At 46.6% G+C, this 112,620-nt stretch overlaps 3 protein-coding genes and 1 long non-coding RNA gene across 5 annotated transcripts; 3 read left to right on the top strand and 1 right to left on the bottom strand.

Annotated features, from left to right (window-relative positions):
• Positions 1 to 2,051: 2,051 nt before the first annotated feature.
• Positions 2,052 to 15,437, top strand: LOC114584054 (cytochrome P450 3A9-like). Of its 2 annotated transcripts, XM_028705513.2 has the most exons (13): positions 2,052 to 2,492; positions 6,252 to 6,345; positions 6,491 to 6,543; positions 6,701 to 6,800; positions 7,079 to 7,192; positions 7,801 to 7,889; positions 8,053 to 8,201; positions 8,733 to 8,860; positions 9,242 to 9,329; positions 11,447 to 11,607; positions 12,278 to 12,504; positions 14,249 to 14,411; positions 15,042 to 15,437. In XM_028705513.2, exons 1-13 carry the CDS (start codon positions 2,422 to 2,424, stop codon positions 15,135 to 15,137), a joined length of 1,533 nt encoding a protein of 510 aa, XP_028561346.2. In that variant the 5' UTR covers positions 2,052 to 2,421; the 3' UTR covers positions 15,138 to 15,437. The 2 variants fall into 2 exon arrangements, with proteins under 2 accessions (XP_028561346.2, XP_077774850.1); XM_077918724.1 differs by lacking the exon at positions 6,252 to 6,345 and having other exon boundaries at positions 2,053 to 2,492.
• A 24,850-nt stretch (positions 15,438 to 40,287) lies between these two features.
• On the top strand, positions 40,288 to 60,861 carry LOC114584057 (cytochrome P450 3A29-like). The gene is made up of 13 exons (XM_077918727.1): positions 40,288 to 40,467; positions 45,120 to 45,213; positions 46,012 to 46,064; positions 47,502 to 47,601; positions 48,417 to 48,530; positions 49,580 to 49,668; positions 50,225 to 50,373; positions 51,451 to 51,578; positions 52,350 to 52,437; positions 53,597 to 53,757; positions 55,849 to 56,075; positions 57,500 to 57,662; positions 60,242 to 60,861. The coding sequence occupies exons 1-13, from the start codon at positions 40,397 to 40,399 to the stop codon at positions 60,329 to 60,331; spliced, it is 1,527 nt and encodes a 508-aa protein (XP_077774853.1). The 5' UTR covers positions 40,288 to 40,396; the 3' UTR covers positions 60,332 to 60,861.
• Positions 60,862 to 75,032: 14,171 nt separating this feature from the next.
• LOC114584534 (cytochrome P450 3A24-like) lies at positions 75,033 to 97,069 on the bottom strand. The gene is made up of 13 exons (XM_028706469.2): positions 96,860 to 97,069; positions 94,512 to 94,605; positions 93,348 to 93,400; positions 92,469 to 92,568; positions 91,182 to 91,295; positions 89,494 to 89,582; positions 88,220 to 88,368; positions 86,890 to 87,017; positions 86,707 to 86,785; positions 84,259 to 84,419; positions 81,297 to 81,523; positions 79,527 to 79,689; positions 75,033 to 76,327 (listed from the first exon to the last, which is right to left on the bottom strand). The coding sequence occupies exons 1-13, from the start codon at positions 96,934 to 96,936 to the stop codon at positions 76,232 to 76,234; spliced, it is 1,530 nt and encodes a 509-aa protein (XP_028562302.2). The 5' UTR covers positions 96,937 to 97,069; the 3' UTR covers positions 75,033 to 76,231.
• A 10,294-nt stretch (positions 97,070 to 107,363) lies between these two features.
• On the top strand, positions 107,364 to 110,455 carry LOC114584842 (uncharacterized). The gene is made up of 4 exons (XR_013390682.1): positions 107,364 to 107,751; positions 108,762 to 108,931; positions 109,182 to 109,272; positions 109,931 to 110,455. It is a non-coding gene; the product is annotated as an uncharacterized LOC114584842 (long non-coding RNA).
• Positions 110,456 to 112,620: the final 2,165 nt, after the last annotated feature.

Raw genomic sequence — 112,620 nt, 5'->3', positions numbered from 1 at the left:
AACTTAGGCAATACATTCATCTTTATCGCAGAAATTCAGCCCAACAAAGATAGTTTCAACCTTGTCCAGATATCCAAATCTCTTTTGATATCTTTCCATAACTTTTCATCATCCTCTTTGTACAAATTCAATTTTTGGCAGTCATATTTACACCTAGATATTTCACCTTTTTCGCAAACTTCAGCCTCATAGTTTCCTCTAAATTAAGTTTTTCATGTATCGTTAATTCCCCCCCCCCCAAAAAAAACTTTGGTTTTATTCTTATTCAGTTTGAAACCTGCAACTTGTCCAAACTCTTGAATTATCTTCAGTGCTTTGATTGCACTGATCGCAGGGTCCTGTAAAGTCAATACCAAATCATCAGCAAAGGCTTTAAACTTATATTGTTTAGTTCCCACTACTATGCCTTTAACTTCCTCATCTTTCCTTATCATATTCAACAGCACCTCTAGGACAGAAATAAAAAGCAGGGGGGAAAGTTGGCACCCTTGCCTGGTTCCCTTCTCAATCCTAATTTCTTCTGAGACCACATTGTTAATTATAATTTTTGCTTTCTGCTCAAAGTAAATTGCATTAATACCATTAAAAAATTTTTGACCGACCCCCATATTACACAAGTTCTGTTTCATAAAACTCCAAGAAACATTATCAAAGGTTTTCTCTGCATCAATAAACATTAACATTGCTTTAGTATTCTTTCCCCCCTCTAATCCTTCCAGCACATCCACTATATTCCTCATATTATCTTTCATATGGTTCTCAGGTAAAAAACCTGATTGATCTTTATGTATGTGCTTATTCAAAACTTTCTTCAGTCTTGTAGCCAAAATATTTGGAAATATTTTATAATCCACATTCAACAAAGAAATTGGTCGGTAATTCTTTACTTGAGCTCTATCTGTATCCAGTTTGGGTATCAGAGTGATGAATGCCTCTTTCCAGGACTCGGGTGCTTTGCGACCAAGGCAGTTTCAATCCCATGATGAGGCCTGAATCCCAACTGGAATGTGTTCAGATAAGAGAATGAGTGTTCAGAGGGAGAGGAGAGAGCAGACTGGGGGGGGGGGGGAGTGTTACGATATGGATGCAATGTGGCAGCGAGCAGCAGGTGGCTTGAAAGCAAAATATAATGGGAATGTTGGAACTGTTCCATGGGAACAGAGGGAGGGTCTGTTTTCAGTGCAAAGCACCGGAATTAGCTCAGAGTGTAATATGACCTGTACAGGAAGTACAGGAGGTGGAGTTTTGTTCTCTCTACTGATGGAGTCTGACGAGAGAAGACGTGTTTCTCTGTAATGCTGCAAAGACAGAAATAAAGGCATGTAAATATATTTCTGTCTTTCTCTCTTTCCCCCTGCCTGGGAGAGGGGGGGAAGAACGGTGTGTTCTTCTCACGTTGAGGAGGATCGCCGGTCGCGACCTAGCCTGCATCTGCCGGGAATGCAGACAGGGAGGTCGCCAGGAGATCGTGCCGGGTGCCTGGAGAGTGGCCAGTTTCTCCTGATATGGCAGATATCCTAACAGGGAGGTGTCAGAAGCAGAAGAGGCAACAGGGTTTAGTGAGCAGGAAGAGGCTGGGGCAGAGAGCAGTCTAGCATCAGAGGCAGAAGTGGAGGCTGGAGAGGAGGTGGGCCAAGAGGCAGACATAAGGCAGACTGCTGAAGAACCCAGAGGATTTCCCCCTCCTGTTGCAAATAACACGTGTTGCTCAGGGTGCATTTAAATATCCACGCTGTAAAGATGCATGTGTTGACTGGAGTCTTATCCTGGTCTTTCTGCCATTTATATCACTAATATAAGAAAACCAACCGCTGTTGGGAAAGCCTCCAAGGAAGGAGAGTCCACCACCTTTGGAGGAAGACCGTTCCACTGTCAAACAGTTCTTACAGTTAAAACATTCTCCCTAAGGTTTCGATGGAATTTCCTTTCTTGTAACTTGAATCCATCAGTTTGGGTGCTCCATCCAGAGCAGCAGAAAGCAAGCTTGCTCCATCTTCCAGGCACTCTGATAGGGCAACTGTACCCTGATAACAGGCAGCGAAATGACACAATCCTTTGGCATTTCTGAAGGGCACTAGGTGAGCGAAAATTGTTCTGTAGTTAAAGGAACCAGAAGATGACATCATGCACCTGCTGGAGAGGTTGGCAGGAAGTTTTTACATGAGGTTCTTACATAAGAAGGTACCTGAGGCAACACACCCTCTCTCAGGCCTCGCCTTGTCCGTGACAAGGAATACTAACCAGGCCTCAGACAAAGGAAACTTGGACTGAGTCAACCTGACAGTCATCAGAGCAAAGGCGAATCGATAGCAAAAGCTCTTGCGAAATTTTTGTTTTTGCTCTTTGAGCTCCAGCCCTGAACAAGTATAAAGAGGGCAGAAATCCACATTCAAAGCCAGAGAGTTATCAAGGGCTAACAAGATGGATCTCCTTCCAAGCTTCTCCACTGAGACATGGTTCCTTCTCACTGCCCTTCTGGGCCTTTTCATGCTGTAGGTATCATTCTATTATCATTTCTTTGGCTGTTTTCTAATTGTGAAATAGAAACGGGGGCATTTTAAATCTGCTTCTTCTTCTGAAAGCCATAAGAGATGGCAGCCTCTGAACTGCAAGGATATTTACTTCCAAGGAAGCTTGCATATGGTTGGGTTGTAGAAGCAGCTCCAGAAGCACAGCATATTGAAAGAGCCTTATCTTATAAATCTGAAACAAAACTGTGTTTGGCACCCACCTAGAAGTGGTCCCTCAACAGCAGAGGGAGAGAGTGAAGGAACGGAGACACAGGACAAAGTTCTTGGGCAGCCAATTTCTGATCTATTCTATCTAGCCCAGGACTGCGAGGCCTTTAAAGCTTAAAACTAGGGAAGAAGGTGACAACTCTGGAGATTGATGTAGGGTTGGCCTCATGTGGGTTGATCAGCTGGCCGTGAACAAAACGCTTCTGGCTATCACTGGGCTGGTGGAATTTTCTAAACTGCTTTCATGGACACAGCCATGTAAAGAACATTATAGCAATCTAATTGAATACTATAGCCATTACGGAGGGAGAGAGGTGGGATGAGCTTTTGCTACCCAGCTCTTTGCTACCCAGAATGTAATTACTCTGTTGTTGGGATCTTTGTATTTTATCCAACCAACTTTCAGTCAGAGTAGACCCACTGGAATTAATAGATCAAAGTTAGTCACGTCTATTAATTTCAATGTGTCTGCTCTCAGGAGGACCAGCAATGGTTGCAACCCAATATGAATAGAACTCAGCATGTGTGTGTTTGGTTCCCGTTTCTGATTTAATTATATCCCATAGTTAATGTTTTAAAAAAGAATATTTGCTTCTGCTACATGGATAGATCTATATGGGGATGGTATCTAGAGTTTGTAAGAGCTGTTCAACAGTGGAACAGGGTCCCATGAGAGGTGGTGGACTCTCCTTCCGTGGAGGTTTTGTAGCAGAGGTTGGCTGGCCATCTGCCATGGATGATCTAGGATTCTATGATTCTGTATCCAGTGATAATTCTCAAGAGGGGAGACAGTTGAAACAGGTCTCTCTGCCTGACTTGTAAGCTAAATTCCTGAAGGGATGATTTGGAAAAACAAAACCCCCTGAAGGTTAACACCTACTTACTTCAACTTGCTATATCAACCAACATAAAGAACCATATAAGTAAAGAAGATTTTTTACTAAGTTGGGGGTCACAGAATTGTAAAGCTGGAATGAATCCCCAGGGGTCATCTCCTCTAACCCTCTGCAATTCAGGAATCACAGGGCAGGAATTATTTTTGTGTGTGCTATTTTGGAACAAGTTCAACAACAATTCTCAGCCTTATGCTGCTTTCAGCTTCCTGTGACAGTATTTCTTTTTGCTCTTTATCTTGGATTTATTAATAAAATATTTTTTGGAACCCCCCCCCCCCACTTGAAATAGCATTGTTAGGTATATTCAGCCGCGACAACTCTAGGGCTATTATATGAACATATAATTGATTACTTATTAATGGCAGCAAGAATACTGATAGCCGGAGACTGAAAAGTAGCAAACGGTACTAATGTACCAAAAACGGTATCACATAATTTGGGAGATGGCACTTTGTGGAAAATGGACGCAAACAATTTGTGAAGGCAACTAGTGGCTGTTTATTCTGCCCAAGAACAAAGACTGCAGGACAAAGTGTACCTGTCACATTTCGTATTATGCAGCTGTGCTAACACTTCCCTTTATATATTGACAGCAGCAGGGCTTTTTCCCCAGGGGGAACTCCCAGGAACTCAGTTCTGCCACCTCTCAGGTGGGTTCTGGCACCTGTCAGGTGGGCACCTAAGAGAAATTCCTGGTGAGTTCCATCATCTCTTTTTCTAGAAAAACAGCCCTGGACAGCAGCAACGATTGGACTCTTTCTGCTCCAGGGCTTATGAACTCTCCTGTTTTTATTTTGATCTCAGCTATGCCTTCAGGTTGTGAGGGGAAGGTGAGATGCTGAGTTTTCATCTTTTCACATGTAACTCAACACTCACACATGCAAGAATAAAAATAATGATTTTTTTTTTAAAGTACAGCAAAAACAAACAAACAAAAAAACCAAGGGTGTTGGCTAAAGATAAACAGAACAGGGAAGGAAAGATCTGGATTTTCTGGGGAGAAATCAGCTGGTGGACTTTGGAGCCTGTTTATTACTGTATATATGCAGAGCAGGGTGTGCAGTAAGTTGATCCCTAGGAATTGGTGAGTGATTTCATTGAAGGAGCTGTGCAGGCCAGTTGCTTTCTGCCCACATCAACCCCCGGTTTAAAGCTTAGTGAGGTGGGGCCCACAAATCCCTGCCTTGTTTTCTGGCAACTTTAACTGCAGAATGACTTTGCTCATTGTAAATCTCTGATACATTTTGATTAGTTCAAGTTTTGAGAAACTTCTTTCACAACTGGCAGTTGAAACAGTGACAGTTAAAAACAGTGCTTTTTTCTGGGGGTACATATTCCCCTAAACATTTTGTGAATCTTTGTACTTTTGTCCATTTACTGTATTTATTTCCCCCGATTTGAACTATAAAATGGTGATTTTCTTGAGTCAAAATGAGAGTACTCCAAAACATTTTTAAGGAAAAAAAACCCCATTGGTTAAAAAGGTTAAAAAGACTGTTAATGTCACAACAAAGTTAGTCAAACTGATGTGTGCCGAATTTGTTAATTGATAAAATTATGGTCCAACAATGTCTGCCTTTTTATTTTTTGCTTTTTACCACTCAGCCCCTTCATTGCATAACCATTCATTCACTTTCGTAAATGTTTAAACCATTAAAAAATGAATATATATATATATACAGTGTGCTGAAACAGAATTATGAAGAACAAGAAATGGCTACTAGGCAGCAGAAAACGAAAACTAACCTGTCAACATGTCAGAACAACACAATTAACCAAGCAATCCAGTTACTATCTGCACACATACACACTGGCAACTGTCAGAGTTACAAACATCATGGGGTCAAGGAGGCTAGAGAAAGAGGTGCCTGTTGCATCTCGGTGGAAGTATGAATGTCTTAATTATGATTTCTTTAAAGCAAGCTATGGAACACAACAGTCTCCGTATATTCAAAGGGGAAATCACACTATAATTAGGTATTATGTAATTCACCGATCAGGATTACATAAGGACAGTATGGCGAGAAAAATATGGTAAAATGTTGAAAAATTGTGTAGAATGTTTGAAGGGGAAGGGTACATAATTTCAAATTTCTCATTGCCCCTAAGAATTTTGGGTCCAGAGCAACTGGCTCTGTGGCCCCACCCATTGTGTGCCACAGCTCAACAATGTACTTTGAGTTATTCAGTTGTACTTGTGTGGTGTAGTAGTTAAGAGCGGATGAACCGGGTTCGCATCCCTGCTCCTCCACCTGCAGCTGCTGGGTGACCTTGGGCCAGTCACACTTCTCTGAAGTCTCTCTGCCTCACTCACCTCACAGAGTGTTTGTTGTTAGCCACTTGGAGACTCCTTCGGGTAGTGATAAAGCGGGATATCAAATCCAAACTCCTCTTCTTCGTCTTCTCTCTTGAAGGCCTGGGTTGCATATTAGCCCATATCATCTCATTTTTTTGCCCTGTGGTGCCCAAGTCAGTTCCTTGTGGGATTTTTTAACAGGAGGAGCCCACACACAGGTGCACCAACCTGCCAGGTTTCCCCTCTGAACCCTGGACAGGCTTCCATGGTCTGCTGACACATTTGCATCTCTCTCCCTCTCTCGTTTTACAAAATGAACAGATATGGATTTTGGCCGTATGGCGTCTTCAAGACACTGGGCATTCCAGGTCCATCGCCGTTGCCTTTCTTTGGAAATATCTGGTCCTATCGTAAGGTGAGTGGTGACATTCCTGCCCTGCTCAAGAGGTTTCCTGAGGCCCCTTTCTGCTCCTCCCTCTAGGGATCAAGGGGCTCCTCAAAATGAGCCTTGATCCGGTTCAGAAAGGCCGTTCTTAACTTTCTTCAATGTCTTTCCACAGGGGTTTATGAACTTTGATACAGAGTGCTTTCAGAAATATGGGAGGACCTGGGGGTAAGTGACCTTTTATGACCTGCTTGTATTTCTCACATTAGCCCAAATCCCATTGCTTGATCCCAAGGAGGAAATGTTCTGGGGCAGGAAAATGCTACATCTGCAACTGGATCTCTTTGGGATCTCAAAAACATACCATTCTTTACTCTTAATCCAGGATTTACGAGGGCCGAAAGCCTATGTTAGCTACGCTGGATCCAGCTATTATAAAAGCCGTCCTCGTGAAAGAGTGTTATACCACTTTCACCAACCGTCGGGTAGGCATTCACTTCCTAAGTATACAATAGTATCATGGAAGGAGGAGTGTTCATACACGTCACTCCATTGGTGCCAAACTGGGGCAGGGTGGGGTAATGGGGAGGGCAGATTAATCCCTCTCCCAAAGTCAAGTGTGAACTTAGTCGCCCAGCCATCACTGCCCTCCATGTTTATTCTGTTTACAATTCCCTGTTGGATATTATTGGTTCCACATCTGTAATGAGTTCAAAACCTGACTTTGCCACTCAATGGTTTGAAACTGCTTTGTTTCCTCTAGGATTTAGGTTTAGTTGGGATCTTGAAGTCTGCTGTCTCAGTGGCAAAGGACGAACAATGGAAGAGGATTCGCACTATTCTCTCTCCAACCTTCACCAGCGGGAAGCTCAAGGAGGTAAAAAAAAAGAAAAAAGATATTAAGTATTGAAAAGAATAAAATATTCAGCTCTTCCACTGGTAAATATGGGTTGTACAGTTCAAGCACCATTGAGTCTATTCAGTCTGAAACTGGGGGATAATCCAATTCTGTTGATAGCCAGAGTGGCTGAAGCATAATGCCTAAGAATGTGAGGTTGCAAAGTCTATGTTTTGGATTATTTCTCAGCTTCATTCTCTTAAAAAAACAACCACAGATATCAAGCCAGTGGATCTCTTTGACTTTTTTAAAAAAAAACTAGAGCTGAAAACTTTAATTGATAATAAATTAGATTAATTTGACTAATTAATGGGCACCTGCAAATCAGAGCTGAGATGGAGGTTGATTCTTGGAGATATCACTCCATATACTGTAATTGCAAAGTAGTATCATTACGAGCTAGACCAGCCAGTTCTCAACATGGCGAAACAAAAATGCCAAAGCGAAGCAAAAAATGAAGCCCATCTTTCGTGATTGCATTTTTGATGAGTGATGAGCAAGTCACGGGATTTCCAGAACTCCATCGCAGCCAGGAAGGACAACTGCCGTTAGGTGTTGACATCTCAGTTCATTGATTTGTATTTCAGATGTTTCCCATCATCAAACACTACGGGGAGGTTTTGATGCAAAACGTTCAGAAGAAAGTGGAAAAGAATGAATTTGTGGTTATGAAGGAGTAAGTGGTTTGAGCCAGGAAAGGCCTCAGTCAAAAACAGCATAGCATACAATGTGGGCTGCCTTTGAGGCGAATCCAGATCACATTGGGTGGCCAGAAACAGGCCTATGGAAAATCCTAAGTCTACTGAGAGCTTGATTTGGCTGCTCTGTTCCCTCCCCAGCGTCTTTGGGGCCTACAGCATGGATGTCGTCACCAGTACTTCGTTTGGTGTGAACATTGACTCTATGAACAACCCTGCAGATCCTTTTGTCAAGGAGATGAAGAAGATGACCAAGTTTGCCGCTTTTGATCCACGCCTCGTTTTAATAGGTAAGTTGGCTTCTGATTTCTGATGGCCCAGTGGAAGTTTGAAGTCTGGTTATTATGGAAACATAAGAACTGGTCCATCAAGCACAGAATTTTCTACTAGGTCCTCCAGGGTTTCTGACAGGGGCCATTCCCAGCCCATCCTGGTCACGAGGACCAAATGTGGGTCGACCATTGAGCCATGATGGCCTTTCCAAAATAGGATTTCTTTCTAGACTGTACTTGGATCTAAAATATTGCAAGGATGATTATAAGAACTGGTCCTACCGTTAGGTACATGTGTGGGAAGTTCTGGGAGGGTAGAGTAATCAGTGTGCATGCAATGTAACAAAATGCACATATCTTCATACATGGATTGCATATATAGAAATTTCAACCCTGAGATTCACAATGAGGTTGACCAGGCTCTATTAAGGCTTGCAACCAAAGTTTATCAATAATTATCTACAGAAATCTATCTACCAATCAACATATCTAATGCTTTGCTTCAGGAAGGTTGATTCCTGTTCACCGTATGATTTCTGTCTCTTGCAGCCGTGTTCCCATTCTTGATTCCTCTTCTCAAATTAATGAATGTGAATTTATTCAACGCAGAAGCTTTAAGCTTCTTTTCAAGGTCCTTCGAAAAAATGAAGGAAACGCGGCAGAAAGAAGGGCAAAAGGTAAGAATTGTGCCGTAATTTGGGGGTGAATATCTTTGACATGGAAAAGGGCTTTCATTTTGTGTGTGGGTGTGTGTGGGTATGATTTTTCACTGAAAAATCCCCTAGGTGTCAACTTTTCTCTGTGCTGCTTCACTGCTTTTTTGCTCCACAAAACAGCCTAATATCTTGACTCTTTTACCCCCTCAGTATGTCCAGTTGTGCCTAATTACAGTGAGATGATCACACGGCCACTGTCCTCAAGGGCAAAGGGGGCCAGTTCTCACGGCTGTATTTAGGCCTTTAAAAAACCAGGGGCTTCAAACCATCTTGGCCCAGTGGCCCCCATGGGAGTCTCTCTGCCGCACATTTTCTCCACTGGTTTATTTGTTTTCTGGTTAGGGCCGGGTGGACTTCCTGCAGCTGATGATCGACTCCCAAAGTGCCAAGACTGACCACCAGAGCAATGGCTTGAACCACTCCTATAAAGGTAATGCCACACAATTTAACTGAACTGAAGGGAAGTTGTATTTCCTGAAGACTTGAAACTGCCTATCCCAGTTTGAAAAATGCAATGCAATGAATGTTACCTACACAGATCATGTTCCCGAGTTGTCTTTCCTGAGGAGTTGAAATTGCCCAAATCCTCGATGACTTAGGAACTTCACTTGCACGTGAAGACAGGCTCCAGCAGATTGAGGGGACGAGACCAATAGTGTGTCCAAAGACAGTCTCTGCATGTGCTGTGGAGGGAAGTGAGGGGCAAATGGGTCTCGTCCACCTGGGAAGGCAGCCCATCTAGGAGTGGGAAAACTCTGATCCTAAACTTTGGTGGGATATCTTTGGGAGAAGAAAAGGCTGAGGAGTAAACCCTACACAAATACAGAGCGGAAGAAGAAGATATCCCGCTTTATCACTACCTGAAGGCGTTTCAAAGCGGCTAACATTCTCCTCTCCCTTCCTCCCCCACAATAAACACTCTGTGACGTGAGTGAGGCTGAGAGACTTCAAAGAAGTGTGACTCACCCAAGGTCACCCAGCAGCTGCATTTGGAGGAGCAGGGAAGCGAACCCGGTTCACCAGATTATGAGTCTACCACTCTTAACCACTACACCACACTGGCTCTTCCTCAGGGGTTTGTGTCTAAGTCCCTAAGATGATTGGATGGCGTCTTGTGCATCTCCTTCCAGCAACTCCTGCAGCTGGTGCCAAATGTCTTGCTTTGCTTTCCTTTGGACATCAGCAAGGCCAAGAGGGGGGTTCTTGTCTTCTGGGCAGCCCAGGACCTCCAGACACACAGCCCAAGCTTGGGGTTCTGGAGGGGTCACTTCAGTGCTGCAAATACAGCAATTTGACTTCATCCCCAGAGGCACACTCCATCGTCTCTCAAGACAGAAGGATGCCAGAAACAAGACTGCACCCACAGACACAATTCCAAACCAACCCCCCAATCTTCTAACACTACTTATGTTGTTGATGATAATGACTTTCCAGTCTCTTGTAACTCAAACGTCTCCAAGCGACTTAAGTCATATTTAAAATATAAATATAAATACATTATACCATAAAACAGAACAAAGCAGGTCCCATAAACAGCCATAGGAAGCCTGGGCAGCAGACTAGTAGCAGCAAAGCATCATTTCAGTCTATCAAAAGCCAGGGGGAAGCCTTTCCCTGGTGCTAAAAAGAGGTCAGTGAAGGCGCTTGGCAGACCTTGCTGGGGAGAGTTTTGCACAGAAAGAGAGCCACAACCTAAAAGGCCCTACTCTCCCTTGTCATTACACTCAGTGGTAAAGGCCTCAGAATATCACTTCCCGCCTTATTTAAGTTGCCTGCAGGACTGTTCCCAGGAGTAATTCCCATTTTTTTCCTGGGCCACCAACCCCTTGATTCCACAAACTCATTCTCAGTACCTCCTCCCCTCTCAAAAGCATTACTATCCAAATAGTGATTTGCACAACACCCTAAGGCAGACAATGACACAATAAAATTCAAAACAGCAACAACTGATTGCACATTGATTGAAAAATCACATTAAAGGGGTTTAGTTTAATTAATTCAACAAAACTCATGAATTTGATCCCGTGAGACCAGCTTTCCAAAATCTGATAGTCCAGCTCCCCCCTGCCTCTTGGCACCCCCTAGGAACCCCCCCCCCCGAGTGAGTTACTGCCTGCTTAGGGAGCCACTGCCCATTGCATGGTCCTTTATTATGTGTGTGCTGCAAGGACTGATCAACAAGGTGTTGCTGCTCTACCTGTGAACCAGGAAGTTGTTTTCCCAGAGACTGCGGGATTATTTAAAACAACAGAGAAAAGAAGACAATATAGGGTTTTGTGGTTTTTGGTTTCTTTAAACCAAGGTGTTATTAGTAACCTTGGGAACCTGGCTGTTCCTTGGCCCTATTCCTGAGTGCATCAAACAACCCCAGAGGGAGGGAAACGCATGAGCTACTGTTTTGATTTCGGCACTATTGTTTGGGAAGAAAAGAAAACCATTGCATTGCAGTGCAATACATGTTACGTTACCTGCACGGATCATGTTCCCAGCCAGACTACAGGCTGTACTTGTTTTCACTTGAACTGTCTCACTTCTGCTTGTTTGCAGGCTTGACTGACATTGAAATCCTGGCCCAGTCCTTCATCTTTGTCTTTGCTGGATACGAACCCACCAGCAACTCCCTGGGTTATGCGGCCTACCTCTTGGCCACTCACCCAGATGTCCAGCAGAAGCTTCAAGATGAGATAGATACCATCCTGCCCAACAAGGTGAGAATGTGTGGGTTGCAAAGGTGAGGCCAGACCTAATGGAGAAGGTTTTATGGGTGGGGTGGGGGAGTTGCAGGAGAGTTATTTATCTAATTTGGGGGGCAGGGACAGAGGAGTGATAAAAACGAACCAGTTAGAAACTAAAGTGAAAATACACCAAAACACAATTTAGTACCAGCAAGGAAAATCCAGTTTGCCCTGACATCAGCCCAGTGGTCAGCATCACCTGGACCTTAGATTTCAAAGGCCTGTTTGAACTGGAAGGTCTTAGCCTGCAGGCAGAGGGATGACAGAGAGGGAGCCAGTCTATCCTCTCTTGGGAGGGAATAGTGCAATCTCAGAGCAGCCACCGAAAAGGCCCTGTCTCTCTTGAGTCATCGCCAGCTGGGCTTCTGATTTTGATGGGACCATCAGAAGGAGCTCAACTGAGGATCTTAGCAACTGAGCCATGTTAGATTGGGGCAGTGGAGAAAGAAACAGATCAGTTGCGTAAGTTGCATCCCACCTGTGCAGCTGTTGAATGCAACCCACAGAGGTTTTCTCATTCATGGACAGAAATCTCAGAACAAGGCCACCTCAATTGAGATCTTTCCTTCTGAAGGTCTCTGTCCGAGCCTGGTTCAGGGTCCTACCGGTTACAGCTAACCTTCCCCCTTGAATCCCCCCAAAGGCTCCTCTCACATACGATGCCATCATGCAACTGGAATATCTTGACATGGTCCTGAGTGAAACGCAAAGGCTATATCCCCTTGGAGGACGGATTGAAAGGACCTGCAAGAAAGATGTAGAAATCAATGGGGTGACTATCCTGAAGGACATGACTGTGATCATTCCTCCCTATACGCTTCATCGGGACCCTGAATACTGGCCAGAACCTGACGAATTCAGACCTGAGAGGTAACCCTTCCCATCTCACTGCAAAAAACCTTGTGCTCTGAATATACAACACCTGATGAATGGCCACGTGTTCGAATGACATGAGTGAAAGATCCACCTAACCACTAGTAGATCATCAGCTGCTCCTGATTTCGGCCTCAGCTGGGCTGCTGACATCACTACCACCATCATTTGGTTACATTTATTTATATCCCACATTTTTTCTAGACAGGGACTTAAGGCATATAAACATGGCAAACAAACCGTAACAGAATTCAAAAGTGATAAAAACATCACCATGCCAGCCGCGATACCAGCGTTTTGCAGATGCCTGACTGGAGGTGAAAATAACATCACCAACTTTTTCGGGTCTGGGAGTACACCTGCAATTCTGAACAAATGCTAGGGGTGCCATTCCCGAAATGCCTGCCATGAGGTGTGACGTGGCACAGAACGGCTGCTGTTGAGAGGGAGTGGCAAGTCACCAAATGGGTGCCACGTTCACAAGGGCAGAAAAGAAGTGGGACCACAAAATGGTGTGGCCATGCCCCACACGAGCTGCCCCAATCTGGTGGGGGCAGGGAAAGGAGGCACTGCACTCCCTTATCCAGAATGGAAGGGAGGGTTGGCATGCAATCCTGTCCCCGAGCGCAAAATTCTGAGAAGGGCGCATTTAGGCACCCCTATAACAGGCTCCCTCCCTTGGCTGAGGTCCTGCCGCCTTCCAGAGCCACAGGGAGGCAAGCTGAATCCTGACTGGGCCTTTGGGTTTGGGTGGTGCCTCCTTCTCCTTTTGGCCTGGCCAGCTGGGCTAAGCTGGAAGGTGGCTGAGCCACCAAGCCAAGAATAATAATAACAATAATTTATCATTTATACCCCGCCCATCTGGCTGGGTTTCCCCAGCCACTCTGGGCTGTTTCCAACCAGATATTAAAACACTGTAATACATCAAACATTAAAAGCTTCCCTAAACAGGGCTGCCTTCAGATGTCTTCTAAAAGTCTGGTAGTTGTTGTTCTGTTTGACATCTGGTGAAAGGGCATTCCACAGGGTGGGTGCCACCACCAAGAAGGCCCTCTGCCTGGTTCCCTGTAACTTGGCTTCTTGCAGTGAGGGAACCGCCAGAAGGCCCTCGGTGCTGGACCTCAGTGTCTGGGTAGAACAATGGGGGAGGAGATGCTCCTTCAGGTCTACTGGGCCGAGGCCGTTTAGGGCTTTAAAGGTCAGCACCAACACTTTGAATTGTGCTCGGAAACGTACTGGGAGCCAATGTAGAAGAAATGTTTCCACTGCCATCAGTTGCAGCAGCATTGGCAGCAATGTGTCTCGCTGGCTCTGCACTCCCCCCCCCCCCCGACACACCTCCACCCTACCTGCCCAGTGCACTGTGGGGTGGGGATTTGCTCCATTCTGACCATAATGAAAGGGGTTTCTTCAAACAGTGCAAGTAGGGTCTGAGCAGGAAGAGGAAACAGACTCTGGAGGGACCTTTTCCATCACAGACACCATAGGTGGTACCAGTGGGTACTGCACTCATGACCCCCATTTGCGCGACACTACGCAGCATCGTCCCCACTTGATTCAGCTGGTGGATGCAGCTGAGGACGAGCAACTGAGAACCAGCTGCTGGTGAGCAATGTCCCCTTGTTGTGAGCCCTGAGCTGCTGCCTTCTTCTTCCTTTGCCTCGCCCATCAACACGTCAGATCTGCCCTTTCTGGTTCCTTACCCAGCCTCCATTTCTCTCATCTCTGTGAATGCAACCAGGTTCAGCAAAGAGAACAAGGATCAAGTTGATCCCTACCTATACCTGCCCTTTGGAGCTGGTCCCCGGAACTGCCTGGGAATGAGGTTTGCTCTCGTCTCGATGAAGGTGGCAATTGCAATCCTGGTGCAGCATTTTTCCTTCAGGGTCTGCAAGGAAACTCCGGTGAGGAAGCTGGATGGTGTGTGCCTGTGTGTGTGTGTGTGTGTGTGTGTGTGTGTGTAAAAGGAAGGGGCAAGGGGCATGACATTTGGAGTTTCAATGTCTGGCACCAGTGCCCAAGGCATAGGTAAAGGTAAAGGGACCCCTGACCATTAGGTCCAGTCGTGGCCGACTCTGGGGTTGCGTCGCTCATCTCGCTCTATAGGCCAAAGGAGCCAGCGTTTGTCTGCAGACAGCTTTTGGGTCATGTGGCCAGCATGACTAAGCCGCTTCTGGCGAACCAGAGCAGCGCACGGAAATGCCGTTTACCTTCCCGCCGGAGCGGCAACTATTTATCTACTTGCACTTTGACGTGCTTTCGAACTGCTATGTTGGCAGGAGCTGGGACCAAGCAACAGGAGCTCACCCCATCGTGGGGATTCGAACCGCCAACCTTCTGATCGGCAAGTCCTAGGCTCTGTGGTTTAACCCACAGCGCCACCCGCGTCCCTTGCCCAATTCAGATAGATAGCACCATACTGCATGTTTTGATTTAAGCCAGGGAAACTCCCCTGTGATCTTCTGCTGCCATCTTGATGTTAAGATGGGTTGACTGATGTGCTAATTGCTCTCTCGATTCTCACCCTGCTGTAGATTCCCCTTAAGATGAGCAACCAAGCCTTCTTAGTGCCGGAGAAACCAATAGTTCTGAAGATGGTGCCACGAGGTGGTCCCCAAAAGGAGGAGTGAAGCCTGGTCGTGTCTCAGTCACCTCGGTAGCAAGTGCAAAAGCTTCGGGTGTTGCTCTGGGAAGTTTCCCCAAAGAGAACTACGAATGGTTCCAGAGGATCAGACTGATTTGCAAACTGAAACAGAGCTCTCTTTACAGCTTCACACTTCTCTGAATTTGGCACTGAAGTTTTCCAGCCACAGAACACCCACAAAAATGGGTTTTGTTAGTGCATTGTCAGTGGAAGATTCATGCAAAAATGTGTATCTTAGTGAAAGTAACATTAAACAATGCGTTCTATTCAGGAAAAAAACCCAAAATGCTTTCATTCTGTTCAAATTCGCCAAAATTTACAATAGTTTATTTATTTTGCTTATTAAATTTGTATCCAGCTCTTTATTTGTAGAACTCAGGGTCGTTCACAACATAAAAATACAATACAAAAAGAAAATGCTTGCACTGTGAAACATTCATAGAAAAGTGTGTCTGCAAGGAAAATGGGCATCAACAGTGTGTGCAAATGTTCATGCAAACCCCTCTGTGGAATTGGGGCGAAGCAAATGTAAGACTGGCAAAGTGGGAAACCCAAATTAGCAAATTTGTCTATCCTTTAATATTCCTCTATTTGCTCGATCTGTCGCTTCTATTATTTCAAGGCTGTTTTGGGGATTTTTTCAAACAATATTATATATATTTGGTTGCAAGGCATCTAAAGTAGATTTTAAAAGTCCCCTTTAAAACCAGATCATCAATGATGATTAATTGGAGCATGCCCAGGCTACAATTTTGTATCAGTCCGAGACCAGTTTACCAGTCTTGGCTTCCCCCATGGAATTCTGGGAACTGTAGTTTGGGGAGGGTGCTGAGGAGATTTCATTAAGGGATCCATACAGAGCACATGCAACTTGAATTCCTCAGGGTTGCTTGGGAAGAAAGAATCACTATGACATCAAATCATGACCATTGAATGACAGGAAACTCAATCGGTGCAGGCCAGGATTGCAAAAACTCCTTCCTAGAATTCACACACATCACAGTCCTGGGTAATGTGATTTATTTGGGTCCCTGTGACTCAGATACATTCTTTCAAAACTCTGTGTGTGGAAATGGTCTTGCAGAAACAGGACCAATCCACCAGTGCAAGCCCAATTTAAATACCACTCTGGAGAGAAATAAGATCTGCTGTGATTTAGTAGATTAAACATCCCTTGTTAAATGCAGGTTCCAGCTTTCACATTCTGTAGTTTGTTGAGTTCTTAGAGTCACCTAACAGTGTGTAAAACTGGGTCTGGAAACAGCTCAGAAGCTATAGTTGCAGTTGGTGAAAGACCCATGTAATATGATTGTAGCGCTTGTTCCCAGGAAGCAATAATGAAGCTCTATTTTCAATGATCTGCCTTTGGCACGATATACACTACAGTACACTGGCGCCTGGTATACGGGGTGCTTGGGACTCCTGCCCCCTCAATATTTTGAATCGGTGGCCGTGTGAACACACCCTAATTTCAAGGATACAAGAGCATGAACAACTGAGACCTGTTGGGCTGTAGCTGGCACATCAGTCTAAGATGGTATGAGGTTCACTGTGCCATGGAAACAACCTGTGATTCCGTAGACAGAACTGGATTGAGGAGCCCCCCCCCCCCCCCGACTTCAAACCTATTTCTTCTGGAGGGATTGCAGTTCCATCCAAATCTAGGCGAATGCTGCTCATCTGTGCAGTCAGACCATTTAGAAACAATACTTCCATCTTGTCTGGATTGAGTTGCAGTTTATTGGCCCTCATTCTGTCCTTTACTGCACACAAGCAACAATCTAGCATTTCTGCTGTCTCCCTTTAATACTCTGAAAAAGTGAATCAGAATTAGGTGTCACTCACTGGCATGACTCTGGAATCTGAACATGGAACAGGACATGGAGTCACATTCTACGGTATCCTCAGCTGAGGAACAAAACCAGGTTCCTACTGCTTCCTTTTGAAAACAATTATTTTTGTTATTGATTTCTCCAAAATACAGCAAAACAAAAATATCCACACTATAAAGATGCATCTGTTGATTGGCGCCTAATCCTGATTTTATTGCCATTCACATCATTAATATAAGTAAAACAAATCATGTCAAATTTATCCTGTTTCTCTATACCTTTGCCTATCCTCCAGGGCTGAGTTGAGTATTTGGACATTGCCACCATCCCTTGGAGGTGGCAGTGGTGTATTGTGGGTTGCTAGTGCCCGGGGCAAGGCAAATATCATTGACACCACCTGGCGATAGGCTGGAACAAAGGGGCAATAGCTTAGAGACCTGAGTGGCAGCTGCTGTGCCCCATGAGTACTGAGCACAGCTGAGAGTGGGACGGGGGATTGGTCAGGAGCGGGTATCTTTCTAAAGCCCATGCAGAGGGTGCCCTAACAACTGGCCAACGCCCAAATCTGCTCCTCAGTCTGCCCGTGTGAAAACTGGGAGATATTCTGTGTGAGGGGGAGGGCACTCTATTCTTAATTTATCATTACAGTGGTACCTTGGGTTATAGACACTTCAGGTTACAGATACTTCAGCTTACAGACTCCGCTAACCCAGAAATAGTACCTCGGGTTAAGAACTTTGCTTCAGGATGAGAACAGAAATCACGTGGCAGCGGCACAGCAGCAGCGGGAGGCCCCATGAGCTAAAGTGGTGCTTCAGGTTAAGAACAGTTTCAGGTTAAGAATGGACCTCCAGAATGAATTAAGTTCTTAACCCGAGGTACCACTGTACTACTTTTTTTCCCTTTTGAATTTTTGCACCCCTAATAATTTTGCACCAAGGGAAACTGCCCTGGTGCCCCCACCCACATGACACCCCTTTGAGGTGGGGGTAACTGTGGCCTTCCTGTGACTGGCTACTTCTAGCCTCACAGCTGCCAGAAGCATTTGGTAATCTTTGCAATGTAGCCCCATTCGCTTTCAATTTTGATTTCACTGCAGATATTCACCACCAGACATTGATTTTGTCAATGTATCTAAGGGAGACTGAGACTGACAATGTATCTAAGGGAGACTGAGACTTGCTTGCTCAAAAGCCAGCCCCCCCTGCACCCATTTCTGGGATCCTGGCTCTGAGCTTGATGTTATGTGATACTGGCAGGCAAGAGCTCTCTGGATTTAAAACAACAGCATCAGGGTGCAGAGGACCAGAGTTGGACCCCCTCAAAGGTTGTCACAAGAGTAACCATGGCAGCTGGATCCCCCCTCAATCTGTCTTCATGTTTGTCATAGAATCATAGACTTGAAAGGGATCCAACCTCTGTTTAAAAGCCTTCAAGGAAAGAGAGCCCACCATCTTTTGAGAAAGTCTATTCCATGGATGCGGGTGGCGCTGTGGTCTAAACCACTGAGCCTTGAGCTTGCCGATCAAAAGGTCGGCGGTTCAAATCCCCACGGCGGGGTGAGCTCCTGTTGCTCGGTCCCAGCTCCTGCCAACCTAGCAGTTTGAAAGCACGACAAAAAGTGCAAGTAGATTAATAGGTACCACTCCAGTGGGAAGGTAAATGGTGTTTCCGTGCGCTGCTCTGGTGTCGGTGTTCCATTGCGCCAGAAGTGGCTTAGTCATGCTGGCCACATGACCCGGAAAAACTGTCTGCGGAGTGGAAAAACGTCAGCTCCCTCGGCCTGTAAAGCGAGATGAGCGCCACAACCCCAGAGTCGTTCACGATTGGACTTAACCGTCAGGGGTCCCTTTTACCTTTACCTTTACTTATTCCACTGACACATGACTCATAGAACATTCTTCCTAAGGTTTTGCCGGAATATCCTTTCTTGCAAGTGAATCCATCGGTTTGGGTGCTCGCCCCCAGAGCAGCAGAAAGAAAGCTTGCTCCATCTTCCAAGGGAACCTGTGGCAAAACTCCCTCTCTCCAGCCACTTCTATGACAAGGAATTCTCACCTGGCCTTTTCTCACATTGAAGGAAACAAGCTTGGCCCAGTAATTGAAGGAAGACAAACAGATCGCAAACGATACTGTGAGAATCTTTTCGCCCTTTGAGCTCCAGCCCTGAACAAGCGGAAAGAGAATAGAACTCCTCGATCAAAGCCGGAGGCAGAGAGACATCAAGGGCCAACAAGATGGATCTCCTTCCAAGTTTCTCCACTGAGACATGGTCCCTTCTCATTGCCTTCCTAGGCATTTTCATGCTGTATGTACCACTCTCTTATCTTCCTTTTCTTGGGTTAATTTATAACTCTGAAAGGAGAAGTCCCCTGAAAGCCTTAGGAGACAGCAGCCTCTCAACTGCAAGGATATCTACTTCCAAGTAAACTTGCATAGGGTTGGGATGTAGAAGCAGCTCTAGAAGCACAGCATGCTGAAAGAGCCTTACCTTATAAATCTGAATCAAAAGTGTTATTTGGTACCCACCTACAAGTGACCACTGGAGGGGCTGTAGATATCTTCCATCTTCTGGGTGCCAACCACGATGCCACAAGCCTTTTATTTTGAACTCACCTCCCAAACTCTCAACAGCAGAGGAAGAGAGTGAAGGAATGGAGACACAGGACAAAGTTCTTGGGCAGAAGCAGCCAATTCCTGACCTACTCTTTCTAGCCCAGGACTGCGAGGGCTTGAAAGCTCAAAAACAGGGAAGAAGGTGACAACTCTGGAGGATGTACAGGCCACACTTGGAATACTGTGTCCAATTCTCGGCACCACAATTTAAGAAGGATGTTGACAAGCTGAAATGTGTGCAGAGGAGGGCAATCAAAGATGATCAAGGGTCTGGAAACTAAATCTTATGAGGAGTGCTTGAAGGACCTGGGCATGTTTAGCCTGGAAAAGAGGAGACTGAGAGGAGATATGGAAGCCATCTCCAAATATCTCAAGGACTGTCACATGGAAGAGGGAGCCAGTTTATTTTCTCCTGCTCTGGAGGGTAGGACTCAAACCAATGGCTTCAAGTTATAAGAAAGGAGATTCCAGCTAAACATCAGGGGAAACTTTCTGACAGTAAGAGCTGTTTGACAGTGGAATGGTCTCCCTCAGGAGGTTTTGGAATCCCCTTCCTTGGAGGTTTTTAAGGAGAGGTTGGGTGGCCATCTGTCGTGTATGATCTCGCTGAGATTCCTGATTTGCAGGAGGCTGGACTAGATAACCCTTGGGTACTTTCTAACTCTAAGATTCTATGATTCTATGATTATGTGGTTTAATCACTTGGCCTTGAGCAACCCCCCACTGACCATAACTGAACTGATGGAAGTCTCTGGACCACCTTTGTGGACACAACCGGTTGAGTGACCTTTTGCTACCTAGGCCTGTGAAAAAAGAATAATGTTGGGCTCCATGTGTTGTATTCAACTAACTTTCATTCAGAGTACACCCACTGAAATTTAGTTTGCCATTTTCATCTTCTCTTTATGTAACTCAACACACACCGCAAGTATAAAAATAAATAATGATTTATTATTATTATTATGAAGTACAGCAAAAAAAAACAAGGGTGTTTGCTCAAGATAAAGAGAACAGGGAAGCAGTGAGCTGGGAGAAATCAGCAGGTGGACTTTGGAGCTTCTCTTTATTATAAATCAGAGCAGGGTGTGCAGCAAGTTGATCTCTAGCAATCGGTGGGTGATTTCACTGAAGGAGCTGTGCAGGCCAATTGCTTTCTGCCCACACCACCCCCCTATTGAAAGCTTAGTGAGGCGGGGCAGAAAAATCCCTGCCTTGTTTTCTGGCAACTTTAATTGCAGAATAAGGCAGTGGGATTCTGGGCTGCACCACTGGGCTGGGTCTTCTCCAGAGAGAAAGACTCCTCCGTTGAATGATGCACGTCGGGGAGAAGGACAGGCTAAAGTTCAGCAGTTATGAATACCTGAACGAGGGGATTTCAGCTGCACTTCTGTGTGTTCTGTATCTTAAGACATTGCATGACTTGGTTCATTGCAGATCACTTTACTACTTTATTTATTTACTGAGAAGGATTTGCATTCTTCATAATGAAAAAACAACTCTCAAATGGTGTACACAAAGCAATTAAATATGATTAATTCCTCCTCTCCATACATTGAGGTCTTGATCAGTTTATGTAGGGCATGTGTGAAGAATCCTCTCCTAGGGCCTTACTCCTCCCTGCGAAACCAGTCTGGCAAGTATCTGTCAAGCTGAGCAGACTGTCCATAGAGCATCTTCTGTGTATCAGTAGGGGTAAATTTGCCAAAGGGATCCAGGGAAGAAAGTATTTATCATGACAAAGGGCAGGGATTTTTTTCAGAGGGAACTCACAGGAACTCAGTTCCGGCACCTCTCTGGTGGGTGCCATTGCCATTCTAAGAGAAGGAGGGAGGTGTTCCTAGTGAGTTCCGGCACCTCTTTTTCTAGAAAAATTGCAATGACAAAGGGATATTCCCATACTGGCCCAGATAATGCAAACTGCGACCATTATCCAGTATCCTGTCAAGACACACACTAAAATTTCTGTCTGTAGACCACCTCTTTCTGTGATGTTTTTGGGCGGTTGGGCAATTTTCAAAAGTCTTTAAATAGTCTTTGTACACCTTGCGTTGAGTCTTTGCCTCTTATGAAGGAGGCGGGGAACTTGTAATAGGTAACTCTGAAACAACAGCTAATCCAGAATGCAGCAGCTAGACTGGTGACTGAGAGTGGCCTCCGGGACCATATAACACCGGCCCTAAAGGATCTTCGCTGGTTCCCAGGACATTTCCAAGCACAATTAAAAGTGTTGGTGCTGACCTTGAAAGCCCTAAATGGCCTCAGCCCAGGATACCTGAAGGAGCATCTCCACCCCCATCGTTAAGCCCAGACACTGAGGTCCAGCGCGAGGGCCTTCTGGCAGTTCCATCACTGCAAAAAGTGAAGTTACAGGGAACCAGGCAGAGGGCCTTCTCGGTAGTGGCGCCCTCCCTGTGGAACGCCCTGCCTTCAGATGTCAAGGAAATAAACAACTGTCTGACTTTTAGAAAACATTTGAAGGCAGCTCTGAATTGGGAGGTTTTTAATGTTTAAGGTTTTACTACGTTTCTATATGTACTATAAGCCACCCAGAGTAGCTCGGGAAACCCAGTCAGATGGGCAGGATTTAAATAATAAAATTATTGCTATTATCAACAGAATATTAAAGATCAGCTTTGATTTCACTGGAACTTGCCTCCGTTTATTCATCTCTGACCGCTAACAAATGGGAGGACTCTGAATCCCTTAAAGGGGGGGGGGGTTAGGCTCTGAAAGGCACCCCTCCTTAAATATGGTAACACTGCCCCCCCCCCTTGGGATCAGAGGTGCTCCTGAAAAGTGGCCAAAATCCAGCCCAGAAAGGCTGTTCTTAACTTTCTTAAATGTTTCTTAAAAGAGTATGATGGTTATTTGATACCGAGTGCTTTCAGAAACATGGCAGGACCTGAGGGTAAGTGACCTTTTATGAACAGTTTGTATTTCTCAGGTTAACCCAAATCTCATTGTTTGACCCGAAGAAGGAAATGTTCTGGGGTGGAAAAATACTTAATATGCAACTGGATCTCTTTGGAATCTGAAAAACATTCCGGGACTTGTCTGTAGTTTTCTGCTTTTTATCTTGTGGGCTTATTTAGCACAGGCATTCTTAAGAATGTAGCCCCTTCAGTTTGCCAGGGGGTGGTTGCATGTCTACTCAGAGGTAAGCCCCATTAAGTTAAATGGGTTTCACTCCTGTTACCCTTTGGAGGGGTCTCATTATGCCAGTTCTTCAAGACAAAGAAAGACAAAGGGCATGTGCAAAGAATACAGCTTTATTCAGGCTGCAGCAAGAATGGCTCGGCAGATGTTTCCAAAAGCTGGGCGGAGCATGAAAAATTCACGAAACCTTTATAGTATTTTCCATACATAATTGTGGTGTGTGCAATCCTTTCTAACAATATACTCAGAGTCGCAAAGTGATTTCATGCTCTTTATTCAGCTCATAGTGGTGAGGAGGAATGAATGAAAGTCCCCTCAAAGTATCTGCTTTATATACCTTATTTACACAATGGGCTGCACATGATTGGCTAATTCCGGAATTCTACTGTAAGCCAATCAGGTTGTGGATTCACTTCTATTTGGAGCATGATTGGGTAGTTCCTGCCAACCAATCATACTGCTGCATTGTTCTAGGACCAATCAGACTGCTGCATTCTGAATCCTATTGTTCTAGGACCAATCAGACTGCTGCCTTTTGGATCCTATTGTTCTAGGACCAATCAGACTGCTGCCTTTTGGATCCTATTCAACTCAGTACATAACAGCTATCAAAGCCAATGAGCAGCTTGTGGGCCCTTTCAGTTGGAGGTTCCAAACATGAAGTTGTCTCAGCGGCCGCTGACACTACATAACACCGGTCTTGAAAGACCTACATTGGCTTCCAGTACGTTTCTGAGCAGAATTCAAAGTGTTGGTGCTGACCTTTGAAACCCTAAATGTCCTCGGCCCAGCAGACCTGAAGGAGCGTTTCCCCCCCATTGTTCAGCCTGAACACTGAGGTCCAGCTCTAAGGGCTTCTGGCAGTTCCATCACTGCAAGAAGTGAAGTTACAGGGAACCAGGCAGAGGGCCTTCTCGGTAGTGGCGCCCTCCCTGTGGAACGCTCTCCCTTCAGATGTCAAGGAAATAAACAACTATCTGATGTTTAGAAGACAGCTGTAGGCAGCCCTGCTTAGGGAGGTTTTGTAATGACTGATGTTTTAATGTATTTTTAATCTCCTGTTGGAAGCCGCCCAGAGTGTCTGGGGAAACCCAGTCAGATGGGTAAGGTATAAGTAATTTTTTTATCATCATCATCATCATCTTCATCTTAAACACATTTCTTATCTGTTAGGTGTCACCCCCAAATTGGTTCTGGCTAATGCTACAGTTGGCATAATAAGCATTATCATTCTAAGGTGTTAGTTAGGAGGGTCTCTGTGCCCAACTTACTCATTGCTAACGCCATTGCTAGGGAAGGAAGGCGGCTAACCTGATCCAAAACACCCACCTCACTCACACACGAAAACAAAGATCACCACAGCCAATCACAAGCAAACAATCACACCCTAGGCCAACCCCAACCTCTCTCACCACCAAAGGAACACAAGTGAACAACACAAGCAACGCTGACACCAAACTCTACATACATTAAACATAATAGAAACATCGCCACCCGACCCCACCCCCATCCATCTTCCCTCTCTCCACCCCCTTTCTTTTTTCTTTTCTTTTTTCTTCTTCTCCCCCTAATGCCTCAACAAATGAAATGTATTTGTAAAAATGTTACATGGGGGGGGGGGGAATATGAGGCACTACACGACTGTAAAACAAGAAAATCTTTAATAAAATATTTTTAAAAAAGAAAAGAAAAAGAAAGCATGCAGAGATAAGACCCTGTGTGATGGCCTGGGATTCCGATTCGGAGGATGAAACAGAGGAATCCCAGCCTGCACAGGAGTCCCCGCCTCCAGGGCCGGCTGAACTGGGGCAAGGCCTAGATGCTGAAGAGCCTGCACCTGTGGCAGTGCATCAGGAGCTGGCCCCAGGTGAAGCCCTTCTGGCCCCAGAGGGGCTTGACGACTCAGTGGCCACAGGTGAGCCTCCTCCAGGGCCCAGTAACCCTTCGGCCTCTCCTGATCTGCAGAGGCTTAGAGCAGAGAGGCGAAGGGAACTGGTTGCCCCCAGGAGGAGTGCTCGCCTTAAGGCCAGAGGAGGCGGGGCTCCTGGGGGCTGGGACCGCCCCTGGCCTTAGAAGAGGATAAAAGCCCAGTCAGCCCGGCCCCAGGTTGCGGGAGCAACGTCGTTGTTGGCTTCGGACCTTCCTGTGTTCCTGATCCCTGCTCGGTCTCCTGTTCCTGACTATCCGGTACTCCTGTTCCCTGCTCGGCTTCCTGTTCCCGACCATCCGGTGTTCCTGTTCCCTGCACAGCCTCCTGTTCCAGCGTTCCTGTTCCCCGCCCGGCTCTCTGCCTCGGACCTCGCCCCTCTTCGTGTGGACTCTGCTACACCCAAGGTACCTTACCCCCGGGACCAGCACACCCTGCCTTGTAGTGGCCTCTGATAGCTTATTGCCTAAAATCAAAGGGAAGACAGAGTTTCTGAGCAGAAAGAAGACTAAGAGCCAATATTGTCAAAAAGGGCCACACTACCAGACTGAAGCTTAAGGCTTTGAGCTGGCGGGTCTTCCTTGCCCATGCGTGCAAATGCTTCCGCAGGAGCTCTCAGGCAGTATCATGCTGTGAAAGAGTTCTCACCACCTTCACCAACTTCTTAACTATACAATCGTATAACAAAAGGAGGAAAGTTTCTACATGTCACTCCATTGGCGCCAAACTGGGGCAGGGTGGGGTAATGGGGAGGGCAGATTAACTCCTCTCCAAAAGTCAAGTGTGAACTTAGTGACCCAGTCATCACTGGACTCCATGTTTATTCCGTTTACAATTCCCTGTTGGGTATTGCTTGTTCAAGATCTGTCACGGGTTCAGAACCTGACTTTGCCACTCATTGGTTCAAAACTGCTTTTATCTTCTCTAGGATATAGGTTAAATGGGATTTTGGAGGCCAACACATCTTGAAGGCAAAGTACCAACAATGTTCCCTCTCCAGCCTCCAAGCTTCACCAGCGGGAAGCTCAAGGAGGCAAAAGAAAAGAGAAATATATTAAGTATTGAAAAGAATAAAATATTCAGCTCTTCCACTGGTAAATATGGGTCGTACAGTTCAAGCACCATTGAGTCTATTCAGTCTGAAACTGGGGGATAATCCAATTCTGTTGATAGCTAGAGTGGCTGAAGCATAATGCCTGTGAGAGGTGTCAGTGGCAAAGTCTATGGTTCGGATCATTTCTGCAAAAAATCAATCGCATCAGTTGTGTCAGTGGATCTTGTGGAAGGTCTAATGGACAATTAATTAGATTAACTGGACTAATTAATTGGCACCTGCACATCACAGGTGAGATGGAGGTTGATTCCTGAAGGCATCACTCTATATAAATGCAAAGTATTTATATTGCAGTCCTGGCACAGCATTTCGCCTTCAGGGTCTGCAAGGAAACTCCGGTGAGGAGGCTGGATGTCTGGCACACCTCTGTATGTGTGTGTAAAGGGAGGGGTTGTCCACCATCTTCTCCTGCTACGCAGGACCCCCTTCCTTCAGAAAGAAAGCTGGGACTACATCTGACACTAGGCTGGCACCCATCCTGCCTCTGTCACCCAAGAGACATCAGTCCCCCAAAAGGAAGGTGCTATGGGCAAGTGAGTGTCTGGCGGTGTTGCCCAAGGCATGGATAGGATTGAGCCACATGTTTTAATTAAAGCCAGCGAAACCAAAGCGCTGATACTTCCCTGTGAGCTTCCGTCAGGAGTCTGAATGTCAAGCTGGGTTGACTCATTAACTAATTGCTTTCTTTCGTTTCTCACCCTGCTGTAGATTCCCCTGGAGATGAGGAAGCAAGCCTTCGTAGTGCTGGAGAAGCCAATAGTTCTGAAGATGGTGCCAGAAGGTGCTCCCCAAAAGGAGAAAGAGTGAACCCTGGTCACGTCTCAGCCCCTCTGAGAGCGGGTGCAGAAACCTCAGGTGTTGTTCCCAGAAGAAAACTGGAGACACTTGCTAGTTGTGTACAGAGAGACAAGCTCATGGCTGTAAATTGCTTCTGGACCTCTTAAATAGGCATGGAGGAGAAATCAGTTCATGTTTTAATTGGAACCTGCCAGATTTACATTTCTCAAACTAATCCGCACATGGAAGCCAGCCTGTCTTTCAAAATTCTCAGTTACAGTGGTACCTCGGGTTACATACGCTTCAGGTTACATACGCTTCAGGTTACAGACTGAACCCAGAAATAGTACCTCGAGTTAAGAACTTTGCTTCAGGATGAGAACAGAAATCGTGCTCCGGCGGCGCGGCAGCAGCAGGAGGCCCCATTAGCTAAAGTGGTGCTAAACATTGGGTGACCCTGTTCTACACAGTGGCCTGATAAAATGTCCAGGAACCTGTTCGGAGCATGGCATGTTCCTGGAAACTCTAATGAAAGCACCCCGAGACCAATCAAACTAGCCAAACTGGCAGATGAAGAAGGCACCAGGGCATCTTCCCATCCGGCAAGTAGGGGGATCAAGTAAGTTCGTGGCACACTTATCAGTTCACTGGCCGGTCGCCCTTCTGCGCACACGGCAAAGCAAACAGTCAGGATTCCCCCCACCCCTGCCGCTGCCGGAGCTGTCAGCAGAAATGCCAAGAAGCAAACAAAACACCATGCGAACTCCTTTCACCTCTGCAGGGACATGAATGGAGCCACGGCTTCTGGGCTCTTTTAACTTAAAGGCACTGGAAACTTTCAGCCCTGCTGCAAAAACAAAAGCCTCCCTTGCTTCCGCCTTTGTCGTGTGGGGTGCGCTGGGAAGATGGGGGTCTCAGTACAGTGGTACCTCGGGTTACAGACGTTTCAGGTTACAGACACTTCAGGTTACAGACTCTGCTAACCCAGAAATATTACCTCGGGTTAAGAACTTTGTTTCAGGATGAGAACAGAAATCGTGCTCCGGCAGCGCGGTGGCAGCAGGAGGCCCCATTAGCTAAAGTGGGGCTTCAGGTTAAGAACAGTTTCAGGTTAAGAACGGACCTCCGGAACGAATTAAGTACTTAACCCGAGGTACCACTGTATATGGATTTGGCAATGGAGTTCTCCAGCTGTAGAATACATGTGGGAAGGATCGCAGGACAGGGAGAAGGAGAGTCTGCTTTTATGTTTTGAAATCCCCTTTTTATTCTTCTTTTCTGATTTTAGTCCTCAAAAATTTGTATCGTCTGAGGTGCAATAAAAAGGAATGCAATAAATGAAATAATATGAACATGCCTAACGGTCATGACTACGTCTTTGCAGTCGTGAAGTCCATAGACAATTGGTTGTCAACCAGTGCACTGTGGCGCCCTGAGCAATGTTCAATGGAGCCCCAGGGGGAAGCAGCAGAACAAGCTGATCGGGTGCCCAGGGGCGGGGCCAGCCAGGGCAGGACACTCCATGGGGCCTCCAAGGGCCCCCACTCAGCTGCCCTACAGCTGAGGGGGAGGCAGCAGGCGAACCATTTGGGGCAGTGTGGAGCTTCCGGGCGCCCAAGCCACGGCATCACTCCCAGGAGAGATGCGTGGCTCAGGCAAGCTGCAGGCCCTGCGGTGAGTGCCGCCTGCCATTTTGTCACCCTTAGTGGTGACACCTGGGGCCACTCACCCACCCGCTCCCTTCTTCCGTCCCTGCCGGGGGCCCTCCTTTCATTAACTTGAAGCCCCTATTTCCTGCATTATCCCTCTCTCTTTCAATCCAAGGAACATTCAGGAAGCCAGTGGCTTTGACTTGCACCCCTTTATCTTCCAGTGTAAGTGGTTCCCATAGGAGAAAAGAATTGTGCTTGGTTAAGGGAGCCACGGACTCAAAAAGGGTGAAAACCTCTGCCATTGACAGTTCTCCCCGTTCCTCATAATTTGCTATTGTGATGCAAGCCCATCCAATATCCACCTGCATTTTACATGCAAGGCAGCAATGCTCAAAACATGACGCAGGACACCGAAGGGGGAAGAGACACAGGAGGTGCCGTTCAACAGAGAACATTCCCCCTCAGCTCACTTCTGCTCCAACTGCAATATAAACAGATCAGACACAATCTTAATTAAAGACAGGCATACACATCCAGGAGAAATCACTAGCAGGTTAATTAATGGCTTCAAAAGAGAAGAAAAGATATCAGCAAGCTCCCAAGCTCCCCAACGTTCAAGGTGTGCTCTTTTGCTTGGAACAAGCAATTGTTACTCAAGCAACGATAATGCATTGAAAATTGTCCTTGCACAGCAATCTGAACTGTCAGAAAGAAAGGCATTAGCGCGAATGAGACTCCAATTCATTCTAGCAAAGCTGGTGTGTGTGTGTCCTGCAGAGACAGGACCAAGCCACCAGTGCGAGCCCAATTTAAATAACTCATAGGCGTTTCGGAGAAAAACAAGACCTTCCATGGTTTAGTATATTAAACAACCCTTGTTAAATGCAGGTTCCTGCTTCTACACTCTGCAGTTTGTTGAGTTGTTAGAGTTGCCTAACAGTGTGCTGAACCGGACCTGGAAATGACTCAGAATTAGTTGCAGTGGGTGACAGACCTGTGTAATATCACCATAGTATTCATTCCCAGGAAGTATTCTTGAAGTTTTATTTTCAACAATCTCCCCTTTACACAGTAGTAGTAGTGTATCCCAAGCCGGAATTAAGATTGCCGGAAGAAATATCAACAACCTCAGATATGCAGATGACACAACCTTGATGGCAGAAAGTGAGGAGGAATTAAAGAACCTTTTAATGAGGGTGAAAGAGGAGAGCGCAAAATATGGTCTGAAGCTCAACATCAAAAAAACGAAGATCATGGCCACTGGTCCCATCACCTCCTGGCAAATAGAAGGGGAAGAAATGGATGCAGTGAGAGATTTTACTTTCTTGGGCTCCATGATCACTGCAGATGGTGACAGCAGCCACGAAAATAAAATATGCCTGCTTCTTGGGAGAAAAGCAATGACAAACCTAGACAGCATCTTAAAAAGCAGAGACATCACCTTGCCGACAAACGTCCGCATAGTTAAAGCTATGGTTTTCCCAGTAGTGATGTATGGAAGTGAAAGCTGGACCATAAAGAAGGCTGACCGCCGAAGAATTGATGCTTTTGAATTCTGGTGCTGGAGGAGACTCTTGAGAGTCCCATGGACTGCAAGAAGCTCAAACCTCTCCATTCTTAAGGAAATCAGCCTTGAATGCTCACAGGAAGGACAGATCCTGAAGCTGAGGCTCCAATACGTTGGCCACCTCATGAGAAGAGAAGACTCCCTGGAAAATACCCTGATGCTGGGAAAGATGGAGGGCGCAAGGAGAAGGGGACGACGGAGGACGAGATGGTTGGATAGTGTTCACGAAGCTACCAGCATGAGTTTGACCAAACTGCGGGAGGCAACGGAAGACAGGAGTGCAGGGCCTCCAGGGGGTCACGAAGAGTTGGACACGACTAAACAACAAAATTTAGAGGAAAGGTGGGATGGCTTAATTAAATAAATGGGGAGCTTTGGAGCCTATGCATTGTATTGCTTGTCCGACATCTCAAATTCTCTGCATCTACTTAGGCTCAATGATGGAAGTCAGGGGCTGGTTTCCTTCTCACTGGAAAGCTGTGTTCTCCATCCCTGTTTCTGTTCCCATGAGTGAAAGGGTATGAGATTTTCTTCGGGTTTCTTAAATGGCAGGTGAACCTGCAGGGTGGGGGACCTGGAATTCCCTGAAAGAGCAAACCTTCTCCCCCTCTGCCGACCATAGCTATGGCCCTGCCTAGACTTTACACTGGGGGGTACAATGTGTTGCAAGGTCTGTGTCTTTTGGGTCTCCTTATACACACTGCCAAGAGATTTAAGACCTTTTGCTAGAGTTATAACATGTGTTTGTTATGAATTGGTGTCCCCCCTTAATCTTACACCCACAAGAAGTTCTCACACCGGAGCAATAAAGAAAGGTTGGTTTTATGGCATGAAATGGAAGAGACGGAATATATAAATGCTGCTTCAGGCAGCAGATCGTTCATTGCATACACACATTGATCCAAAGAGTAAAAGAATCCCTAACTATTCCCAAAAGCCTAAAGAAAGTGAGTCTGACAATTTTGCCACAGAACCCTCATGAAAAGCAAAGCGAGAAAGGGAGGAGGAAAGGTATATCCGTGTGTGTTGATTCCTTGAGAGCGTTGAGTACAGTGAAATTCCTTGTCGGAACTTGGAGAGATAACCAGCCATTGAAAATCTAGGGTTTTTATACTCATTTTAGCCAATGCATCCAAGTGGAGAGGAGGGGTGGACTTTGGGACGAGCAATTCTTATAGTTCCAATATTTTTTCCTTCTGATTGTTTCCTCTCTATTAAAACCCTGGCTGTTTGCTTAATTAGTAGTTGAAAGCATATAGTCCTGGTGAGCAATGACTCAACAGGTTATCTTTGCTTCATGCCTTAATGTTATCTCACTGCGGTCTAACTCTAATCCAATCTTCTACAGGAGCACTGATTAATTTTTGCTAATTTCCAGATTACTTGTGCTGACCTCTGCACAAACTATTAGTTGTTCAGGATGTCTCCTCGATGCTTGACAAGATACATTTGTGATAAGAACTAGGACCAGGTTCAGGAAAGTTCATTCAGCGATACATTCCATATTGAACGATCCAGCTGCACCAATGCCACAATCTACCACAATCAACCATGGAAATAGCTCCGATTGGAACCTGTGTTGTAAACTGTCTGCAACATATATTTGTGCCCTTGGAGCTCCTCTATGCTTGCGCAAGAGAGAGCAGAAGTTCTCTCTCTGGACATGAACTTGGCTGGCCTCTAGGTTTACACAAACATGTTGACAAGAGGCCCGATGTACTGAATCATCATTGGACTTTGAAAGGCATCTGCTCTGCCCTTAAACGTTTGCACGGGAGTAGGAAAATATGGCATATCCACATTTTACTGCTACTCTGGCATTTCTTGATAACTTTTACAAGCTATGGAGGAACTGGGTTCCAAAGTATGGAGATGTGAGAACAAGCACATCTCACCTGCCAATTTTTCAGGGGAGGGGGACACAAAACCTTGGCGTGATATTCTGACTTTACCCTTTCGTGAACCCTTCAGGATCACATGCCATGGGCAGGGTGTGCTGGCTTCAGGGAGCACCTTGCCAATATTGATTCATGGTTGCTTCACCCAACAGAGAGAGGAGGTAATACGCCGAGAGCTTTTTCTGTCACACCCAGCATTATCCCCAGTGGGAAGGTCGTAGCTCAAGGGTAGAGCTCGTGCTTTGCTTGGAACGGTGCCAGGTCCCATGCCCGGCCCCATGCGCGGCATCTCCAGGCAGGGCTGGGGAAAGACTTGCAGGCTGGCTTCCCATTTAGCACCAGGATACAGTTCGTAAAGGTTTACAAAGCATGGCTCAACAGCACTCATTGACCAAAGAGGCCATGATGGGCCCCATCTTGGATGACTCAAAAAATAAAAGGATTAGACAGATTCCTGTATGCTCTGCCTCCATAGTCAGAGACAGCAATGCTTCTGAATAGGTAAAAGGTAATGACAAACCTAGACAGCATCTTAAAAAGTAGAGACATCACCTTGCCAACAAAGGTCCGTACAGTTAAAGTTATGGTTTTCCCAGTAGTGATGTATGGAAGTGAGAGCTGGACCATCAAGAAGGCTGATCACCGAAGAATGGATGCTTTTGAATTATGGTGCTGGAGGAGACTCTTGAGAGTCCCATGGACTGCAAGAAGATCAAACCTCTCCATTCTGAAGGAAATCAGTCCTGAGTGCTCACTGGAAGGACAGATCGTGAAGCTGAGGCTCCAAGACTTTGGCCACCTCATGAGAAGAGAAGACTCCCTGGAAAAGACCCTGATGTTGGGAAAGATGGAGGGCACAAGGAGGACGACAGAGGATGAGATGGTGGGACAGTGTCATAGAAGCTACAAACATGAGTTTGACCAAACTGCGGGAGGCAGCGGAAGACAGGAGTGCCTGGCATGCTCTGGTCCATGGCGTCACAAAGAGTCTGACATGACTAAATGACTAAACAACAAGAACAACAAAGGTAAAGGACCCCTGGACGGTTAAGTCCAGTCAAAGGCAACTATGGGGTTGCAGCGCTCATCTCGCTTTCAGGACGAGGGGACCAGCATTTGTCCACAGACAGCTTTCTGGGTCGTGTGGCCAGCAGGACTAAACCGCTTCTGGCTCACGGAGGACCGTGACGAGTGCCAGAGCACACAGAAATGCCGTTTACCTTCCAGCCACAGAGCAGCGCATGGAAATGCCTTTTACCTTCCCACCAGAGCGGTACCTATTTATCTACTTGCACTGGTATGCTTTCGAACTGTTAGGTTGGCAGGAACGGGAGCTCACCCCGTGGTGGGGATTTGAACCGCCGACCTTCTGATCAGCAAGCCCAAGAGGCTCAGTGGTTTAGACCACAGCGCCACCTGCGTCCCTAATGCTTCTGAATACCAGTTGCTGGAAGCTACAAAAAGGGAGAGGGCTCATGTGCTGGAATCCTGCTGGCGGCTGCCCACAGCAGTGACAGATTTGGGCTTTCAAATTTCAGCGACCCGGACTTCAGAAGCCAGGGCACGCAATTAGCAGAGTGTGGTTCGCACTCAGAAGTAGGTGTGAGGCGTAAGTCATGCTACAGCTACAGAATTATTAAGCATAAATCAGAACAAAAGAACATGTCGTCTCTCTCTCATGTCGTCTCAGAGAGAACAGCAAAAGCAAAAGCTATACACAAATGGAAGTTCCCAGCAAGCTGTGCTGGAATGTAAACAGACATGTGACATGCAACAATCTTATGTCTGTTCCTTAAGGTGGAATAGAAATGTCAATAGTTTGATGGGTGCTCTCACCACAATCCTGCAGGGGTCTCCTGCAGATGTTCTTGGGCTCCTCCAGCCTTGGTCAGCACAGCCAAGGACCAGCGACAATGGAAGGCATTGTGCTCCAATAACATCTGGAGGGCCTTGTGTAAGCTGCCCCTGCTTTTTAGGCCCTGAGCAAAACGTGTCCTGTTTTCTCAACCTCAAACAGTATTTAGCTGCTTTTACAGCTTCTCCTCCTTGAAATTAGTATTGATTCTTGGCTGTCTTTATTCAACTTCTTTCCAAAAAAAATATTATTATTTTTTTAAAAAGAAGAGTTTTAAGCACCTTTTTATTCTTTTGCTTTTGTATTTATGGTTATTACTTGCCCTGGGACTTTTGTTGATTTGGTGGGGTGTAAATTTACAAAGGCAAATGAACAATTTATTTTACTTTGACATTTATTCACAGCCCGCTCTCAGTGTCCTCCGGGTGATTCACGCAAAATGCATTGAAAACAACCACTCGGCATAAGCAGCCTGAAATCATCTTAAGATAGCAATTAAAAGTAAATGGTTCCAATTGCTAACACAGAGATAGGGGAGACACAGGGACTCCAGATGTTGACAGACCATCCCTGACCACTGAGCGTGCTGGCTGGGGCTGACGGGAGCCTGACCATATTTGGAAGGTCACCGGTTCTCCATTCCTGGACTCAAAGATGATCCCAAAAGGCCCAGGAGAGCAAGACGTGATTCACACAATTCCATTTCCCTGACATTTCCATAACCGCATAGTATACGCTCCAAGTGTCCCGGTTTTCTAGGGACAGTCCCAGAATTACAGAAGCCATTTTGGTTTCTGATTTGATCCCCAAATGTCCCAGCTTTCCTTTTCCCTCCACTCCTCATCTTGATTAAAAGTGGTGGAGGGATCAAACTGTCATCTAGCCTCTCCTTTTTGGAAACAGGAGCCTTTGCTGTGGGTTTGGCTGAGTCCTGTTTATCCTAAAAATAAAATCCCTGCACCAAATGAAGGAAATAGTTGAAGCTGCCATACAAAGTCCTTCCTATAATTTTGAAGGAAAAGGTCACCAATCAGCACATACACAGTGCTGGATTTACGTATAAGCTAAACAAGCTATAGCTTAGGGCCCCACTCTCTTGCCCCCCCCCCCAAATATATACTTCTTCTTAATTGTATTTCACTATTAATATTCTTTCTTTCTTTCTTTCTTTCTTTCTTTCTTTCTTTCTTTCTTTCTTTCTTTCTTTCTACTGTTGCAATACATATATGAAATCTTTACATAATGATACATATACATGATATTCGTAAATTCATATTTTCACATTTCATTATGTACCAACATTTATCCATTTCTTATTTCTTGCCCTGTGTCTTCCCTCCACCCGTGCGTGACTTCCTTGTTATTATTTTGTAACTTTATTATTGAGATTGTATTTTTGTATCTTAATAATTAACCATTCAATCTTATATCTCTGCTTAGCTTAGCTTAGTTTAACTTAACTATTAATATACTTCTTAATTGTATTTCAGTTCAACAATTTGATAAAATACATATTTTGTTATGTGCAAATGGCTTTAGATACCTATTAGGTCCATAAATTCCCATATAGCATATATTCAACACAAAAAAACAGTGACAAATTCAGTAGCTTAAGGCCTCATCAAACCTAAATCCAGCCCTGGACATAGACAGTATTCCAAATGTGGTCCCACCATAGATTTGCATAATGGCCTTATGATATAGGCAGTTTTATTTTCAGTTCCTTTCCTAATGATCCGTTTGCCTTTTCCACGGCCACCGCACAGAGGGCTGACATCTTCATTGAGCTTTCTACTGTGTACCCCTATAATAAATGGAAATCTGCCCCTTATTCCCTTATGGGGGACACAAGAGCCCTTATAGAGTCCTTTGCAGGTTCCCCAACGGTCAGAGAATAGAACAGAGGCCAACCAGAGAATATTGAGAAGCAAAGCAGCTTGTAAGCCTGATCTTTATTAACTCTTGGAACAGGGTGCTCCCCTCACTCACAGAAGGAGGAGAACCCAGAACCCAGGTGTGCCCACCCTTATATAGACATTTTAAATTGACCACCCTGGAGTCCAAGACCACCCCCAGAAACATCATACCTACATCACAGAGATGGTGGTCTACAACAGAAATCTGAGTGCATTGTTTACCTCCTGTCTGGCAGGTTACCTGTTAATGCTTACTTGATTGGATACTCTGGCCAGTCTTTTAGTAACGATAAATACTTAGTTCCTGAGCCAGTTCACAGGCTCACCCTATTCATACACAGACATACCCTTAAGACAGGATTTGTGAAGGAAAAGACAATGGGGAGGCTTTTCCATTTTCCTTTGACTTTGCAGAGAAAACATTTGGTCAGTTTGGGAGCCAAAATGGCTTCATGGCTGTTTTCCTGTGCTGCTTCAGACATGTGGTTTATATATTTATGTTCAGACCCCATGGGCCTAAATAAACATTGGGTGACCCTGTTCTACACAGTGGCCTGATAAAATGTCCAGGAACCTGTTCAGAGCATGGCATGTTCCTGGAAACTCTAATGAAAGCACCCCGAGACCAATCACACTAGCCAAACTGGCAGATGAAGAAGGCACCAGGGCATCTTCTCATCCGGCAAGAAGGGGGATCAAGTAAGTTCATGGCATACTTATCAGTTCACTGGCCGGTCGCCCTTCTGCGTACACGGCAAAGCAAACAGTCAGGGTTCCCCCCACCCCTGCCGCTGCCGGAGCTGTCAGCAGAAATGCCAAGAAGCAAATAAAGCACCATGCGAACTCCTTTCACCTCTGCAGGGACATGAATGGAGCCACGGCTTCTGGGCTCTTTTAACTTAAAGGCACTGGAAACTTTCAGCCCTGCTGCAAAAACAAAAGCCTCCCTTGCTTCCGCCTTTGTCGTGTGGGGTGCGTTGGGGAGATGGGGGTCTCAGTACAGTGGTACCTCGGGTTACAGACGTTTCAGGTTACAGACTCTGCTAACCCAGAAATAGTACCTCGGGTTAAGAACTTTGCTTCAGGATGAGAACAGAAATCGTGCTCCGGTGGCGCGGCGGCAGCAGGAGGCCCCATTAGCTAAAGTGGGGCTTCAGGTTAAGAACAGTTTCAGGTTAAGAACGGACCTCCGGAACGAATTAAGTACTTTACCGAAGGTACCACTGTAATGAGTTACTACAGCACAGTACTGGAGTGACACCCCCCCCCCAGCCTTCCTCTGTTCCTACTGGACCACACTGGTCCTGTTTACGCTACGTTTAACCTCTTTGCTTCAAAGAAGGATACTCTTTTCCTGCTCTGGTTTGTCCCCAGACAAGTCTGAGCTGTTAACTGTGGTTAAGCGCAGAGCAAAGGTTTTGAATGGCAGCAGAAATCCTTTCACTGGCTTTTTGCCTTTCCTGGGGTGGCCCTTCTGTGATGTAAGGACGCTGGTGTTGCGGGAGACCCAGCCTGCCTTGTCCCCACTCGTTGTCCTCAGGTGTGTTAGAGAGGATGCTGAGCAGTGTCGACGGAAGAGTCTCCTTCACCCCAGCCAGCAAAATATCTGGGGACGCCTCACAGAGTTACAATTGCTGTTTTGTTGCTTAGATGCTGAACAATCTCGCAATATCCTGCATTCAAAGGATCACAATATCCTGCATTCAAAGGACAAACATTTCATAATTAAAGACAGATGGGTATCACAGTGAAGTATAGTTTGCAATCCCCCCCCCAAAAAAACCCAGATCAATTTTTTGAAAAGGCCTAGGCAAATAAAAGTGTTTCTACCTAGTACTCATGAAACTGGGGCTTTGAACACATTATTTCCACAAATGCACACACACGGCATTTCAAATTGCCTTGTAGCCAACGGGGTGGGGGCAGGGAGCGACAGCTGCCCCCCCATCAACAAAAATCTATAAAAATACTGAGGTTCTGCCCCCCCCCAAAGGCCTGCCCCTCCAAAAAAATCCTGGCTATACCCATGTTCCTACCCAGAGAGAGGGGAGGCATGTCTTCACCTGATGAGCTTTACCTGCTTGGTTTCCCTGAGACTGAAACCCCCTCCTAATAGTGTGGTGTAGTGGTTAAGAGCGGTAGTCTCGTAATCTGGGGAACCGGGTTCGATTCCCTGCTCCTCCACCTGCAGCTGCTGGGTGACCTTGGGCCAGTCACACTTCTCTGAAGTCTCTCAGCCCCACTCACCTCACAGAGTGTTTGTTGTGGGGGAGGAAGGAAAAGGAGATTGTAAGCCGCTTTGAGACTCCTTAAAGGGAGTGAAAGGCGGGATATCAAATCCAAACTCTTCTTCTTCTTCTTCTAATTATGAACTACTCATTTCATTAATCAGGAAGCTGTCATTTGAGCAGTCTGAACTGTACAGAGGTCAATTTAGCGGCGGCTGTCATCTTCAAATCGGACGGAAGCTGTTTTTAAGGGAAACGTACCAGGCAGCCGTATTTCATGAAACTCCGGGATACATATGAATTCTGGCTAAAACCAGAAGCCCCCAGCTTTGGACACCAGCAGCTGGAACATGCTGGAGCCAGAGAGAATGGCAATGTGCTCGCAGCCCTGATGTTAGGCAGGGGGACCGCAGGAGAAAGCTGCAGAGCTGAGCAGGCAGGAGGACTGCGAATGCGCACCGCTGCCTGACCTTTGGTCCGAGCCAGCAGGACTGCCATTATGCTCAGGGTAAAAGAGCATGGAGCCATGTAATGCAAGGAGACCTATTGAACCCATTTGCAAAATAAGATCAGCTGGCAAAACCTTTAATCGGATTTCTTCTGGTGGCAGCAGCAGCTGTGGTCCTTTCTGGCTTCTGGAAAGACCTGCTCTAAAATCTTGGGGGTAGAAAAGCGTGGTGTGTAGCCCTTGCTGTAAAGCTGTTATCGACAAAAGGAATAAAACATAAGGACTCTATTACCGGAGAGTGGAAGGATTTTGTTGTCTTTAGAAATAAACCAGAAAGTGGAAGGCCAGCCCCTAGGGTTTGTTTGTTTCTTTGTTTATTGCATTTATATCCCACCTTTTTCTCTCAAAGGCGCTCAAGCTGGGTTACACAATTCTCCTCCAGCTCCTCATTTAATCCCCAAACAACCCTGTGAGGTAGGTTAGGCTGAGAGGCAGTGGCTGGCCCAAAGTCCCACCCAGTGAACTTCTTGGACAAGTGGGGATTGGAACCCTGGACTCCCAGGTCCTAGTCTGACACTCTAAGGAATTGTTATTCTGAAGATGGGGGTGACATCTCCGGAGTGGGGGCGACAAGGAGGAGAAGGCCAAGAAAGACCCTCACCGTCTCTTTGTTGCTCCACTTCAACACAACAGTCCTGCAGTGCTGCCAGAGGGCTTGCCCTCAGGTCGTTTCTGCCACCAACCTCCCCACTTACAGCCTGACGCCCTCGCAGGGCTGTTGTGAAGATTAACGGGGAAGGAGAGAGCCATGCATTGTGCCTTGAGCTCCGTGGAGAAAATGGTGGGAGGGGGGCTATGGATTTGCTTTTCGTTCTTGATTTTATCATGTATTTGGTGTTTTTTATATTGCATTTTTCATGTTGTGAACCGCCCTAAGATCTGTGGATGAAGGGAGGTGTACAAATTTATTATAATAATAACAATAATAATAGGAATAAATAAATGACTGGCGCAAGAGGAAAGTGCAGTCCCGTGCACTTAATTTCAGCCAGCATATAAAGCAGTTCCAGGACTGCTAAAAGCTAAGTCACAGGAGTCTCTGAAACGCTTTTACACCTAAGCAATGTGGTGCCATGTATACTTAGAAAACTTATGTCATAGCACATCAACATGCGTGTTATAGAACGGGGATGATTTGCAAACTTCCCAGAAGCCGTAAAAAGACAGGTATTGAAAGGATGGATTTGCGGATGGATTTCTATAGTTCCAGGTATGATTTGGGGGAGAAGAGGAGAAAGCACCATACAGTGGTACCTTGGTTCTCAAACTTAACCCCTTCTGGAAATCCGTTCCAAAACCAAAGCGTTCCAAAACCAAGGCACACTTTCCCATAGAAAGTAATGCAAAATGGATTAATCCATTCCAGACTTTTAAAAACAAACCCTAAAACAGCAATTTAACATGAATTTTACTATCTAATGAAACCATTGATCCATAAAATGAAAGCAACAAACAATGCGCTGCAGTCACACAATCAATCAATCAATCAATCAATAGCTGAACTGGGTTCCACACAGTCACAAAAACAAAACAAAAAAGCTGCAAAAACAAAAGCAAATAGCAAAAACGGACCACAGCGTAACACTCAAAATGGAGCACGTTCGGCTTCCGAAAAAAGTTTGCAAACTGGAACACTTATCTCTGGGTTTGCAGTGTTTGGGTTCCAAGTTGTTTGAGTACCAAGGCTTTGGAGAACCAAGGGATCCCTGTATTGCACTAGATTTCACAGCACAGACGGGTGTCCCATTTTATCTGTAGGGCTCCTTCGTTACCTTCAAGAGGACAGCACATAATGGGGACACATGCTCCCTGTTACGCAACATGTTTCAGAGAAGAACAGGCCTATGTAATGTTGAAACTGCTTGCTCTCTTAAAAAAACCACAACATATCTAGATAAACTGCTGGTTCTTTTTAAAAAAATAATATTGGCGGATTGATTTCTCCTCCCAGTGGCTTAGAGTTTTCAACTCTTTTCAACCCTGGTGATTAAATTTTGATTACACAACCTTCTGCAGGTCAACTTATTTCCTTTTGCTCCACCCCTCTCAGAGGAAATAAATGTGCACCCAAGCCTCCTTTAGTCACTGGGCTACTTTGGTACCAGAAGACAAGGAGCTTCTCTCTACTCTGAAGCACTTCCTTGCCTTATCTCTGCCCCAAAGTGCCAACCTTCTCAACGGCAGAAGTCGGAGGAAGCAATGATGGACCTTCTGCCATTCTCCATGGAGACTTGGGCTCTTCTCGCCCTCTTCATAGGCCTACTGATGCTGTAAGTAAATTCTGGCATTATCGTTCAATCCCTCGGGGCATCATCTGTGCAAAACTGGGAATTTCAGCCTTGGCCAACCAGGCTCCATAGTCTTGGAGGTCCTGTGGGCAAGTCCTCTCTCGCCCTTCCTCCCTTGTGAGTCCACCTCCTCACTGCCTTTACCAGCAGGTGCCATTTCTGGTTCTGGTGCAGAATCCTGGGAACTACAGTTTCTGGTGCAGAATCCTGGGAACTATAGTTTATGACTGCCAGAAGAACTCTCTAGTCCAGCATCCTAGTTGGTGGCCAACCAGATGCCCATTATGGGAATCATACAGACAGGATTTGAAAGATGGGAGAACCACTGTGGCTTCCAGCAACTGCAATTCAACTTAAGATTGATGGGAAATGTAGCTTTGTGAGGTCCGCATCCCTAACACACTACAGTTCCCAGAACTCTTCATGATGTGGCGTAAGTGTGCTCTTGATGCACGATGCAGGTGTGAGCAGCTGCGCATCTCCTGACCCTCATGGGCAGGTAAAACAAACAAGCAGGTTTGCTGTTGGAGTACCAACAGCAGGGATCATTCAGTTAGTAACCTAAGGGTTAATTGTTAGAGGTGGGAGGTGGAGGTGTCAGAATGGCAGGATACTGGCTGAGGACACTCCTGCTCTGATTGGCTGTGTAATTCTGAGGGGGTTTCCCCCTGTATGCTTAGTTGAACATCTCCCTACCATGGACAAGGCCTGTAAATAGTAATAAAAACCCCCCACTCTGATTATTTTATATGCTGCTTTTCTTCCATTTACCTCAGTAAAGTATGATCAGCTTCTTTTCTCTCTCGACTCTGCCTCCATTATTCAAGTGACTCTGCTAACATACTAGAGGTGACTTGCAGTCACCAGACCTAGAAACTTGAGAAATTTCATCTTTGCAAATTTTACCATGGAACAATATGGTCTGCATCTCCCAGATTAATGTGCAATTCAGAACTTCCTTTTACATCCCCCCCCCCAAATGTTCTGAAGCAGTCCTTAGCTACGGAAGCAGAGAAAAATGCATTTTAAAATGTGCATATTGAAAGAAAATACATTTGGGGCTATTTATGTGTTGAACCGCAGTTAGCTGGGGCTGATAGGAGTTGCAGCCCCAAACATTTGGAGGTGATGTACATTGTTTTTCCCCCTCTCTGTATCTCGTTAGCTTTGTAAAGCAAAGGTATTAATGAATGTTTACTTACCCGTGTGTTCCCCCCTGAGACAAATGGCGTATAAGCTGTGTTCTGTATTCATAATTTCAAAAGAAAAGAAACATGTGGGGGGTTTTTTTTAATAGAGTAAATACATAAATGTGCGTTGTGGGAGAGAGAAATGATTCAAGGCTTACATTTAAATGCAAATTCTTGTGCAGAGTTTCTTTCAAAAATAGCAGATTAACGGGTGCAGTGGTAAGGTTTATTTTTGGGGGTCTGCCCTGCACCCCCTAGGCAAGACTGCCACCCCTTCAGCAGTGCCAGAGTAAAATCCAGCTGCCAATCTACTTGGAACGGGGTGAAGGGCACCATCTTGTTTTTCGCCTCAGGCAGCAAAATCTCTTTGTCTGGCCCTGCGTGAACGAACTCTCACATGCAGGCGACATGGGCCACATTCTCCCCAGACATTTAAAGCTCTATGACCCCACTTTAAACAGCTGTGGCTTCCCCGAGGAATCCTGGGAGTTGTAGTTTGTTGAGGGTGCTGAGAGTGGTTAGGAGACCCCCTTATTCCCATTGCAGTGCAGTGCTAAAATTTCCAATGTGAAGAAGGGTTGATTGCTAAATCACTCTGGGATTGGCAGTTCTGCGAGGGGAATAGGGGCGTCTCCTAACAGCTCGCAGCACCCTTAACACACTACAACCCCCAGAATTATTCTGAGGGAAGCCATGGCTGTTTAAAGCGGTGTCACAGAGCTTTCAATGTAAGGTGCAAATGTGTCCTAAATGAACTTTGCCTGAACAACAATAAGTGTTACGCTGTTGGCCAGGAGCGTGAGCAAAAACTCGGAGCGATTCCCTTAAAAAAAGAAACTGGGTTTTGTTTTTTTTAAGCAACTTAAAACCAAGAGAAAAAAACCAAAATCCCGAAATGAAAAACTTCCTTGAAGAAAACCCAGTTCAGGCTGTAACTTCCAGCTCCGCTTTGATTCCTCAGCAATAAATATGTGTAAGCAGCATTTTTCTCCTGTGCTTCCTCCTCCTCCTCCTCCTCCTCCTCTGTTTTTCTGCCTCTTCGCCTTGAGCTGCCAATGAGCTATGAGCCCAGAGAGAGAAGCTTTGCTTTTTAAAAAAAAAAAAAAAAAAGGGAAAAAAATATCTATTTTATTTTATTTTGCTAAAGCCTTTAAGGACCCCTTTCCGCTGGGGCACCTTTTTCCTTTATGAAATGATTGCTTTTACCTCAGGGTTATCTCTCTCTGAAGATTTCCGCCGAAGCAGCAGGCACCCAGCCTTTTATCAACGGGGGCGCTTATTAAACAGCCTTACAAAGTAGTGATTGCCAGAGTCGGGGAGGGCAGGATCCGCCCCCCTCCTCCTTCCCAGAGTAAATGCTTAATTCCTGAGTTAACATTAACAACTTGAGCGCCTCCGGGAAGGGTTTTGAAGATCTATCATCCGAACATTGTGTTCTATTTATTAAGGGATGGGGAGAGAGCGGCCGTTTTTAACAGCTAAGCTAATTTCATTTAAACAGAACATAACTTTCTTTCTTTTTATCAGCAGCAACCAGAAGTCTGGTTTTGTCTTCCACCTCGGCGGCACAATGGCCTCCTTCCAAAATGGAGGCCCTCATGCGTTACCCTCTCCGCCTGCTCTGCCCTGCTGTCTGTTGCTCTGAATCGTTAGCAGAGAGCGGAAATGGCAAATAAGTCACATTCCCTCCAGATATTTAAAGCACCATGATACCGCTTTAAGCATTTATGGCTTCCCCCAAGGAATTCTGGGAGCTGTAGTTTGTTAAGGGTGCAGGTGTTTGTTAGGAGGCCCCTATTCCACCTCACAGAACTACATTTCCCAGAGTCAATCCCACTTTCCACGAAACCGGGGATTGCAGATTCCTAACAACTTGCCGCTCCCTCAACAAACTACAGTTCCCAGAATTCTTTGCAAGGAAGCCATGACTGTTTCACGTGGTGTCATAGGGCTTTAAATGTGTGGCATGAATGTCTTCTTCCATGTTTCTCAACAAGGGGGGCAGGCTTCCCACACTCTCACGGACCCAACCACCCATAGGACACAATCAGGCATTTACCTGGTGGTATTGCAACCGATCCATCAATAACTCTTTATTTCCTCAAATGTTTTTAATTTTAACTGACTTCCTACCTCTGTCAATAAATCTTTCTATGTGGCCCACTCTCCTTTCATATTTAACTTTTTTTACTGCTATTGCTTCAATTAGAGAGAGCCACCAAGGAGTTTTACGTTCCAATAAATTTTTATATCTATTCCACACACACCTCATAAATTGATTTTCTTATCCTGTGATCCAGGAATCCTTTATGCTCTTTTATTTTATCATACCATAAATATGCATGCCATCCATATTGATTGTCATAACCTTCCAAATCCAATAAATCTGTATTCTCTAAAAGAATCCAATCCCTCAACCAAGATAGACAGGACACTTCATAATATAGTCTCAAATCTGGCAGGGAGAAATCAGGCAGACGTACTGTTTGCTGGCTGAGGGTTATGGGAGTTGGAGTCCAGAATATCTGGAGGCAGGGTTGCCATATGTCCGGGGAAATCTGGATGTATGTGGAAGAACCTGGCAGTGTGAGTCAGCTCTTAGTTGGATAGAAAAGGATAGCGGTGCACATGTCAAGCACAGTTGCTAAGAACAGCCAACACTGCCCCAACATTAGATTTGTGCACAGTGGTAGAACTTGCAGCAGTCAAAAACCTGAATGGTTAAGAGGCTTAACCATTCCTTCTTCCAAAGTCCTATCTGTATCAGAGATCATAGCTATTTTATCAAGCTTTAGAAACTTTGAGGAAGGGGCTTGGCTCAGTAGTAGAGCACATCCTTTACATGTGCAAATGGTCCTAGGTCCTTAAGGTAATCACGTCACATTTCCAGAGCGGATATACAAAGGCTCCCTGGAAAAGTGCTGCCATTGTGTACAATAGTGAGCAAAGGGAACCAGTGGCCTCACGGTGATGGAAGGTAGTTTTCTAAGTTCTTAATAAATCAGCAGAGAGTTCAGGGGGCCCAGACCAGAGGAACAGACTTCCACTGGGGTCTTGTTTCAGGGGGTTCGTTGGGAGAGGGGTTGTTGTTGATAATAATTTTTTTGCATCTTTTCTTTTATCTCTTTTTTTAGATTTATGTGGGAAATGTCCAATTTGGTTGTTTGCTTTCTGATGATTTTTATTTATTGTTTGACTACTTTTGTTATGTTTGTAATTACGCTTGTGGCCTTTGAACTATGAATATTCTTGCACAGACACACAAACACACGCACTGCCAATTCATCCTGCAGTTACTAAGTGATGTATTTGCACCAAACTTTAGTGTCTGAATAGCCTTCTATTCTTCATGCACCTGCTCTGTTACTACGATCATTGATGCAACACCCCACTCTTCCTTTTGTTTTTACCAAAGCATAATGGATCCCCTTCATTTCTTTTCAGATATGGTATTTGGCCCTATGGCGTCTTCAAGAAACTGGGCATCCCAGGACCACAGCCAATCCCTTTCTTGGGCACTGCCAGCGCCTATCGCAAAGTAAGCTCACAAAGGAAGGCCATTTCATTAGCTGAGGGGCACTGGGGTACAGGGGTCCCTTGGTTCTCAAAAAGAAAAGAAAAAACCCCCCACCAATTTAAAATACAGGTTAACATGCAGTTTAAACGCAGCCTCATTTTAAAAGTAGCTGATAGATCAAGACCATAAGGGGAGGGAAACATAAGGGTCAGACTGAGTCCAAACCAAAGGCCAGGCGGAACAGCTCTGTCTTGCAGGCCCTGAGGAAATATGTCAAGTCCCAAAGGGCCCTAATCTCTTGTGACAGAGCATTCCACCAAGTCGGGGCCAGTACTGAAAAGGCCCTGGCCCTAGTTGAGACCAACCTAACCACCTTGCGACCTGGGACCTCCAAAGTGTTATTTGTGGACCTTAAGGTCCTCCACGGGGCATACCAGGAAAGGCGGTCCCGTAGGTTCGTGGGTCCTAGGCCACAGAGGGATATGATTCTGTCTCGCCACAGGTGAGCAGTTACTTAAAGATTGGCATTATTTACAGAATGTTGTGCCATTACGGACACTGTGTCTGGAAAACGTGATGCTACGACATGGTTTGTTAAATAAATTACACGTCATCTCGCAGATGGGCAAAGGGCCTCATTTTCCCCAATCTTGGTTTTGTTTCGCAGCTGCGCTTGCCTCAGGCCTCTGTAGCATAGCAAGCATGGTTAGTCGGCTGGGTTGGGACAAAGCACACTTTGGCTAAACAAATTACGGCTTTGCATCGTGGGGGAACCAGGCTTAAGCTGAATTTAACTCTGTATTAAAATATCCATTACAGGGAGTAACGGAGTTTGACAGAAAATGTTTTCAAAAATATGGAAGAATGTGGGGGTGAGTATGCCTTTTCTTCTTCTTGCCTGAAGCTGGGAAATTCAGTCAACTTGTAGAGTGATCGGTTAACATTTGGGAAGAGAAACTTTTCGTTGGTGGAGATACAGACATGAAGTTGCATTTGATTATCACTGGATTGCTATTTTGGTTCTGGTGTGTTTTGAAAGGAAGAAGAGAAAGTGAAAGGTGGGCCTCCTTTCCAGAAGCAACCTTAGTTTATTAAATTATAATCTCTTTCATGCTTTCCTGAATAAACTCTGGCAGACGCAGGAATATCGAGGTCTGAGTAAAGTAGATATTTATTTAAACGCAACCAGGTGAAGGTGTCTTGTCTTGTTCCTGCCTCCTGTGTGGTGAATTAATTGAGGCAGGTCAGGATTGCTGGCCCTGCATTAATGGAGAAAATTGGTCCCTTAAACATTGCGGCTCTAAAAAGCACGCTTTGTTTGTATTTTGCAAAGATTTTTATTTTTTTAATTGAAAAGCAAAAAGCCCAAAACAAATCCCAAGAACAGCACTCCTCCTTCCTTTCAGTTTTACCCAACCTGAAAGCATAGCTCAGCTCCAATCATACAGTAGAGAGAATCTGAAAGTTGCTGGTGTCAATATAAAGAAAAATGTTTAAGTGTGTGTTCATATTTACTGCTGTGCCTGAGCACTCCTGTTCCTAACTGCAAAGCACTTACTGACTGGTGGTGCCAACTTTGGAGAGGTGGCAGGATATAAATACAGTGGTACCTTGGTTCTCAAACTTAATCCTTTCCGGAAATTCATTCCAAAACCAAAGCGTTCCAAAACCAAGGCGCAGTTTCCCATAGAAAGTAATGCAAAATGGATTAATCCATTCCAGACTTTTAAAAACAACCCCTAAAACAGCAATTTAACATGAATTTTACTATCTGATGAGACTACTGATCCAAAAAAGGAAAGCAATAAACAATGTACTGCAGTCACACAATCAATCAATCAATCAATCAATCAGTAGCTGAACTGGGTTCCACACAGTCACAAAAGAAAAAAGAGCCACAGAAATACAATCACAAAATAAACAGCAAAAACAGACGGACGGAAGTGCGGCACTCAAACTGGAAGCGTTACACTCAAAACGGAGCACGTTCGGCTTCTGAAAAAAGTTCGCAAACTGGAACACTTATTTCTGGGTTTGCAGTGTTTGGGTTCCAAGTTGTTTGAGTACCGAGGAGTTTGAGAACCAAGGGACCCCTGTAAAAGGATTAACTGATAGGCTGATTGCAAAGCAACTTATTCTGGGGCTGTGGTTTGAGGGATCAAGTGGTTTCTAAAGATGACAGAAGTTGGACAACCATGCCTTAAAACCAGCCAGGAAGTGCATGGCACAGTCCAGTCACGCTGGGGCAGCCCATAATTTCCGATCTTGCCAGCAATGGCACAGCTTACTCAGAGGAGTGTTTGTCCTAGGTTTTATGACGGCCGGTGGCCTGTGCTGGCTGTTACTGATCCAGCCATCATCAAAGTTGTCCTGGTGAAAGAGTGCTACTCCGTCTTCACCAATCGCCGGGTAAGTCCCTATTTTCAGTCGCTTTCTGAAGGGGCCCTTTAAGGCCCAGCAGGGTCTCATGTCCCAGGAAACAAAGCTAAGAGGCAACTGTAAGAGGGACCTGAAACAAAAAGGTTGCAGTGTTATCGCTACCGCCTTGAGCATTTTGTTGCTATATTGGCTCACGGTTCCTTGTCAGGGGCCATTTGAGGGGTTTAAATATATATTTATTTTAATATACAAATGCCTACATTTATGCATACCTGGGAAGAGCCCCCCTCCCCTAAAAAAATGCACAGAAAGAAGCTACAACTTAATTTGGGGGTGGTTATGTTTCGTTTCTAGGTATGTAGCTCCACGACAGAGCCTCTGCCTTGCATGCAGAAGGTTCTGTGTTTAATCATAGGATCATAGAACCTTGAGTTGGGAGGGACCCTGCAGGTCATCTAGTCCAACCCCCTGCCATGCAGGAATCTCAATGAGATCATACATGACAGGTGGCCGTCCAACCTCTGCTTAAAAACCTCCAGCGAAGGAGAGTCCACAACCTCCTGAGGGAGACCATTCCAATGTTGAAGAACCCTTGCTATCACAATGTTTTTCCTGATGTTGAGTCAGAAACTCCTTTCTTGGTTTAAGTTCTACACTCCAGAGCAGCAGAAAACAAGTTGTGGCCATCTTCCATGTGACAGCCCTTCAGATATTTGAAGACAGCTATCAAATCTCCTCCTTACTACACTCAACATACCCAATTCCCTCAACTGTTCTTCATAAAGTCTCGTTTCCAGACCCATGATCATCTCTCCTTCTCTCCCTTTTTTTAAATCTCCTGACAGATGTTCGGTCCAACAGGCAAGCTGAAATCAGCTGTTTCAGTAGCTTCAGATGACCAGTGGAAGAGGATTCGCACTGTACTCTCCCCCACTTTCACCAGTGGGAAGCTTAAGGAGGTAAGAGCTGGGACTGAGCTCACAATAAATGCTTAAAAGACCTAATAGTATTTCCTGCAATGCCCAGTCCAAGTCCCTGACCAGGACTGGCTTAGCCAGCAAAAACATGTTAATAAAGAGTTCTGGCCAGTATATTCTCCTATCCATTTCTAAATGTTGCGAATGATCTAGTCTTTATTGCGCAAAAAGCATTTCCCTTGAGAATCTCGGCGGTAATTCTTTCATCAGAGAAGCCTAATTAGAAGTGCTGGTTTTGACCTTTAGTATACACCCAAAACTGTGGGGAGGACGATGCGGATTGGGATATGTCATCCCTTCAATGTGGGAAGCAGTAAATGCCTCTGAATGCCCATTGCTTGGAATGACAAGTGTCACTGTTGTGCTTGAGTCCTGCTTGTGGGTTCCCACCGGGGCATCTGGTTGGCCACTGTGAGAGCAGGATGCTGGGCTCAGATGAGCCCCCTTTGGCCTGATCCAGCACCCATACTATTCTTAGGTTATTGCATGTGGAGTAGGAGCCGCTGCTCTCCGGTCCTGCCAAACCCCCACCCCTTTGCCCACTCCCATCCTACACAGTTCCCCATCCCCTCACAGGTCCTCATTGTTCCTCTATCCCTGCTTTATTCAAACATCCACTGTTGTTTAAAACTGCCACTTTAAAACCTCCCCTTCTTGTTTGTTGCCCTCCCTTCCCCTGGCCTGCCTTCATGCAAAACCAGGATTGTGATGGGGACACTACAATCCTCCAATGGGGATTGCGTGATGACAACCCTACATTTTTATGCATATAGGAAGATATACACTAGGCTGCTTCTAAGGTGAACTTGAAGAGATTGGGAGAGTTAGGAAGCAACAAGTCTGCAGTCAGGGAGGGAGTTTCAGTTTGGTTTCCTTAATACAGGGCGTACTTTTGTTTTTGGGGTGCCTTTTGATGTTATTGCAAGCAGCAGTGGTTGGAGGACCAGGCAGGATATAAATGACCCCCTTTCTGCTTTGTGTTGCCCTGTGCCCCCTTCTCTCCCCTCTTCACCCTCTTGCCGCCACCTAAGATGTTTCCTATCATCAAGCACCACGTGGACAGCCTAGTGAATAGTATTCAAGGCAAAGCGGAGAGGGCGGAGCCTGTGGACATCAAAGAGTGAGTAGCTGCCCAATATGGCAAGTCATGCGACTCTTTGGGAAAACTCACCTTTTTAGGGTGATAAATAGACCTGTGGTCTGGGGGGAGGGGAAAGCAAGATTTAGTGTGGCTGAGACTGGAGATGGTGGAATAGTCTTGGGCGGGGGAGACAGTGGCATTCCTGGCTTCCCTTGAGCCGAACAGGTGGAATTCCCTTCCAAGAGAGATTAGGCTGGCTCGCTCCTTGCTATCCTTCCACCAGCAGGCTAAGACCTCTTTCTTTGGGCTGAAGCTTGCAAGCTGCTTGCACAGTACTCAGTATATAATTAAAGATGCTCTTGACAACTTGGAGAGTCACGACCTGCCCCTGTCCCCTGGAGGGGGCCAGGCAGATCTGAGGATTTGGCGGTCCTAGGCCAGAGACACAGCAAATACCCTCCCATGAAAAAAAACACCCCAAAACCTCACCCCTCCTGATTTTCACCGAATAGGGCAAATTCAACCCACTTGTTCCAGGCTTTCTTCTTCTTCCTGATTTCTGTCCTGTGTTTTATTTTATTTTTTGTCTGTTTAGGAAATTTGGAGCCTACAGCATGGATGTGGTGACCAGCACTTCCTTTGGGGTGAACACGGATTCCATGAACAACCCCAAAGACCCCTTTGTCAGGGAGGCGAGCAAGCTGGTGCGGTTTGATCTGTTCTCCCCAGTCTTCGTTTTATTATGTACGTTGCTTCTACTGCATATAAATATAAATATCCCTGCTGCTCCCAGAGGCCAGAGTCTCAGGGCTTATCTCCAAGACCTTCTTTGGGGGGCACCACACTTTCCAGGCAAAGCTCCATGCTTTAAAATTCTGTGTCCAAGATAATTTGTTATTATTATTTTGTCTTGGCGCTTTCCCCAGGAAAACCCAATTGCCATTTGCTCTGATCTTGCATTTAAACGCAGGTTTTCCCAGGGGAAACACCAGGACAGAAACACACAAGTGCTTGGAGACAGAGCTCTAAAAGCCTGGCCCTGTGCTTAGAAATGCAGCACAAAATGAGGTCTGGATGAGCCCTTAAACCAGTTGCCCTGCATATGCTGATTTGATTTGATTGACATCCTGGGATTGGGGCTGGAGAGTCACTGGCCTGGTTCAAGCAAGAAGCTGGGCTGGAGACGGTCACCTGCATTCATGGTGGCCAGGGCAGGCTGTGGACCGTTTACGCCTGAGACAAGACACCCCTACTGACCCCACCCCCCAGACCTGGGCCCATGCTCTGGCAGGGTGGAAGGAGACCAGTGGCAACAAAGCTGCTCTGCGGTGGAAAAAACCCTTTTGGATGGGAGTCATGGCCAAGAGAGGGTGTTCCGTGAGGTGCTGCTGCTGCTGTTCTCCTTGGCTTTGGATGAGTCTTCAGCTTACCAAAACCCAAGTTGGCAGTTGCCACCACCACCAAGGCTGAAGAGGGGTGGCAGCTGGAAGGAAAAGGTTGGAGGTGGGGTTTTGGTGGTGGAATCAGGGTCTCTCGCCCCCTGTGGAACATGCTGCCCAAGGCAGGTCGCTTCAGGATGCCCCAGTGGTGTGCCGGCCGGCCGGGAGAGCCCCTCCAGCACATCCCTGGACCCTGGTGATGCTGGGATGCCAAGCCACGCTGTCTCCCTTCTAAAGGGTTTTCTGACTGCACAATCCAAGCCTTCTGTGCATATGAGTACCTCCTCAACTGTGAGGCTTAGAAAATGGGGTCTTGCATGCTGGGATAATGCTGCCGCTGCTTCCTAAGGCTTCTTCTTTGCTCTCTCTCCCCTCCAACCAGATTTCTTTCCATTCCTAAGTCCCGTTCTGGACAAACTGAACTTCCATATCTTCCCCAGCAGTGCTGTGAACTTCTTTGCCAGGGCAATCGCGAACATCAAGAAGGAACGGGAGCAAGCGAAAGGAAAGGTAAAAAACAACAACAACAAAATCCTCAGTGAGTTAAGCTAGATGAGGGGGGAAAAATCATTTTAGATTTTTTAGATGGGGGGGGGGGAGTGCATTGGTGAGTCCTGACACTCTGATGTGACTGGTTAATTTTCTGAGTTGTTGTTTTTTTAAAAAAGATTCGTTTATAGAAGAATTTTAAAAAGATTGGAGACTGACTTAAAAAAATTAAATTCTAGTATTTGTATACCGCCCTATACCTGGAGGTCTCAGGGCAGTTCACAGAATAAAATCAAAATATAAAACCACAAAATACACAATCAAAATAAAAACAATAACCCAATAACACCCCCCCCCCCCGAAAAAACACACACCACACATACTCATTTTAGAACATCATAGGATCCTCATAACATTTAAAGCAAGACAATTAACAAACCTGGACAGGAGCCACTCATTGAAAAGACCGTAATCTCAGAAATGTCTGTGGCAATATTGATTGGCAACCAAATTGGCCAGGTGCCTTTCGGATGCAAAGACAAAAAATAAGGGTGGGAAGGGAGAAGGGGGAGCTATCCAGTCCCTCCCACCCCCCATTCAAATTGCATGGCTTATAAGGGTAAGCCCTCATGCCAGGATAGCTCAGTTGGTTGGAGCAAGGCACTGAGAATGCCAAAGTTGCAGGTTCGATCCCCGTATGGGACAGCTGCATATTCCTGCCTTGCAGGGGGTTGAACTAGATGATCCCCAAGTTCCAATGAATCTAAGATTCTGTGGTTAATTTGTTCCCAGGGCAGAGTGGATTTCCTACAGCTGATGATCGACTCCCAAAAGTCAGATGTGCAATATGAGAGCAATGGTGTGAACCACAACTATAAAGGTAACATGTGCTGTAAAAGGAGTGTCCGAAGTCTGTGCATGCGCAATGGGGGTTGTTGCATAGCTGTCAACTTTCCCCTTTTCTTGCGAGGAATCCTAATCGGAATAAGGGAATTTCCCTTAAAGAAAGGGAAACGTTGACAGCGATGGGTTGTTGTGGTGTTTAAATGGGGAGGGGAACCATGTGTGATGCCTTGAGGTCCTTGGGAAGAAAAAGGCAGGATAGAAACCAAATACATAACAAATAAATAAATCCAGGCGCACAAGCTCTAAACATTGCTTTGCCAATGAAATGGAAGGAGTTTGGCAGCCACACCCATCCTGTGAGGGAGAAATGAATTTGAGCCTCAGGCTCTGTGTAGCTTTTGCATTCGTTGCCGTAAATTTTATTTCACAATAACAATTACAGCAACAACTTCCATTCCATCCCGGAGCTTCTGGGCTGATCACAGATATCACCCCGCCCTGAGCTCCTTAATTGGGGTTGGAATACATATTCTGAAAAAGCAGATTTTGCAACTTTGGCAGGAACCCATGCTTCCTTTGATGTTTTCTATGAACATTAATTAACAGTACTAGGAATTCATTATGCAATTCCACCCTCCAGCCTTGCCTAGGGATAGGCATAGAAGCAGGTGAGCCCATCCCATTTTAACTCATCCTGTTTTCAGTGGTGGAACTACATTTTGGGTGGCCCTAAAGCTTGAACTGTCATGGAGACCCCTTCTCAGCCAGGAATGAAGTTGAGGTAACCACTGTTCTTGTCTTCAGTGGGGTTGTTCCATGACAGATCTGCACTTAACCCCCCCCCCCAAAAAAAAAACAAACCCTACTCAGATCTGGATTAAAATTGCTGTACTGGGTTATCTCACATGTCAAAGTCATTGGTGTGAATAAATATTTCCTATGCATTATAGTTCTCAGGTTATTGGTGGGATCGAAATAATATACTTCATTAGTTTCACATACCCTCCAACATTGCAATAGAGACGTCCTAAGGAAAAGTGGGACATTCCGGGATCAAATCAGAAACCGGGATGGCTTCTGTAAATCCGGGACTGTCCCTGGAAGATAGGGACGCTTGGAGGATCTGATTTCCTAGTAGATCTGCCTGCGCTTCTGTCCAAACTTTCACCTTTCTCTTTCCTTTCTCTGTACAGCATTGACCGAGGAAGAGATTTCGGCACAAGCCATTGTGTTCATATTTGCGGGATACGAGGCCACCAGCAATATCCTCGGCTACATGGCGTACGAATTAGCGACCCACCCGGACGTCCAGCGAAAACTGCAAGCTGAGATTGATGCTGTCCTGCCTAATAAGGTATTTAGCAGCGCTCAGGGCCAAGCAGTAGAGGAACCCCTTCTATCAACCACATCCATTATGCAGCACCTGCCTGTGACCTCTTTTACTATTAAAAAAAAGATATAAAGTGGCATTGTATAATACAGGGCCTCTGTGCTAGGGATGTTGGAGGAATTTGGCACCTGTGAATTCTGATGCAAACTCACCTGGCCGTGGACTGTTTAGTGCAGATTGGAACGCAATCTGCCATCTTTGAGGTTGTTGGGAAAACGCCCTGGGGTGCCCCTGCAGCCCCCAAACTCTGAGCATCGTCCGGTGTGCGCAGCTCTGGAAAAGGCATTTCTCTTCTTCCCCAGTACGCTTCAGTGACATATATCAAATGATATGTGCACACTAATCTTCTGGCAAAACACAGCAAGAAGTGTGAGACATCGTAGAGCTAATCTACGTATTTATTTGCACACTATGCACTGTGGGTCAAACCACAGAGCCTAGGACTTGCTGAGCAGAAGGTCGGCGGTTCGAATCCCTGCGGCGGGGTGAGCTCCTGTTGCTCGGTCCCTGCTCCTGCCAACCTAGCAGTTCAAAAGCACACCAAAGTGCAAGTAGATTAATAGGTACTGCTCCGGCGGGAAGGTAAACGGCGTTTCCGTGTGCTGCTCTGGTTCGCCAGAAGCGGCTTAGTCATGCTGGCCACATGACCCGGAAGCTGTACGTCGGCTCCCTTGGCCAGTAAAGCGAGATGAGCGGCGCAACCCCAGAGTCGGTCACGACTGGACCTAATGGTCAGGGGTCCCTTTACCTTTTTATGTACAGACAAAGGATTCATGGTACTCTTTCTCTCCAGCTCCAAGAGAGGAACAACAGAAGTAAAAGCAAAAGTACAGTACAATAGCTAATACAGCGGAAGAGATAAGACTGTCTTACGTTCCCACACTCTTCCCAGACAGGCATGTGATTTACACCAATCTCATCTGCAGCTTCAGAGGCATGACATGCTAACAGAGGTTTCACAGACTCCATATTCTGCAATATGTTTCTCAGCTCAGAAACAATGGAAAAACAATGCACCAATATTCAATCAATCAATCAATCAATCAATCAATCAACTCAAAGGCAAAAGAAAGAATTATGTACCCAAATTTAATGATTTGTTTCATGAAATGAATACACTACCTGATTATTTTCCTTTTAATTAAAAAAACGCACACCCTTAGAAGCAGTTTACAAAAGGAAGACAAAATATTGGTAAAAACAGTTAAAAGCAACTGTTTTAAAACATTTTAAAATAAAATAAAATCAGCTATAAATGAAAAAAAAAGATTAAAGGAAATGGTAGCATCCTACATACTACATATCTGGGACAGCTTCTCTAAACAAAAATGTCTTTAGCGGGCACTGAAAAGAGAACAGTGAATGTACTTACCTGGCTGGACAATGAGGAGGAGTGGAGAGGGTGGGGGTCCAGCTAGAGAACCCCCTAGAGAAGCCCCAGGAGAGGAGGCTCAGAGCCAGGGAAGTGGGACACAGAAGACAGATCAGATGATAAAAGGAGGCAGAATAGTTGGATGCTGAAGAAGCAACAGGCTTGAGTGAGAGAGAAGAAAGAGAAAGAGGCAGAAAGCACTGCAGACACAGGACAGGCAGCTGAGGAGGAGGTGGGGACAGAGGTTATAGCAAACTTGTAGGAGCCTAACGGTCCTACTGTATTCAGCACCCTTCCTCCCTTGTTTCTAAGGGCCTAGAGGGCGCTGCATGTAGCAGAACAAAGAGCACAGAGGGTGCAGAGCCCTCCTCCCAGATCGAGTTTAAGACTGTTGGGAAAACATCCAGCCAAGGAGGAGGAGGGAGGAACAGATTGTCAGTTCTGGCAACTGCTTTGCCCGTAGGTTTCTCTGTTTGTATTATGTTTCCTTGAACAAGGGACGCGGGTGGCACTGTGGGTTAAACCACAGAGCCTAGGGCTTGCTGGTCAGGGGTCCCTTTACCTTCCTTGAACAAAGAACCAACTTTACTACTTCTGAGTTTCTGTGTTGGCCCCAATGTAGACAGTGACCAACTTTTTAAACACAACTCTCCCATCCCTCTCTTTCTCCCTCCCTCCAAAAGGCTCCCATCACCTATGATGCCGTCATGCAAATGGAATACCTTGACATGGCCACCAGTGAAATCCTCCGGATGTACCCGGTTGGCGGGCGAATCGAAAGAGTGTGCAAGAAAGACGTGGAGTTGAATGGAATCACCATTCCGAAAGGGATGACGGTCATGATTCCACCAAGCATCTTGCACTACGACCCAGAATACTGGCCGGAACCCAAAGAATTTAGACCCGAAAGGTACTGAATGCAACAGCCACCTCTTCCTGCCCCTCTTTGCTTCTAGTCGTCAGGGTGTGTGTAAGGCAAGGACTGGGAAGACTCAGAGGGAAATCCCCACTTGGCCATGAAGCTCGCTGGGTGATCTTGGACCGACCATGGTCCTATCTTACAAGGTGGTTGTGAGGATAAAGGTGGAAAGGGTGATGGGTATAAATATAATCATTAACCATAAGAGGTTGTGCAAGTTTGGGGTCAGCCTAAGGGTTCTTGTTTGTGGTTGTGGAAAGGATTGAGTTACATAAGAACATGATAAGAGCATCTGCTGGAGAAGGCCAGTTTCCCATCTAGTCCAGCATCCAGTTCTCCCAGATGCCCCAATGGGAAATCTACAAGCAGGATTTGAGCACAAGAGCAAATCTCCCCTCCTGTGGTTTACAGCAACTGATATAACCTCACATTGGATGAACTACTTTATCAAGGATGGGGAGCATGTGAGACCCAGCCAGCATTGCCAACAGAGATGATGAGAGCTATAGACCAACATCCTAAGAACCACACCTTCAGCTTCCTCATCCTTGCCTTGCACCAACCAACGCTTCTGAAGGCATGGGTTGCAAACCTCCATCCTTGTTCCCAAGTCTGAGGAGGCAGCAACCCCCCCTCTCACATAACTCTGGCCTTTGTCATACTTCCTAGCAGCTAGGTGAGGGAGGGTTAGGGTTAGGCCCCTCCAACCCTTCTCACCGGCTCATATGAGATCAGCACAAATAGCTGGCCTGGTGAGCCCTTAACGTTCCCAAAGCCATAGTTATAATTTGTGGGTTGCCATCTGATTTTATTCTGATTTTAAGCTGTATTTCAACCGATTGTTTGATCTTATGTTTTAATGTATTATATATTTGATGTTAGCCACCCTGAGCCCGGTCTTGGCTGGGGAGGGCGGGATAGAAATAAAAATCATCATCAACAACAACATCATCATCATCATTATCATCTAGCTGGGTTTCCCCAGTCACTCTGGGTGGCTTCCAACAAAATATTACAAATGCAATAAAACTTCCCTAAACATAGGTGGTACTTAGGTGGCCACTATCTCACAACCGAACTTGCCTGGCTAGCTCAACAAGGGAATCCCCCATTAGCTTGTAACCCTTGCTGGATCCAGGAGCCCAGGAAGTAGAAGGGGCTCGGGCATCAGGCAGACTTAGCCCCCAGACTCACAACAATGTATCAGAGGGAAGAGTGCATCAAAATGCTTGTACCTGATTTCAGCTCCCTGGTTTGGTGGTGCTGGGAGGACAGCATGGGAGCCTGGCCTGTAGAACTCCCATTCCGATCCCAGCCAGATACCTGACAGGCAACGCAAGGGGTCATTTCTTAAGCCCCTTCACTGCTCAGACGGTTGCAAATGACGGTTTCTCCTCCCTTCTGTCTGCTAACAGATTCAGCAAAGAGAATAAGGAGAGCATCAACCCTTACATTTACCTGCCATTCGGAGCTGGTCCCAGGAACTGCCTTGGGATGAGGTTTGCTCTCCTTACCGTGAAGGCTGCTGTTGCTAGCCTGATGCAGAACTTCACCTTCAAGCCCTGCAAGGAGACAAAGGTGAGGCACCGACCCTACCATCAGGTAGAGGGCAGCAGCTGCCTTGGGCAGCAGCCCCTGGGAGGCCTGGGAAGGACAGGGAGAGTTGTGCAACTGGCCACCCCGCTGCTGAGCTTGGGTGCAGTGGAGGGGCCGCTGTCCGCATCATGCCGGTGCTGAAATCAGAGTCCGCGGCCAGGCGGCTTCATTTGTGGATGGGGGGTGGCAAGCGGAGGGTGGATTTTGCCTCAGGCAGAAAAAACTCTTGGGCCAGCTCTGGGACCTGGGACTGATCTGTGCTGCTGTCTACATGGGAGACAGCCAACCTGAATCAGATGGAGCTTTTCCACCGTATGGAAGTGTCAACAGGTTATGCCTCACCTGCAACACAGGTGGTACTGAGTGTTCCAGAAGATGCTGCCACTTCTTCTTAACCCTTTAGTGCTCCTCCCTGACTGAGGGCTTATCCACACCTCCCTTTGCTCCACAGCTTTCCCTCGGGGAAACCCAATATTTAGCACTGAATCGGAACAAAGGCAATCAGATTTTCTGTGGGCTGCCGCTTGTGCTGATTTAGTGCTAAAGAGTGGGTTTTCCAGGGGAAAGCAGTGGGGGAAAGGCAAAACCACTCGGACCCATGCCGTGGGTCAAGCGGAAAGCTATGCAGACTTGTGCTTCCTGGGCATGGGAAGTATGGTTGTATGTGGGCACAGATGCGTTTGCTGCCACTCAATATTTGTTATCTATGCCTCCCTTTCATCCTTTTGGTGCACCCCAATGAGGGAAAGCCAGATGTGGAAGGTTCTTTTCAACTGCACATCTGATGCAGAGACAGAGGCACCTCAGGAAAAGACAGCTTCAGGTGTCCCTATGTTGCGGGGGGTGGGGGACACATGTCAAGTGTGGGTGGAGCTGAAACCAGTGGCAGGCAAAGCCACAACCCAAAGTGGGTCAGGTTGCCACCTTTTCTCTCTTTCTCCCCCTCTCTCTTGGCCAGGAAGGGACAGATTACCGTATTTTTTGCTCTATAAGACTCACTTTTTCCATCCTAAAAAGTAAGGGGAAATGTGTGTGCGTCTTATGGAGCGAATGCAGGCTGCACAGCTACCCCAGAAGCCAGAACAGCAAGAGGGATTGCTGCTTTCATTGTGCAGTGATCCCTCTTGCTGTTCTGGCTTCTGAGATTCAGAATATCTTTTTTCTTGTTTTCCTCCTCCAAAAACTAGGTGCGTCTTGTGGTCTGGTGCGTCTTATAGAGCAAAAAATACGGTACTCTTGCCAGTTGTCAAAACCGATCCTGATCATTTGCAGAGCTGCCTTCCCCCCCTTTTTTAAAAAAGGCCAAGGGCTGTGCCCAAAACAGAGAGGACCATAGGCTGCCATTTTCTGATCATATGCCCACGTACTGCTCAACTACACAAACCTCCACAGGCACATACCTCCACATGTGGTGGGAGTGTCCCAAAATCCAACTATTCTGGACGACAGCCATACAAGAAATATGTACAATAACTAAGCAAGTAATAGACATCACCCCAGAATTGGTCCTACTAAACATCTTCCAAGACAACAATGCCCATTTACACCACAAAGAACTCATAACCCACCTGCTTTCAGCAGCCAGAAATACCATAACCAGACACTGGAGAGACCTGTCAGGAGTAAGCATGGACCAATGGTACCAAATAGTATGGGAAACAGCCCTACTAGAAAAATTAACTAATCAACTGAAACTGACACGGGGACAAACAGAAGAAGACACCTTCACCCCGGTATGGCTCCCCTTTATCACACACACAGCCCAACAGGACAATGACAATAATCCACCAACAGCATACAAATCAATATGGCTAACCTGATCCAAAACACCCACCCACCCCACTCACACACGAAAACAAAGATCACCACAGCCAATCACAAGCAAACAATCACACCCTAGGCCAACCCCAACCTCTCTCACCACCAAAGGAACACAAGTGAACAACACAAACAACGCTGACACCAAACTCTACACACATTAAACATAATAGAAACACCGCCACCCGACCCCACCCCCACCCACCTTCCCTCTCTCCACCCCCCCTTTTTTCTTCTCTCTTTCTTTTTTCTTCTCCCCCTAATGCCTCAACAAATGAAATGGATTTGTAAAAATGTTACATGAAAAAAACAACAAAAAACGAGGCACCACACTTCTGTAAAACAAGAAAATCCTTAATAAAATATTTTTTAAAAAAGAAGGAAAAAAAAAACAACTACACAAACATGCCTATTTATTGGTCATGGACAGCAGCCCTCTTAGTGCCAATGGTGTCTGAATAGGCTTGCAAATGGACAGTGTTTCTTTCACAAGGGTTGAGATTGTTAGGATTGGGAGGTTATGGCTGCAAGTCCTCTGGCTATGGGGGAAAACACATTATTCCTTTTAGACTACTGCACTCTTGTGATAAGGGCGTAAACATGCAGTGGAAGAAAGTTGAAGAGTTTGCGATGTCTCTGAGTCCATGCCTCTTCACCATCCTTAAGATCTCTGTTGCACCTCCTTTTTCAAAACCCTTCTGTTTTATGGCCTCTAAATCCAGTTTCTCCCTCTCATGTTCCAGATCCCAATGGAATTGGTCTCAATAGGACTGATAAAGCCCAAATATCCCATCATCTTGCAAGCCGTCTCCAGAACCAGCTCTGCACAGTAGTGGAGTTTTTCCAGCAGAATCCCAGTACTTTGGCAATGCTGAGAGATCTGTGGCCAGTGTATCGATCCTTTGGACCATTCTTCTGGTGAAATGTGCTTTGGCTTTTATTTGCACAAACTCTTCCATCCCTTGCCATGTGCTGACTTGGAACCTCAAATTTTCATACTTCACAATTTTCTACTGTGCATTTCTACTGGCTGAGGTTGCATCGATGGAAGCCTAGCAACTTAACAGTGACAAAAAAAGTGACAAAGGTTTTCACCTCTGAAAGCAGCAGTTTCCTGAATAAGTTCTGCTGGCCCTTACATGTCTGGCTGACTATCATCACCCACGTGGCCAGTTCAGAAAGTGTGGCTGTGATTGCCGGTGTGACTGGCCCAGGGAGCAAATTCATTCACTCTTAATCAGCTGCATTTGCTTCAATAATGTCAGGATGCAGGGAAATCAAATACTTTACGTGGGTCCTTGACTTTCTGGGATTGCTTTATGAAGAAAGAAGTCCTAAACAAGAAGAAAAAATGTGGTGTTGAAGAAAGGCAGTAACAAGATGCAAAATACTCCTGGGGTCAGGGTCTGCTGTTATTTTGAGTGATTATTTTAACCCCCTTCCTCCTCAAAAGTTCTAGTACTTTCCAACAAAACTGGAATCGATAAACCTTCAAGTATGTGTGTGTGTTTGTGTGTGTGTGTTTTCAGAAATAACATTGTACCAATAAAAATAAAGAGTAAAGAAACAACGCCAGCTGTGTGGAACATTTATTGCTGGTGCCATAAAATGGGCAGACTGTTCAGGATGCTTTGGCAGACATAGAATCATGGAATCCTAGAGTTGGAAGGGACCCTGAGGGTCATCTAGTCCAACCCCATGCAATGCAGGAATCTCAACTAAATCTCATCCATGACAGCTGGCCATCCAACCTCTGCTTAGAAACCTCCACCACATTCCGAAGGAGACCATTCCAGCTCTTACTGTCAGAAAGTTCTTCCTTTAGTCAGAATCTCCTTTCTTGTAACTTGAAGCCATTGGTTCGAGTCCTACCCTCCAGAGCAGGAGAAAACAAACTTGCTCCATCTTCCATGTGACAACCCTGAAGATATTTGAAGAGGACATCATCAAAAACCATTGCACAAAGGGACATTTTGGAAGTAAGAGTCACATATTGATAAGGTAGCCTCACAACGTAGGGGTGTTTGTTGCTGGGGCGCTGTGGTCTAAACCACAGAGCCTAGGACTTGCCAATCAGAAGGTCAGTGGTTCGAATCCCCACGACTGGGTGAACTCCCGTTGCTCTGTCCCAGCTCCTGCCAACCTAGCAGCTCAAAAGCATGCCAGTGCAAGTAGATAAATAGGTACCGCTGCAGTGGGAAGATAAACCAGTAAAATTACAATAAAAACATAATAGGAAAAAACCACCAATTTAAAATACAGGTTAAAATGCAATTTAAAATGCAGCCTCATTTTAAAAGTAGCCCATAGATCAAAACTGTAAGGGGAGGGAAACATAAGGGTCAGACTGAGTCCAAACCAAAGGCCAGGCAGAACAGCTCTGTCTTGCAGGCCCTGCAGAAAGATGTCAAGTCCCACAGGGCCCTAGTCTCTTGTAACAGAGCGTTTCACCAAGTCGGGGCCAGTACTGAAAAGGCTTTGGCCCTAGTTGAGACCAATCAAACTACCTTGCGATCTGGAACCTCCAAAGTGTTGTCATTTGTGGACCTTAAGGTCCTCTGTGGGACATACCAGGAGAGGCGGTCCTGTAGGTACAAGGGTCCTAGGCCACATAGGGCTTTAAAGGTCAAAACCAGCACCTTAAACCTGACCCTGTACTCCACCGGGAGCCAGTGCAGTTGGTAAAGCACTCGATGAATGTCATGCTGGTCACATGACCCGAAAAACTGTCTGTGGACAAACGCCGGCTCCCTCGGCCTGAAAGTGAGATGAGTGCCATAACCCCATAGTCGCCTTTGACTGGACTTAACTGTCCAGGGGTCCTTTACCTATGCAGTGTGCTTTTCTTCTCTAAAGCATGCAAATGAAAACCTCCGAGCATCAAAATGGTCTCACATCGTAGCCCCTCTTAGAGCCCTCCTACAAAGGGTTAACAGCTCAGACAAGGCAGCAGTCCCACCCCCTCTCAAACTATCCTTCCATCCATCATGCACAGCTATATTTCATATCACTAGTCATGCATGCACACACAGAGCGATAATTTGTGAGTGATTTGGTTCTGAATGTGTGCATTGGCAGAGAGAAATGGGGCTGCAGAATACAATTTGTGAAACGCTCGTCCTCACCCTGCTGCTGTTCTTAATTCATGACTAACATTACTTACATGTGAGTTTGGGGTGCAATTCCATTACAGGCACCCCAATACAAATACTCTCCATCAGCTTATTTATTGTAGCGTAAGAAAGGGAGCCCCAAGCCATGCCAAGAAATGGTCTAGGGGCCTAAGGGAGCTCAGTCAGTAGAATACTGTATGAGATTCTTAATCCCAAGGCTGTGGGTTCGAGTCCCAAGTTAGGTGAAAGATCCCTGTATTGCAGAGGGTTAGACTAGAGTCGGGGACGCGGGTGGCGCTGTGGGTAAAAGCCTCAGCACCTAGGGCTTGCCGATCGAAAGGTTGGCGGTTTGAATCCCCGCAGCGGGGTGCGCTCCCGTTGCTCGGTCCCAGCGCCTGCCAATCTAGTAGTTCGAAAGCACCCCCGGGCGCAAGTAGATAAATAGGGACCGCTTACTAGCGGGAAGGTAAACGGTGTTTCCGTGTGCTGCGCTGGCTCGCCAGATGTAGCTTTGTCACGCTGGCCACGTGACCTGGAAGTGTCTCCGGACAGCGCTGGCCCCCGGCCTATAGAGTGAGATGAGCGCACAACCCTAGAGTCTGTCAAGACTGGCCCGTACGGGCAGGGGTATCTTTACCTTTACCTTTAGACTAAAGTCGAGGGCTCAGCAACCTTTTCCAGCCGTGGGCCGGTCCACCCTCCCTCATACCATGTGGTGGGCCGGACTATATTTTGGAAAAAAAATATGAACGGATTCCTATGCCTCACAAAGAACCCAGAGATGCATTTTAAATAAAAGGACACACTCTACTCATGTAAAAACACGCTGATTCCCAGACCGTCTGCAGGCCGGATTTAGAAGGCGATTGGGCTGGATCCAGCCCCCAGGCCTTAGTTTGCCTACCCATGGACTAGACAACCCTCATGGTCCCTTCCAACTCTACAATTATATGATTCTAAATTTTGTGTGTGTGTGTGTTTGCTGGCGTGCGTGCGCGCGCGCGCGCACACACACACACACACACACACACCTGATGAACAGCAAGAACCTAATACCGGTAATCTAATAACACTTAAAGTGCTTTAATTGTATTAAACATTAATAAAATGTAATTTTATGATACTGAAAAATTGTATGCCTTGTGCTTTTCAATTATGCTAGTGCCTTTGCACTCACTTATTACTTGCTGAGCACTTGGGCAGAATATTGCCTGCATGTTTTTCCTTATCTCAACAAAGAAAAACAATAATGGAGATTTGCTTATTTTTTTTAAACACCCACAGACCCACATGGCATGGGGAAGCGCCTTCACCTCCCAAATTGTGTTCTTCTGGCTGTGGGTAGATTGCCCCATGCCAGAGCCCATTCCCCTTTGAGTTGGAAGGGTCAAAATGCCTGTGCAGAACCACTGCCGGGCCAAACGTTAAGGGTAAAGAGTTGGTCGTCTTTCTTATGACAGCAGCAAGACAAACAGTTGCTTCCAACTGGAAAGAAGCCACCACCCATTATATGTGGAATATAGCTCTTACAAAGCGCTTAACTCACCATCGGAGGGTGATAAGAGGAATAGTAAAGATGGCTTTGACTCCGTAGAGTATCAATTTATATCGTTTATTAACAATGGCACAGTAATCTCCCTTCCGTCTCAGCCACTATGGACAAATTATCTGAGTGCTTTACTCTGAAGTATACCCTGTGGATGTGAGCTTCATCTGTCACGCAAAAGATTTCCCAGATCTGTTCTGATGCCATGTGGATGACTGCATACAAGACTAAACATCTGTACATGCATTTGTTATGGAAGACAATGCTTTATTCTTGTAATTGGTTTTTTAAGAAGTTTGTAGGAAGGAAGGAAGGAAGGAAGGAAGGAAGGAAGGAAGGAAGGAAGGAAGGAAGGAAGGAAGGAAGGAAGGATGTGGTTGGAGTGGTCTGCCTCCGATGCCCCTCTTCTGTCTCCTTGGCTCTTAGCTCTCCCACTAGGTAATCCCAATCCCACCCCCCACTTTGGGAACCATTGCATAGCTGTCAACTTACAGATTTGAAAATAAGGGACCAGCAGCCTCGAAAATAAGGGATCAGCAGCCAAAATAAGGGATCAACAATTACTTTGATAAAATACATATTTTGTTGCATGCAAATGGCTTTTGATACCTATTAGGTCCATAAATTACCATATAGCATATATTCAACACAAAAAAAACAGCAACAATTTGTTGTTGACAAAGGACAACTGGACATAGAAAGGGCCCCATTACCTTCAGTAGCTTATTTAAGGGACATCATCAATAAGGGACAGCAGTGGGACATGGTGCTGGGATAAGGGACTGTCCCGCCAAATAAGGGACGCTTGACAGCTATGAACCATTGACTTACTCCATTCATGCTGAGACTGCGCACCTGCTCTAGAGATAGCAAAAGAAAAGAAATCCGACTAAGTACAAAACATTTGCAACAGCGGTGGGGGTGGGAAGCATGAAAAGAATTGAGAGAGCGCGAGATCTTGGCATTCAGTACGCAAAACATGCACTTCTAAATGGGATATTTAAAATGAATGATTGTTAATCTAGCCATAATACGTCGAGAGCGCCACATACCCAGTACATGAAGTCTTCAGAAACGAAGTCATTAGTGTAACTACATATGCCTGCTCATTCTTTTCAAGATAGGGAAATGTGAATAATTCCCTGCCAAGGGACAATTACAGCCTGGCATTCCAGCCTCACGAGGCCGTATGCATCAAGGGGCAACAAGATAACATTAATAAGTATTCTGCAGAGAAAATTAGATCAATAATGGTTTGGCAGCATAACATCTAATTTGAAAATGATATCCACAATGCCGTGGCGGTTGCATGAGAGAGGTGCCTGCCGCATATTCCAAACATTTCTCGCTTTTGCCCCCCTCCAGAAATCTCACCTTCATTCCACCTTCTTTTATTTCGGCTTTGGAAAGAATCCAGGCAACAGAGACTCGATCCAAGCTGCACAAAGTTCAGCTGGATTCGTGTCAGAGGAAAGCAGAACGGCTGTTTTGAAAAGCAGCATGTGTGGGCTTCGATAGCTCTTAACCAGGATGGCTGAACGCAGCCTCCATAGCAGGGAGAAGGTGGAAAGAGAAAAGGTTTTCTCCCTCTCTCATAACTCACGGACACCCAATCAATCATAGAACTGTAGAGTTGCAAGGGACCCCGAGGGACATCTAGTCCAACCCCCTGCAGATTCAGGACAGATAAAAGGAAGGACTTCTTCACATGTCACAGAGTTGAACTACGGGGCTCACTTTGCCAGGAGACTGATGACCACTAAACTAGATGGCTTTAGAAAAAAGATCAGACAAAATCACCAAGGAAAAGGCTACCACTGGTTACTAGCCATGATGGCTTTGCTCTGCCTCCACAGCTGGAGACAGCAATGCTTCTGAAGACCAGTTGCGGCTGGGGATCTCCCTCTTTTGCCACCTCCCAGCTCCATCAAGCATAGCCAGTGGCTAGGAATGATGGGCACTGCAATCCTATGACTTTTGGAGGACACCAGTTTGGAGAAGGCTGAGACAGGCCTGTGGTCACCCTCCCAAGTGAATTCCTTTCTATGTACTTAGTGGAGTGGGTGGTGCAGTGGTCTAAACCACTCAGCTTCTTCGGCTTGCTGATCAGAAGGTTTGCAGTTCGAATCCCCGTGACGGGGTGAGCTCCCGTTGCTCTGTCCCAGCTCCTGCCAACCTAGCAGTTTGAAAGCACACCAGTCCAAGTAGATAAACAGGTACCGCTGTGGTGGGAAGGTAAACAGCATTTCCGTGCACTCTGGCTTCTGTCACGGTGTCCCATTGCGCCAGAAGTGGTTTAGTCATGCTGGCGCCATGACCCAGAAAGCTGTCTGCGGACAAACACCAGCTCCCTTGGCCTGAAATCGGAGATGAGCGCCACACCCCATAGTCACTTTTGACTGGACTTAACCATCCAGGAGTCCTTTACCTTACCTTTATTTACTTACACACACATCCTGCCTTTACAGGTCCACTTCATTTCCTAATACCCCACAGGACACAGATGCCAAATTTATTTATTATTCAAGCTAGAACACCAGGGGCTGTTATTACCAATCCTTCTAGGCTGCCCTGAATGCTCTCCCCCTTCCCATTTTTTTGGGCTGAATTGCAGGCATAAAAAAAATAATCCTTCAACTAAATAAATAAATAACTCTAGCCTTCTCTTCTCCTTTTGTATAGAGATTTGTGGGAACTTTCTTTTCAAAATACATGTTGCAATACGTGTGGTCATGCAACTTGCTGCAATACAGTCCTCATAGGTGATGCAAGAATTGTGAGTTCGGATGGGTAACCCCAGTCTGATGCAACATGGAGACATCTAAGGAAATTGCTTCATCTTTTTCTTTTAACAGACGAATGCAAAGAAAAGCACATTCTGATGAGACATTATTGTAACATGGGCTTGTCCTTGAATTTGCATATTTTTCAGTTTTTAGACAGATTGCGCCATACTATTTGCTGGCGTCATGGGCTGGCTGGGGAACCCCCAAAGGAAGAAGGCTCAGAGCCAGGAGCCATTGTGGTGGATGACAACATGTGGTGAGAGGGAGAAGGGGGAGGAGAAAGTGTCAGAAGTGTCAGAGGTGACGGGGTTTAGCGAGCAGGCAGAGGTTGTGGCAGAGAGCAGTCAAGAATCAGAGGCAGCACGATGGGAGATCAGCTCCGCCCAAGGCAGGATGCAGAACAGCCACAACTGGGAAGAGAGAGACATAATAGACATAATATGAAGAAACATCACGGACAGAACAACTGCCACACACAGGAAGAACAAGGATATTGTTTGAGCACCTCACATGTAGTATTATAAATGATTTATTGTGTCAACACGAATAGAAGTTATTAATATTGCAGTTGTTGTATAAGGGATTGTTATTTTGACCAGAGTGTAATTGAAATTAATAAGATTTTGGAATACAGAAATAAAGTAAATCATCAAACCATCAATTCTAGCACGCCCGGGGGGGACGGCACACACTTTAATTGTGTTATTTGGTATCTGAATGATTGGTATTGGTAATTCTATTATAATTTGGCATTGTTATAATGAGGCTATTATTGGGTTGTAATTGGAAACTAACAAAAATTCTTATCACAAGAATCAGAGGCAGGAGCAGGGCCAGGGGCAAAGGCCTAGCATCTTCTGTTGCCGCCCAGGATGGGTGCAAGTCGGGGTGCATGCGCATGTGCCGGAGGTGGGTGGGCAGGGCATGCCAGGGGGCAGGGCACACTGTCGGGTGATGCCCTCATGCACCGGAGCCTGCGGCTTCTGCCCCCGGGTCGGGCCTGATCCGTGAGTGGAGCTACAGCCAGCTGCCAGCATTGGGCCACCGCGCGAGGGAACTGCCTCCACAGCTCTCTTGCACATCCGCAGCCCAGGGGAGGAGAGGGGCCTTGAAGCAGCCACTGCCTCCCCTTCTCTCCTTCACTTCTGCCTCTGGGTCAGGCCTGTTTTACCATGATGCACACTCTGTACAAAATCAGTTCCGCTCAACTCTGCACCTCTCAGTGCCTTTATTTGTTAGAACTGGGTTAGGGTAAAGGTTTTTGTTTTACTCATAAGAAGAGCCTGCTGGATCAGGCCTATTGTTATGTACTGAGTTCAATAGGATCCAAAATGCAGCAGTCTGATTGGTCCTAGAACAATAGGATTCAGAGTGCAGCAGTCTGATTGGTCCTGGAACAAATGCAGCAGCATGATTGGTCTGTAGGAGCCACCCAATCCAGCTGCAGATAGAAGTGAATCCACAACCTGATTGGCCTACAGGAGAATTCCGGAATTAGCCAATCACGTGCAGCCCATTGTGTAAATAATGTATATAAAGCAGATACTTTGGGGAAACTTCCATTCCTCCTCACCGTTATGAGCTGAATAAAGAGAATGAAATCCACTCTCGACTCTGAGTATATTTCACCTATGGTAGGGTTACCAGATGTCCCTGTTTCCCAGGGACAGTCCCTGGATTTGTGAATAAGTCCCCGGACAAATTCCATCCCTGGAATGTCCCCGGATTTCATCTAATGTCCCTGGGAAACGCAGCAGCGGCAGTCTCAGCAGCCTGGAGCAGTTGGCTCTGGCTGGCTTCAGGAGCTACTCGGAAGTCCCCATATGATGGTGGACTCTAAGGGGCTCTAAGATGCAGCTTCCAGGCTGCCTCCACCTTCCGTGACCCCAGCAACTAAGCTGTGAAGGGAGGCTTTATGCTGCCTATTGGAGCAGCCTCCCAACTCCTACTTGCGTGCAAGCAGGAGCGGGGATTTTTCAGCTGTGAAGGGAGGCTTCAAGCTGCCTATCAGAGCTTGTGTGCAAGCAGGAGGGGGCAGGGATCTCTCAGTTAGGCAACAGGAAGCCTCCCTTCCCAGCTGAGGGATCCCCACGCCCTCCTGCTTGCACGCAAGTAAGAATGGGATTGGGGCTGCTCCGATGGGAAGGGAGGCATCGTGCTGCCCGAGCCGCCACTCTCAGCCCTCCTTCTCCACCTTCCACGCCTGACCCACCGCACACCGCTTCCCCACCACCACCGAAGAACCAACAACTATGGGGCTGCCCAGGCTCATGGAGAAAGGAGATAGAAGCTTCGGAGGAAGGGGAAACGTGGCAGTTAAGGTCAAGACAGCGGCTGCCCCTTTGCTACTTCCATCACTACAGCATCAATGTCCCAAACATGTAGTATTTATTTGTTTGTTTGTTTGTTTATTTTTTATAATGTCCCCGAAAGAAATCTGGTAACCTTAGCCTGTGGCCCATCTAGTCCAGCATCCTGTTCTCACAGTGGCAAACCAAGATGCCTGGGGGAGCCTTGCAAGCAGCACCTGGGGGCAAGAGAACTCTTACTCCTCCCATGGTTTGCAGCAACTGGGTTTCAGAAGCACTGAAGACTCTTCAAGTGCCCCTATTCTCCAGAAGAAGAGAAGAAGAAGAGTTTGGATTTGCTATCCCGCTTTATCACTACCCGAAGGAGTCTCAAAGCGGCTCACAATCTCCTTTCCCTTCCTCCCCCACAACAGACACTCTGTGAGGTGAGTGGGGCTGAGAGACTTCAGATAAGTGTGACTGGCCCAAGGTCACCCAGCAGCTGCATGTGGAGGAGCGGAGACGCAAACCCGGTTCACCAGATTACGAGTCCACCGCTCTTAACCACTACACCACACTGGCTCTCAAATCCAGGGACAGTCCCAGATTTATAGAAGCCATCCCAGTTTCTGATTTGATCCCAGAACGTCCCGCTTTTCCCTAGGACGTCCCTATTTTCATCAGAGCAATGTTTGAGGGCATGGAATAGGACGTTCCCAGGGCTTCTCTACAGCTGGAACTCACCCAATCTCAGTTCCAGCACCTCTCAGGTGGGTGCCTTTGCCATTCTAAGAGGACGAAGGAGGTGTTCATGGTGAGTTCCAGAACCTCTTTTTCTAGAAAAATAGCACTGGACATCCCAGTTTTCATTGGAAAAATGTTGGAAGGTATGGCAGTGCTGCCTCCGTCCATGGGGAACCATTATGGCTTGTAGATTTCTAAGCTTTCCATATCTGTGTTGCTCCCTGATCCAGCTGAATGGACAGCCCTCCTCTCTAGTCCACACAAATTCATTAATTTTTTTGCAAAGGAATGAAGGCGCTGATCAAAGGAATTGCCGCGGCATCCAAACCCTCTGGCAGAAAGTAATGCTAGGGCTGTCTTTGAAGAGCAAGCACTGAACCAGGGACTTGGTATTATTTTAGATGCCTCTGCACTGTGGAGAGTCGCTGAGGGAAAATAGCCAGATGTAAGCTGGGGAGGAGACATGGTCAGACATCAAGGGTTTCAAAAATGCAAGGCACAATATTTGCTCTCTTAAAAGTTCTTCCACTCCACGCGTTTTGATTCTGTTTGGTTGGCAGACTGTCCCCTGTTTCTAGTTAGCAATGAATGATGTGCTTCCAAAATGCCCCATCATCTTGCCCCTTTTTTTTACTTTCTCGCAGTAACAGGTCATTTGCAAAACTCCAACCGTTCTTCAGCTGCAGATTTATCAATTTACGCGCTTGCATGGAGGAGGGAGTCTCACACAAACAGCCAGAAATGTCCTTGAAACCTATGCTGTCACTGCATGTCCAGCTGTCAAGCCAGCTGTTTTTCTGAAGAAGAATGCCTTAGAAACTGTTTGGTGCTTGTGTGCCCAGCTTCTGTGCCCAGGAAGGGCCAGGATGAGGTCTGGTACGCTCTGACGCAGTTTTGAATGCCTTAGAAGCTGTTCCCCGCTTCTATGCCCAGAGAAAACAAGACAATAACAATTCTTAGGGCGGGTGGAGAGCTTAGCAGGCTCTGAGATGCTCTCACAAGATCTCACTTAGTCTCCTGAGTTCTGGAGAGATCTCATGAGAGCATCCACAAGCCCAGTAAACAAGTCTGAGAGCTTAAAAGCCCTTCCCATGCCGGCAAAACCCTGTGCAAAAAGAGCTTTTAAGCTCTTTGTCTTCCGTGCATTTAATTTGTGTGATTCCAACCAGCCGGCCTTCACCTGCGTGGTGTTGAAATTCCACATGTGAAACGCACAGAGGTTGTGATTGTACGGCAATACACATTTATCATTGTTTGACATCCGTTGTCTGTAATGCCTTGTGGCCTCTTTATGATCTACGCCCATAAACTGCGCCTGGAATTTAATTAACTGTGTTGGAGAAAAATTACAGATAAACTAGCTTCAGCAGTTGAAACATTGGCCTGGTTTTATGTCTGGCTGTTAAAAGAAGAGCCAGAGGGCAAACGGCATCGAGCCGCACAAATGCCCAGTGGACGGGTAAATGGGCATTCAGGAAGTTACATTTAATCGTTTGGTTTTTCAGACAGAAAAGATGCTCTGCTCAGAAGCCTTCTGTCAGGTCAAGGCACGGAAAAGCAGGCTAGAACTGACGGTATCCGTCGGTGGGTCTGGCTTGTTTGGGGTCAACGATGCATTCTCTAAACCCCGCTGTTAAAATCTCCAGTCGAAACATACACACACACGATTGACTGCTTCAAGCACTGAATGATTGCGATGGAAGCACCTATCCACAAAGGGAACATCAGCAAACCAGCGGTCTTGAAAGACCTACATTGGCTCCCAGTACTTTTCCGAGCACAATTCAAAGTGCTGGTGTTGACCTTTAAAGCCCTAAACGGCCTCAGTCCAGTATACCTGAAGGAGCGTCTCCACCCCCATTGTTCTGCCCGGACGCTGAGGTCCAGCACCGAGGGCCTTCTGGCGGTTCCCTCAATGCGAGAAGCAAAGCTACAGGGAACCAGGCAGAGGGCCTTTTCGGTAGTGGCACCCGCCCTGTGGAACGCCCTCCCATCAGATGTCAAAACGATAAACAACTACCTGACATTCAGAAGACATCTTAAGGCAGCCCTGTTCAGGGAAGTTTTTAATGTATGATATTTTAGTGTTTTTTGGTTTCTATGGAAGCCGCCCAGAGTGACTGGGGAAACCCAGCCAGATGGGCGGGGTACAAATATTATATTATTATTATTATTATTATTATTATTATTAATCAGCAAAATGCCTTGGGCCAACCCTGCAAGGTAGGATCATGAATTGGCATGCAGGGTATTTCACAAACCACATTTGAACGGGCAAGAACACAACTTCTGCCAACTTTGCAGCCTTTCCCCTGTGGTTAAAATAATGCCATCTTTGTGTTGGAACTTCTCATTATGCCTTTCCCAGCCCATTCCCATCTAATGATGCTGTACATAGCACAGTGATATGCATCACTGCGCATCACAGAGGAAATGTGAAAATGTGACCCGTAGATGCCTTTCACAGCAGCACCCCCGTGTCTTTAGCAGGGCGTAGTTCTGATTTTGGGCCAGGATGAGGTCTGGTATGCTCTGATGCAGCTCTGAATGCCTCAGAAACTGTTCCCTGCTTCTGTGCCCAGAGAAAACAAGAGCCCTTTCTTTAGAAGCTTTTCTGCTGATTCAGCTCATCCCGCGAAAGGGGTCTGTGCCATATCGCTGCTGCAGCTACGCAGCGAAATGATTGCAGTGCTGGCATTCCTGCATGAGCATTCGGGACGCCTTCTGATTGTGCAGCACATCATGCACATGGCAGATGAACAAACGACGGAGGAACAGGGTGACCTTCAAAAGTGTGTCTGCACCAACCATTCCCCATTTGCAATATGGCCTTGGAAAAGAGAGTTGCCATTGACAACACATCCGGCGCGGGATCAGTGATCCGATTCTGTTCTTGGTTGTGGGAGAGCTTTCACAAAAAGGTCTCATGGGGCTGAGCTGAGCAAACAGACAACGTAAGGCAACTTTGGATCTCCTGGTGAGAAGCCTAGGATCACGGGAAGCTATCCTACACCAAGCCAGGCCACTGGGCCACCTATCTGATCACCTAACTGATCTTCATCTGGGGTTCCCAAAGTGGGGTGTGGTGTCCCCTGAGGGTGGTGGGATTACCTGCGGGTTCTCAAAGGCAAGAGGTGGCAGAGAGGTGCTGGAAGTGTAAATGACTACCAGCCTTCGGAAAGCTGGCACCACTGCATCCATTCCACCCATTTTGTTGCATTAGCTAATCAAACTAAGTAGTTTTAATTGGATTTTGATTAGATGTGCAATTAATTGTTGCTGTTTTGAATTTTATTGTGCTATTATCTTCCTTAGTGTGTCATGCAAACTGTGCATCAGGGACTGGCTGGACGCAGAGGAGTGGGCACTGGGAGAAGGGTGGGTGGAAAATGACCTGGAAGAAGGGATCGGTGATCTGGGAGAGCCTGTGCAAGCCAGGAGAGTCAGAGGCAGGAGAAGCTGCAGGATTGGAGAGTGAAGTGCAGGTGCGCGAGAGGGAGAGATCGGTCAGGCCGCTAGAGAGTCAAGGACAGGCATAGGCAAACTCGGCCCTCCAGATGTTTTGGGACTACAACTCCCATCATCTCTAGCTAACAGGACCAGTGGTCAGGGATGATGGGAGCTGGTAGTCCCAAAACATCTGGAGGGCTGAGTTTGCTTATGCCTGGTCAAGGACTTCCACGCCTCCTCCTCCTGCCCCCAGGGGTGTTCCGAGGGGGGCAGCGGTTCGCCCTGGGTACCATTCAAAAGGTATAACATGCTGACCCCCGATCGGCAGCACCCCCTGGGGTACGCACCACACCCCCTGGGACAAGCGCCGATCCGGGTACTGGAGCAGGTTGCTTTGCCTCTGCCTGCCCCACCTCTCCTGCTCCACTGTCTCCCAGGACCAGGAGAGGACTGAAGAGGGAGAGAAAAAGAGGCATAATAGAAAAGCAATACATCAACAATAAAATAATAGCCAGCCAGGGAGTGCAAGCCAATAGGTGATGGGGGGCACAAGTTGTTGAGAATTCTGTTCCACCTTAAGGAAGAGACGTGTGGAATTGTTGCATGTCACATGTCTGTTTACATTCCAGCACAGCTTGCTGGGAACTTCCATTTGTGTATAGCATTTGCTTTTCCCGTTCTCTCTGAGACAACATGAGAGAGAGAGAGAGAGAGAGAGAGAGAGAGAGAGAGAGAGAGAGAGAGAGAGAGATGATATGTTTCTTTGTCCTGATTTATGATGAATAAATCCGTAGTTATAGTATGACTTCACAAACCTCACGCCTATTCTGTATACGCAGTACACTCTGCTAATAGCGTGCTGTGGCTCTTGAAGTCCGAGTTGCTGATTTACATAGGAACACAGGCCAATGGATGGAGACAGCACAGCTGGGACTTGCCAGCTTGCCTCCTGGCCCTCTGCATGTAGACACAAGGCACCCCTAGCGATGCTCAGTGTCAGAGACCAGACTGAGGATTACAGCTCCAAAGAGCAATGGTGGGAACCTCCCCCTCTTCCTGCTCCTGACCAGGATCCTGAGGCTGCCTAGGAACAGTGGAGCAGCATAGATTTAGAGAAATGGTTTGCAGAGGGGCATAGTTCGGAAAACAACAGCTGGGCAGAGCCGAGTGGGGAACAGCTAGAAGCAGCAGAACAGGAAGAGAGAGAAAGAGAGAGAGAGATAACGGACTCCCCTTTGCTTGACAGTGTCCAGCCTCTCTCTCCAAAGGCAAGGAGAGCTGATAAGGTTCCTACACAGAAGGCTCAGTGGTTGTGAGATCAGGTTGCAAGAAGGGGGAAGTGATGAAGATAACTTTGGGGGGGGGGAGTAGGGAGTAGGAGGGAAGCACCTTTATTCAGAGAATGGCTGCGTTGTTCTTTTGCTCTGATCATTAAACATTCTTAAACTGGTAAGGGACTCTAACTGCTTTGTTCTGCTGATGCACAGTCAATTGGGGGGGGGGGGGAGCAATTCTCCGAAGCCTGACACTCAGGGACCCAGCACATGTCACACCCTGGGCACACTGACCTCAAGATCCACCCATCGCTCAGCCACAGGCACCAAAAGAACTGTTGCAAACCATAGATTTATTTATGTTATATATGTACTGTATATCTATGCCTATGTATATCTATGTATATCTATGAATAGAAGGCCTCTGGGTGGCACAGAAAACTGAACAGTCCAGCAGCAGACATAATGCACCACACACAAAAAATCCACATTCAAAAATGTGCTGCCACACTGGAAATCAGCAAAGGTGTTCAGCAATACAATCTAAACCTCCGACGTCTAAGAGAAAAGTGGAGTTTTAAGGTGGCACAGAAAGGTCAGTGGTGTTGGGGCCTGGCAGATCGATCAACGGAGAGAGTTCTGCACACACAGGGGGCCAACACCAAGAAAGCCCTGTCTCTGAGAGTCATCTGGATGTCTCCCATCACCTCCAAAAGTGTGAGCACCCAAGTTGAAGACCTCTGCCTTAAAGATCTTGGCAACATACGGGAGGTAAGTAGAGAATACAGTGCTTCACCTTGGGGAGTGGGAAATGGGTCTTCCTGTTTGGGTCACAGAGGTAGGGGAGATGATGGGCAATTTAGTGTAGTGGAGCTGGGGAAAAGGGAGAGGTGGACTTTCTGGCTCAGAGGTGCAAATGTGGGAGGTGAACGAGAACCACAAAGTGCTCCAGCTGGACGCTACCAAAACACTGCAAACCTCAGCCCTGGGCAGCAAAGTTGCACAGGAGGATAGAGGGTGACTTTCACTGATGGGTGGGGATCCACTACAAGGTCACAGCCTGATTTAAAGTAGGTCACAACTGCAACATGGCCACCATTCAAATACCTGATTTAAAAAAACCTTAAGGAATGCGTCCTGCAAATCCATGTTTAGGTTAAAATGGGATCTCAGGTCTGAAAACACTGACATCTACTGCTACAGTACATATTGCAATTTCTTTCTTGCCATGATTTTAAATTATGAAACCTTGACCTTTGGTCAAGAAGTAGCATATATAACCCCCAAACTTCTAAAATCTAAAGATAAGGTCATAAAAATTGCATACATCTTCAGTCTTCACTGCTGCTTACCACATAAGCTTAAGTAAACAGAGAGTTATCAGGTCAGTAAAACTCTGCGAAATAAAAGGCACGATTTCCTCTGCGCAGTCCTGTTAATGCAAGTCGCTAGTCCTCAGTGAGGTGAAGGCAACACGGTGTGGAAAGAGGGAGGTAGCGCCTGCCTCTGCCTCTTTGCTGTGTCCCCTTCCTTTATTCCTCCGGAGAAGCAACGGCTCTGGGCACCAGCTTCAGAATGTTGGGCTTTTTCGGTTTCATGAACCCTTTGCTGTCCAGTTCCATGGGGATCTTTGTCATCAAAAGAAAGCAAAAACGAGCAGTAAGTGGGATGGAGCAGGGAAGGTCCAGCAGAAGCAACTGCAAAGTCATGCTGCATGAGAAGAGCCTGATGAATCAGGCCAATGGGGGCTCATCTCAGACAGCATCATGTTGTCACCACAGCCAATCAGATGTCTGTGGGAAACCAGGAGGCAGGATCTTGCTGGTTTCCAGCAATGTATTCAGAAGCATCACTTCCTCTGACTCTGGAGGCAGGACATAGCCATTGTGGCTAACAGCTGTCCATAGCCTTCTCCTCCTCCATGAATTTGTCCAGTCCTCTTCTAAAGCCATCCAAGATGGCGGCCGTCACTGCAGGAGGGAGGTCCACAGTTTAACTCTGTGCTGCAGAAACAAGGACTTTATCTGTCCCGAACCTTCCGGCATTCAGCTTGATTAAATGTCTATGACAGGGGTCAGCAAACTTTTCCAGCAAGGGGCCGGTCCACTGTCCCTCAGACCTTGGGGGACAGACTATATTTTGGAGGGGGAAAACGGACGAATTCCTATGCCCCACAAACAACCCAGAGATGCATTTTAAATAAAAGGACACATTCAACTCATGTAAAAACACCAGGCAGGCCCCACAAATAACCCAGAGATGCATTTTAAATAAAAAGACACATTCTAGTCATGTAAAAACACGCTGATTCCTGGACCGTCCATGGGCCAGATTTAGAAGGCAATTGGGCCAGATCCGGCCCCCGGGCCTTAGTTTGCCTACCCATGATCTATGAGTTCTAGTGTTAAAGAGAGAGGAAGGAAAACCTTTCTCCATGCCAGGGATAATTTAAAAAACTTCTATCATCTTGCTTCGAACTCATCTTTTCTCCAAACGAGAAAGCCCTAACTGCTGCAGACTTTCTTCATCAAAGATTTACTCCATCCCCTTATCATTCCTACGGTCCCGTTCTAAACCTTTGCCAACCTCCTTTCTGAGTCGAGGCAACCAGAACTGGACACAGTATTCCAAATATGGCCATCTCAAACTCTACGGCCATTACTGGACCAGGAAAGCATGGCCCCAGAAGTGCATGAATGGCGCCTGTTCCTTGAGACGTCTGAGCTGGCCACAAGGACACAGGCCTTAACTGCATCCTGTTTGGATTACTGTAATGCTGTCAGTTTGCATTTCTTAGTACAGAAAGTATTGATCTGATGTCTAGAGATCTTTCCTATTCTACTTAGCTCAAGAGTGTTCTGGAAGGTTTCTTTCTATGTGAAAGAAGCAGGCCGAAGGTTTCTGATGTTTAGCCTACTCCTGGGAAGCTGAGTACGGCTGGTTTAAACTGGTTCTGTTATCCTTTCTGTCAAGGTCAGGCTGACTATAATAGTCAGACCAGGAGGAGCCTGGGTTTCACTCACTTTCTCTTTCTATCTCTTTGTTCTGGTGTGGTGGTCTGTATGCTATAGTGTTAAGGTTTAGACTTATTATAAGTTACTGTGAAGTTTAAGTTAAGTCTGCTGCAACTGGACTTCTTACAGACAGTGCCAATCCTGAAAGTATTGGATTTGTGACCATGGTGCTCATTCACCTTCAGTATCAGCAAAGCTCTGCTGGATGAGATACAATTGCCTCTGGCCTATTTTTGGGGAACTCTGCAATGTATTTTAAGTTTTCCTTCACACACGACACTCTCTACATGGGGCTGCCTTTCAAAAGCGCCCAGGAACATCAGCTTTGAATAACGGATAGCTCAGTTGGTTAGAGCATGTTGTTGATAACGCCACGGTTGCAGGTTCAATCCTCCTATGGGACAGCTGCACATCCCTGCATTGGGGGGGGGGGCTGGACTAGATGATGTTCAGGGTCCCTTCCAACTCTATGGATTCAACAGTGCTGCTTATGACTTCTATAGAACCCTACACAGCTTAAGTCCAAGAGATCTGAAAAACCGCACTCCCTCATACAAATCTGCTTGGGCTCTGAGATCTTTGGGGGTGGCCTTTCTCTTGGTCCCGTCACCCTCACAGGTGGCGACGCAGAAGAGGGACTTCTTGGGGTTGGCTCCTCCCAAGCAACTTTGTGTGGGATGTGATACATAAGTAGAAGTCAAGTACAACATTCCTTGTTTTCCTAGAGAGGACATGCAGGGGAATGTTTGGTCCAGCCAGTCGAAAACTTCCTGTTTCCTCCTGGCTGGGACATACATCCTTTGCATGTGACTAGAGGTGGGCGTGACCTTACCTGTCCAGGTAATAAAAGGACAAGGCACGCTGCACACTCTCTCTCTTTTGACTTCCTCCATCGTTGGAGCAGCTTTTAGCTAGAGATGCTCTGTTGGCTTCCAGAGGACACGGGGATTGTCCCCACATGGGATAGATCTACATGTATATACTTTGTAACTAAATCTGCCTTCAGGTATCCAACTGTGAACTGATGTGAGTAAACAACTTCTATATACTTAACACAAGATTGTGTTTATTCTTTTAAGAGGGATCTAAGGGAACTTACCAGGAACCTAATAGTGAGAGGCTTACACAAGCCTGCAACCAGTTATCCACTGTGCATTTAAAAGGGGAATGTAAAACTCTGCTAAGTAAAGGAACTTGCTAGCACAAATTAGGAAGGATATTAATAAACAGTATATCCTCTCCTGCCTCCCTGAACATTCCCTTCCTCAAGAAGCCAGACTAGCTCCCTCTTTGCTGTCCTTCTGCCAGCATGTGAAGTCTTTCTTGTTCCAACAGCCATTTGGGAACTGACTTTTTTTAAGGAAATGGCAGAGGCTGTGCTGTTTTTATTGTAATTATGTGTATGTTCTAATATAGCTTTATATAGCTGGATTTAATTTTATTAATGCTTTTAAAAAAATATGATTGGGTTTCCCCTCCCAATGGTTCTTAGCTTTTCATATTTTATCTGCAAAATGCCTTGAGCCCTTGTCAGGGGAAAAAGGCAGGCCAAAAATAAATATAATAATAATTGGTTACTTCAGGGATGGATTTATCCAGAAGCTGCCATGAGTGCAGAATGCCGCAGCGTGATTGAGACCTTGTCAGCACATCACACCTGTGCTCAGAGACAGGTGTGATTCCTCCAGCCCAGGAATGAGGTGTGGAGGGGGAAATAAAATGTATACAGCCATCTGGTTTTAGCAAGCAATTCAGTGCTAATAGAGCAGTTGGCCTTGCGTTAAGGCGAAACAGACAGAATGCTGCGGCTTACCGGAGTCTCTTTGCAGGGACGGAAGGAAAATCGTTGCAGCAAGACCACCATGGCCACTTTCAAGACCAGGAGGGCGAAGCGCATTCCTATGCAGTTCCGTGGACCCGCACCGAAGGGCAGGAAGACGTACGGGTCAATGGCTTCCCTGTTCTCTTTACTGAACCTGTTTCCAGATCGGAAAAGAGAGAAGTGTGAGGTGAGGAAGGATACTGGAAGCAAAAGACACCTAATGTTCCTCCACTGCTGGGTGAGCCAAGTGACCCCATCTGGGGCTTTAGAATCAAATTATGGATGGAATTTGATTGGCCAAGCTATGGATCAGGGGTCAGCAAAGTTTTTGTGGCTTGGGCTGGCACATGGTCCCGCAGACGCCGTGGTGGGCCGGAGTGTGTGCACACACACAGGAGCTTCCAGCAGCCAATGGGAAGCTGGCCAGCATCGCGGAAGGCAGTCCCCACTCTGTTCTGCGACGGTTTAGTGCGGTGCACAGGGGCTGACTGAGCGGGCGTCAGGAGTCCCTGAGCAGGCGGTGGGGGTCCATGGGCTGGTTAAACAGGCATGTTCTTCAAAGCGGTTGCTGCAGCTGTGAGTTTGCTGGTTGAAAACTGCTATTGCTGCCCAGGGTAGATTTATTCCTCAAGGAAAAAGATATTTCGTTATTACATTGATCTTGCCCATTTCCTGCAAAAAGCTCGAGGTGGTATAAATGGCTCTTCCCCTCCAATTGGGTTGTAACCAGTCATTATGCATACCTTTGAATAGATCCCATCAAAATGAATGGAGGTGGCTAAGGCTGCATACATACTGTAGCTTTAAAACACTCTGAAACACGGTTTCCCTGCAAAGAATTCTGGGCAATGTAGTTTCCCCTTCCAAGAGTTGCAGTTCCCAGAAGCCCTTAGTGAACTGCTGTACCCAGAATACTTTGAACAGGAGAATCTGCTTCGAATGTGCTTCAAAGGTACGGTATACATGCAGCCTGAGCTCCAGCAGGAATGAAGGAAAGCAGAAAATAGAGATTCAATAAATGTTATGAAAATAGGATTCTCTTTCTTGATAATAAGATATTACTAATTCAGGTTAGATACTAGAGATGCATGGGGAGAAAGGATGAAAGCTGGGGAAAGATGCTTATAGCACAATTAAACACTTTGGTTGGATTAAATGTCAATTATTAGTTAGGTTTTGATATGGCAGCTAAGCACTTTCTATCTGAATTGTATCTTGTTTATTAATCAGATTTTCAAACTCAGCTCATTTGAAACCACCAGGAAAATATAATTTAATCTTCTTCTCTGTATTGAAAGTATGTTGTGGACATGTAAACATTTTCAGTGATGTAACTGCAAAATATGGACAAATTATTTCCCCATTATCAATAGGAATTAAATCATCCCCCCCCCCAACATTGGAAGAAGTATATCACTTTTTGGCTTTCATTTTCTGCAAACATTTTCGTGGCTTGGCACCAGCTGCCCTATAGCTCTTCTTTTAACCGCTGGGCATAAAACCAGGCCAATGTTTCAGTCGCTGAAACCATCTAGGTGTCATTTTCCCCAATACAGTTAATTAAATTCCATGCACAGTTTATGGGTGTAGGTTATAAAAAGTCCCCGCATGGCAGCGCAGACAGCGGATGTCAAACAATGATAAATGCATTGTGTGGGTGTTGTAATAATCCCACCCGCTCTTGGGTTTCATGCTCCTGTCGCCAGGATTTCTTATTGGCTGCTTTCGGGAGAAGGAAGTGTCTCCTTCCTGGCAACGCACCTTTCGGGTCTGAACTCCTCCGGTTCCGGCCAGTGTTCCGGGTCACGGTGCAAGACAAAGGCAGGGATCATGATCGCTGTTCCTTTGGGGATCGTCACTCCGTTGATCTCCACGGTGTTTTTGCAAACCCTTTCGATCCGCCCTCCCGGAGGATAAAGCCGAAGTGTTTCGTTCACCACCATGTCCAGATACTCCAACTGAAGGACGGTTTCGTAGGTGGGAGTGGCCTGCAAAAGAGGGGAATTAAACATCAGGAAGCTAAGGCCAATGGCCCATCTGGTCCAGTAGCCTTTTCTCACAGTGGCCAAGCAGATGGCTGGGGGAAGCCAGCAAGCGGAACAATGAGCACAAGAGTCGTCTTCCTTACCATGTAATATAAGTTTAAAAAAACCTGTTCCCTGTCCCTTATGGGGTACCCAAGAGCCCATATAGAGTCCTTTTGTAGGTTCTCTATTGATAGGAGAAAATAACAGAGGCCAACCAGAGAATACTGAGAAGCAAAGCCGCTAGTAAGCCTGATCTTTATTAACTCTTGCAACAGGGTGCTCCCCCATACGCAGGAGAGAGGAGCAGGACCCAGAACCCAGGTGTGCCCGCCCTTATATAGACATTTTAAATTGCCCACCCTGGAGTCCAAGACCACCCCCAGAAACATCATACATACATCACAGAAGGGGTGTAACCCAAGACCACCCCCCAGATACATGATACCTACATCACAGAAAAGGCGGTCTACAACAGAAATCTGAGTGCGTTGTTTATATCCTGTCTGGCAAGTTATCTGATTGCATTATCTGGGTTTTGGCCACTCTTTTGTTATTATAACTACTTAATTCCTGAATCTAGCTCACAGGTCACAGGCTTACACCCTGTTCATATCTTGAATGTGCCCTTAAGACAGGATTTGTGAGGACAGGATTTTTGAGGAAAGGGACAATGGGAAGGTTTCCCACTTTGACCTTGCAGAGAAATATTTGAGGTCAATTTGTTCAGGACCTTTTCTGTGGGATTTCAGACATGTGGTTTATATATACAGTTATGAACACACACACACATATATATGATCTTAAAATTCTTATAACATATCGTTTCCTGCAACTGGTCTTCAGAAGCATTGCTGCCTCTGACTGTGGAGGCAGAGAAGAGCCATCATGGTTGGTAGCCATTGGCAGCTGTCAGGGACATGACTGAATTGAATGCATGAGAAGAGCCAAGCTCTGGAGATGAAGGATTGCCAGTACAGAGAGGGCCAGAGTCAGACGGAAGAATGCAGGCGGGGGTTAGCTCACCCCCCCTTCACCAAGAGTTCCTAGACACAGACAGTTCACAGACAGGGGGAGGGGAAGAGATAGACGGCATTGAGGGGCTTGCTATGCAACCAGCAGAGAAACAGCATTCAGAGGGCTCTTGTTTTGAGAGCGGGGGGGGGGGATTTCCACCCACCTTCTCACCAAACCAGAAGAGCTGAAAGGGTTAAAATATGACAGAAGTACAATAGAGGACGGACTGGACTTTGGCGCCTTTTGTGCTGTCACAGGGGCAGAGCCTCAGAGTCACCAACTCGTTGCTAAGAGTGGCAGGCTCGGAACCGCACTCTCAATGTGATTTGTAAATAAACATGCCATAAAACTTTCCAGAGACTCATTAATTCTTATCAGGGCTTGATTGCCTGCCTGAGATCATTGCAGTAGCCTTCTCCTCCTCCATGAATTAGAAAAACTACTGGATGAGGCATAATGGTACACTCCCCACCAGTGCCACCCCCCCCACTCCCCACCAGTGCCACCCCCCCCACTCCCCACCAGTGCCACCCACGGACTGCTGTGCCCGGCTGAAACAGAGGGAGGGGGAGCAGAACCCATTTGCTGCCCAGCCATTTTCCTAGAATTCCATCCCTCCAAATTTCTGGCCCTGATGAAAAATAAAATCCATGTTTGATAAACAAACAAATATAACCCCCTCCCAAATTTATACTATTTGGTTTGCACACAAATACTTTGCTTTGTTTTTTTTTTCTGGTCGAGAACTCCCAGACCCCTAATTTTACAGCTTTCTTAGATGAGTCTGCTGGGAAAGGTAGGATTATTTAGCAAACATACATTTATTAAGGACAGGATTCAGGTAAATTAAGCTCCAGCCTTCAGTTCTGCAGTTCCTATTTGCCCCCTTCATAAATTCCACCAGATTTTATTGCTTTGTTTTCTTTGATTTGCTTTCCCAGTTCACCTGTGATCTCTTTATACCAAGCAGTTTCCGCCCTCTTGAACCTGTCCACATTTGTCCAGAGTGGTAGCCATGCATGCCCAACACAAATCGTGGTGGCAGTTCCAGTACCTCCATTCTTGTCAATTAACACTACAGTGGTACCTCGGGTTACATACGCTTCCAGTTACAGACTCCATTAACCCAGAAATAGTACCTCGGGTTAAGAACTTTGCTTCAGGATGAGAACAGAAATCATGCTCTGGCGGCGCGGCAGCAGCAGGAGGCCCCATTAGCTAAAGTGGTGCTTCAAGTTAAGAACAGTTTCAGGTTAAGAACGGACCTCCGGAATGAATTAAGTACTTAACCCGAGGTACCACTGTACTGCAATCCTGCTCAATTACTGGGAATTAGGATGAAAACTGCCAGTGAAATCTATCTGATGGCTTCAACATCTTTGTTTCCCCCACATTCCACTTCTGGCATGTCAACCTTCTAGAGCAGAGGTGAGGAACCCAAGGGATTCCAAATGTTGTTGGACTACAACTCCCATGATCCATCACCACTGGCCATGCTGGCTGGGGTGATGGGATCTGGAGTCCACCAGCTTTCCCACCCGCCATCATGCTTTTGAGGCCGTCCCACGAGCCACCAGGAGACAGGTTTCTTCATGTTTGCCTATGTCCCTCCAAGCCAAAGCATTTATCATCAGACGGACCTGATGAGCATCATCCTTGGAGACCAAAACAGAGGCTCTTACCTGGTTGGGAAGAGCCTCATCGATCTCCTCCTGCAGCTTCTGCTGCACATCTGGGTGGGTGGCCAGGCAGTAGGACAAGAAGCTGAGAGTGGTGCTGGTGGTCTCGTAACCAGCAAAAATAAATATAATGGCCTGGGCCATAATCTCTCTGTCCGTCAGAGCTGCAGAAGAAAGCAAACAAGGAGGGAAAACACAACTTCATCTCAACACTACAAACAAGCCGTCAGTAAAAATCGGGGTGGGATCAACAGTCTTACTATTCATGATGTGGTACCTGTCTCAGAATCACTTGCGGCCTCATTTCAATCCATTTCAAAATACATCTACTCCTACTTCTCCAGTCCCAAAGGCACAATATGCACCCATCGTCCACTCCCCCCCCCCATGTCTTATAACTATCCCTCCTAGTTGCTGTTTAGGTAACTAGTTAGCTAAATGACATACAGTGGTACCTTCAGGTTACAGACACTTCAGGTTAGAGATTCCGCTAACCCAGAAATAGTGCTTCAGGTTGAGAACAGAAATCGTGCTCCGGTGGCAAGGCGGCAGCAGGAGGCCCCATTAGCTAAAGTGGTGCTTCAGGTTAAGTACAGACCTCCAGAACGAATTAAGTACTTAACCCAAGGTACCACTGTATAGTCCTGATAGGCTATAAGGACTGCTGCTGCGGCTACCACCCAGGAGGACTCCCCTGCTCAGCGCCTGAGGGCCCCAGTCCTGCCACTCAACACCTGGCCTTGGGCAGGGCCTGATGGGCTCTATAAAGGACTGCTGCCACTGCTGCTGCTGGGCAGAGAGGGCTCCGTTTTCTTTTGTTTTTTGTTTAAATTGCTGTTATTTTTTTTACCTATGTCATTTTAAACTGTGATATTAATGCTGTATTCTTAGTTTTAGATTTTGATTTATGTGGAAATTGTTTCCCATTTGGTTGTGCATTTTTTTGATGTGGTTTATTTATTGTTTATAATTTTTGTAATTACCATATTTTTCGCTCTATAAGATGCACTTTTCCCCTCCTAAAAGGTAAGGGGAAATGTGTGTGCATCCTATGGAGCGAATGCAGGCTGTGCAGCTATCGCTGAAGCCAGGACAGCAAGCGGGATTGGTGCGCACCAATCCCTCTTGCTCTCCTGGCTTCAGCGATAGCCAGGCAAAGCCTCTAGAGCGCAGCGGGAGCGCTCCTGCCTCTTTGCTCAAGAGGCTTTGCGTTGCTTTTGCTGAAGCCAGGAGAGCAAGCGGGATCGGTGCGCAGCGATCCCGCTTGCTGTCCTGGCTTCTGGCTTAGCCGCGTGCAGCCTCTTCCAGGCAGGGGGAGCCTTCATCCTGCTGCCCTGAAGAGGCTTCGTGCGGCTATCCCAGAAGCCAGAACAGCAAGAGGCTATCCCAGAAGCTAGTTCCTCTTGCTGTTCTGGCTTCTGGGATTCAGAATATATTTTTCTTGTGTTCCTCCTCCAAAACATAGGTGCGTCTTATGGTCTGGAGCGTCTTAAAGTAAAGGTAAAGGGATCCCTGACCATTAGGTCCAGTTGTGACTGACTCTGGGGTTGCGGCGCTCATCTCACTTTACTGGCCGAGGGTGCCAGCGTACAGCTTCTGGGTCATGTGGCCAGCATGACTAAGCCACTTCTGGCGAACCAGAGCAGCGCACGGAAACGCCGTTTACCTTCCCGCCGGAGCGGTACCTATTTATCTACTTGCACTTTGATGTGCTTTCGAACTGCTAGGTTGGCAGGAGCAGGGACTGAGCAACGGGAGCTCACCCCGTTGCGGGGATTCGAACCGCCAACCTTCTGATCAGCAAGTCCTAGGCTCTGTGGTTTAACCTACAGCGCCACCCGCGTGCATCTTATAGAGCGAAAAATATGGTATGTAAATCTTGTTATGCTGTAAGCCGCCTTGAGCATTGTTTTTTTAACTGTGGAAAGGCGGCATACAAATAATAATAATAAAAAGCTGATGAAAGTGTGAAGCATCATATTCTCAGCTCCCAAGCCGTACTCCTAAATCCATTTGCATATCACAAAGGGTCAGGTCCCTTAGGGGTCGCCCTTTGGCAGCTTCCCAAAGCCCAGCACAATTCAGGCTGCACAACTTTAAGCCTCCCTGGAGCCAAGGCAAAGAGAAACCAGGTTGTGCTTAGGTTTGCTCTGTTAGTATGTATGTATGCAATGGCACTTCTACTCCCTTCTGAAACCTAGCAATCCCTGCTACCAGGAAATACACAACAAATGGTTTTAAAGTGAACATTCAGGTTTTCACCTTGAATGAACTTCGGCAGAGCTAGTTCACTCGCTTTTTCTAGGCGTTGGCCAGAAATGTCAAGGATCTCTGTAAAGGTGGAATCCCAAAACAGGGAGTACAGCCCTGATATGTCAGAGCAAAGAAAACACCCTTCAAGCGGTGACACAAAACACAGCCACTGTTTGGAGGTGCCACCTGTCTATTTACCTTTATAGGAAGTTGCTTCATTGGAGACATTGCCTGAGATCTGGGAGTCCACCATGAGCTGCAGAAAGTCAACTCTGTCCTGCAAGGGAACAGAGACAGAGGCAAGGGTTAGCAGGACAGAACGGAGTGTCAATCACACACCTGACCTTTCACATGCAATGTTCAGGAAGGGGCCACACTGACCTTGTGCTGGTTCTTTTGACGGTCCTTCTTGATTTTTTTGACAGCATTAGTAAAGAACTCGAGGAAGGCGGTAGATGACAGGGTGAAGTTTAGTTTATTCAGCAGTGGTGTGAGGAACGGGAAGACGACTGGAAGAGAGAAAAACAGGCAAGGAATCTTGCCAAGCTCTTCTTGAGAGTCAGAAAAGCTAGGAATACAATGGACCAAAGTTGCCTCTCTCTTGCTTCTTCAAAAGACAGAACTCCTTTCCCCGGAGATCTTTAGGTAGAAGCTGAAACCTGGACAGTTCAGGTAGAGAGCCTGAGACCTGGAAACCACATGGCAAAGTTATCTGTGCAAACACCCTTTACATGCGGTTTCAGCCCTGCAAACCTAAACTCTTTACAAGCACGGATTATAGATGATGATAATAATAATAATAATAATAATAATAATAATAATAATACATTTTTATTTATACCCCGCCCTTCCTGGTTCAAAAACTGGGCTCAGGGCAGCTAACAACAAATTTAAAACAATTGTAAAAGCAGCATAAAATACAGTATAAAAACATGAACCACAATAAAATTCAAAATTCAGAAATCAATTTAGGGGAAATAAGCATTAGATAATCCCCAGGGCTAGCTGGCTGAATTAGTCCTACTTGGGCCAGCGTGGAGGCCAGAACAGAATTAGCTGTGGGTTCTCAGAGCGGGTGATCTTCATAAAAGGGGAGGGGGAGGGAAGAGAAGGGAAATAAAAGATCAGGTTGAATTCAAATTAAAGGCCAAGTGGAATAGCTCTGTCTTACAGGCCCAACGGAAGGAGATTAAATCCTGCAGGGCCCTTGTCTCCTGGGACAGAGCATGCCATCAGGTCAGAGCCATCACTGAGAAGGCCCTGGCCCTGGTGGAGGATAGTCTGACTTCCTTAGGGCCCAGGACCTCTAAACTATGGTTATTCATGGACCTTAAGGTCCTCTGCAGGGCATACCCCCACCCTAAGCCACAAAGGGATTTAAAGGTCAAGACCAGCACCTTGAACCTGACCCTATACTCTACCGGGAGCCAGTGCAACTAGATCCAGGAAGATACAAGCACATTTACTGCTGCAACAATAAATCCTAGCCCTGCTTCTCGAAGTAGACTTCTGGCTTTTGTCTGACTTCTGCATCACTGGAATTTAGCCTACTGTGCAAAGCCATGCCGTGACCATTGCTTGGTTCCTTGTTCCCACTAAATGCAAGAGATCCCCTGGAATCTAGCCCCTGAAGGAATGTGGTGCACCAGCTGAAAAAGGTCCTCTCCTCAACCTCTCTGCCTGCCCACTTTAGCAGACAAGTGTCTCTTACCTATCAGAATCAACAATGGACTCAGAAAATTGAACTTGAGGAACTTCTTGATGTTCTTGACGAAAGGATCGTTGGGGTTGTTCATGGAATCGATGTCAACGCTGAAGGAGGTGCTGGTCACAACGTCCATGCTGTAGGCGCCAAAGATACTGTGGGAAAGGGACGAGGTGAAGAAACACGCATGAAATGTGATGGCTGCGGGTCACATGAAGTTCTCCCAGAGAAGACCCTCAGCAGAAAGAAGCACACAATGAATCTTGCAAGGACTTTAAACTCAGCTACGTGATCCGCATGAGCTCAGGCCTTCCTGGCCTGTGAATCAGCTCTGTTTATTGGATACATCTCAAGCCTGTACAAGACTTCATCTAAAAATTACATGTTTATTTTTAAAATTCCATACTGGTGGGGGGGGGAATCGTAGATCATTAACTTTCTTCATTATGCTGTTTCTGTTTAATAGGTTTGTTAAATGCAATTATGACTTCCCATGGATTTCTTTTCATAGTAAAATGTGTCAATTAAAACATATTTAGCAACCACATACTTAATATTTCAAAACATACACTTAAAAAAATTAAATAAAGAACAATGCTCCACTGCAATATCATCGTACTCATTCCTTCCTGGGACTAAAAACAGCACAAGCTGAACTGGAGGCTAACTTTTTGTTTGCATTACTTCCCCACGATGTGTGTATATATTCTAAGAATATATATAACTTTTTGTTTGCATTATTTTCTCTAGGTTTTTTCCTATAGGAATTTGTTTCGTTTTTTACATGGGAGATGTATTCAATCATGTATTCCATAGACTCATAGAACTGTAGAGTTGGAAGGGATCCTGATGATCTTACAGCCTGACCCCTGCAGTGCAGGAATACGCAGCTTTTCCATACAGGGATGAAACTCCTGCTGAACTCTGCAGTGAGACACTCCAGAAAACACTCAACCTTGTAATTCTGCAAAATGTGTCAATACAGTGGTACCTCTGGTTGCGAACGGGATCCGTTCCGGAGCCCCGTTCGCAACCTGAAAGGAACGCAACCCGCGTCTGCATGTCTGCACGTCTGCACATGCGCAAGTGGCAAAACCTGGAAGCAACCCTTTCCGGTGCTTCCGGGTCGCCATGGGACACAACCTGAAAAAACGTATCACGAAGCAAACGTAACAAGAGGTATGACTGTACTCAGAATTCCTCCTGGAAGTTTCCTGGAATTCATTTCGGTTCTAAAATGGGCTCCTCTCCCCCCAACAGCCCCCCAAGAAATAACTCACTCTTTCATGTCCATGGGTTCATCGTTGTCCGATTTCTTTTGGACGTTCTTTGCCAGCATTCCTCCGTATCGGTTGATGATGGGGAGCATCTGGAAATGCAGAGAAAAACCCCCATTAAAATGGAGCCATAGAACAAGCAGCAGCTTGGATTGGCCACTTGCAACCTGCTTCACACTGTCAAGGGACTGGCCCTGGAGAAGACACCCACAAGGAGCGGGAGAGGTTTTCTTCTGGGGATGCATTCTCAAGCTCACTGTGCTGGGCCCGGGGGTTAACCCAAGCAACACGGTCGAGGTCCGGTCCCGAATCCAAGGATTCCATGAGGAGTCAGTCCAACAGGGCCAAGGCAGGACACAAGGCAGGAAACCAGGCAAGGTCAGGCAGGTTCTAGCAAACAGCAATGTTGCTCCTGCAACGTGGGGCGGGGTCCAGCAGAGCCTTTTATCTCTGTTGGGGTAACAGCTGGTCCTGATCCCCTGGTGACTCACCTCCCTGTCTCGCCCGAAGGCAAGCAGTCCTCCTGCGAGTACTCAGGTCTCTCCTTCTCTCAGACCTTAGACTCTGCAGCTCAGGAGACATTGGTGGGTTACTAGACCCAGAGGCCGCCTCAGCCTCCCCTGACCCAACTGGTAGTGGAGCAGCTGTAAGTGATGGCCCAGCTGGAGGCAACGAGGTCATCCCTGCATCTGGAGCTAGGGCAGGCCCAGGCCCCTGACTCCGCCCAGCTGGTGCTTGTTGCAGGGGAACCTGTGCAGACTGGGATTCTTCAGGATCAGGCCCCAGACTTGGTTCAGATGCCGCCTGAGGCGGAGGATCTGGTGCGGACCAAGACTCCTCCGGTTCCGAGTCTGAGCCTGAGTCCCAGGCCATCACACTCACCCAGGTTGGGTTCATTTTGTTCAAATCAGTCAAAAGTTCAACTCACCCCACTCAATCCTTGGGTGTACCCTCACATATTTCAACCCACATAAGAGGCACTCTGGTGCCCCCCAAAATCCCTCAAAAGGGGTGGCCTAATCGCAATCCTGAGCCCCCTTCAGGCTTGAGCTCCAGCAATCCTGGATGTGAAGCTCTCTGGCTGCCATGGCATGGTCAGCAACTCCTGGTTCTGCTCACTCCCTTCATGGCCCTGCCCTGAGAAGGTGACACCCAGGGCAGGTGGGGCTCTCAGGGAGTGAGGAGGACAGGGGTCCCCGCCCTCTCTCATTCCTTGCTCCTTACCATCCAGGCTAGCAATCCTAGGGTCAACAATTATGGACCCCAGAACAGAAGAAGAGCCTGTTGGATCAGGCCAATGGCTCACCTAGTCCAGCATCCAGCCCTCACATTGGCCGACCAAATGCCTGTAGGAATCCAGGAAGCAGGATTTGAGCGCAAGAACCCTCCCCGGTCCCATGGCTTCCAGCAGCTGGTATTTGGAAGCAGCCCCCAAAACATAACCCAGAATCCTTTGTGACACACGTAACTTCTCTTGCAGACAAGGCGGTGTGAAAACAGTTTCTGGAGGGCAGGGAAACTCATTATGGCCGTGGGCCGGATTCCTGCATTGCAGGGAGTTGGAATAGAATCAGGGGTGGCCAAATCCCAAGAGACTGCGATCTACTCACAGAGTTAAAGACTGGCAGTGATCTACCCAAAGCACCTCTTAGGCAACATGGCATCAGAGATGGGTTGATCTGAGGACTTACTTCCTTCAGCCTGCCGCTGGTGAAGGTGGGCGAGAGGACGGTGCGAATCCGCTTCCATTGCTCATCTGGGACTGTGATTATTGAGGTGTCCAGTTCTCCATTCAAACCAAAGTCCTAAGCAGTCCAAGAAATCAATACTGGGAGTGAGTTGCAGCTGTCACCACCAAACACACTCTTCTATTTTTTGTACAAACGTAGAGACTGACTGCATTCAAACAAAGTGCCAAGCCATGGTTTGTTTGAACTAACCAAGATCCACCTCACAGATGGGGGAGAGAAACATGGTTTACTTCCCCAAAGCTTGGTTTGTTCTCCGTCCTCCACCCCAACACTTCACCCCCTGTCTGATATCCCCCCAAACCATTATGACACCCAAGAATTGGCACTGCCTCACCACATCACCTGAACTCTGGCTGACTGTGCAAGCTGGAAAGAAAAATCTTTTGGGGAAATCTGGCTGGCTCCCCCATCCCTCTGCCACACACTTGCCAAATGCACTCTTTATGTAAGAACTTCTTAACGCTTTCCTGCCACCTTGAATGGGGCAACAGACTTCTGCCAGCTTATCTTTTCCTTTTATGAGAAACAGATGTGATAGTGTAGTTTGAAAGGTCAGCACTGTTCCCCCCCCCAAAAAGTTAGTTATAGCACTGCAAGTAGATTTAGCAAGTAGGGTGGCCAGATATCAGTGGATCAGAGCCATAGCTGTCAAATTTTCCCTTTTCTTGCGAGGAATCCTATTCGGAATAAGGGAATTTCCCTTTAAAAAGGGGGAAATGTTGACAGCTATGAATTCAGAGCTTGGTCAGAAAGCATTGCAGAAGGATGGTCCCTTTAAATTTCCCCCACTCCTCACAAAACAGTCACAGCGCGGGAAAGAGCTTCCTTCAGAAAAAGCCCCATTGAGAATTGCTCAGTCATGGGAGTGACTTTTGTTTTCTAGCTGCTCATAGCTCACATCTCTATACCTTGCCAAATGTCTGGCCTGGGGTAGCAAAATACACCACCGTTAAGGGAGGGTGTTGGGTTTGGACATAAACAGCAAACCATAGTTCAAGCAAGCCACAGTTTGTAACCCAACATCAAACCATGGCTTGACATCAGGGTTTGCCAAACCATGGTAAATATGCTCTGCTGAGTTTTGATGCCTGAGCAAGCCACAGTTTGGCTGAGCAAAGCACGGCGTCACGTTCTGTGAGATCCAGGCTGTTGTCTAAGTTTAAAAAAAGAATCCAAAATCCATTACCATCTCTCTTGACAGAGACAGTTCCCCAGTCATGCACCTACCCGGCGGTTGGTGAAATGGGTGTAGAATTCTTTCACCAGGATGGTTTTGATCATGACAGGATCCAGAATAGCCATCATGGGCTGCCGGCCGTCAAAAATTCTAATTGCCCAGAAAGAAGAAGAAGAATCTTTGTAATTTTTGCTTGGATGCAACAATTGGTTTGTGGCAAGAAGCTAGGAACAATGAACCCTGGAGCTGGAGCTGGTCCCTAAAAACCATCTAGGCTGAAACCGTTAGATGCAGGAAATCCAGAGATCTACAGCATTCACAACAGGTAGCTGTGCAACTGGGAGAGTCCACCACCCTAACAGGTAAAAAGGATTCTTTTTTGGTGTCAGATTGGGACTCTCTATCTAACCTCCAGCTGCAATGGTGGAAAACCTGTGGCTCTCTAGGTGTCATTGGACTCCAGCTCCCATCAGCCATAGTCAGCATGGCTGATGGCCAGGAATGATGGGACTTGTAGTCCAAACAGCCCCTGGAGGGCTACACTTCCTCCAGAACTGCCTTTTAGCCAACAGCCTACACTTGGAAGGATTACCTGTCAAAACCTCAAAAGCCAAGAGCCAGAGGAATAAAATGACCAGCTGTTGGTGACAAATGCTACTCTGATGATGAGCAAAACCTGGACAATAAATTCTACCAGAAAATATTTGCGGAGCAAATTATGCTTAGTGTATCATGCACACCTTCTCAATCTGTATCATTGGTACAGTATGCAAAATGTGGGTTGCCTGAGCACAGGATTGTATTCTTATTCTATAGCAGCAAGGAACACTTTCCACTTGGGCCACAACTTGCAGGCAGCAACAGGCACACCTGCCTTCTCCAGTGACCAGCCTCCCCACACGCCTGGTTCTGTTTTGCAGGACACTCACCCCCAGATTTTGCCATACTTCTGAAAACACTCCAGGTCAAAATCCAGAATCCCCTGCAGAGATAAAAACAGTTGTCAGAGAAACAGGCATCTCCCGTCAGTGCAGCTGTGCTGTCTTAAGGGCAAGGCAGACTTAGGGGCTGTAAAGAACTTTGCTTTGTCTCAGAAGCAGCCCAAACACACCCTAACACACCACAGGAATGTGATTCACCCTCCTCGTCTGTTCACACCACAGCATGACTGCTAGAATACACTTGGGAAATAGCTTGTTTGAAAACACCCATATCAACTCCTATATGTAGACACAGGCAACACGGACAGCCAGAACTGAATGCTGGTCTTGGGTTGCGGAGACCTGAGTTTGAGTCCCTGCTTCGCCTTGAGTACTCCCTAGGTACTACCTTAACGTTTGTTGGAAGGACAAGGTGAAATAAAACTTGAAGGAAGGGTGGGACATAAATGTGGCAGAGAAGGAAGCTTGTATGTTGTGCAGGTTGGTTGACACAAAGTAAAAGGGTGTAGTTTTTTAATACATAAAATTTCTGTGTGGATGTTATTGGCCCAGAGATGGAAAGATGATAAAGTCCTGACAAGAGAAGAATGGCAGATTAAGTTGATGGATTATGTTGAAATGGCAAAAAATGACCGGAAGAATCAGAAATCAGGAATACTAAAATTTTAATAAGGAAGAGGGGAAATCTATAATCTATCATAAAAATCATTGTAAACCGTTAAAATTGTTTGTAGGATTGGAGTAACACTTGCAGTTTAATGGTGAATTTTTGATTTAATGGAGATGTAAAAGATTTGGGTTATTGTAGAAGATACAGGAGGAAATGAAATCTTGTTTTTAGGAAGGTCGGATATGTGATTGCAAAACTTTAATTTGAAAAACCATCTACACACACTCACACACACACAAAATCACAACACACATTTAACAAAACAATTCAAAAAAGCAATTCTGAGGGTAAATCTCAAAATGTCCCATGGTATTAAAAGTTTTTCGTTTGTCTCCAAAATGACCAGTACAGGACATAGGGAGTCACATACAAGCTACAGACTCCCTGTCCCATCCAAAGTCACCTACTCTCTCCCCTCCCCTCCCCAATCCTTTGATTACCTCCCAGGGCAACTGTCACAAGACTGGCTGCAGAATACTCACTTTCCGGTATTCGAGAAAGGTCCCGATGAAGGGCAGAGGCCTTGGACCAGGAATTCCCAGCTTCTTAAAGAAATTGTATGGCCAGATCCCATAACTGGAAAGACAACAAGTGAGAGAGAAGTCAATGAGAAAAGTGGTTTGAAAAACAATATATTCCAATCCACCTGGCCTTGCAGTTATCCGCTCGCCCAGAAGCCACAGGCAACCAGGAATTCCCTGCAGGTGAACGAATGAGCAGCCTGGCCGAGGATGGACAGGTGGCTGTCTCCATCTTCTTCCAGCCCTCCTGGCTTCCATGCTAGCCAGTGAAGAACAAAACTGCAAGCAGGATTTGTGCACAAGAGGCCTCAAATTTCAGAGGCATCCTGTGTGACATCAAATTTGGGCGCCCCCTGCCTCTTGCCTTCCATTCTAAATAATAGTTGCAGCGTCCCCAAGGCTCGACACCCAGTGTGACTGAACTAGACACTCTCCGCTAAATCCACCTTGGTTCCAGGGAGGCCTGGGAGAGAGCCCTACCTAAAATCCTGCAGAACTGCTGTTAGTCAGGGCAGACACTATTGGGCTAGGTGGACCAGTAGATCTAAGTACTTTCCTATGTTCCTATGAGCCTGGCAAAGGGGAGACAGAGTGAGCCTTCAACCTCCTGGCCAGACTGCATTGTCAGTTCTAGAAACTCAGATATATAAACTAATTGCCAAATAAGACCTTAAAACCTAGGTTACAGGTGCCACAACGGAACATCTAAGCACCATTTATTATTATTATTATTATTATTATTATTATTATTATTATTATTATTATTAAATTAATTAAACATTTCAGTTCCATATATCTATAAGCTCACTGGGTGACCTTGGGCCTGTCACAGCCTCTTAGCCCACCTCACAGGGCTGTTGTAGGGATTAACTGAGGAGGGGAGGTCAACCATGTACAGTGGTACTTCGGGTTAAGAACTTAATTCGTTCTGGAGGTCCGTTGTTAACCTGAAACTGTTCTTAACCTGAGGTACTACTTTAGCTAATGGAGCCTCCCGCTGCCGCCGTGCGGCCAGAGCACAATTTCTGTTCTCATCCTGAAGCAAAGTTCTTAACCCGAGGTACTATTTCTGGGTTAGCGGAGTCTGTAACCTGAAGCGCTTGTAACCCGAGGTACCACTGTACTCCTTGGAGAAAAAGTTGGAAAATCTATGTAAGGAATGAGCTCTTCCGCTGCCCTGCTTAAGGAAGCTGGAGGGGCCAGCCAGGTGGAGATGTCAGTTGCCAACCCGGCGTCCAGAAATCTCCACCTGGTTTCAAATTGGACCCACGCCAGTCACGAAATACTCCGGGCATTTCAAACACTGCAGATTTTACATTTTTATTTATTTATTTATTTTGCTAGCCTAAGAAGCTGGTTGCTTGCTGGCGGGCTGTGGTGGCACCAGGGCAGGGCTTTGGGGTGGGTGTCCGGGGCCCCACTTTTGCAGAGGCCACGACTCTCACTTTTGACCCTTGCACCTTGGAGCTGCAGCAGGCGTTGCCTCCATCGGGCACAGCCTGGGACGGAGATTAGATTAGAGCCAACACGAAGGACCTCTGGAGGCTACAGACTCAGCAGAAATTTATCAGGTAGCACTTTTCCTGCCACAGTACAGGGCCAGGGGAAGCTGCTCCTACAGAACAGCTGCCTGCCTCGTCCAGGTGGGGAGCCCTTTGTAAACATGTGGAGGAGGAAGAGAGATCCCTCTGCTCTATGCAGCGACCCTGGAAAACTACCAGAGCTGCTTGCCTCTCGCTTTTAGCCTCTTCCTTCCCAGTAAACAGCAGCTTGGCAAAACGGCACCTTTGAAACGCAGGAAGTTGCCACAGACCAAAGTCTAGAAGTGTCGGCACTGACCGGCAGCATTCCAGGCAGGGCTTTCTCCAAGCCCCGTCTGGAGAGGCCACGGGGGACTGAGCCTTGGTGCCTTCTGCCTGCAAAGCCCTTACCCCTGAACTACTACAGCCTTTCTCTCCAAAAGCCAAGTCCCCAGTCCTCAGGATCTGAACAAAGGACTGATTTCGACTTCTGCCGAGTGAGGCCATTGCTCCGTCCAGCTCGGCGCTGTCCCCGCTGAGCGGCCCTAGGAGCTCTCCAGGGTTTCAGAAAGGGCGTCTGGCCCAAGTCTTCCCCGGAGAGGCTCCAGGGGCTTAAACCCGGAGCCCTTCTGCGGGCAAGGCAGCGCGCTAAGCGCGGGCGACAGCGCTTCCCCGAACATCTCGCCAGCCCTTTCCTTCCTGGCATCCCGCAGCAGCAGGTTCCGCCGATCTCGGAGCAACAACCGCCGCCCGCCCGTGCGCGCTCCCCGTTCTCTGAGTTGAACTCACAGTCCCAGAAGGACCAAGAAGACGAGAAGCAGCACCCAGGTTTCCGAGGAAAGGCTGGGCAGGAAGAAGAAGCCCATCCTGCGGCCAGGAGGGTGCCAGGACCAGCAGCCGCGCTCTTTCGTTCCCGAGGCCGAGGAGGAGGAAGAGGCTTGCTTTTGCCAAGAGTCAGCCTCCGAGGCGCAGTTTTGCTTTTACTTGGCCGCCACGTCACGTGAAGCCCGGAGAGGCGGGTGGTGGCTCCCCCCGTTGCGTAACACACTCTCTCTCTGTTTCCTGGTGGCTCCCAGCCAAAAAAATTGCGCTGGGTAGTTTCGTTTTGCAGCATCAGCATCACATCCTGTTGCGTCCTGGGTCCTCAGCAACCCGGAGCGTCAACTTGCGAAGCAGGAGGAGACGTGGGCGCAACTCACAGGGTCTCTGCAAAGCGGAACTGTTGGCATCAGGAGTGCCAGCTCGCGACCGTGGGTGCCCGAGGTCGTGGGTGCCATGTAGCGTTCATGGCCCTGGCACTGAAATTTGTGGGTGCCTGGCCCCTTCATGGGGGATTTTTCTTTTTTTCCTTTTATTTCAACCCCCCCCCAAAAAAAAATATTACAAACATTCTGGTAGGGGGAAAATGGTGGTCACATCATGATAGCCGATTGGCACCATGTACAGCAGGCACCCCCAAACTCGGCCCTCCAGCTGTTTTGGGACTACAATACCCATCATCCCTGACCACTGGTCCTGTTAGCTAGGGATGATGGGAGTTGTATTCCCAAAACATCTGGAGGGCCGAGTTTGGGGATGCCTGAGTCTGGGTTGTAAAGGTGTTTTTGCATTTATATTCTAACTTTTTCTCCCATGAGCTCAAGGTGGTGTAAACTTAACTCCCACCTCCTGCTCTTCATTTAATCGTCACAACGTCCCTGTGAGGCAGGTTAGGCTGAGAAGCAGCGACTGGCCCCCAAGGTCTGCCAATGAGCTTTATTTTAGCCAGGTGGAGGGATTTGGATCCCCATTTCCCCCTAGCCCACCACTCTGACCATACTGGCTTGTTTCCCCCCTCCCCATTTTATCCCCACAAGAACCCTGTGAGGGAGGCTGGGCTGAGAAAGAAGTGACTGGTCATACAGTGAGCTCCTTTGTTGGCAAGGTGATGTCTCTGCTTTTTAAGATGCTGTCTAGGTTTGTCATTGCTTTTCTCCCAAGAAGCAGGCGTCTTTTAATTTCGTGACTGCTGTCACCATCTGCAGTGATCATGGAGCCCAAGAAGGTGCTGGTTTTCCCAGTAGTGATGTATGGAAGTGAGAGCTGGACCATAAAGAAGGCTAATCGCTGAAGAATTGATGCTTTTGAATTATGGTGCTGGAGGAGACTCTTGAGAGTCCCATGGACTGCAAGAAGATCAAACTGATCCATTCTGAAGGAAATCAGCCCTGAGTGCTCACTGGAAGGACAGATCCTGGAGCTGAGGCTCCAATACTTTGGCCACCTCATGAGAAGAGAAGACTCCCTGGAAAAGACCCTGATGTTGGGAAAGATGGAGGGCACAAGGAGAAGGGGACGACAGAGGACGAGATGGTTGGACAGTGTTCTCGAAGCTACAAACATGAGTTTGACCAAACTGCGGGAGGCAGTGGAAGACAGGAGTGCCTGGCGTGTTCTGGTCCAGGGGGTCACGAAGAGTCGGACACGACTAAACGACTAAACAACAACACAGTGAGCTCCATTGTGGTTGTGCAGCGGGATTTGAACCCCAGTCTCTCCCAGGTCCTAGTCTGGCACTCTAACCACTGCACCCCACTGTTTCTTTCCCCTTCTTTCCCACTTCCCTCTCCAAAGTCTCCTCCAGGTCACTGCTGAGCATAATATGGAAACTGAGGAAGCAGGTCACGTAAGTTGTGCACACACATCACCTTGAGAGCACATTAGAAGCACTTTTTGTCCCACAAAAATAAATCGAGGCACTGTAGTTTTGGGTTTTTTTTACCTCTCAGAGAGTTAAGATTCTCAGCAACGTTGGACGAATGATAGTGCTCAGACTGCTTTGAGGAGTGAAAATGTGCTTTGGATATGCTTTAAGTCCAGATACTCCAACTGAAGGACAGCTTTGTAGGTGGGAGTGGCCTTCAACAGACGGATATAAATCATTAGAAACCCAACCAGAGCCTGGTGGATCACACCAAATGGGACTCAGCTAGCCCAACATCCTGTTCTCACAACAGCCCCCCCCCCCAGATGCCTGTGGGAAACCTGCAAACACAGCCACTGCTTGGAGGTGCCACCTGTCTATTTACCTTTATAGGAACTTGCTTCATTGGGGATGTTGCCTGAGATCTGGGAGTCCACCATGAGCTGCAGAAAGTCAACTCTGTCCTGCAAGGGAACAGAGACAGAGGCAAGGGTTAGCAGGACAGAACGGAGTGTCAATCACACACCTGACCTTTCACATGCGATGTCCAGGAAGGGGCCATACTGACTGGGTGCTGATTCGTTTGACGGTCCTTCTTGATTTTTTTGACAGCATCAATAAAGAAGTCTATGAAGGCAGTAGATGACAGGGTGAAGTTTAGTTTATTCAGCAGCAGTGAATAAACTCAACTGCCCCCTGTCCCCCCAAAACAGTACTTCTGTCTTGTCAGGATTCAACCTCAATCTGTTAGCCGCCATCCATCCTCCAACTGTTTACCTCACCACTTTTTCCAGGAAAATGCACTCTTTAGCACTGAAAACATCAAATTGCAGAAATCCTAGTTGATGTTTCATCAACTTGCAAAGCCGCCCACTCTTGCTTGCCACAGGGCGACTGTCACAAGACTGGCTGCAGAACACTCACTTTCCGGTATTCAAGAAAGGTCCAGGTGAAAGGCAGAGGCCTTGGGCCAGGAACCCCCAGCTTCTTAAACAAACTGTGTGGCCAGATTCCATAGCTGGAGAGACAGCCAGTGAGAGAAAACCAGTTTAAGAGGTGTTGTAATGAAAGCATGTGCCGGACCGGAAAAAATGGCTGAATAGCAAGTAACCTAAGTGTTAGGTGCAGGGTTTTGTTTTGTTTTGATGGTTGGGTTTGTTTGTTTTTGTATTGGACTACTTGCTTGGACTACTGCAATGCACTCTACTTGGGGGTACCTTTGAAGGTGACTCAGAAACTGCAATTAATCCAGAATGCGGTAGCTAGACTGGTGATGGGAGTGGCCGCCAGGACCATATAACAACGGTCCTGAAAGACCTACAATGACTCCCAGTACATTTCCGAGCACAATTCAAATTGTTGGTGCTTACCTTGAAAGCCCTAAACGGCCTCAGCCCAGTAGACCTGAAGGAGCATCTCCACCCCCATCGTCCAGCCCGGACACTGAGATCCAAGGCTGAGGGCCTTCTGGCGGTTCCCTCACTGTGAGAAGCAAAGCTACAGGGAACCAGGCAGAGGGCCTTCTCGGTAGTGGCACCCGCCCTGTGGAACCCCATCAGATGTCAAGGAAATAAACAACCGACATTTAGAAGAAATCTGAAGGCAGCCCTGTTCAGGGAAGTTTTTAATGTGTGACATTTTAATGTATTTTTAATCTTTGTTGGAAGCTGCCCAGAGTGGCTGGGGAAACCCAGCCAGATGGGTGGGGTACAAAGAATATATTATTATTATTATTATTATTATTATTATTATTATTATTATTATCTCTCTTCACCACTCTCTTACCCAAGAAGTGGGGGCTATATCACCAAGTAGTTACAAACCACAGGCGGGAGGTGATGACCCAGCCGCTGCTGTAAGGGCAGAAGGCATCGCGGAAAGACATGTTCACTACAACCAGCTATGCCACCCACCTGCTCAACTTCACCCCCAACTGGCCCCCACCCTCCAGAACGCACTGGGATCAAGAGAGCCAGAAGCTGATCTCATCATTGGAAAGGTCCTGCCTAAACTGAAATCAGTGCTAATAACTTTCTGGATTTTTTGTTGGAAAGGGTAAATGAGGAAAACATATGGGCTAGCGTTTGGATGCCTACGTCAGACATCGCCATGCAGACTCAGAAAACATTGCAGCATCCATCCCACAATAAGCACCCATCTGGAAGGCCCCTCCCTGACACTAGTCCTCATGAGTTAATGTCATAATCAACGGTCCACAAGGTTCTTTCTTGAATCCTTGTATTCCAGGGCTGACATACGTCTGAATTTTCCTGGACATTACTGGGATTTCAAAGGTGGAATTGACATCTGGGGGGAATTTCCAAAAGGCGGTGCTTTGTCCTGGATCTTAGGCAAGTCAATTGAAAAAAACCCTGTGTTTCCGTAACAACTTTAGGGTCTTTTTAAAAAAACAAACAAAAACAAAACCTCAACAATTTCCTGGTTTTTACTTTTTGAAATATGGTAACCTTATTGTATTCCATCTTGATCAGTGAGATTATCTGCAGGGGCCTCGTCAGTCATTTCTCTGCTTGAAGGCAACAAGAAACGGAGCCTTTAGTGACATTGGCCTAGTCCTGTGGAACTCCCTGCCACTGGAGATTCCCCAGGCACCTTCCATTCCAATTTTTAAATGCTGGTGGGAAACGTTCCTGTTCTGTCAGGTTTATGCAAGTAGTTAAGAATGCATATTTTCACAATAGTTACTGTAGTTGATTTCTGGTTTTAATATTTAAAATATGGTTCCTATTGTATACTTTCATACACAAATATTGTAACCCACTCTGATATTTTAATGAGAATATAAATATTTGTATGAATAAATGTTGAAAAAAGTCAACTTGTATCAGAGAGCCCTTCAAACTGAGGATGTCATCAGAAAGAGGACTGCCTTCTGCAATGGAGGACACATGGCCACCGTATGTTCTTTGTGTGTGTATGTGTGTGTGCACAAGCACGCACACTTGGAAGAGGAAGCTGATGTCTGTAGCTTTGCCGCACGTCCCTTCCCAAGCTGGAATTTGAAAGCAAATTGATTTAAGGGGGGGATGGACGACTAAAGCGCTAGCAATTATTTTGTCATTTGAGGAAAATAAGCCTGTGGAAATGCAAGATAACGCAAGAAAAAATGAGTGTGCTAACCAATTATTTTCTTAAAATATAAAATAGGAGGAGGAATAATCAATAATGTTAAAACTATGTGGCAGTTGTTTTAGGACGATTGCTGCTGTTTGTGTCAACCTGCTTCTTGAAAACAAGATAGTTTCTTTGCTGGAGCTTCCCAGCTTGGTTTTTTCTTTCTTTCTTTCTTTCTTTCTTTCTTTCTTTCTTTCTTTCTTTCTTTCTTTCTTTCTTTCTATGAAGAGCCCCTCCCTTCAACAACATAATCCTGATTTTGCTCCAGATAGTAGGGGGATATTATGCTAAACCAGATTGCGGGAGTATTATATATATTTTCCACCAGGGAGGAGGGCTGTGCCACCCCCATTCTGCTGAGTTGTAGCAATAATCCAGGGAGTCCCAAGGTCTGTACTCCTTTGGGGAACTGAGGCTGTTGTTGCTTTAATAAATATGATTTATTCACCTATTTACACTTTCAGTCTGCATGGAGAGAGTCCAGATCTTACAGCACGATCCTTTCTAGAGGGGCTTGTCCCCCACAGCAGTGCAGCCCTGGAGCACAAGGCATCTCACTCCACCAGCCTTCAGCCAGCCTGCCCAAGATGGATCCCAGTCTTTCTTCTTCCTTCTTTGTCCTCCCAGAACACCTGACCAAAAAACTCCCTTTCCTGTCACTTCAAACACATACTCCATCACCTTGGCAACATCTCTCTCCCCAGGCCAAAGGATTCCGTTGGTCTCCAATCTTAAATGTCGAAATAATTGAAATCTTACTATTTATTAATTCACAGGGTTTACGGAGGTCCCCCAAAATATTTGCAATATTAAGCCCCATGTGGAAGTACCCAGAGCCACAAGGCTGGGCTTGATCCAATCTGGAAAGGCAGTTCTTAACTGGTTTAGGTGCAGAAATAGAATCAATCAATCAATCAATCAATCAATCAAAACAGAGAGTGATGTGTCCTTCATGATGGAAATGTCAGCTTTGCTCTCCAGAAGCCTCTCTAGGAAGGCCTGTGGGATCTTGGGAGAGAAGGTAATGCTGAGCTGGATAGACCAGCAATGGTCTAAGAGATTGAGGTTGAATCCTGACAAGACAGAAGTACTGTTCTTGGGGGACGGGGGTGGGCTGGTGTGCATGACTCCCTGCTCCTGAATGGGGCAACTGTGCCTCTGAAGGACCAGGTGCGCAGCCTGGGAGTCATTTTGGACTCACAACTGTCCATGGAGCCGCAGGTCAATTCTGTATGCCGGGCAGCTGTTTACCAGCTCCATCTGGTACGCAGGATGAGACCCTACCTGCCCGCGGACTGCCTCGCCAGAGTGGTGCATGCTCTGGTTATCTCCTGCTTGGACCACTGCAATGCGCTCTCCGTGGGGCTACCTTTTAAGGTGACTCGGAAACTGCAATTAATCCAGAATGCGGCAGCTAGACTGGTGACTGGGAGTGGCTGCCGAGACCATATAACACCAGTCCTGAAAGACCTACAATGGCTCCCAGTACATTTCCAAGAACAATTTTAAGTGTCGGTGCTGACCAGGCAGAGGGCCTTCTCAGTGGTGGCGCCCGACCTGTGGAACGCCCTCCCATCAGATGTCAAGGAAATAAAGAATTACACAACTTTTAAAAGACAGCCCTGTATTGGGATGTTTTTAATGCTTGATGTTTTATTATGTTTTTAGATATGCAGGAAGCCGCCCAGAGTGACTGGGGAAACCCAGTCAGATGGGTGGGGTATTAATAATAAAATTATTATTATTATTATTATTATTGATGTGACTTCATATTAAGCCTGGAGCTGGAGTTGACAACATCTGCCTACTCTTCCTTTATAGAAGCTCTTCAGATACATTAAAATACTTATGACTGATGAAGATACTAAATGAACTAAGTGTTAAGTCAGAATCAGGGCCAAGCATTTTCGAGTTCAAGCTGTCCTTGCTTGAGTTTATGATGTAATCGTGAGTCAATGGCTTGAGGCAAGGAAGGGAGAGGCTGAACCCTGGAAGGGAATTTCTCTGCCTTATTCAAGAAGAGTAAAGAGCAGTTTTCCTGCTCAGTGTGATCTTGTGACAGAGATGCTGGCTGAGGCAAGAGGAGTGAAAGTCTTGCATCTTCCTCTGGCTGTGGTACAGTATCTGCTGGGCTGGAAAACACCTCCAGAGAAAGAGGAAGCCAGTCTGGTCTCGTGGGTTGTCTACAAGGAAATCCTTCTCCATGCAATGCATGGTTAAACTGTGGAACACACTCCCACAGGAGGCAGGGAGGACCAATCCACCAAAAGAGGATTGGACTGTTAGGATTTTACATAACCGATGCTGGCTAGTGTGATTAAATCACATGAGGTGTCTGAGAAGAGTGTGGGAACGGAAGACTGTCTTATCTCTTCTGTCTGAGAGTGTTATTGGACTGTACTTTCACTTTTGCTGTATGCTTTCGGTTTCTGCTTTTGAATTCTGGTGCTGGAGGAGACTCTTGAGAGTCCCATGGACTGCAAGAAGATCAAACCTCTCCATTCTGAAGGAAATCAGCCCTGAGTGCTCACTGGAAGGACAGATCCTGAAGCTGAGTCTCCAATACTTTGGCCACCTCATGAGAAGAGAAGACTCCCTGGAAAAGACCCTGATGTTGGGAAAGATGGAGGGCGCAAGGCGAAGGGGACGACAGAGGACGAGATGGTGGGACAGTGTTCTCGAAGCTACCAACATGAGTCTGACCAAACTGCGGGAGGCAGTGGAAGACAGGAGTGCCTGGCGTGCTCTGGTCCATGGGGTCATGAAGAGGCGGACACGACTGAATGACTAAACAACAACAACAAATTCTGTTTCTGCCAGAGTTTGGAGGGCACAGATGTGATTATGGATTCTCTGTATATATTGTGAATAAAACGTAGTTTAGATCTTTGGATGTCTCTATCTTCTTGCTGCGTGATGCCAGAAGACTTGTATGCACTTTTCATATGAGAAGTGTCGCAGAGGGGCACTCTGGAGTGAAGGGACATGCCATTCCAGAGATGTGCCTACTGGGAGATGCTCAGAGGTACCGGGGGTCTGCAGTCCCCCCAGGAGCATTTGCCAACATGGACAAGTTCATGGAGGAGAAGACTATCAATGTCTATGCTCTGCCTCCCATAGTTGGAGGCAGCAGTGCTTCTGAATTTCAGTTGCTGGAGATTATGGGAGGGGAGGGGGCTTTGCGAATGATTCCGGCTTGCTGGCTTCCCACAGGCCAGATGGGGTCCCTCAGCCTGATCCAACAGCCTCTTCTCATGTCCATAAGACTATCTCTGCCAAAGGCTGATTTAGTCCAGATGCCCCAATGGGAAACTTGCAAGAAGGACCAGAGGAGGAGAAGAAGAAGAAGAAGAAGAAGAAGAAGAAGAAGAAGAAGAAGAAGAGGAGGAGGAGGAGTTTGGATTTGATATCCCGCCTTTCACTCCCTTTAAGGAGTCTCAAAGCGGCTAACGTTCTCCTTTCCCTTCCTCCCTTCCCTTCCCAAACACTCTGTGAGGTGAGTGGGGCTGAGAGACTTCAGAGAAGTGTGACTGGCCCAAGGTCACCCAGCAGCTGCATGTGGAAGAGCGGGGACGCGAACCCGGTTCCCCAGATTACGAGACTACCGCTCTTAACCACTACACCACACTGGCTCTCAACAGAACTCCTCTCCCCATTTGTGATCTCCAGAAAACAGTCATCTTTCCTCCATTGGAGGTGGGAGAACATTGCCCTTGTGGCTAGTGGGCATGGATAGTTTTTCTTCTCTATGGATTTGTCTAAGCCAGGCTTCCTCAGCCTTGGCCCTCCAGTTGTTTTTGGCCTACAATTCCCATGATCCCTAGCTAGCAGGACGAGTGGTCAGGGATGATGGGAATTGTAGTCTCAAAGCATCTGGAGGGCTGAGGTTGAGGAAGCCTGGTCTAAGCTACCTTTCAAGACATCCCTACACCTTGTCAGGATGAATTCCACCATCCCTTTTGTCTGTCTGGGGCCCCACGTATCATATCACTTTAAACAGTCATGGCTTCCCTCAAAGAATCCTGGGGGTTGTGGTTTGTTAAAGATGCCGAGAGTTTGAAGACCCCCCCCCCAGTCCTCTTACAGAGCCCTGGTTCCAAAATGGATTAACAATCAATCACTCTGGGAACTGCATCTCTGCAACAGGAAAAAGGGTCACCTAGCAAGACTTAATGCCCTTAACAGACAACAGTTCCTGTTATTTTTGGGACGGGGGGAGCCAGTGTTGTTTAACGTGCTTTACCAAGTTGCTTCTCTCTGGATTTGTCCTTTTGAAGGGACTAGAGAGCCCTCTTGGCCTAAGTGTGCCCATAATGACGGCTTCTCCCCTAGTTAGATTAATGACATTTTGCAAATGACAAAAGACGTCCCGGCAATAAGGCAATGTCCAGGTCGAGGAAGTGTGAGTGATGGGTAGTGACCAAAGGACTCTGGGAACTGAGCCTGAGATTAACAGGAAGACTAACCTCAAGGTCTGTGCTTAATGCTATGTGTATGTAGCCCACAGCAATCACGACCACATGCTCTACATGTGTAATAAGGTACTGGGACTATATGAATAAGTGTTTTGTGCTCCTTGCAATGGCACAGAATTTTTTTGGGGTGCTAACCCAATCTATCGGCTTCTGCCATGGCTGAATTTGACTTTCCAGCTCGGTGTGTTCATTGGCTACATTCACCCCAAATTCTATTACAGTGGTACCTCGGGTTACAGACGCTTCAGGTTACAGACTCCGCTAACCCAGAAATAGTACCTCAGGTTAAGAACTTTGCTTCAGGATGAGAACAGAAATTGTGCTCTGGCAGCACGGCAGGCCCCATTAGCTAAAGTGGTGCTTCAGGTTAAGAACAGTTTCAGGTTAAGAACGGACCTCCAGAACGAATTAAGTTCTTAACCCGAGGTACCACTGTACCCTGAAATCTCCAGATTCGTATACGTGTGGAAAAGTAGCATTTAGAAGTATTGACCCAGAATGAACTATGGAAGCCCCTGCTAGGACAAGGTCGGCGGCTGTTTGCGGCTATATTCATTGTTTGTTGAGTAGAGCAGCGACTCGTGTGCAAGGACTGCGATGGACTGGGAACGGTTGATTTAGTGCCAAGTACATTGTAGAGACGCAGTGAGGGCAATGAGGCTATTGTATCAATAAGGGAAGAAGTATGAACAGAAATAAAAGACATTACAGGATATTAATATTATTTAAGATAAGTTCAATGCACAAATATATTCTTGTTCTTTTGCACACATTTCCTAATGTTTACTAATTATTAGTTTGTTTGAACATGGTTATGGGAGAGATATGGAAGCCTTTGCCATTTTCAAAAAGCATGCTCCTTCCTCACAGATCAGAGACAGAGATGATGAAGAATCTGTCAATTAGTTTAAAGATTAACTTTGGTGCAATTTGCCGCCGTTTACTGTGCTTGTATGGTATGTGTCGGTTATGTTCTGGGCCTCCGCACAAGTCAGTGAAGTGCACATAAATGGGAAGAACCCTGGAGAGTCCTCCTGGCTCGTGAGGAGACCCACCCAAGAACCCAAAGACGACGGCCTCTTCAGGCTCCAGGGAGGGGCTCCTTGCAAGCCAGGAGGACTCTCCAGGGTGCTCTCCACTTCTGGGTTCCACTTCTGGGTCTCTGGTAAGGTAAAAAAAAGGTAAAGGACCCCTGGACGGTTAAGTCCAGTCAAAGGCGACTGTGGGGTGTGGTGCTCATCTCACTTTCAGACTGAGGGAACCAGCGTTTGTCCGCATACAGCTTTCTGGGTCATGTGGCCCACAGAACTAAACCACTTCTGGTGCAACGGGACACACTGACAGAAGCAAGAGCGCACGGAAACACCATTTACCTTCCCGCCAGAGAGGTACCTATTCATCTACTTGCACTGGCGTGCTTTTGAACTGCTAGGTTGGCAGGAGCTGGGACAGAGCAATAAGAGCTCACCCCGTTGAGCGGATTCGAACCGCTAACCTTCTGATCTGCAAGCTCAAGAGGCTCAGTGGTTTAGACCACAGCACCACCTGCGTCCCTTGGGTCCCTAGCGCCGCATCAGTGCATGGTTGTGTGCAGATAGATCACATGTACTGTAAATGTACCTGCATTGGCCTGGCCAACTGTACAGTTTCTCTGTGAAGATGTCATGTCACAGCTGAAGTGGAATGGGCAACGTGAAAGTTAATATGTAATGAGTAGGATATATAAAAAGCTGTACAAAACCTGTGATCAGTGCAGCGCCCATTACTTTAGAGGACTGTCCTTTACTGCAGTGAAGGATATTGGGTGTGTTTTTAGTTCCCTACCTGGGCAAACCAAGGGCATGATTTTGGCCACCCCTGTGACACTTTGATTCTGGACCTGTTGCTGGATCTGAAAGTGGCGCCTGCTTCCCAGATCATCGCAGACTTCTGTTGTGGGGTGTGTGGGGGGGACCATAGGTGCCAGCTCCCTGGGGACCTGGGTGCCCAAGCACCCACAAAATTCCCCATGAGGGAGCCGGGTACGCACAAATTTCGGCTCCAGGGCCATGCACGCTGCATGGCAGCCACAGACCTAGGCACCCATGGTCGTGGGGCAAAGCTGACACTCCTGGCAGAAATTGGCTGGTTTGATGGGTGGGGTCCACCACATTGACCGGTGCAGGAAGCAAGGAGGGTACCCCTCTCATGCCCCACCAGTGTGGCACCCCAATATGTTACTGGCCACTCTCCAGCACGACAAGAGCTGGCTTCTTTTGTCCTGCAGGAGGTGTGCACAATGCAGCCCGCCTTTCAGAAAAAAGCTTTGTGCCTTTGGGAGTTTCTTCCTTCACTTAACAAAAAGGAGCATTGATTTATTTCCTCTCCGTCTCTCTCCCTCTGCTCATCTCGCCCACAGACTTGCGGACAACCTGCTTCTCTGCCATTTATACATTGCTAAAGCTCTGCCACAGCTGACCTTGGCTGGCGCAGCCTTCCCATCGATTTCAATGCAGTGATGCTGATCTATACCAGCAGCCAGGGAGCAGGGCCTGCTTCTCTCTGGGCACGACTCATTTGCTTTGGAGGGTATGTGTGTATGTCTTCTGAGCTCAGGCTTCAATTGCTGGCTCTCTGGTTTTAGCAGGGGGATTTCGGTATTGCATGGAAACTACCCTTATCATATAAGGGTTGTGGGAACTCTCAAGGAGGGGAGCTCAGAGGCAGCACAGTCCCTTTGCCTTGAGGAGTAAAGGTAAAGGTACCCCTGACAATTAGTTCAGTCACAAGATGGAAAAGATTTCCATTAAGACCCTTATCTTGCCCCTTTTGCTTTCAGGTGACATATTCATGATGGCTTCATGTCTGCAGGTCCAGAGGAAGTCTGAGGAGGAGGAGGCAGAAGCTGTAATCAGGATACAACCTAAGAGGTATCCGTTTAAATTTTAAAGGCTAGCAAGGTTAAAGGTACAGGGATAGTCTAGGAACCTGGCAATCCCTTGCTGTCTAAATCCCATGGAAACCCCTTTCTGCAAGCTGTGTTGCACCCAACTTTCCAACAACATTCTCACTTTATGACTAAATGTCCTGAAAAGGGCTAAGAGGTGTATTTGAAGAGGAGTGAAATAGCCTGGGATTCTTCCCTGTTACTTCGAAAGAAAGAAAGAAAGAAAGAAAGAAAGAAAGAAAGAAAGAAAGAAGAAAGAGAGAGAATAGAAGCATCCAAAGACACATACAATTTCCAGGAAAAAAGCTTCCATTTTTATTGGAAGCAAAATCTGGGAGTTGAGCAGGGGAAGAGGGGAAGGATGGCTTTCATATAAAACAGCTGAAGCAAAATTTAACAATAGGTGGTTGAATAAAAACAGGCTGAATTTTCAGGAACTTCTCCATCTTTCCCCAGCCCAAAGCTAAAGCAAGGATTTCTTGACTGTGATATTGTTACGGAAAGATTAATTTTTAAAAGTGGCAAGCTGTATCGGTTTTGTTCTCTAAGCTGACAGCAGGCAGGCATGTTGGAAGTTTAAACTGAGTGTTGAACAATACTGTTTTCTCATTTTTATCTCTTTTTTCTTTGCTACCTGAAAGTTAGTGCTGCAATATTGGAAGACACAAGATCTACCCACCCTGGAAGAATGGCAGATGAAGGTGATGGACTACATGGAACTGGCGGAAATGACCGGCAGAATCCGAGACCAGGGAGAAGAGTCGGTGGAAGAAGATTGGAAAAAGTTTAAAGTCTACTTACAGAAATACTGTAAAATTAATGAATGTTAGAATGATGTTGGATAAGAAGTTGAGTGGTTTTTAGCTATAATGCTATAAGGAATATGAAAAAATGGATTATTAACAGGTAAAAATTTAATGTTATAATATTTTAAGATTAAAGACTAGGATAAACAAAGAGGGAAAGGATTTGCTGAACTAACAAATTGAACTGGAATACAAAAAAGGGAGGAGTGAGGAGGTCCGGGAAACAAGCAAATGAAAGATAAGTAATGGAAAGATGGAATTGTTTTTAACTATTTTTATTTTGTATTTTTCTTTTTCCTTTTTTCATTTTGTAATACTTTGAAAATCTTAATAAATATCTTTTTTTTTAAAAAAAAAAGAAAGAAAGTTAGTGCTGCAAGTGGAAAGCTGTTCCCTTGAGAGTTTTATTGGCGTTACAATATTACTCCTCTCTTAACCCATTTAACCCTGTCACCCTCTCTTGGGCCAGATGATTTAACTCATGCACCTGTATGATTGAATTTATTAATCCAGAGCAGAGAGAGAAAGGTGTGTCCAAAGGTAAGCAAGAAAAATCCCCAAACAGCATCCTCTTCCGGTGCTGCTCTTAAACCTCACATGGCTCAGTGGGGCTTTTGACCATCTCTGGGCCCTGACTGCACTTGCCAAGTGCTGGGGTTGCCAGTGTTTGCAGTCCTGCTCCCATCACCCCGCCCCCCCGTTTCCACATAAATCACACAAATCTTTCTAAGCACCACAACCTCTTCCTCTGCTGCTGTAAACTGAGCAGGCTAAAAGCCCTCGCCTTCAGCTAATGAACAGCCCGGCTGTGCCACCTGTCCAGAGCATGTAAATTGATGCAAATCTGCCCATTTCACACGATTTATCCCACCTTCCTGAAATCAGCCTGAAACAGTTTGAGAGAGGCTGGGAAATAACTGATAGCAGAACTTTCACACATTGCAACATTAGGGCAGCCCAGTTTCCGGAGGGAAGCAATGAGAGAGGCATTAGCGGACTATTTCCAGGTAGGTGTGGGAAACCAATCTTGTTAGATCTTAATGTGAGACTTGCCAGAGGTGCCGTATTCAGCATTAACAGAAAGATAATCAGTTTCTTTTCTTCGGGTAAACAAGCCACCTGCCCTTTGGACAAATATTATCCACCCACCGCTGAGGCTTAGGACCAGTTTATATACTCAGCAGAATTAAGCTGTATGCCCCCCCCCCAATTTTACCTTTTCAGGCTCTGGGTACAGACAGATTGCCTGCTTACCATGGAAGTTCGGGTGCAACTCAGACAGGGGTGTACCTAGAGGTTGGCAAAAGCTGCTGGGGGAGCAAATATCACCCCAGAAATCTATCTCCAATTATCTGTGTAAGGTGCTGAGTTTAAATAAGAGCTGGGAGCTGAGTGTTAGGAGAAATGGCAAGTCAATATGAAGGTAGGCTGCTGGAGACTATGGAGTGTGCAACATAAATGTGTGTGGCGATGGGATGCCGCTGTCGCAGTGAGATTGAATGTAGGAGAAGCTCCCCACCCTTCTTGCACTCTGGACCAAAGGTGTGCATATTTTCACCTTTCCTCCTCGCCTTGCCCTCACCCTGAATGCTTTGAGTACTTCTGTCAAATGTAGTGATTTATAATGCGGCTATTGCAGTAAAGTGACTTTTTCAGGGTGGGGGTGCCAATACAGCTCTTTGCCAAGGACACAAGGGACCCTAGGTATGTCCCTCAACTCAGCTTGCCAAAGTGGGGAGGTCTTCCGTGGGTTAACAAGACAGATAGAGCTAGGGGCCTCCAGATTCCCAGACTGCCCCTGTGTCTTTTAACCTCTTAAGCTGACCTCTCTGTCTCTTTTGATGGGAAGACGGATATTCTCAGGTTTTATGCTGTTTTACAACTTCCTGCTCCTCTCACACGACTCTCTCAGACCCCAAGATGAGAGGCCACGCTGGAACTCAAAAAAGGATATTGCAAAGTTGAGAAAAGGGAGAAAGTTGAGAAAAGGCAGCCAGAATGGATGGAGCAACTCACCTATGCAGAAAGGTTGCCACTTTTGGGACTTTATAGTTTAGAGAGAAGGCAAGTTTATGGCGTAGAGGAAATGAGTAAGGAAAAGTTGTCCTCCCTCTCTCATTAACACTAGAACTCCAGGATATCCAACGAATCTGAACGTTGGACTATTCAGGACAGACGAAAGAAAGTCCATTTTCAATGCAGCACATAGTTCTCCCACAGGAGGCTGCGATGGCCACCAACATAGATGGCTTTAAAAGAGGCTTGGAAAAAGTCATGGGGGGGGGGGCTATTTAGGGCTAGTAGCCACAATAGCACAGGACGTGGGTGGCGCTGTGGGTTAAACCACAGAGCCTAGGGCTTGCCGATCAGAAGGTCGATAGTTCGAATCCCCGTGACGGGGTGAGCTCCCGTTGCTCGGTCCCTGCTCCTGCCAACCTAGCAGTTAGGAAGCATGTCAAAGTGCAAGTAGATAAATATGTACCACTCCGGTGGGAAGGTAAACGGCATTTCCGTGCGCTGCTCTG

The sequence above is a fragment of the Podarcis muralis genome, chromosome 14 (assembly GCF_964188315.1).
Source record: "Podarcis muralis chromosome 14, rPodMur119.hap1.1, whole genome shotgun sequence".
NCBI classification, from domain to species: Eukaryota; Metazoa; Chordata; class Lepidosauria; order Squamata; family Lacertidae; genus Podarcis; species Podarcis muralis.
This window is presented reverse-complemented; position numbering and strand designations above follow the sequence as displayed.

Bases quoted from the DNA above. Each gene is read 5' to 3' on its own strand.
- LOC114584054 (XM_028705513.2), top strand. From the start codon at position 2,422: ATGGATCTCCTTCCAAGCTTCTCCACTGAGACATGGTTCCTTCTCACT. The intron at 6,801-7,078 runs GTAGGCATTCAC...TGTTTCCTCTAG, and splicing joins CCACTTTCACCAACCGTCGG to GATTTAGGTTTAGTTGGGAT. The intron at 14,412-15,041 runs GTGAGGAAGCTG...ACCCTGCTGTAG, and splicing joins GGGTCTGCAAGGAAACTCCG to ATTCCCCTTAAGATGAGCAA.
- LOC114584057 (XM_077918727.1), top strand. From the start codon at position 40,397: ATGATGGACCTTCTGCCATTCTCCATGGAGACTTGGGCTCTTCTCGCC. The intron at 48,531-49,579 runs GTAAGAGCTGGG...CCGCCACCTAAG, and splicing joins CCAGTGGGAAGCTTAAGGAG to ATGTTTCCTATCATCAAGCA. The intron at 51,579-52,349 runs GTAAAAAACAAC...ATTTGTTCCCAG, and splicing joins GGGAGCAAGCGAAAGGAAAG to GGCAGAGTGGATTTCCTACA.
- LOC114584534 (XM_028706469.2), bottom strand. From the start codon at position 96,936: ATGGGCTTCTTCTTCCTGCCCAGCCTTTCCTCGGAAACCTGGGTGCTG. The intron at 84,420-86,706 runs GTAAATAGACAG...TTTCTTCTGCAG, and splicing joins TGAAGCAACTTCCTATAAAG to CTCTGACGGACAGAGAGATT. The intron at 81,524-84,258 runs GTAAGAGCCTCT...CCTCTTTTGCAG, and splicing joins ATGAGGCTCTTCCCAACCAG to GCCACTCCCACCTACGAAAC.